The 112,115-nt window shown below is 41.7% G+C and overlaps 8 protein-coding genes across 18 annotated transcripts; 4 read left to right on the plus strand and 4 right to left on the minus strand.

Annotated features, from left to right (window-relative positions):
* Positions 1-7,221: 7,221 nt before the first annotated feature.
* On the plus strand, positions 7,222-11,251 carry oscp1a (organic solute carrier partner 1a). 4 transcript variants are annotated; one of them, XM_041053627.1, is made up of 11 exons: positions 7,222-7,333; positions 7,500-7,529; positions 7,769-7,923; positions 8,169-8,336; positions 8,501-8,581; positions 8,673-8,776; positions 9,737-9,865; positions 9,963-10,020; positions 10,384-10,529; positions 10,610-10,670; positions 10,783-11,251. In XM_041053627.1, the coding sequence occupies exons 1-11, from the start codon at positions 7,222-7,224 to the stop codon at positions 10,903-10,905; spliced, it is 1,167 nt and encodes a 388-aa protein (XP_040909561.1). In that variant the 3' UTR covers positions 10,906-11,251. The 4 variants fall into 4 exon arrangements, with proteins under 4 accessions (XP_040909561.1, XP_040909559.1, XP_040909562.1 ...); XM_041053625.1 differs by having other exon boundaries at positions 9,963-10,017; XM_041053628.1 differs by lacking the exon at positions 7,500-7,529.
* A 432-nt stretch (positions 11,252-11,683) lies between these two features.
* lsm10 (LSM10, U7 small nuclear RNA associated) lies at positions 11,684-14,185 on the plus strand. Of its 2 annotated transcripts, none has more exons than XM_041053557.1 (2): positions 11,684-11,811; positions 12,723-14,185. In XM_041053557.1, the coding sequence occupies exon 2, from the start codon at positions 12,761-12,763 to the stop codon at positions 13,172-13,174; it is 414 nt and encodes a 137-aa protein (XP_040909491.1). In that variant the 5' UTR covers positions 11,684-11,811; positions 12,723-12,760; the 3' UTR covers positions 13,175-14,185. The 2 variants fall into 2 exon arrangements, with proteins under 2 accessions (XP_040909491.1, XP_040909490.1); XM_041053556.1 differs by having other exon boundaries at positions 11,691-11,811; positions 12,693-14,185.
* A 1,746-nt stretch (positions 14,186-15,931) lies between these two features.
* eva1bb (eva-1 homolog Bb (C. elegans)) lies at positions 15,932-22,566 on the plus strand. Its single transcript, XM_041054073.1, has 3 exons — positions 15,932-16,351; positions 19,944-20,084; positions 21,064-22,566. Exons 2-3 carry the CDS (start codon positions 20,018-20,020, stop codon positions 21,486-21,488), a joined length of 492 nt encoding a protein of 163 aa, XP_040910007.1. The 5' UTR covers positions 15,932-16,351; positions 19,944-20,017; the 3' UTR covers positions 21,489-22,566.
* A 2,069-nt stretch (positions 22,567-24,635) lies between these two features.
* On the minus strand, positions 24,636-41,970 carry thrap3b (thyroid hormone receptor associated protein 3b). Of its 3 annotated transcripts, none has more exons than XM_041052626.1 (11): positions 41,824-41,970; positions 34,758-34,912; positions 31,411-32,250; positions 30,007-30,627; positions 29,474-29,640; positions 29,197-29,308; positions 28,989-29,064; positions 28,123-28,304; positions 27,155-27,386; positions 26,543-26,692; positions 24,636-26,212 (listed from the first exon to the last, which is right to left on the minus strand). In XM_041052626.1, the coding sequence occupies exons 2-11, from the start codon at positions 34,883-34,885 to the stop codon at positions 25,985-25,987; spliced, it is 2,736 nt and encodes a 911-aa protein (XP_040908560.1). In that variant the 5' UTR covers positions 34,886-34,912; positions 41,824-41,970; the 3' UTR covers positions 24,636-25,984. The 3 variants fall into 3 exon arrangements, 2 of the variants coding, with proteins under 2 accessions (XP_040908560.1, XP_040908559.1); XM_041052625.1 differs by lacking the exon at positions 41,824-41,970 and adding an exon at positions 39,030-39,426; XR_005895113.1 differs by lacking the exons at positions 24,636-26,212; positions 41,824-41,970 and adding exons at positions 26,916-27,037; positions 39,030-39,429 and having other exon boundaries at positions 26,576-26,692.
* Positions 41,971-43,986: 2,016 nt separating this feature from the next.
* On the minus strand, positions 43,987-77,704 carry LOC121191476 (MAP7 domain-containing protein 1-like). Of its 5 annotated transcripts, none has more exons than XM_041052629.1 (17): positions 77,338-77,704; positions 64,638-64,853; positions 62,514-62,582; positions 59,748-59,911; positions 58,916-59,024; positions 58,009-58,113; positions 53,610-53,729; positions 52,889-53,016; positions 51,983-52,125; positions 51,109-51,353; positions 50,006-50,348; positions 48,555-48,735; positions 45,839-45,943; positions 45,648-45,698; positions 45,502-45,556; positions 45,117-45,389; positions 43,987-44,605 (listed from the first exon to the last, which is right to left on the minus strand). In XM_041052629.1, exons 1-17 carry the CDS (start codon positions 77,402-77,404, stop codon positions 44,595-44,597), a joined length of 2,385 nt encoding a protein of 794 aa, XP_040908563.1. In that variant the 5' UTR covers positions 77,405-77,704; the 3' UTR covers positions 43,987-44,594. The 5 variants fall into 5 exon arrangements, with proteins under 5 accessions (XP_040908563.1, XP_040908561.1, XP_040908562.1 ...); XM_041052627.1 differs by having other exon boundaries at positions 52,889-53,040; XM_041052628.1 differs by lacking the exon at positions 77,338-77,704 and adding an exon at positions 69,161-69,278 and having other exon boundaries at positions 52,889-53,040.
* A 3,740-nt stretch (positions 77,705-81,444) lies between these two features.
* On the minus strand, positions 81,445-86,634 carry stpg1 (sperm-tail PG-rich repeat containing 1). The gene is made up of 9 exons (XM_041053993.1): positions 86,550-86,634; positions 85,881-85,985; positions 85,679-85,794; positions 85,492-85,593; positions 84,858-85,037; positions 84,649-84,757; positions 84,388-84,556; positions 84,107-84,297; positions 81,445-82,974 (listed from the first exon to the last, which is right to left on the minus strand). The coding sequence occupies exons 2-9, from the start codon at positions 85,909-85,911 to the stop codon at positions 82,901-82,903; spliced, it is 972 nt and encodes a 323-aa protein (XP_040909927.1). The 5' UTR covers positions 85,912-85,985; positions 86,550-86,634; the 3' UTR covers positions 81,445-82,900.
* Positions 86,635-86,640: 6 nt separating this feature from the next.
* Positions 86,641-90,746, plus strand: meaf6 (MYST/Esa1-associated factor 6). The gene is made up of 7 exons (XM_041053994.1): positions 86,641-86,786; positions 87,766-87,881; positions 88,024-88,111; positions 88,212-88,257; positions 88,371-88,563; positions 90,040-90,073; positions 90,310-90,746. Exons 1-7 carry the CDS (start codon positions 86,697-86,699, stop codon positions 90,322-90,324), a joined length of 582 nt encoding a protein of 193 aa, XP_040909928.1. The 5' UTR covers positions 86,641-86,696; the 3' UTR covers positions 90,325-90,746.
* A 4,913-nt stretch (positions 90,747-95,659) lies between these two features.
* Positions 95,660-110,674, minus strand: fhl3b (four and a half LIM domains 3b). Its single transcript, XM_041053821.1, has 6 exons — positions 110,507-110,674; positions 100,274-100,453; positions 98,047-98,221; positions 97,107-97,276; positions 96,817-97,003; positions 95,660-96,322 (listed from the first exon to the last, which is right to left on the minus strand). Exons 2-6 carry the CDS (start codon positions 100,427-100,429, stop codon positions 96,171-96,173), a joined length of 840 nt encoding a protein of 279 aa, XP_040909755.1. The 5' UTR covers positions 100,430-100,453; positions 110,507-110,674; the 3' UTR covers positions 95,660-96,170.
* Between the last annotated feature and the right edge of the window lie 1,441 nt (positions 110,675-112,115).

The following is a 112,115-nucleotide window of genomic DNA, read 5'->3' on the forward strand; positions in this document are numbered from 1 at the left end:
ATGGTTCTAAAATTTGTGGGGATGTTGCGGATTCGGGTGAGCCTTCAGGCATGATATTTGGAAGTACAGAATAAAGCCCTGGCACTGCCTCAGCTGAACCAGTCCCTTGTGTTGTTGAATCTGTTACAGGCGCTGCTTCAGCTGTTGTTTCCAAATCCACTCCGCGGGTTGTTGAGACTGATGAAGGTGCTGCTTCAGTTGTTTCTGACTCCGGCCCAGGTGTTGTTTCAGCTGGTGTTTCTGACTCTGCCCCAAGTGTTGTTGAGTCAGGTGCAGGTGTCACTTCAGCTGTTGTTTCTGAGTCCAGTCCAGGTGTTGTTGAGTCAGGTGCAGATGCTGCTTCAGCTGTTGTTTCTGAATCCGGTCCAGGAGTTGTTGAGTCAGGTGCAGATGCTGCTTCAGCTGTTGTGTCTGAATCCGGTCCAGGTGTTGTTGAGTCAGGTGCAGATGCTGCTTCAGCTGTTGTTTCTGAATCTGGTCCAGGAGTTGTTGAGTCAGGTGCAGATGCTGCTTCAGCTGTTGTTTCTGAATCCGGTCCAGGAGTTGTTGAGTCAGGTGCAGATGCTGCTTCAGCTGTTGTTTCTGAATCCGGTCCAGGTGTTGTTGAGTCAGGTGCAGATGCTGCTTCAGCTGTTGTTTCTGAATCCGGTCCAGGAGTTGTTGAGTCAGGTGCAGCTGCTGCTTCAGCTGTTGTTTCTGAATCTGGTCCAGGAGTTGTTGAGTCAGGTGCAGATGCTGCTTCAGCTGTTGTTTCTGAATCCGGTCCAGGAGTTGTTGAGTCAGGTGCAGATGCTGCTTCAGCTGTTGTTTCTGAATCCGGTCCAGGTGTTGTTGAGTCAGGTGCAGATGCTGCTTCAGCTGTTGTTTCTGAATCCGGTCCAGGAGTTGTTGAGTCAGGTGCAGCTGCTGCTTCAGCTGTTGTTTCTGAATCTGGTCCAGGTGTTGTTGAGTCGGGTGCAGACGCTGCTTCAGATGTTGTTTCCGAATCTGGCACAGGAGTTGTTGAGTCAGGTGCAGCTCCTGCTTCAGCTGTTGTTTCTGAATCCGGTCCAGGAGTTGTTGAGTCAGGTGCAGATGCTGCTTCAGCTGTTGTGTCTGAATCCGGTCCAGGTGTTGTTGAGTCAGGTGCAGATGCTGCTTCAGCTGTTGTTTCTGAATCCGGTCCAGGTGTTGTTGAGTCAGGTGCAGACGCTGCTTCAGATGTTGTTTCCGAATCTGGCACAGGAGTTGTTGAGTCAGGTGCAGCTCCTGCTTCAGCTGTTGTTTCTGAATCTGGCACAGGAGTTGTTGAGTCAGGTGCAGACGCTGCTTCAGCTGTTGTTTCTGAATCCGGTCCAGGTGTTGTTGAGTCAGGTGCAGACGCTGCTTCAGATGTTGTTTCCGAATCTGGCACAGGTGTTGTTGAGTCAGGTGCAGATGCTGCTTCAGCTGTTGTTTCTGAATCCGGTCCAGGTGTTGTTGAGTCAGGTGCAGCTCCTGCTTCAGCTGTTGTTTCTGAATCCGGTCCAGGAGTTGTTGAGTCAGGTGCAGATGCTGCTTCAGCTGTTGTTTCTGAATCCGGTCCAGGTGTTGTTGAGTCAGGTGCAGATGCTGCTTCAGCTGTTGTTTCTGAATCCGGTCCAGGTGTTGTTGAGTCAGGTGCAGCTCCTGCTTCAGCTGTTGTTTCTGAATCCGGTCCAGGTGTTGTTGAGTCAGGTGCAGACGCTGCTTCAGATGTTGTTTCCGAATCTGGCACAGGTGTTGTTGAGTCAGGTGCAGATGCTGCTTCAGCTGTTGTTTCTGAATCCGGTCCAGGTGTTGTTGAGTCAGGTGCTGATGCTGCTTCAGCTGTTGTTTCCGAATCTGGCACAGGCGTTGTTGAGTCGGGTGCAGACGCTGCTTCAGCTGTTGTTTCCGAATCTGGCACAGGCGTTGTTGAGTCGGGTGCAGACGCTGCTTCAGCTGTTGTTTCCGAATCTGGCACAGGCGTTGTTGAGTCAGGTGCAGGTGCAGCTGCAGCTTCAGCTGTTGTTTCTGAATCCGGTCCAGGAGTTGTTGAGTCAGGTGCAGATGCTGCTTCAGCTGTTGTTTCTGAATCCGGTCCAGGAGTTGTTGAGTCAGGTGCAGCTCCTGCTTCAGCTGTTGTTTCTGAATCCGGTCCAGGTGTTGTTGAGTCAGGTGCAGCCTCTGCTTCAGCTGTTGTGTCTGAATCCGGTCCAGGAGTTGTTGAGTCAGGTGCAGCCTCTGCTTCAGCTGTTGTGTCTGAATCCGGTCCAGGAGTTGTTGAGTCAGGTGCAGATGCTGCTTCAGCTGTTGTTTCTGAATCCGGTCCAGGTGTTGTTGAGTCAGGTGCAGCTCCTGCTTCAGCTGTTGTTTCTGAATCTGGCACAGGCGTTGTTGAGTCAGGTGCAGCTCCTGCTTCAGCTGTTGTTTCTGAATCCGGTCCAGGAGTTGTTGAGTCAGGTGCAGATGCTGCTTCAGCTGCTGTTTCTGAATCTGGCACAGGCGTTGTTAAGTCAGGTGCAGATGCTGCTTCAGCTGTTGTTTCTGAATCTGGCACAGGTGTTGTTGAGTCAGGTGCTGATGCTGCTTCAGCTGTTGTTTCTGAATCTGGTCCAGGAGTTGTTGAGTCAGGTGCAGATGCTGCTTCAGCTGTTGTTTCTGAATCTGGCACAGGCGTTGTTGAGTCAGGTGCAGATGCTGCTTCAGCTGTTGTTTCTGAATCCGGTCCAGGAGTTGTTGAGTCAGGTGCAGCCTCTGCTTCAGCTGTTGTTTCTGAATCCGGTCCAGGAGTTGTTGAGTCAGGTGCAGCTGCTGCTTCAGCTGTTGTTTCTGAATCTGGCACAGACGTTGTTGAGTCAGGTGCAGATGCTGCTTCAGCTGTTGTTTCTGAATCTGGCACAGGCGTTGTTAAGTCAGGTGCAGACGCTGCTTCAGCTGTTGTTTCTGAATCCGGTCCAGGTGTTGTTGAGTCAGGTGCAGCCTCTGCTTCAGCTGTTGTGTCTGAATCCGGTCCAGGAGTTGTTGAGTCAGGTGCAGATGCTGCTTCAGCTGTTGTTTCTGAATCCGGTCCAGGAGTTGTTGAGTCAGGTGCAGATGCTGCTTCAGCTGTTGTGTCTGAATCCGGTCCAGGAGTTGTTGAGTCAGGTGCAGATGCTGCTTCAGCTGTTGTTCCTGAATCTGGCACAGGCGTTGTTAAGTCAGGTGCAGATGCTGCTTCAGCTGTTGTTTCTGAATCTGGCACAGGAGTTGTTGAGTCAGATGCAGCCTCTGCTTCAGCTGTTGTTTCTGAATCCGGTCCAGGAGTTGTTGAGTCAGGTGCAGATGCTGCTTCAGCTGTTGTTTCTGAATCCGGTCCAGGAGTTGTTGAGTCAGGTGCAGATGCTGCTTCAGCTGTTGTTTCTGAATCCGGTCCAGGTGTTGTTGAGTCAGGTGCAGATCCTGCTTCAGCTGTTGTTTCTGAATCCGGTCCAGGTGTTGTTGAGTCAGGTGCAGCTGCAGCTTCAGCTGTTGTTTCTGAATCCGGTCCAGGAGTTGTTGAGTCAGGTGCAGATGCTGCTTCAGCTGTTGTTTCTGAATCCGGTCCAGGCGTTGTTGAGTCAGGTGCAGATGCTGCTTCAGCTGTTGTTTCTGAATCTGGCACAGGCGTTGTTGAGTCTTGTGCAGCTGCTGCTTCAGCTGTTGTTTCTAAATCTGGCACAGGCGTTGTTGAGTCAGGTGCAGCCTCTGCTTCAGCTGTTGTTTCTGAATCTGGCACAGGCGTTGTTGAGTCAGGTGCAGATGCTGCTTCAGCTGTTGTTTCTGAACCCGGTCCAGGCGTTGTTGAGTCAGGTGCAGATGCTGCTTCAGCTGTTGTTTCTGAATCTGGCACAGGCGTTGTTGAGTCAGGTGCAGCTCCTGCTTCAGCTGTTGTTTCTGAATCTGGCACAGGTGTTGTTGAGTCAGGTGCAGATGCTGCTTCAGATGTTGTTTCCGAATCTGGCACAGGCGTTGTTGAGTCAGGTGCAGATGCTGCTTCAGCTGTTGTTTCTGAATCCGGTCCAGGTGTTGTTGAGTCAGGTGCTGATGCTGCTTCAGCTGTTGTTTCCGAATCTGGCACAGGCGTTGTTGAGTCGGGTGCAGACGCTGCTTCAGATGTTGTTTCCGAATCTGGCACAGGAGTTGTTGAGTCGGGTGCAGACGCTGCTTCAGATGTTGTTTCCGAATCTGGCACAGGAGTTGTTGAGTCAGGTGCAGGTGCAGCTGCAGCTTCAGCTGTTGTTTCTGAATCCGGTTCAGGAGTTGTTGAGTCAGGTGCAGATGCTGCTTCAGCTGTTGTTTCTGAATCCGGTCCAGGAGTCGTTGAGTCAGGTGCAGATGCTGCTTCAGCTGTTGTTTCTGAATCCGGTCCAGGTGTTGTTGAGTCAGGTGCAGATGCTGCTTCAGCTGTTGTGTCTGAATCTGGCACAGGCGTTGTTGAGTCTTGTGCAGCTGCTGCTTCAGCTGTTGTTTCTAAATCTGGCACAGGCGTTGTTGAGTCAGGTGCAGCCTCTGCTTCAGCTGTTGTTTCTGAATCTGGCACAGGCGTTGTTGAGTCAGGTGCAGATGCTGCTTCAGCTGTTGTTTCTGAATCCGGTCCAGGCGTTGTTGAGTCAGGTGCAGATGCTGCTTCAGCTGTTGTGTCTGAATCTGGCACAGGCGTTGTTGAGTCTTGTGCAGCTGCTGCTTCAGCTGTTGTTTCTGAATCCGGTCCAGGAGTTGTTGAGTCAGATGCAGCCTCTGCTTCAGCTGTTGTTTCTGAATCCGGTCCAGGTGTTGTTGAGTCAGGTGCAGATGCAGCTTCAGCTGTTGTTTCTGAATCTGGCACAGGTGTTGTTGAGTCAGGTGCAGCCTCTGCTTCAGCTGTTGTTGGTGATTTTGGCTTAGTATTTGGCTCAGTTGTCATTTGAAACTTCTTTCCAATATCTCCTTTTTGTGCACCTTCTCCACAATTGCATGGTTTGATTTGAGTGATGTTTTTAATAAGCTCAACACTGGGGAAGTCCATGCTTAAGACTCCTAAGCAACTTTGGTTTAAGCTTGTATGTTGCACCACAAAGTTGTTAAGCTGCTTGTTAACCTTTTTAGCCAACTCTTTTGGACTTCCAAGAATTGATGCAGCACTGTCAGTCAGCACAAGATGATCACAGAAGTGTGACTCGAGTTTTTTTACTTTGCTTTCAACATTGATTAGCTTGTTATTTTCAAAGAAAAACGACTTATGGTTTTCTGTTCCACGATGGAACGTGTCACTCTGGAGAAGAACAATGTTGCCCCTCGCCTTTTTCATGTTTGGTACCAACAACGAAGTCCATATTCTATTTTCATTCTTATCAATCAATTTGTTCATCAATTTTACGACTTTCCCCTTGAAAAACCCATGTAGTGTTACTTTCACAAGTACAGTCTCACTCTTGTGGGCACTTAAGAAGTCGAAAATGGTCCTGAAGACGTCATCAAGTTGCATATGTTGCCAAAACATCCAGTGGCTGTCCCGTATATAAAGATAGTTTTGGATAGGCAACCAAATCCCAGTATGCACGTCAAAAAAACGTAGTCCCGCTCTAAGTTGCTTGTCCAAGGTCCAGACTTGACATATAGCAAGTGGTCCTCCATGTAATGATAAGCTTTCATGTGTTCCAGGTATGGAGATAGCAGATACTGGAGTCTCATCAGGTATAGATTTCATCCAGTCCAGGTTATAAAGTGTTGGATCTAATGCAGGGTCATCATTGAAACCTATCTCCAAACCTGAACAGGACGTTATTCTGGTGGGGGGGAAAGACATGATACTTGCTAATTTGAATATTAGTAAATTTCAACATCAGAAAAAAAAACGTTTCAGCAGTTCTTTACAGACAAGCAAATAAAAAAAGGAAAACTTGCAAAAACTATGAAAGAAATGTTCACTGTGATGTGATAAGGCACATTCTTATTTACAATTCCATCAACAGTTACTCATTTGGTAGAAGCTTTTATCCAAAGCAGATAAATATATATGCAGAATAAGGAAAAATTGCAAGAGAAATACAATATAATCATCACAATAATGTTCAACTTACATGGGGAGAAGCCAGAGGTAATGATGGAACTCCATAATTGGTCTGTTGGCCAACCTACGGTCCAGTGAACTTGATCAGGATTTGTCCAGCTCTTATTCCAAGATGTGTTTACATTTTTGTCTCAACTATCAATTTGTGAAATGTTTCACTAGCCATGAAAAGCTGTGAACATTGTCAGTCGTCTCCCCTGGAGTCAGCTGCTGCAATAGTGAGCGTGAAGATAGGGTTTCATTTGCATCTTTCTACACACTAATCTTTTATTTGGAATGAGAGGGAGAGAGACAGAAAGAAAGAGACAAAGACAAGTGGGCATCGTAAAAGTGGTGAACAGGTTATATCACAAGACTTAGTAAAATGTGGCCTCAGGGGCAGCCATGGAAACACGTGTCAGTTCAGCTGGCTATCCGCTGCACACACTGCATATGAGATTTCTGAGTACAGCCACTGCATTGGAAATGTGTATGAGTAAAGGTGTGCAGGTGCCTTTGTCCACATACCTTTGTGTACTTGTGGCTTGGTGCTGTCTTAAGCAGTTGTTTGTCATTTTTGTAAATAAGTTTGCCACTTTCTTTCTTTTTTATTTTTGTCTTCATTATAAGCGTTTATTGTCTGTGTATTGATGCGTGGAGTTATTTCACTTGTTTTATAATCTTTATATTTGTAATTTTTGTTATAAATTTTTGCTTCTGTTTTGACTCCAAGAAGATTAGGTACCAGGAAGTTAAGGGGGATTCACATAAATAAAGAATAAAGATCTTTCAGGTAAAGGAAAGGAAGCTGCAGTTTGCAGCATAAACAGGCCCATAAAAGAGGCATATCAATATATGAATATACTCACTGTACTAGTTTACTTTCCATGGTTGGTTGTGCTGTGCTGTCACGTCATCCTTATCCTGGCCAATAAGCTCGTGTCTGGCTTCTGCTGATCCTCTTCCTGACCACCTGTTGCATCTTAGTGCAAAAGGTTATCTGCAGAGGCATGATCAGATAAGACTTTAACATGGGCAGTTCTGTCGCCAGAGGAAATTCACAACAGGAACAATCAGATAATGCCTTTGAAATGACAAGAGTGCTTTTGATCTGCAAGAGGCTCAGCTGCTTCTAACGCCTACTTCTGCACCAGTTTCTGCCTACAAGCTAATCCCTCCTTTGCCTTTGCAAGATGTCTATGAGAACTCTCCCCCTGGTGTTCATTAATCTTGGAGGAGAGATGCTTTACATACTGGACCAACGCCTGCGAGCTCAGAACACGTCTGAGGACAATTCAGAGAAAGGTAGAGGTAGATAGTGACCTGACAGGCTTTGTTGGTGTGTACCTGTTGCGCTCCCAGTCATCCCTCTCCTTGACAACCTGCTAGCTGTCAGCTGTCATCTTAGAAACTGAACATGTGCATCTCATATTTCTGGTGCACAACTCTTCTCTTCTTTCTTTTCTTGCAGGAGTGTGGTCAGAAAATGACAGAAAAAGAGGTATCCATGCCATACTTCAACATGTTATCGTTCACCGGGTCTACGTTATTTGATTAACTGAAAATTTGCTAGAAATTTGAAGTAAAACATCAGCTATGAGTAGTGTGGCTGAATCCTCCATCTTTTGATACAGAGCAAAATAAGGTGCTCTGTGGTGTTACATTACACATACAACAGACCTAAAATTTACAATATCCAGAATTAACCTCCTTCTGTTTCTGTCCCTTCCCCATTGACAGTAATGAACGACATCGTTGGGACCATGTTTAGTAAACCCTTTATGGACGAACTTCTCAAACCTCAGCAGCTCTATTCTCACAGGACGCTGAAAACAGTTTTAACTCGCTTAGCACACGCCTCCATCATGAGGCTGAACCCGGCCAGCATGGAGAGGGTACGTACCGGACGCCACAAAGGGCTGTTTTAAGTCTTTCAGGGGAAATACAAGTCAAGTCTCACAGCAATTACACGTTTTTACTTTTAGAAAAAAATCTTAACAGCATCAAGCGCAGCATCAAGAGCTCTTAACTCTACACCCTTGATTCTAGATGGATTTAACGTCCTTGTGGAGTCTCCTTTTATGGTGAGATGTTCCAAAAATTAGGATTTTATCCTCTTTCTTTGTTTTTCCTCCTGTAGCTTTACGAGCTGATGGTCATGGCGTTCAAATACCAAGTCTTTCTTTGTCCGCGGCCAAAAGACGTGCTGCTCATCTCGTACAATCACATAGACACCATCAGGGAGTTCGTAAAGGACACTCCTGTGGTTGTGAACCAAGTGGACGAGACACATAGGAAGATCATCGAGGTACTACCGTCATGAAATAAACCTTACATGACTTCCCTCATTGAATTCTTTGAGTTTACATCATCAGTCTGTACAATAAGTTTGTCCACACTGTCTGGATACCAGCTGTCAGTTTTTATCACCTGTCTGTACTGAGTCACCTGCCTTTGTCCTTCTTGATGCAGGTATACTCAACTTTATCAGAGGGTGAATTCCAGCTTCTCAGACAGACGCTGCTCATATTTTTTCAAGACATGCATGTTCGCGTGAGTCCTCTGTTCTTAGCTCATCAGCCCACACAAGTGAAATGAACATAGAACAACTTGTTAAGGTCAAACTTTTATCTTCTTTTATCAGGTCTCACTTTTCCTCAAGAATCAAGTCCAGAATCCCAACGGACGATTTGCCCTGTCGACCTCAGGCCCAGTGCCTCATGGGATTGATGTTCCTGGATTGATTAGGTCCACAGGAGACTCACAAAAAACATGGAGGGGGGACTGAATTTATTGTGATGGGTAGCTGATGAGTAGCAACCTGCAGAATCATCAACTTCAGACTCTTTCACACGCGAATATTCCCTGTACTTGCTAGCATTTAGCTCAAAGCACTGTCAGTTGATTCTTGTCACGATATATTAACAAGGAAAAAGGAGAAAAAGACTAAGAGCCTGTTTCAGGTTCTCAGAAAAAGCATTTTAAAAGCCCCCTTTTGAGGAAATCCATTAAGTTTAGGGGCTAGTACTGGATAACTATAGTTTAAGCTGGCCTTTTCAACACAAATAAACTGTCATGTTTCATTCCTCTGCTTTACTTGGGAAGTGAATAATTTAATTTCTAATAAATGCATTCTTTTTTGTTTTTAGGTAACCCATATGTTAATTTATGAGCCAGCAACTTGCCAGCAAATTCTTTTGATTTGCATACTAGCCGACGCATGTATTTCCTCAGGGTAACTGAAGTGTATAGACAAGGGGTTTTACTTTTTTGCGACTGAACATAAATCTGCCTAACCATTGCACACTTTACACAAGCTTTTGAAGCCTGGTGGTGAGGTGTCATTTGACCACTGTCTCATTCATAGCGAAACTGCCTACAGAGGCCATAACAGTAAAAGAGATTCCGAAGACGAGGAGTGAATCTATGTCGTGAGTAAAAAGTGACACAGTGGGAAAAAAAAAAAAAAAGCGAACGTGTCAGCCAAAGGACCATAGCAAGCACAATTTAAACATCACAACCATTTTAACACTAGTTTAACCAGATGTGATAACATGGAGTTGGCTGCTGCAGCTGTAAAGGCTCCACAGACAAACTAACATGTCTTAAATTGAATGTTTCTTGTATTTGCTCTCAGATTTCCCCTGACTGCTTTTAAGAAATACCTTAATATTCCAGGGTGTCTTCATCTTCTTCCTGTTTCCACAGGACGTTTGACGGTAAGGGCAGAGAAGTGAGACGAAGTGAGTTCCCCACCGGAGGAAGTTACAGCAGCCCCATCAGAGAGGGATGCTTTGAACTGCATGGAGACAGAGTCATCAGACTGGGCATGAACATGTATGTGCTGTGTGGTGTAACGCGTCATGTAACACATGCAATAGCGTACATGTGGCCTAATGTTTCTCTTTTTGTTTTGTGTGTCATGAATTTAAAGGTACAATGTGAACCACCCAGAGGAGACACACACATCGAAGGCTCCCTCTGTTAAGGTAGTGATGTGCAGACATCTCCAAGGCAGGAAGAAAAAAAAAAAAAGATTTCTATATAGATTTTCCATTTCCAGGGCTGTTATGCTGGCTCACTGCTATGGTCTATTGGTTCATCATTTTCCATTGGTGTAAATAAAAGGTGACAAGGCACAGTAGAAGGTTGTAGAGAAAACAGAACGAGACAGACACACAACATTAAGACAGTGCCGATGTGTTTATATGTTATATAACTAAATGGAAAATATTTTAATATGTCTAATTAAAGGAAGTGAATATTTTTTCCACCACTGTGCAAGTATCTTTTATATCCCACATACTTCTCTCTGTTCACGTCTAACCTTCCTGTACGTGTTCATCACACTGCAGACAGATGACACTCCCAACCTGCTGGCCAAGGAGGAGCTGAACCTTCTGGCTCGTCTGATGGGCGGCATGAAGGCTGAGAACAAGCCCAAAGCTGAAACTGGCTTTCGGATCAACCTGTTTACTACAGATCAAGAGGAGGAGGAGGCGTGAGTGCTTTTCTCTGCTCATCTTCATGCAACTGAACTAACAACATTCCCACAAATTTGGCTTTTATTTTGGTTGACAGGGGAGCTTCATGTGGAGCTGAGGAGTCCTTGTTTGGAGTGATAAATATTCAAGCGATGCAGGTAAGATGATGTAATACTCTAATACTAACACTGCAGTATTACAGCTTTCAGTTATCCACCGTCTGTAACTTTTAAAGGTGAGATTTGGGTATTTGGGTTTTGTTTGGTTCAGGATGAACAGGCTGCGACTGAGCTGGCTCGGATCGCCGGACAGTTTTCAGAACAACAGGAACAGCCTGAAAACCCCAGCGGTAACAAAGGAGACGACCTGCTGGCCATGATGGATGACCTCTGACCCTTATCCGTCTCTTCATTTTCATTAAATCAATCGTGGTCACTTAAGTCGGTGATGAAATTTAAGATGTTTTCATGAGATTTATTGTTTTAACTTTATGGCCTAAATGACTGATGCCAGCATCACACATTTCAGGTACAATCACATTTTGTGTTAATATGAACCTCACATCATCTCTCACTGTGAGTTTGTGTTTAATCTGTAAAATATGCAGTTGTTAGTGTATTCTACACATGGTGCTTTAACAATTAAGTAACGTAGAGCGCAGGATCAAGGTCTTTTAACACCTATGCATGATATGAAGAATATTTTATTTTAAATTACTAGCACTGCAGCAAAAAAACACATACACTGATTACAAATTGTAAGACATACTATATTTGATAATTTAGTATAATTTTATGTTTCCAATAAAGCATGTATTCATATTATCATGTTTGTTTTTTGTTTCATAAGGCAGACAACAAGTAAACAGGTGCATCTATAGTGGTTATTATGGTGATCGGTAATCTAGTGTTTATGACAGATTTTACTAAATATGCACAATTTGAAATCTCTCCATATTTTAGCGTCCTTTTCTCTGCATTCAGTAATTTTAGCTTGAATCTTTCACTGTGATGATTTACACAGATATAAAACGTTATTTCTATCGCAGTTTTAATAACCTTTCTTGGGGGGGGGGGGGGGGGGGGGGGTGTTGGGAGCAGCCTGCAGAGGGCGCTGCTGTCTCACTCAGCGTCATCTAACGCGGGACGCAGAGTGAAGACGTCATCACGCCGCCGTTTCCTCGGTGACGGTGTTCCGTGCGGGAAAAACCCAACTTGTTGACAACTTTGAACGATTTGTCTCCACCTGCAGAGATTTGGCCCGGATTTACACCTTGAAACGGGGATTTAACTAGTGCAGGTAAACGTTAGACACAACGGTCTACGAGTAACCGTTTAGCTTGTGCTTCTCAGAGGCTCTGTCGTAATTTTTTGTGCCGCTGCTCAAGCTAACGGGGAAGCTCGCTAACTCGGCTTCTAGCTGATAAAAACAAACTTGAACAGGGTTTTCTCTCCCGTAATAAAAGTGGGGATTTTGAGGCGATTATGCATAAATGAAATTATGTGCATCTACCACGATAACTTTCATTAAACCTCTACCAGTATTTGATATTTTCATGTTGACATAAATACAGTTTTAGGAAATAACTTATATTTTGTTTTGTGACTGTTGCATGTTTAATTTTACATGTAAAATAATGTCAGGCTCCCCAGTCTACGAAATATCAGCCATAAACGTGTTTGGACTGTTACTGCTGCTGCATGTTAAGACAAGTGTGTGTCCGTAGGATGAGTAAGGATTGCAGACATAAACAACATGTTCTGAGACAAAACACGAGACATAAAACAAAAAACTAAACAATAACATCCTGAAATCCAAAATCACATCACCGCAAATTAAATAAGAAACACCCAAACCAAACACACCCAAAGTATAGAAAGGACAGTGTGTTCATCTGCAGAAGAAATGTTAGTTTCTGTATCACGGCCCAAACGATGAGTAATATCGGTAGAAGGGGAATGCTTGTATTTTCTAACTTTAGGTTATGCCCATGGGGAAATTTGGCAAAAAAACAAAAAGAGTTTTCTAACACATGGTAACTATAGCAACCGTTTGTGTGCTGATATTTACATTGTTGTAAACATAGTGTAAAGTGCAGTTTAACAGCCTCCCTCAGCTCTAAACATCAAGTGTTTTGATCAGTATTATTTTTCCTGATTTCCTCTGCTGGTGAATTGTAGGGTGCAAACTCACCTTGTGTCTGCCTGCAGGTATCCCTGACGTCTGGAGATCATCATCATCAGAGCCCATGGAGTCACAGGGAGCCGAGTCCCTGCCGTCGGGGTCTGTGCCAGCTGAAGTCTTCAGCTCTATTCGTGAACGTACAATTGCAGAGAACAGCATGGTGGTCCTGCTGCAGGGTCTGCAGGGGGAGGTGACCACGGTGGACATGAGGAACGAGAGCACGGCACGGGGACGCGTGGTCAGCGTGGACGCCTTCATGAACATACGGATGGAGGAGGTGCTGTACCGGGACTGGCGGGGTCAGCTCACCCAGCTGCAGGACATGTTTATCACTGGCAGGAACGTCCGCTACATTCACATCCCAGACCACGTGGACATAATGAAGACCATACAGAGCCAGCTGGCCAAAATCCACAGAGTCCGCAACTTTGCCAGTCAAGGAGGAGGCAGGAAAGAATACTCCAAGAAAACAAAATAACTTATTTTCTTTTCCAAACAAGGACACAAAACTCTGCTGGGTACTGCTTGTGCAAGGTTATGTCCAAAAATACTTAGTAGGCCACAAGCTTTTTTTTTTTCTTTTTTTTCAGATTTGAGGCCAGGCATCATTCTAGATAAACAGTTTTCTAGACACGTCAAGGGATGAGAGCAAGAAAAACATTTCAGTTTACACAAAAATACATTATGTTTTTCTGACTTCTCTCTTTTTTGTGGTGAAATAGTGGATAACTCCACCTCCACAGTCTGAGAAGGAAATCAGAAAGAATCACTCTTTAGTTGAACTGCTCGCAACTTGTGTGCACATTAAAACCATGGCCTGTGATGAGGAGTCACAGTTTGGGAATATAGCCTGACAGATTCTTGATTTCTTGAGTTTACTGAGTTTAAAATCCAAATACTGTACATTGACTGTCACTCTTTTTTTTCACTTAAACATAAAACTGGAGCTGCAGATAATTATTTTCATTATTATTATCTATTCGTACCGGACAGGCTGAGGTTTCTGAACCACACCATGATACAAAAAGATCATCATGAGGCAAAAACATTAAAAGAGCAAACTTCCTAAATACATAAAAACGCTGATGTGTTTTCTAACAAATAAAATAAAATGTTAGATACAAAACTGGAAAAAAAAGTTTTGCTGTCTGGTACAAGATCTGTAATCATCTGTCTGGATAGGTTTGGGGTTTTGGTGTCTCCCTTGTTTTTTTCAAAGTGAAGGAATGACCGACAGCACCATGAGCACTTCTCCTGCTCCTGTAAAACGCTAAAAATCACTGTATCTACAGAAAATTTAATAATGTGCTGCAGCGAACAAATACTTTCACACATCCCATTCCACTGGTTCAGAATTCCACTGTTCAGCAAGTCGATTTACATCCTTATTAAAAAGAAAAATACGTTTTTTTTGCAAGAAAATGAAACTGATAGCATGAGAAACTGATGAAAAGTAAAATAAATTCATTCTCCTGCCAAAGACCTCTCTGGAACAGCACAACTTCTCTGTTACAGGACATTAGAGCCTTATTAAAATGAAATGGAACATGTTACAATTAACAGTGAGCGCGGGTGTGGCCCACAGTGTCAGTGTATTTGCTCTTGAGTAATGCTGGCACGCACCACAAAGCCCATCTGTCTGCCTGTGAAACCAGCCCAAAGTTAATAAGTGCCCATGTGCAGGAAAGCATTAGTCATGATCAGTGCCAGTGTGGTGGAGGGAAAAACAAGCAGTCATGTTTCCAGAGCTTCCACCTCACAAACATCTCCGCTGCGAGCATCAGCGAGCCGTCCACCACTCTCCCCTGGTGGTGTGACATCCAGCCGAGCCGGATGGGACTCTGTTTAGCCAATGGAAACGAGCAGTGCGGGTGAAAGGAAGAGAGTGTTTCGCTTGGAAACTGCCGCCCCAGTGTTCTCCCGATACACAAATACGAACGGGAATTTTAGGAATTTGCAAAGGGGTATGTTATTCCTAAGCAGTGTCAGGAAGAGGACGGGCCTGACATAACACAGGCTGAGGCAGCTGGTGCAGATAAACCCTGCACTGTAGATAGATGGGCGTGCACTCACCAGCTGTATCATTTAAACCGAGTGAAACACTGCATTAAATTAAGAGGAGTATGCACACAGGAATGTCCCTTGGCAGTTGGATCATTGTTTTGGCTGTGGCCTCGGTGTGCTCTTAGGGACATATTTTTCTTCCCGACTGTTTTAAAACCAACCTTGAGAGCGCCTGGATGACAGCAGCCCGCATAATGACTGCTTACCGCTTTGCTAAAAACACCACCGAGTGCCACATCAACACTCAATGATCTCAGAATAGCACTTTACAGAGGCTCGACCGCATAAACAATTCTTTTACAATACATAACACAGCCTGGTTTAGTGTCACAGGCTCCACCGGTGGTCAAAGAAGTACTCAGATCCTTTACTTAAGTAACAATTCAAAAGCACTGAATTACTACAAGTCCTACATTCACTTTGTTTTGTTTTTTTATCTGCAGGAAAAGAACAGAAGTATTATCACCAAAATGTATTTTCTGCAGGACAGTTATTTAGATTGTTAAAACTAGTGGTAGAAAGTAACTAAGTACATTTGTCCTTGTACTTACTTTAATATTTAAATTTTATGCTCCACCACAGTTCATAGGGAAATATTGTGTTTTTACTCCACTATTCACATCCACATTTATTTTACAGTTTTAGCTTCTAGTTACTTTGCAAGTTCAATATTTTACAAACAAAAAAACAAGATCAACAACTAAACTTTGAATCAAAATCAAATTAAACTGCTCAGCATATTTAATGTAAATTACTTTATATAAAGTTTTGGTAGTTTAAAAAAAAAAAGTTAAAAAGTAGAATAAAAAAGGAAATACTCTTAAGAAAAATACCTCAAATTTGAATTGGACTTCAGTACAGTACTGCAGTAAAAGTATTTAATCACTTTCCCCCAAACAACAGCACCTGCTGGTCTGCTCCACTGTTTGCTTAAACTCTGTTAAGGACACAAACTGTTACTGCTGAGCTCTTTCTTCCCTCGAAGCTGAGATTAAAATACAAAGAGCCCAATTAATCCACGAGCCCCTGCAGCAGCACAGCCCTGTGCCCATGGCAGCCGACTAGCTATTTCCTGTTCCACCCTCCTGGCTTAACAGTGAACAGACCTCACTGTTGCCAACAGGGGAGAGATCACCTCCCTCTGGTCAGCAGTGAGGCTCAAATCTTCCACAGGGGCAGAATAAGTCCAGTAAACTGAGGCTTTCTACAAAAGTGAGAGCTCCGGTGTGGTTTACTTGCAATCTGGGGCTTTTATTTTGGAATCTGATGCACGAGCTTCACTTTGTCCCTCAGGAAAAGGAAGCGCCTCCTTCTCAACACCAGTCTGATCCGTTCCTGACTGGTCCTCCTCCCTCTAAAGGATGAGAGGGAGTGGATCACAGTGTGGAGCTGCTCCCTCTCTAGTCCAGCAGCAATATTAGCTCCTCTGTCACGAACTCTGAGTGACCAACAGCCTCTCGCTGCTGTTCTGTCTGAGACATGGGATCTAAATGTTGGCTGACAGACCAGGTCCAGACGTGGATCTGAATTCTTTGTCTTTCAGTGGAAACCTTGTGGTCGTCAGGCTGTGCAGCTCTCATCCAGCATCAAGGTAAGTGATGTTCTGACTTTACGTGAACTTGTCTTGAAATAAATTTAATTTTCATGCAAATCAAGCTGTTATTGCACATTACGTGTGCTCTCTGTCGGGAGAAACGTCTCTCAGACCTTTTCATAAACTCTGATTTTTAAACATTTTCACATGTACTTGCATTACTCTGCACTCAGGTACTTAACAAAGCAACAAGCTGGTTTATTAGAAGGACGTGCTAAAAGTCTATAAAAGTCTTGAAAGGTACAGTAGCTACAACATGCCCAAAATCATCAACGCTGAATTTAAGTTCACAGAGAAAACCAAGCTTCACACATCACGTGTTTTATTACTTTCTCAGTTCACTTTCTGCAGTATTAGATCCAAGTATTATTGACAGCAGCTTCCCCTCTGACAGACTGTGGTGGAGGCAGGTTTAACTACTGTAAAATAACAAGTCTTATTTTCAGTGATCTCAGGTTTCATCTTTTGACTTAAATAGGATAAAATAAGCAGGAAATGTGGGAGGGTTGAATGGGAGCGTGTTTTATGGGGTCGCATAAACAGCTACAGCCGCCGGGCTTTCCATGTTTGTAGTTAAGTCGAGAAGTTATTGGACTTGTCTGGAAATGTTAGGTGTTAAATTTGTCTGCCCGAGGACTGCGGCCGCATAAAATGGGCATTTGTCTCCCTCTGGTATTTGTGTTGTGCGCCCAGCTCGGGTAAACTTCACCACAGACTGTCTGTCACGAATATCTGTGGAGCTCTGCCTTAAAATATAGACAGTGTAATGTTATTCTGTATGTAAGAAAACAGACGGAGTGTGAGTGTGCTGTACAAACAGTCAACTGTTCATCAGATCCACTGCATCACGTCCTTTCTGTCTGTAATTAAGTCTTAAAAGTTGTCTTTAAAACAAATGCGGAAATCTGCAGCAGAGGGAGGTGATTTCAAACTGTTTCCAACTGAAATCAACTTGCTTCAAGATGTTTGTAGAAATTAGTGTCTGGAGCTTTAAAAAAAATGTAAAAAATAAAGCAGGTGATTACATGAGAATCAAGAAAAATTCAACTTCATTTTGCCAAAGTACCTGAAGAAAATGTGATTTGCATCAAAAACAAGTAGAAACAGCAAATTGTTCTTTTTATACTTTGGTTAAATAAAAATGTAGAGGTGCCGGAAGGTGGAGCAGATTCCCAAAACGTCTGACTTACAGACGTTTTGACTCCGATAAGGAGGTGATATCTGCAGTGTGATAAATGCTACAGGTCTGATAAACTATCCGAGATGTGGGCATGTATAGCTGCTGGGTGTAAAAGCCAGTCTTTAATTAAAACAAACATTGTTTGACTTTACGCGAACTGCACCGAAAAACTAAAATTGCCCACTTATGTTGTTAAGGTCTGGGGGCAGCAAATTGAGGGTGCAGATGGAGTCATGCTTCTTGTCTCTGAGTTAAATGTCGAACAGAAGGCAGCGCTGGTTGAAACGCACCGGTTCCCATGAGTCAGTGGACCCTGAGTCAGTCACCAAAGAGACTACCAGCGAGAAACAATTAAAAAGAAAGCACTTGAGAGGGCACAGGGTCTGCCAAGAGTCACCAGGATAAAGATCAGGGTGGGATCAGTGACCCAAGCCCCCAGTGGCAGCGATTGGAGCAGGGCATGGTTTCGTTTCCCCCGGAGAGAAAGAGGCAGAAAGAAAAACATTCGGCTCCCACGCACACTGTTGTTGTAATGACAGGGAATGTGAGGGGGTGGGAAATATCAGTCAGCATGTTTACATCAAGCTTTACTGTAACCGTGGGACCATCTGTGACAGGGTTTCATACCAAATCCACTTAAGCCCAATCCAACCCGCCACTCTCTTATTCCCTTAAAAGGGTCAGTTCACGCAAAATTCTTTTCTTTTTTTTTCAGTAGAATCCAGTGATCCAGTGACTTTTACTCTAGCGCCACCATGAGGTGGCGTAGGTAGTTTTGAGTGAAATGTCTAATCAACAAGTGGATATTCATGTCCACCTGAGGATGAACTCAGCTTACACTTTGGCTTATGAGCAAATTCCTGGAAAACTACAGACATTTCCATCAGCCTCACTTGTGCTTTGTTGTGTGTTTACGCTGCATTCAAGTCATATCGGATTTACCGTAATTACCAGTTTCCCACTTGTAAATAGTGTTCAACATCCAAATCATCATTGCCGCCGGGGAAACTGGGTTTTTTCACATATATATGACTCCATGCTTGAAAACAAAACAAATATGGACGGCTCACATCAGCCAAAGACAGTTGTTCAGTGTAATTAAATCCACATTTAAAGGATATGGTGGTAAATTGTCAATTCACAATTTTTTTCAACTCTCACACAATCACATCTGTTATAAAATCATGAGCTGTCAGATGACGACATGGGAATCTTCCCCATCACTACCAGTGCATTAGCATGAATGAGCAAACATCAGCACGCTAATACGCTAAATGAAGACGGTGAACGCTACACTTGCTAAACATCACCACGTTGTTATTGTCACCGTGACTGTTTTTTCAGACACACAATAGATCAACATACTCAACCCTTTATATTAACAGGAAATGAAACATGTGCACGGGTGCATGATAGTCAAACTGTGACTTCTAAATGTCGCTGCCAATTAAACTTCACATTAAAATGCTTCTTTTTCCAAAGATTTAATTGTTATTTTTGTTGTGGTCCTGAAGCTGTTTCACCAACATCTACAATTAGTCTTAATTTTTTGCAGCTGTGCGCAGCTCTTCTCCCTCTTATGCATACAGACGTTTCTGAGTACACTTATTTGATTCTGCAAGCCTTCATTAACAACTTAACATTCACCAATACAGAAAAAAACTACTATTAATGTCCTACTAACATTTACTGCAAGCAGCTGATTAGGAACATTTTAACTGCATCATTACCAAACAGATAAACACAAGTAAAAGGGATTATCACAACAGTGGAAAATGGCTTACAACTAATGTAGAAAGTGTTACAGATGCAAGGTTTATATTGGAAAGTGGTTCCATAAGAAATTTCAAGACAGACAACAGATGTCTCAAAAGCTGTTCAAAATAAACCAAAACGAAAATATAACCCTATAATCCTAACTCTTTTTTGGTAATTTGGGTGAACTGGCCCTTTAATTCATGGCTTTTATTTTCTCATTAGCTTGGGTTTTCCCCACTGGACATATAATTCAAAGTCCACGCAACATGTGAAATGTGTCATGTCACTTTTTTTTCTGTGGGAAAAGAAAACAAAAGTCCCATTTCCCAGAGACTGGAAATGAGCCACCTCGGGCACCGATGTCATAAATATAAACATCCCTATGAGACACAGAGGCCCTCACGCTGCTGTCCTCACCACAGGACCCAGTGTAAAACACTTACGAGGAACACAATGTCCCTCTCTACTGACCTCCGACACCGGTTTAAATCACAGGAATGATGGGTGGAGCTCTGGAGGAACATTATCTCGGCTTTTTGGATGAGCTCAGACTTCCCTTGTGGGATGAAAAGTGACACGTCTTGTTCGTTATAAAAGCATATCAGATTCACATGCACATACCGACTGTCCGCTTGTGTTTTCCTGTGACAGGATTTGCTGCTGCGGGAGTCAAGAGTGTAGAAAGTCCTGGAGATGGTAAATATTTGAACCCACAGTGAACCAGGATGGAGCCTGTTAAGAGAGACATGGAGCTGCTCAGTAACAGCATGGCGACCTACGCCCACATCAAAGGTAAAACCTCAGCGTGACTTCTACTACTGTGGTTCCCAACCTGGGGCTCGGGACTCCCTCAAGGGGTTGTGAGAGTATATGAGGTCAGAAGGCGATTACAAAACTATCAAACATCAGATTTTTCTCAAATCTTTCTTGCAGAACACTACAGAGCTTTGCCTCTTTAGGCCTGTGAAAACTAGAAAAAGGAGTGACAAGCAAAAAACATTGTGAACCACTGGTCTAGATGCAGATCTCAACTTTTCTGTTGTGCTTTCAGAATTAATTTAGCCTTAATCAGCTCCCAGGATTTCAGTCTCCTGTTTTCTTTGGCTCAAACCACTGCTGCAGTTTGACAGTGTCCCTCCCCACATTGTTGAATTTCTGGTGCTCAGAAATAGGCAGCAGGGTAAAAAAAAAAAGAGAGCAGAATTTGTTTGTTTTTTCTTCTTTCGTAGTCCATTAATCACCTCACATCCCCTGAGATTTATCTTGTGACCCCTTGGAGGTTGGCAACCAACAGACAAAGCCACCAAACTATACATAAAGCAGCTAAAACTAGCTCCATCTTGGTCAACTACAACTGTAAAATGCTATTTACACACTGATGCATCAGTATTAATAATCAAATTGATTATATCAATCACAGCAGCTGGAAAGGAAGTACATTTTTCTAATACTTCTGTATTTTTATTAAAGGGGACTTTCAAATGCAGGACTTTTACTTACTCCCCCCAACACTATCATATGTTTTATGAAACAAATTGAGAAGTTTATAGGGGAAATGAACTGAAAACATCCCATTAACATCTGAATTGTGACAAAGTTCCTCAATTTGACTTTTTTTTTTTTCAAGGGTAATGAACCAAAAAGGATGGGAGCTACTGATTTAATCTGTAACAAGGCATTTTATTTATAAACTTATTGTACGGTATGTTTCAGCGGTGGTTTGGTCTGTTTACTTTTCATCGTTACTGATTGTGTTCCTTTGCCCACACAGCCAATCCCGAGAGCTTTGCCCTCTACTTCATGATGGGCGTCTGTTTTGGTCTGCTCATGGCCCTCTGCCTCCTGGTGGCCGGCATCGCCTGCAGGACTCGCCGCAACACCAGACCCCCTCCATCCCCCGAGAGGAGACAGCTGAAGGAGTCCAGCGAGGAGGAGGAGGAGGAAGAGGAGGAGGAGAGCATGGCGGACGAAGAGGAGGCAGAGATCCCCAAAGTGACAGTAGGGCCCATGAGTGATCGCAGCAGCCAGTCTAACGGTACTCTGAGGAGTGTGAATGTGTTCGCGTCAGCTGACGAGCTGGAGAAGGCGAGACGTCTGGAGGAGAGGGAACGAATCGTCAGGGAGATCTGGAGAAACGGGCAGCCGGACATCCTGGTCACAGGGACGGGGACTATTGGACGAGTGCATTACCACTAACAGGCGCTTTGACTGTGTCTTAAAAAAGACACCGGACGGACTGCAAAGGGCAGGACATACACAGTGCATTTGTATGGAGACCCAAAGTGTTCAATGGTAAACGGGAACTCCACCAACTTTACACATCAGCCTGTGAAAATGATTGTATAATGTCTTCTGTGGCTCAGTTGGGAGCTTTTTAAAGTTTATCTCATCTCTTAGACGGGGGGCTTTAAGTTTGTAGCAGAGAGCCTGCACTACACACTGTGGGTGCAGGTTTTCAAAGACATGGGCATTTACCAGTCAGGGAGGGTCCAACAAAGAAAGATTTTAAGGTGCATTATGGGAACTGTAGGATCCAAAGTTTTTGGAGATTAAACCCATACTAAGTCCAGGTCCAGCTTCAGGCTCAGGTTTATTGTCATTTCCACACATATGCCTGACATACACAGTGGGAAACAACAGAACGGACACACAAAAACCTCACAGTCTTAAGGGTAAGAGTGAGAGTGAGCACTCTTACATTAGCAGAACAGTCTTCAAAGGTGCTATATGGAAGTATCAGGCATCGCTACACAGCCAACGTTACTGTCTGGAACAAACATTGCAAGTTCTGCATTAAACTTTATTCCTCTCTCTTGTTTTGCATGATCGTATTTGCCAGTGATACTGAAAATGTCATCTGGGTGTTACAGGACTTTTCCTTTTAATAGAGCATTTTCTACACTTTGGTATTCGTACATTTACTTAAGTAAAAAAGCTTTGTACTGCTTCCACCACTGCATTTCATCCTGCTTCCTTTCACAGTGTCTGGGAATCAAAACAATCTGCTCAGTTTATCAAAGAAAACATAAACAAATAAAAATGTCTACTGTAAATAACCATTGCAATTTCATGGTAATGCATTGTTCACATTTTTTAATAAGATTTGTTTTTTATTCGTAATGGCTTACTAGTTTAATATTTAACACTTTGGGTCTCTATAGATTGTGTATTATGTTGCTTGTGAGAATTTGTATGCAGTATATTTGGCTTCATTTGTATTTTACTCTACCTTTACAATGTGAATAATAAAACGTTTAACCACTTTTTAAATCGACCACAGAACATATATTAATCACTGGAAGGAGGATTCCCACCTGGAATTCATTTTGTGTCAAACGAGGCTCAAACATTTAATCTGTTCATCAAGTTTTAACAGTTTCAAGTTTTTGACTCAAACGTTATTTACTAGAAAAAAGTAAATAAAGTGCTGCTCACAGTTTCTGTTGCTAAATTCACCAAGGAGTGATTTTGCCTTCTAAGATAACTGTTAGAAGAGAGGAGTGATAACATGAATATGATGGAAACAGAAAAACAAAAAACAAAAAACTTGTGCTTACCGTGAGGTTGCCAAACAAAGAGGGGAGGCTCCAGGAATTTAACTAGTCCCATCCAAGAAATAGCCGGGCCCCTGTCAATCCAAGAATCCCATTGTTAAGCCCAAGTAATTTCTTATGGAAGCGCGTTGAATTCACAAAATAAAACATATTTGATATATATATTCTCGTAATTATGACTTCCGTGCTACAGAATCACATCGGTACATCAGACTAATGTGGCAGGAATTGGCTCGCTTCAGAACTTGCCTGAGAATCTTACGGTTTTTAAGTTTTCTTCCGTGTCAAAGTTATTCAGTGATGGTTGTCCGTTGATCCAATGGTACAAAGCAAAGAGGAACTGCTAATGGCAAATTCGGCGTATTTAAGTTTCCAAAATTTAAAGAAAGATAAGGTAAAAAATAAAATTATTTAAAAATAATGTCAATAAAAAAAGCGAACACTGGGTGCCATGTTTAACTGACTCAATCTATGACATTAACTTCCTGTTTCTGTTAAACGTTCACACCTGTTCAGACACGTGAATACTTTCAAAGTTTATTTACTAATACACATTCATATTTTTTCATTTTTATCTATGGCATTTTGTGCTGTACTAATTCTAATTATCTATTATTGAAATCCAATTTGATCAGTTGTAAATTCTTCAAATTGTTTGATTTGTCTGACCGGCCATCCAAAATCTAAAATTTACAATGTGATGTAATTTACAATGTAAATTTACAATTTACAAAGATGCAAAAGAGAAAATCAGCATAAAATTGAACCTGTCTTAATCTGAAGATTAAGGCTGATTAATTTTCTGTTGATAAATTAAACCTTTAATCCACCAACCCATTTCATCAGTTTGGACACACATCATGTTTGGCTCTGGAAGCTTGTGATGGGTATTTTTCATTTCCTGACATTTTTTAGACCAAATATTTACCAAAAAAGAATCTATTCATTAATCAAAAAAGAACATTGTTGAAATTAGTTGCAGCTCCAGTGACAGACAGGAAGCTTCATGGTGGGCTAATCTTAGGGGAGAAGACTTTTTCCCACAGAAACCCTCCAGTCTTTTCCCAGCCTTCACATCTGCTTGCGTCTCTTCCCACAATTCCCAGCACCCTCCCTCCCAAGTCCAGCTACAACACTGCACACTTTATGGTAAAGACAGGTCTGTTTGGGACTATGAAAGAGCCATTTACCTCAGCTGTACTGTAGATATTACCAACGCAGAGCTTCCCCAAGTAAATCTGTGCGATGTCCCAGGAGACGGTCTATTTTCTGTTGGCTGAATTTTCCTCCTCTGCTTATGAAAAGGCTGATTATGTTACGACTGGAGAGCTTGTGTCCACTGTCACTCTGGGGTCATAAGTGGTCCTGGCTGAATCAGAGATTGTCACAGCGAGAAACAGAAACAGCTCTCAATACAGACAAAATGAGACACTCATGCCCTGATGATGGTATGTGCTCATTCTGACAAATTGTTTATTCACAAGTGTCTGAGTGAAAATATCCTTTAGCCATTTGTTTGGGTTCCTTGTGACCCTGACACTTCTCCTTAAACAGCTCAAAACACACATTTAACATTATGTTATCACCATGATACTTCATCACTATACTTCAATCATCTGAATCTGTTTTTATTTCAGATCCCTTATTGAATCGTATTAGGTTTATCTTTTAACAAGTAACAAAAGGTTAAAATAACAACTCAAACACACCTAATCACCTTTTGTTGGCTGTCTGCTGTTTCTCTCGTCTTTACTTTGTGGGAAACATAAATCACACTTACAGAACTGCCCTGAATCAAAGAAAAATTTATTGAAAATTAAAAGACAAGTACGTCAAAGCTCTTGTGAACAGTAAAAAAGTTTTCAGCTTCTGACTGAACCAAAAAAAAGAAAAAAAAAATTACAGTCCTACAGTTCAGTTAAGTACATGCAGTATGTACAGTCAAAAGTGGGACGAAGCAGCACGGTGAGTTTCACAGAACTAGGTCTGCTAGTTTGTGTAAACTCCTCTTAAAAATATACACTTTCATTTTTTGCCACTTGACAAAATAATTTTGTCACAAATTTTCAGGTTTGTCTTCACTTTTTCATGTTCAGGTTCAATGACAGAGCATTAAACTGCAGTTTGTGTATTTGGGAAAAAAAAAAAGCAAAAACCATTCCGTTTTTATTTTCCCCTCCTCCAGACGATAAGATTACAATAATTTAGGTTGTATAATTCTATACATGTACTATTTCAGTTTATTAAAAATCTAAACAAAAGGCAGCCACTTACCTACACTGATATGATGGGCAGGAAAACCTAATGAGTTCATCTGTCTAAAGCAAATCGGGATTTCGGTGCCAATTCTTCTAAATTTACACTTGTTTTTAACTGAAAACACCCACAACTGATGAGAATATACTGTATCACACACACACACACACACACACATAAAATGTCTTCACTTCCTAATGAGAAATACAGATGAAGTGGCACTATATGAAACAGCTCAGATAATATAAGTGACAAACATCCAGGGGTTCAACAGTAACTTCTGTGTTTGATTGTTTGTAAATGACAAATCATGAGTCCGGTGCCCACTACTGATTGGTCCCATGGAGCGAGGTATGAATCAAATGTTTCATGCAGTCACATCAAAGATTTATCACAGCCCCAAACAAAGAAAAACAAAAAGGATGAATGCCTTGCTACACTGACAAACAGAAACACAGAGTTGTACGTCTCGTAGCTGGGGCTGTGCCTTCAAACAGATTACAGGAGTACATATTACTGGATTTTCATTTTCTAAGGCACAAACGCTTTTCTTATTTTATGTTTTCAGATTTTGATGCCTCAGTAATCCTTCTCTTAAAAGGTACACGTAAGTCATCCAGCTGCAAAACAAAACCAAACTCATCATTTAAAAAAAAAACACTCGATTTAAGCTCATCTCACAGACAGTCAGTGTGTGAGATGAGCTTACAGAACAGTCAGTACGAGTCAGTTACAGTTCTTTTTTCACTTTAACCAAACACATTTTAACCGTTAAATGATGAGATGAAGTGGAGGGGAGAAACAAAATAACCCCTTCATCCTAACTGTAAGTACTCTGACACTGTGAGGCTGATGAATGTGTGGACGACGGAGTGGAGCAGGTTACTGCTTCGAGCCGGAGGAGTCTCCAGGGGTCTTCGTGTCTTTATGGTCTACTTCTATGTTGTCGTCTCCCAGCTCCCCCTCCTCTCCTCCCTGGAACATGTCGTGGGTCCACTTCGGGCTGCTGCCTCCCTTTCGGTAAACGAAGCGTCCCCGGCGAGTCGGGAAGGAACCCCGGCCTCTTCCACGGTTGTCAATCCAGGTTTTCTCTCCGTCACGATCATCGTGCTGGAACGGGAACAAGGCAACGTTAAATAAAGGTCAGGATAACAACAACAAAACCACAAGGCCAGTGGTCGAGTGCAGGCAGGAAAAAAATTTAAAATTGTGGACTTCTTAGAAATTCTTGATAATTATTTAATTATTTGTACAGCTTGTGTAAAATTTACAAAAATGTTAAATGTGAAGAATTTGAAGCTAAATCAGTTTTATTTAATTTCATAAATTTTATTATTTCACTTTATTTCTAGTTTGAAATGTCAAGATGTCTCCAGTGAAAAAGGCTTATGATTTAGGGCCTTAAATGGCCTAAATTAATTGGAGGCTGCAGAGACTCACCAGGTAATACTTCCTGCTCTTGGGAGTGTACTCAGGGTCCCACTCCTCCTCTGGAGGGCGCACTGGAGGATTCATATTGGCAGGGTTTCCATTGCTGTTGTTGCCTGGATAATTTCCCCTGTTCCAACCTCTTCCTCTGACTCTGGGGAACTGACATCAAAACAACAGGTGGATTTCAACGTGCAGTCGAGAGACAAACATATTTTCTACAGAAAGATGTAAGAATATTTTGATAAACCTGGTGCAAGTCAGAGTAAATAATAAAAATTGACCCAGGGACAACGAGAACAACAGAACACACAAATAAAGGCCATACTGATGGAAATCAGGCATTAGTTTAGTGATGAGGTTCCACTGATTTGCGCTACATTACCTTAATAAAAATCAGGTAGTGCATGGAATATGTATGATAGAGTGTCATCATCATTATCATCATCATCCACATTATGTTCCTTAGCATTAGGAGGAAGGAACAGAGCAGAGAAGCGCAGTCTACTGTGATGCCATTAGGACAGAGAATTGCAAGAAGATGAGATGTCAGTACCTCAGTGAAAAACAAACAAACAAACAAATACAGCAGAGGAAATGAACGAAGCACAGACAGGAACTTACGAATCCACGGCCTCGACCTCTCTCCATGTTGTGGCCCTCATAATCTCGAGGGCCTCTGTCTCCAGGTCCACTGCAGTCCCTTGGAGGATAACGTGAGTGACTGTAGCCCTCCTCCGAGTGCTCCATCCCCTCTCCCATGTATTCTTTACCTCTGAAGGGTGGAGGGTAAGGGGATGGAGAGGATGAGGAGGAAGAGGAGGACGGGGAGCGATCCCGCTTCTTCTTACCCTTCCTGTGAGGAAAATGCAAGTGTCATTAAAATGCCAATGAGTTTTACAGGCATAAAAATCACTTGGAAATTTGTGGAAACGGTGCAGAGATATGTGTGTGGAAAGTTTGTGGAGTGGTTTTTAACAAAAGAAAATGAAAACCTACTGGTCGTATGCAGTAACTCTACACCGCTGGAAAAAGTTTCTCCAACACATGGAGAACCTATTTGTCCTTTTACCACTTTACTGTGATCATATTCGTTCTGACTGCGCTGATCCACGATACTGTGGCTCTGCTTTGGAGCAGAGCGTAGTTGCAGAGTGCAGTAAGTTGTGGTTTAGAGTTTTGTTCCACTTCCCACATTCCTGTTCTCATTTTTATCTAGCAGGTAACAGCCGCTTCACTGAAGCTGTATGTTGTGTCAAAGGACAGCTTCACATTTTTTTAAACAAAAAAAAAAGTGAAAATGCAAACGGGCAAATCAAACAAATATGTTCTGATTTTGTCCCCTATCTCTTATATTGAAATTGTGACAGAAAAAGATCTTTTCTCTACTGCAGAAGGGTCAGTGGGTGGAAGGAAGAAAAAGAGGATGACGTGGTAACATTCGTCTCAACGCCTCTGCTATCAACACTGCAACGTGTCCTCAGTAACGATGGTAACCAAAGCACCAGACATTCTCCTGATATAATCCCTTATTGCTAACTTGAGGCAAAACAAGCCTCTAGTGAGGCTCTGAAAAACCTGGCAGGACGTACTTGGATTTCTTGTGGTGTTTCCCAGATTTCTCAGAGGACCTCTCTCTGCTCGGTCCTCGGGAGCCTCCTGGGCTCCTGGCACCTTCACGCTTGTAGTCTCGCTCTTTCCCTGCAAACCTCTTACGTCTTTCAATATCCAGCCGAAGGTCCATAACGTCACCTTTGAACTTTTTGCTTGGATCCTGCCGAGAGAGATGTGTTTATTTACCACTACACCAGCTGTTCCCAGTACTGATGGGCAATTTTGAATGAAGCAATCAAGTACATATATTATCGCACAGATTCATAAATACAAATGAAACAAATGAAAAGGTGTAATACAAATACAGATGTACAGCATATATAAATACTGTGTTCCCTCTAGTGGTTAAGATATAATGTGAATACTGACAATAATTAAATGACATATTATATTGCTATGATTGGTAACAATCTGGCATGAATGCAATAAAACACTATCTGTACTGTGATACAAAACTCTTATTTCATATAAACTTGTAACCAGCAGCATGCATGTAGCACATTAAAATAAATTCAATTTCACAGCTGTTTTGTGGCTTGATTTTTTTCTTTTTAGGAAAAATACTTACAAGGTAAAGGCACTGATAAGCGTCCCTTGAGAGGCTTGGACTCAGGATCTTAATTCACTTCCTTTTAGTCTTTGCTTGGGTTCGTATACACCCAATCAATAACCATATCTCATAGGCTGGGGGGGGCTTGCTTGGCACTTACAAAACACAATTGGGTTCTTTTGATTTAGAAATATGCATCCTTTGAAAGAAAAGCACAAAGCTGAACACTGCTGCTTTGGATCGTCTCACATTTGCTTGCTCCAAACATGTTCAAATTTCAAAAGGGCTGGTCACCTTGTAGCTCGTCTCCTCCATATCCTCAAACAGGTGAGAGTGCCTCTTAAAGGCACTGGGGGAAACATCGATTCTCCTGAGAGATGAGGAAAGGCTTTCATGTTAGCAGGCAATAATTATAAAGAAAAACAACAACAAACATACTAGACGATGGAAATGCTTTGTTGAATAAATTACATATGACCAGAGAGTTAGGTGCTGTAGATACCTGTGGATTTCTGGGCTCTTCCTTGGCTTCATCATTTCTGCCTCTGCAGCTTTTCTTTGGTACATGGCAAACCTCTCACTTAAAGTTATGTCTGAGGAGTGGAAGTGTTGAGCTGCAAATTGGACAACAAAGAGGTGTTATTCCACACACCGGAGCACCAACCGTGGTAACTAACATATGTGAGTAACAGAATGTCCAGCAGATCTCGTCAACTGTCCAAACTCCCGTTGTCTTTTCACCTTGAGTCTGGACCAGACCAGCACAGATCATACTATACCTTTGATGTAGTGCACAATTGAGACTATGTGCTGAGCAAACAGCTCAGAGGGGCTGCGACGGAGCTGTGCTGTCTGAATGTGCTGGAAAATGGAACGAAACTCTGGATCTTTCTTAGTGGGATTCAGCAGATCTCGTGGTATGAGGCGATCTTTAGACAGCGAAGAGCTGAGAACAGAATCGGTGAAGAACATCGATGAAAAAACTACGACAAAGGCTTAATCCAAAAATGTCTGTAGTACTGACCCAAATATACGACACAGGGTTCACATTTTATAAATGGACTTATGGACCATTACATTTCTGTGTCATCATATATTCTGTATGAATTGAGCCAAATATATTAACTGGGCCACCAGCATTGCTAACATCTAACCACCTGTTTTATGTGCATTTCTGAGAAAAACTTTGTGGAAATAAAAAAAAAAAAGTCAAAAAGCAAACAGCTGCCGAAAAAGGAGGAGTTGTCTTATATTGGGGCCAATACAGTGGCACTGCAGTGTTCTGTATATGAATGGGTATGACTACACATACCTGGGCATTTCGTCTAAACTACCAATTTTGAGCTCAAAGTCCTCCCTTGAAGCCGACAGACGTCGTACAGGCGACTCCTCGCGTAGAGGGAAAGCTCCAGGAAACAGCGGGCGGTCTTTTTCTCTAGAAGTTGAGGGAGGGGACGGACTCCTTCTGGACTTTTCTTTCTTTTCCTTCTTCTTGGACTTCTCCTCTTTCTTTGAGCTGTGCTTTCGGATTCGGTACAAATCCTCCTCCATGTGATCTATGGACTCAGCCTCTTCAGCTTCTCTCCGGCTTTTCTCTTTAACTGATGGGTAGGATGTCGAATAGCTTGGCTCATCCCCCCACTTCCCGAAAATGTCCCGAGCTGTCAGGGTTGGTTTGATTTCACCATCTTCCTCAATGTCTTTCATTCCACGGTCTTTCAGTCCGTGAGACTTGAGGAACTCCTCCTCTCCAGCATCGAAGAAGGAATGGGCCTTTTCGTCCTTGGAGTCGCCGAATGAGGAGGACGAGATGTTGTAAAGGTCTCCAGACTTGCTTCCTTTCTCTAGCTCTCTGTCTGCAGTGCTCTGCTCCTGGTCGCGACCATTCTCCTTTTCAGGTGCCTGCTTTTTGTTTTTAGTCTCAACCAAGAACCTGTAACAGAGAACCAAACTGAGCTTTAGTACCTGCCACGCCGGGTACACTACTAATATGCTTATGGTAAAGAACTCTTTAAAGAGGAAGCCAAATTATGAAAGAGGAAAAACACAAGACTACACAAGTACAACATATTCTCACAAGCTGAAAGTGAAAAATGTTATAGACACCAGGGATGGGCATAGGAAACAGTCCTTATTGTTATTTATTGGATTGGAACTTCTGTTGGCGTTGTTCTTGCTGAAAACTCCTTCAGTTTAATGTTTTCTCCCTCCTTCTTCCAAACTAATACGAGTACCGTGCGAGTATTGCAAGTGTTCATCCTCATCATCTAAACAATGCTGATCTGCCTTCTGTGGAAATTAAGATGATTGTTCTTGCCCTCATTACTCTGGCTGGACTTCACAATTTAAAAAAAAAAAATAAAAAATTGTGAAAAATGCCCATCCCTACTGCAAACAGCACAGACTAGCACTCACATTGCATTAATTATACTCACGCCACCACCATCGTCCTAAGTAAGTGGGATTTCATACAACTTCCACTCAGTGCATTGAAAATAGCCGGCTATATTTTCAATGCACTTAAAATCAGGAGTCTTATGTTTCATTCCTTTTTAACCTGAATTCTTCCAAGGATCTTTGAAAAAGGCTAAACATGTTTGAAAGAAAAATAACATTCATAAGTTCAAAAGGAAAATTAAAAAGAAAACAATGTAATTTGATTCAAATAACTAAAAACTAAAATAAATAAATAAATAAAAATAAGAAATAGACGTACTTTTTGAAAGCAGCAGAGATCACAGCTTTATCTCCAGCTTTGGCATCCTCCTTTGAGAAGAACCCAAAGCCGCTGAAGCAGGCACTTTGCCCTGACTTTGGGGGGCTCTTGGCTGGAGGGGACGATGCGCTTCCTATGGATTTCCACAATGGACCGCCACTCCCGGTCCCTTTGCTCTCAGGACCAGAGGGAACATCCTCTTTCTTAGGGCTGGTTCGTTTGGGGCTGGCGTCATAGTCAATCCATTTGCCCCCAGATGCCTTTTCGATGGAAGTGCCGTCTGCTGCCTGACCGGTTTTCTCTGCTTGCTTTTCCGCTAGCTTGTCCTTTGCATCCTTGGAGCCAGGCTTGCCCTTGTTGCTGCGATGGCGTGGGGATGAGGACCGGGATTGAGAGGAGTAGCTGGAGCGTCTGGAGCGCCGAGATCTGCCTGACGACGAGCGCTCAGAGTAGCGAGAGCGGCTTCGGCTGGCTGAGCGCTTCCTGGGGGTGCGGGAGCGTGAGCGCCCCCTCCTTGGACTGTGTGAGTGGTGGTCCTGGTCATAGTGGCGATCATGCCAGCCTCCACCTCCACCTCCTCCTCCTCCTCCTCCTCCACCACCACCACCACCACCACCACCACCACCTTGCCAGTTGGCTTTATAGTTATAGCCACCGCCTCCTCCTCTGTTCTGGTAATGACCACGTTGGTAATAGCCTCGGTTTCTGCCTCGGTAGTGGTACGGCCTCCTGTAGCCCCGGTTATAGCCTCTGAACCCACCTCTGTTGCTATGGTAGTCCCTGGTAGGATAGTTTCTGTAGGATGGAGAGTGTGAACGGGAGCGGGAACGAGACCTGGAACTGAATGAGAGAGAGGAAGGAAAAGACGGAAGAAGAAAAATAACGTTAGAAAAGCATTTCAGAGTCAGAGTCAGGCAGTAAAAACCTGCTTCTCTTACGGGAAACAATATATCAGCAAAAAGCCAAAGACCCTGGAAAAGATACAGAGTCAACACCAGCAACAGACAACATGACCTGTCTGTGAGCACCAGACCAAAACCGGTCCCAGCTTCAACTGGGAGGAGGTCAAAGCCATCGATCAAGAGTCAGTGAGTGCTCAGTGAAGGATCAAAGAAATCACAAATAGATATGATTTAGAAGATTATATATTATACTGTCTCAAGACACCGTTTTAAAAGCAAGGACTGATCATTCTGTTACATGACCAGCAGATGGAGCCTATCGCTCCTGCTGGTTACTGAGACGGAGAACGAAACTTCTCCTGTCACCTGAACAATAGCATGTGCATACACACAGCATTTATCCACAAACAAAATTATTTTATGTGAGATCATTTGTCAAGCAAAAGTAATTTAAAGAAATGCAACATTTAGAGCCTTGGATATTTACTGAAAAATAATATTTTAATACATGCTACACCATAAATGTAGTAGGTGGATTCTCAGAAACATACAGGCATATTGTTATGAGCTCAAACAACCCCTCATGCAAACATAAAGGCTCAAGGCAATATCAGATTTGCAAACTAAAACATTATCAACATGCTCAAGTTAACACAGGGCAACGAACCTCAGTTATAACTGGAAAGTATTTCCTCCAATAACCTGTCATGACTCTGTCATTCACTCAGAGTGACACAGATGTAGAAAAAAAAATACATTATGGCTTAAAAGTTTAGAGTGATACAGGGTTTCATGTGACTGAAAGACAAAAGACATGATGACAAACTATCATGACATATCTGTTCCTGAAAACTCTCACCGTCAAATGCAGCATACTGTGGCCTTATGAAAGACAAGTAGGACAAGTAATACAGGTATAAGTAAACCACCTTTGGTGCATAAACATACGAAAACATATGAAATGCAAAGAAGCAAATGAATCCAGAGAAGGTAGGACATAAGAAATGTGACATTAACTGACACAATATTAACACTGCTCCTGTCCTAATGCCCCCTCATGAACAGAAACACTCACATTTGCCAACACTTGCATTAAATTAAACACCTGAAATGCTTCTGTGCTTACCCCTTCCACCTTTTCATTGGAACAGAGCAGTCCTGAACTGTGCTGCATTACACAAAAGACAGTCCCACAAGCAGGCCAGGCTGTGTCGCCTTCACGTATGTGGTGAACAATGCATACAACCAGGACACAACCTACTCTAATCCACAGAGGGAGGAGGCAGTAAAGGGGGAGGGAGACACAGGATGGCCGAGCGTAGTGGTTTTAAACTCCTTTTTCCTGATTTGACAAAACCTTGTTGGCAGTGTAGCAACGCACTTCAGGGACACAATCCACTTCAACAACTCACTGTCGCTTCAAACACAAACATGAACCGACGACAACATGGCAGCCAGTGTGGGAGTCACTCGCGTTAAAATGGGGTAAAAAAGTAACATTAAAACCATAAAATTATAAATTTGAAAACTGTAACATGTCACAAATACAACTGATAACTAGAGATTCCTAAAAGAGCTTGAAGGCAAGCTGATGCAAATTGTGTGAGGGTTTATCAGCCTTCCTTCCTACCACTGGGAAACAGGAACAAAATTCATGCAAATCAAGAGAAAACCTAGAGTGAGCTGAGCCAAGCAAAACAAGCACAACAAAGCTAATATACTCCTGTGACAATCCCAAACTTTAGACAGCTTGCAAAATAAAAGCTGATGGCACAATGACAAGATTTTATGTGGTAGCACTAACTGGACTTGTGTTTTACATTTATGTTAAATAAATATGCCAATATTAAAAGTGGTCGTGAAGAAAACTGCACAGCCCTTTACAGAAGTGCTTCATCAGTGAAATAGCTGCCTGATGAAACAAACAGTGACTAAACACTCAACTGAAACACGCACTGGCCATTTCCCTGTTCCTCTGTACAGTAAGACCAGAGCCAAACAGATCCCATTTATTTAGCTGATGTTTTCTATGGGATATCAACCTGTCGACCTTTGTCAAATTATAACACCGTACAGAAATATATACCCTACATAATTCATAACAATGTAGTTTTGCTCTTCAGTTCAGATTTGTTGACTCATGGTTAATGGCTGATAAATCAGTTACTTGTACTGTTATATGTTTATCAATTAACAAAAATCATTTAATCACAATGGTACTAATATGACACAACTAACAGATGCTGTGCACTGTGCTGTGCTTACCGGAGCCACAGTATCTCCTCTATAATCACTATGACATTTCTTTCCATGACATACTTGATAAAATATAATCATAATTAAAAAGTCAGACCCTGCCGAATTAATTCACCACGTAAATAAAAAGAGGGTTCATGATGGTGTCAAACTGAGGAGGATTCATGCCCAAAGCAAAGCAACATTTACCTATAGCGACGTTTTCTGGATCTTGAGCGGGAGCGGCTTCGAGAGTGAGATCTGGAGTAGGATCTGGATCTGGACCTGGACCTTGATCTGGAGCGAGATTGAGCATGAGAATCCGGAGCTTTCGACATCTTTGCACTCAGGCCAGAATTCTTTTCCTTAAGAAATAAAAAAAAAAAACCAAAACAAGTGAAATTAGTTACTTATGAAGGTATTGCTTACGCTAATGTTTTACTTACACACACAATTTACTTACTTGTTGTTCACTACTGAACCGAAGCAAATACCAAAGGTTACAATGCTGCGTGAACATGCTCTTCAAATGCAAACATCAAATGCAATTCAAACAAATCCTCCACATTAATCAGGTTTGTACAGCTACATATTTCCAGACCTGCTGACAGGCCAGGACCGGAGCCCACACATGACACCTTGTCGTTTGTCACCAAGACCTCGGCACCTAGCTGCTTTCAAGCCTGCCATCAACAGGCCCTAAAGCCCCACATGACCTTGAACTGTCAGAGAAAAATAAATCAAAACCAATGTGGCGATAACCCATAGAGACCAACAGCTCTGCTTTAAAACTGCAGCAGACAGCTGGAGCAGCATGTAAACATGTGCACATGAGCCGGCAGCAATATGAGACAGGAGGAGCAGAGCTTCTGTGCACACAAGATGTTCAGGCTGTTGCTGAAGAGTCACGGCTGGCTCAACATCAGCACCCGCCATAATAAAACAAACAAGTCTGATCAGAGCTACACATGAGCTGTATGTGTGAAAAATACACACAGCTGATAAAAATATCCAACACTGGATATCTTCCATTGAGGAACTTTTACTATTTCACTGCTCCCAAACAACACTCTGTCAAATAATTAGACCAAACCCCAGTTAACCTCAGTCAAATGCTTTACTTAAGCCACCCTGACCCAAAATTAACCACTGACTGGAACAGTAACTGAAACTGAAAATCTCGGGGGGTAAAAGTTTACATGCATTTGAAGAGTGCACCTGGCATTTTAGCTCAACACTAAGGGACAAGATAACGTGAGTTTCTTTTATCTATATGCTGGTTTGTTCGAAAAAGAAAAATGTTAATTAAACTACAAAGCATTTTTACAATTTTATCCAAGTAAACTGAGCTGCTTTTTGTCTATTCTGCTTCCTATTTGCTGACATAACTGGAAGCACTTCTTCTCCAAAATGAAGATGCAGGCATTAATCTCTTACAAAGCAGCAGCCCAGGAGCTGGTCGTGTTGCTTTAGTGCAGTCAAGCAGGAAGAATGCTTTTACTACACCAGGGCTTTGAACCAGGATGTTGAAAAGGCGGTGTCCTTGGTACTAATGACATCCATCTAGTATCCCTACTGTTAGCTCAAAGTCTGAAGCTGCATTTTATTTAAGATTCCCTTTGAGAACCCAAACAAGTGCATACTGGGGGTTTTTCACTGAATGTTGTGGAATGCCTGATTTCTTTTGTGTTTGAGGGGTTAACAGTTGCTATGGGACAATCAATGGTTGTTCGTTCAGGGTTTCCCCTTCCTGTCCAAATCTAAAGCAGACCACTTAATGACAAAAAGCCCCTTACTGCTCTTCTCCTGAATATCAAACTTTCAATACACACAATTAAGGTAAGAAATACCTCTTTGCATGCCGAGGTCCCCGTTTGTTGGGTTTTTAAACCACTTTCGTCCTATGTTGGGATAAACCTGTTTTTGAGAGTTACTAATGAACTTAAATGTAAAATCAGCCTCACCAGTTGCATGGCTAAATTCTCAACAACCAGGTTTTACTGGGAAGGTCTAATATGCAATGCTGTGCACAGTATGCTAGTAGCCTAAAAATACATAGAGAGCAAGCCCTTATAAAAAGATCTGTGGTTAACAATATGATCTTTTAACAGTTTGTGTAGCATCATCCTTGATGCTGTTCTGCTCCGGAAAAGGCCCTGCAGACATCATTTATGACCTGAATGATAATTACTGTGGAGAGCATCAGTGAGTTGACTTTCACCACATTATCGACTGTATGCTGCTGAAGCCCTGTTTTCCCCTTGATATTAAACCAAAAAAGGAAGTGAAAGCAAGCATGAACAATTTCAAGTTTTCCATTTCATCATCTCTAACTGTGAGGGAGCAAAGATTTCTGATGGCCTGTGCACCCTAAATGGAATGGAAACTATCACATGGGGTGGCATGTAAACCTGCCTATACAGTGCAATCGCACAGTATGTGATAGGTGTAGTTTGGGTTTACCCTGAAAAGTAGTTAGGTGGGTTGTGTGGGTTGATGTGCTGTGAAGACGTGTTTGCGTCGGCCAATCATGGAGGGAAATGTCTGTCTGTGAAACCCGCACACCGGAAAAGACCACAGCAGTAGCAAAAAATTGGGTTAAAGCTGCTCAAGTCAAAGGTAAATCAAGTTTAATTTGGCTGGTTGGCAGGTGGAGTGCTCTATTAATCCCAAAGGGGAACTGCAGTGTTGCAGCAGCCACTTCACATAAATCACAGAAACAATGAAGCGGGAAAAATAACCTTAGAGGAAAATTATGTACAATAACTAAACAGACAATAAATAAATAAATAAAATAAACAGAACAAAGTAAAAATAAGATAGAGACTAAAGATAAAACCATAACTAGACCATACTGTGCCAAGTATGAACCACAGAGGGATAGTAACATGTAATAAATAACACAACTACTTCCCTGTAAGTTATGGTCAAGGTATGTGCTTGTAATGTGCTAGTTAAATATTGATTCATGTGTTAGATATTTGTAATAGCTGATAATACAGCTACTGAGTAAATATAGAAACTTAGCCAATACCAAAATCAATTTACAAATATGTTTGCATCTAGTCTAGTGGTGTCCAAACTGTTCCACAAAGGGCCGTGTGGCTGCAGGTTTTAGTTCCAACCAATGAAGAGCAGACAGTTTGACCAATCAACTGTCTGAAGACTCAGATCAGTTGATTAAATGAGTCAGGTCTGGTGTGCTGCTGCTTGACTGGAACAAAAACCTGCAGCCACACGACCCTTTGTGGAACAGTTTGGACACCTCTGATCTAGTCAAACAGAGTGTCATAAATGTCGGGGTGACAAATAACAGTTCACTAACACAAGCCACTCTGGGTTCAATGTTCAGTTCAGTTCAGTTATTTTCTGTTGTTATTTGGTCAGTTTTGTTAATCATCACCAGTTACAGCTCTGCGCAAAGAGACAGTATCAGGTTACCTAGCCAACGGACAGACTGGCTGGTCGGGGGTTCATCCTGCAGCAAGATAATGACCCAAAACATTAGAGGAAAAGAAGTAGATAGTAGCTTCACATTATGAAGGACCAGCACAGTCTCCAGACTTAAATCCCATCAAGCTGGGATGAACCGGACAGAAAGTAAAAGCAAGGCAAACTACAAGTGCAACACATTTGTGGGAACTTCTGCGACCAATATGTGATTTCCATTGTAGAAAAGAATGTCAAGAGTGTGTTCAGCTGCTGGATCAGTCAAACATTTTCTGGTTGTGTAACCAAAATGTAACCTGCAACTAATGACTATTTTCATTATTCTTGAATTTGTTGATTGTTTTCTAGTTTAATGGATTTCTCATTTGGTGTATAACATCAGAACATGATGCATTTTACATGTATTTTTCATCATGTTCTGATCACCAAACGAAAAATCCATCAAATAAATCCCTGCATATTTTCACAAACCTCACCTTTTGTGTGATCAGCAAAAGCCAAAACTCAAAATCCACTATCATAGAAGACTAAGAACACTAGCAAATTTACACACTGAGGATCTGGAACCAACGAAATAGGGTCTGTCTCTTTAAAAAAAAACGACTTAAAACGATTAATCAGTTTCCTAAATAGCTGCAGGTTTCATGACGATCGACTAATCGTTGCAGCTCCATATCAAATTACCGTTTTGAATATCCAATTCGGTCATTTTCTCTTGGTTTTTTTTTTATTGTTAATTTGGTTAATGATCGACAATTAAAGCTAAGCGCAAGAAGAAAATATAATGTTAGGAGAACAGGTGCCACTGCATGACAGCAAATAAACTAATATAACTGCGGACAAAATAGTGTCAACAATATTTAGAGTTAGTTTTGCTTAAAGTGCAGCTGCAGTAGACAATAATTCAGTCCAGCAAAACTAAAGCAGTCGATAGTGCTCCTGAGGGCACAACCGTTGCTCAATATTTAACCATCGTTAACCAACTTTAACTGCCCTAAGCTAAGCAACACAATGAAACCGAGTCGTAGTTACCTTTCTCCCGTTTTCAGTAGACTGGACGAGCTTGGATTTTGTTTTCACGAATAAATGTTTGTAGACGCTGAGCAGCCTCTGAGGCCAGGCTGCCTGGCTGATCGTCTGGTCCCTCCTTCCTGGTTTTACCGTACGGAGACCAACCAACGGACGTTAGCAACCTAGCTTCTTAGCAGCAGCACGGTTGCCGACGAGCATGGCAAACACAACGGACTAGCCCTTCAGAAGAGACCAGGCGTTCGGACTACTGTGCCATTCCCCATCGAATATATCAGTGAATGCCCTTCTGTGTCTGTAAAATGTGCTAGATGTTTGTTCTTCGGGGACGTCAAAATTTAACTGCAGCTAACGATCGATTAGCTCACGATGCTATCTATATTCGATCGCTACGTCCAAACTCTCGCGAGACTTTGAGTTGGCTCAGAAAACAGGCTCGTTCACATCGGGGAAATGTAGTAGCGCTCATTATATAGAGCTGTAGTTCTTATTTCTGTACCACTGCACAGGTCAACAGGTATATGCAAACGTTTGAGGCAAATTACCTGTCTTGCTGACTAAATATAAGTCAGTATGTACAACCCCTGCAGCAAGCATACATTAAAAACGAGTTTTTATTCAAAGGTTAATGGTCTGAAAAATAAATGAGTATAACTTGTGAACATAAAATACATTTTTAATATCTCTTTCGTGGTTTTCTAACAGCAGGCTTTTGTTAGAAAATGTTATTTAATGTGCTTTGTTCTTTTTTGTTTGTCCATCCTATAGTAGAAGATGTTCGAATACCACCCAAACACACAACAGCTGTCTTGTAGCTTTCACTGTTTGTAGTGCTGTGCACTATTTTTATCAGACTGAGCCACATAATGCTTCCTATCACATCCACATAATTCCAGCCTGAACACCACTCAGGGACCAAACACGAATACACTTAGTTGCTAAAGTTATATCCTATGTCATCTCACTGATGTCTTTGCTGTTGGGCAAACAGGAAACAGACATCAGCTCTATCTCAGACCTTATTCATGCAAGCATTCTAAGAATCTGCCAGCTCATCATAATCCGCTTGAGGAGATCAGTCATTTCTTTCTATAGGATGAAAAGTGTGTCATTCAAATAAAGTCAAAGGAATGTATCTCAATTTTTTGAGGCATGTTTTGTAACAAAATATAGAAAACAAGTAATTCAAGAGTACAAACTGAATCATTGGCTTCCCTGCTTGTAAAATTTTGTCCTCTTGCTAGGTCACGTACCACCTGTTGACCTTAGGGAATTTGTAATCCTACACAGTGAGTAAGAAATTACTCCTCCACAACTGGACTGGAGCTCTGTCACAATCTTTCTTTCTAAGAGAAAATGGTGAAATTCTCGTTCAATCTTTCTTCTTCTATTTTACCTTTTAAATCCTATTGATGAGTGTTTTTATGTATTGGCCTTTTAAATGTTGTTGTTTCTTGTGTATCTTGTTTTAATGCCTAAATCTACAGCACTTTGAGCTGCCATGTTGAAAGGTGCTTTGCCTTGAAATATTTCCAATGTGGGTGTACTCTGTACCTCTGCAAATGCCAAATTAAGTCACTTTAATTATTTTATCCTAAAAGAAAAGAAGACATTTTCTACATTTTTGATGATGTCTGTGTTGCCAAGGAGGACTGAGCTTTACAAATCTCCCATCCAAAAAACTGAGAATATAGTGCATCACAGCACTGGAACTACAGTTTGGATATTTTTTCTGTTGTGATCTAACGGTGTCAAGGACTGAGAGGAGCCTTAAATCCAAACGCCTGTCATGATTATATGTCACTCAGTCCACATCCTGCACAAAAGACCTGGTTTGAATTTTCACAACTCAGTATGGCATGAAGTGATGAAGTCACCCCTCGTTGACCTTTGACAAAGATATGCAAACAGTTCCTACTCACTGTCCTTTTCCTTTGCGGCACAGGTGTTGGACCCTTGGATGTGCCAAAGTTAAAATTAACCCTGACAAATTTCTCCGTTGGCCACAATGTGGATCCACACATGGCTCCTTGTCCATCAGTCACTGTTACGAGCTGTTTATGGTCTCACTGGAGGTTTGGATTCCAAGAGGCAGAGGACAGCTTTGACCAGTGAGGTCATGAGATTAAAGTGAAATAAAGTCTATAAGACTAAAGGGATTGTAGCGCGTTAACTCACTGCAACATGAAACCTGTCGAGCATTTATGTCATCATTCAAAATAGAGCTAACAAGCAACTAGCAAAAACAAAAATAGGAAAAACTAAACTTCAAAACATCAAATCATCAAAGTGTTTTTATACACCACAATTCTTCATTTTTTTCTTGTGTTTTAGAGCTTTAGAGGGCGTCCACATTATTTTCTATAAAGTACAACACCAAACTTTTTACCCTCTTTTGAGCTAAAATGCATCAAAAGTAAACTATATTGATCTCACTGAAAGACCATTAAATCTTGTGCTAGTAAGGAATCTGTAAAGACTATATTGTTTTCAGTGCCTTTGTTTAAGTATCATCTATTGATTTTTGGGTTGTTGTTTTTGTTTTTTGATATATTTTTTTTCTTGCTTGTTTTAACTTTTTTATATTCTTTTTTTAATGTGCACCCCCTCCTGATATTCTGTTTTCAGGATTGTTCTTCATTTTATTCAATAAAGACTACATGTGGGGGGGAGTAAAATTCACTGAGACCTACATCCTGAATTAAAATGTTTGAGAAAACAGAGAACTCAGCAGTACTCTGAAATATTTTTAAAGCATGTATGTGAAAGTAAGGCAAGTGGAAAGAAAATGGCTCACCTTGTGGGGAGAGTGAAAGTGCCGTGGACAGAGAAGAAGGAGATGTCTTTGCTTCCTCGTTTATACAGCCGTGTGAAGAAGGACCCTCAGTGAAGGGTGTTAAGAACGTGCACAGCCTCCTGCAACCAACTGTCTGACAACCACTTGGTGAAATCACATCTGAATTATAAATAGTTCGCTCTCTGGAAGCCTTTTCAATGATGTTGTTTGAAGAAAGTCATTTGAAAGGATCTGTTGGTGAAAAGAAAAAGGCAAATGCATGTGTTTGATGAGTACACAGACCGATCAAAGGTTCAAATGTTTGACATCGTTTACACATGACAGTGATCTTGTTTCATTTGTCATGTGAAGGTTGGGCTAGGTTGAATCATTTGGCTGCATGACATATGTTTTGATATTTGCATCCTGTTGCTTTTGGCTGAAGTCCAGTGTAAATTTAAGCAGCTAGTCGTGTACTTCATGTTCAGCCTCTGACCGTCCAAAGAGACACTGAAGCTCCTCTCTTTGGTTGGGCATATTGATTTGGCAATAAACATAAGGGTCAATGTGCGACTAGAGGTTGCTGCCTGGAAAGATTGAAAAGACCCGGGTGTACATGAGCTCACACTGCAGTGCATATTCATACATTCAAACCTGGATACTCATATCATAGCATGTAATAAGGTCATTATGCAAAATTCCCAATAGTTCAGGATCATGGAAAACAAAACACAAAGTACTGAGGGGAATGCCATTAGCTTGGCAGGTATTTGGTCATAAAGCTTTTGATTGATAATGGTGCTCGAGGATAAGCTGAGGGATCACCAAAGTTGTGAGTTCATCCAGAGGGGGACATGAACATCTGTACCAAATTTCAGGTCAATTCATGCAATAGTTTTTGAGAAATTTCACTCAAAATCATACTAATCGACGATTACAGTACGCCTTTGTACTTATTCAGACATTTCAGACATCAAACTAGAGCCTTAGACCGGCTCTTGATGCCCCATGAGTAAATACCAAGTTCAGTGCTTCGCACCATATAAATTACCTGAATTACATAGGAAGTTAAAACTTGGAAGAACCTGAATGCGGTGTTCAGGTGGAACTTGAGTAACACTGCCATGTAAACGCCCACTGATGTGGCAAACAATAGAACACAACAGTACTATGAACTGCAGTGTAGCTTTACTCAGAGAAGTGAATGGGGTCCCATTATTCATAATGTGGGCTGAGGCAGAGAGACTCTTTGTATGCAGAGTTGAGTTGGATTGCGTGTGAGTAAGCTTTCTAATTATAAAATCACCATCCAAACCAAACCAAAGCAAATAGATACAAACAACATGTCCACAGTCACATCTCTGTGCCAAATGGCAGCAGGATCACAGTGAAACAAGGTCCAGTGCATTTTGTTGGACATTCGATATGCTCACGACCCTGTGACAGATGCACTGCGGCTGAAGCCGATTGGCGGCTGCAGCAATGAGAGCTCTGTTTGAGGACGAAGTTACCTAGGGGTGAAGGGAGAACAAGAAAGACCACAAGGCTTCTGACATTTGATTGCTAGAGTGCATTATAGCGAGTGGACAGAAAATCCCATGCACACATCTTTGATCCTCTGGCTGGACTACACCTCAGAGCTGGCTGGGGTCAGTTCTCTTCTCTGTGCAACCCAAAGCCACACAGCCAAACAAACACAGGCTGTCACTGAAAACAGTGGGAACCTGTTAGTTTCTGGTCATTCATTTTATACATGAAATGCACTTTTCCAGAGACATTCAGCATCTTTACTGAGGGAGGGGAGGGGGGGGCACTGCACCTTAATAAAACTCTGACCAAGGAGTAACACTGGCTGACTGGAGACGATGTATATCTCAGCTCCTCATGTGTTTGAAAGCAGTGCTGCCAGTACAGTAAAAAATAGTGCCAAAACAGTAGTAAACTCTTTAACTCACAGTGTGAACATAATGTCATATGCACACACAGTATGTGGTTAACTCACACAGCCTGTGGTTAAACTCAGTGGTGGGAGAAGTAAAAGTAGTAATACCACAGTGCCGAAACACTTGGTTAAAAATAGATGTTCTGCAAAATATTAGATTTTTAACATGAATTCACAGTGTCAGTTGTTTTTAGTTGTTAGCTGAAGGTGTAACATCCAACAAATGAATGCACAGAGGCCGGTCCCTTTCATAAAGCTTTATTTCACAGATCCCCTGTAACAGGAGGCCTAGGCAGCCAGGCTCATTATACATTTACATACACTGTCTGTGGCCAGTCCTCACAATGCTCCCCATGTTAAATAACTCAATAATTCAAGACAAAAACAACAAACACACACACACATTGTTCAACTGAAGATAACATTAACAATATCATAACGACAGTAATAATAACAGCCATTGTCAAATATTATGTATTTCCAAGGTCTTATGCTTTTCTAAAATTTGTTACACAGTCAGTCATCTTTAAGGTGCACCATAAAATCTGCATGTGACATTTCAATAAAACTTGACAGATGCTGCACCATAACACGCGGTGGAGACAGAGAATACTTGTTGTTGCATTTTTATATATATATATTTATATATATATTTCAGATGAGTATTTTCTTTTTCCAAGGCAGAGTTTATCTCCTCCTCTTTGTCTCTCTGCGGCAGAAACTGTAGATGTGAATTCAGCGCAGTCCATTGTTTGTTTGGCACACGATTTTTATAAGCCGCTGTGGTGTGGCATGAAATCTCATAGCTCAAGCAGAGACATAAGGCGCGTCTCCATGGATGTGTGGGGACTCACAGGACCTCTGCGGAGAAAGACAACAGCAGTAACAGAGGTGAGCTGAAGGAGGAAAGTTTTGTATTACAGCAGCATAGGCAGGCATGAAACCTGTAATTTGGACTTTTTTTTTATTACTATAACTATGTATACAGCTGTTTTATATCAGAGCTGAAACAATTAGTCAATTAGATTTTCATTTTTACAAATTTCAACCAACATTCAGCAACAATTAATCAAACACAACCAAAACACTTGAAACACGTCTCAGGATCAACTATCGTACCGCCTTTGACATTCTAGTACGACAAAACAAATGGCACTTCTGAGATACCTTACAGTATGTTACAGAAATGAATTAGAAATGCTGCAGTATGTCTCTACACTTTTACATAAATAATGTTTTTATATTTTTAAGTTTAAGTAGAGTTCACTTTTTCAAAATGCTCCATACAGTCAGCAAAGAGTGATTAATTCAGCCACAGAGCACGCGTCTCTGCTCTGTCATCACAGTCTTATCTGGTGTCTCATTACTGCACCTGCGACATGCTGAGGCTTCATTGGGCCTGTTTTCATCAGGTAGGGCTCTCCCCCCTCGAACGCCAGGATCGGCTCGCCGACCAGCCCACTCTGTTGTTGACCGGGGTTACCGCTGTTGTTCAGCTGGATGATCTCCTCAAAGTCCGCTGCCTCTCCGTTGGCCGAGACGCCATTTTGGTGAGCGGTGGGCTGGACGCCATTCACGACAGGACCAGAAACACCTTGCGACGGGCTGAGGACCGCTGCGCTGGAACTCTGCAGGTTCCCAGGAGCTACAGAAAGATTAGAGACAAATTAATGAGAAAAGATCAGATCATAAGATAAGATCTTGATTGCTTTGGGGATATGGGACAACAGAAAATTATCATGATACATGACAGTCACCTTTACTGAGCTCTGCGTCCTTGCCGTTGACCTGTGGTGAGGTTTTGACGTCTTTCTGTGATGACAAAGAACAAAAAAACGTCTGTTATTTCAACAAGACCAGACAAAGTTTAACTTTGTCTTAGTTTAAAATGAATCACACTGACCTTATCTCCTGCATCACTTTTCCGAGTCCTCTTCATGATCTCCTCAAGCCGCTGAGAGGATCAGACAGAGAGATCAGTGAGTTAGCTGCTGATGTTTTTCAAAGGAAGGAAGTACCGGGGTGAACCTGAGTGTGACCTGTGTGACTTTCCGAACTCTTAAGATGTAGTTTTTTTTCTCTCTTTGTCCTCACCTTCTTCCTCTCCAGTCGCTCCTGCTCTTCTTTCTGGAAGTGTTTCTCCCTCTCTATGCGCTGACGCTCGGCCTCCTCGCGGGCTTTGGCTTCAGCCTCCTCCCTCTGAAGAAAGAAAACAAAAACAGAAATATGAAGACTACAACTAATTACATAATAAAGTTTTATTTCGGGTGATTACTCTCAAACAGACAAGACTGAGCTTAACAAGCAGACAAGAGGAAGCAGCATGCTACAAAAGAAAGTTGAAAAATGCTCTGTTGCACATTGGGTGACACCTCAGATGCCGTTGAGTTGATTTTCATAAAGAGGAAACACAAAGCAGCTGACAACTGTCAAACTGTCCATCCACAGCTTAAATAGCATGCTTGGTGAAAAACCATGGTGTTTAAACCCACTTTTTACAGTTTCGGTCTCATTTACCGTGTTAAACTGTAAATGAGAGTTAACAGTTAACAGTTAAACACTGTTCTCATGATTGACGATCTGAGTTATACACATAAAAATGTAGATACATTCACATGAACAGTTTGTTCTCACAAAGAATAAGCTTCATGGGCAGCAGTGTGTGTGGGACACATACTCAGGACTCCTCTCTATGTTTTGGAGAAAAAATTCTTATATCTTCTTATATTTTCTTATATTATCTTATATTTTTATTTACAGCTGCCAATGTGTAATTTTGATATATTAAGTATTATCTTATTAATTATATTAAATATACTTTTGAGGGTTAGTTTATTAACAATGGAGAAATTTAGAAGACAATTGTGTTGTGTTTGTGTTGGACATATGGACAGCAAATGGACCAATTTCATTATAACATGTTATTTACTAAGCTCATAACATGGAAGAGGCACGGCTTTGGCAGGAATTCTGTCCCTCTTGCCAGAGCAGCCCTTAGCAAAAGACTTCATTGAATTCACCTCAAAAATGTGTGTATGCGTATGTAAGTGTGAATAAAACGTGCATGAATATACGTGTAAATAAACAGCGTTCACACTGGGGTTTTTTTGTCTCTCCCTCTGATGCCTGAGACAAAACCGACATTCTGCTGTGGCTCAGGAGGTGAAGCAGGTCATACACTAATCCCAGGGTTGGCTGTTCAAGCCAGCTCCAGCTTCTCCTGTCCACCTGTCGAAGTGTCCCTGGGCAAGAAAGTAACCCTAATTGCCCTTTCATGTTAGCTTGCTGCCGTTGATGTGTGCGTGAATGGGTGAATGAGAGATAATTCATACTGCTCTGAATTGAAGTGCTGTACTGCATAAATGCAGCCATTTACCATTTATGTCTGTGTGTGTGAATTAACTGAACATGAAAACAAAGTATTAGCCACCAGGGGGCAGCATACGCTAAGTCTGCTCTGCAGCCTTCAGGCCCAGGTTGATATTATCTGAATAACTCCATTACATGCTTCACTGGGTATTTAGACTCAACACCAACTAAACAGATGTGTTAAAGTCGACAATGAAAACACAAATTATGATGTGTGAATAAATCACATCTGTCGAGGGCAAAACAGCTGCAGCCTTTATGGAAATAAATCTTAAACAGTCATACATGATGTTAGCTTTCAGACTGTTTCCATACAGAGAGCGCGACACTTGAACTGAAGCGAGATCTAAAATATATGAGGCCTCTCCAGTCTCCAGTGAGTTTTGCTGTCGGGGTGGAACAATGGTCCAATTGAGGCTAAAAAGGCGAGTCGAGCATAGCTGAGTGCTTCAGGCATGGCGTACACTGACGCTGCTTATCCGACTATCAGCCCACTGCAGAGCTGAGCGTACGAGACAGAGGCAACACAGGCCTGTCACTATCTCCCCGATCACAATGGCTCCCTACAGCCTCTGCTCATCACCACTATGGAGGTCACCAGCTGGCATCTGCCCGGGCAGACAAGGGGCTCTCTGACTATTAGGGCTCACGCATGACACACATCGTCCGTGACAGCAACACATATTCTCCCCCTTTAATCTGCCCAGATGCCAGACAGTCAGGGGGGTGTGGCAGTCAGACCAAGGGCCTGATGTTTGGGCTCATGTACAGTAAAGTACCCCCCCCCCTCACTTGACAGCACGTATGCACTAATCTGCCCAGATGGTAAATGGGCTTACTCCATGTGGGGATCACAGAGATTCGTGTTGGTTAATGGAAAATTAAAGGGTTTTCAGTGCCTCGAGTATTTACAGTTAACAAGAAGTGATGATCTGTCTCACTGACAGCAGAGAGAGTTAAACACCGGGTCGAGGGTTTGATTCCCACTAGATATCAGCAGCTCAATAATAATCATGTTATATCTCATTTGCTTAATCCGTACAAAAACAAAACTGTCAAAACGGCAAGTTGTGGTTTTACTGGTTATGTGCTGAACTAGTTCTTCCTTGGTCTTCTCACCTACTCTGTTTATTAAAAAAAACTGTTCAAACTGTTCCTTTAAAAACAACTGCTTTGTCCAATTGTCCATAAGGAATTAAATCATTTAAAAAAAAGGACTAAGAGAAAATTTTAACCTATTTAAAATATGTATGGCATGTACACTTATATTAGCTATTCCTTCTTTAAATGCTGGAAACAAGTGCATGCATACATTATTATTTTTAAGGAGAAGTAACAGTGCCAGAAACAAGTTCAAGTGCACATAGGCAATAAACAAACAACATGACGCCTGTAAGATGTAAGGAAGTCCTCAGATTCTGGACTGTTGCTGCTCACTGACCTGTCTCTGAACCCTCTCGTTCTCCTCCTGCTCGGCTTTGGCTCTCTCCTGCGCCTCCTTCTCCTCTTGAGCTCTCTGGGCTTCGTCTCTCAGACGCTGCTGCTCAGCCATGAATCGAGCCTCCTCCTCTCTGCGCTTCCTCTCCTCGGCCTCCCGGGCCATCGCCTCCTCCCGCAGGATCCTAAAAAGATGTGCATAGTGTGCATTACAAACAGTATGCACATGCTCATATTGTACATTTGCATGTAATCCTGTATAGATGCTGAACTCTCAAAAATACAAGAAACACAAGTTGACCCAGAGTGTCTATGTGCCATTTTGGGCTGTTCTGACCCTAACACTGCCATTTGACTGAACCCAGCAGCCTTAAATGTTTTATAGCTAAAGGGGTTATTTTAAGAGAATCTACCTCCCCTCTTTGCACTTAAGAGGTAGCTCAGATTTCCTGTTTTTATTTGGAAGCGATTATGTTCTACATCTGACTCGTACTGTGAATTTATTAAGATTTGTGCTCCCTTTTTTATTATATAAGCAAAAGGCCTCAGCTGCTGTATGTTGATTCATGTGCCCCTCTTGAATGCGGCTTAATGCACAATTTGTTTGATTAGGCCACTACAATGATGAAAACATGAATAATATCCTTCTTTTAAGTGAACTTTAAATAAAAACTCCTTGAGATCTTCACTTCCACTGTAAAAAAAAAAGTCCTTCTTTATATTCTGTTATTTCCTAATAATTATTATTGTCTAATAATTTTTGTACAGTGTTCCCAGGGGATAGAAAGTGTTCAAATTGTACAATTGCAAATAATTAAGTAAACAACAGTTAACTTCTAGAGTAACTAGAGTTTGTTAGTCAGTGCACAGCAGATCAGCTGAACTTATAAAAAAATGAAATTTGACTGCAGGCAGCATAAACAATAAATGACAATAACAGAGCTTCCAGTAACTAATGAATTAAGATCATTCATTTTATTTATTTTTTTTTACTTTTTTGGGTTTAAATGGAGCCATTCTTCCATTGAAATCTTTCCTATAATCAAATGACACAACTGTTTCCAGGAAAAATAATCAGGACATCAAGGACTAGTGAAATAAAGCGTTACTAAAAAGAAAAACATATCTATAATAATAATACTAATAATTATTTCAGTGAGTTAACTTCTAGGGAGGGCCAAAATAAACCTACAGTGTGATGCAATACAATGAAAGTTTAGAAGACGTTGTTGTTATTGCAGGACTGTTGTATTGAGTTACATCATATTGAAAGGTTTTTCTCTTATTTGGTCAAATTTCGTTTTGTTTTAATTTTGATGATGAAATTAATTACAAATGAAACCGCTGTCACGCGGTGTTCATGTATTTTGTATGACATTATATGATGAATAACAAGGCGTGTTGTTGACACGACCTTGGCAACAGACTGAGATTGATGTTGACTCTGAGTCTGACCTGTTCCTTTGCTCCTGCTCCAGACGCTCCTGCTCCTCTCTCTCCCGCTGCTCTCGAGCTTGTCGACGTTTCTCCGCCAGGGCTCGAGCAGCCTCCTCCGGGTCGTTGGTGCCTGCTGACGGCTTGCTGATCGGTGCAGCTGGGGAGGCAGCAGCAGCGGTGGCAGTGGTGGGTGTAGCCGAAGGAGCAGGATTACTGTTGGAGGCTGTTGCAGGAGAAGCGGCTGAGGCAGCCGACTCTACGCTTGGCACAACAGCAGAAGCTGCTGACACAACCGGGGGGCTGAGGGAAGGAGGTGTGACCGGTGCAGAGGACACCACGATGGCAGGAACGTTACTGGAGTCTGTTAGAGAGAAAACAAAGAGAACAGGTGATGCTGTGTTCTTCAGTAAACCCCTCTGCAGGGGCAGTTTGGACGGCAGCCAATATATTCACAAATAAACACAAGTTATACAGAGAACGAAATCAGAAACCAAAGGACACCGCATCATGTCCACAGCCACAGTGAATCTAATTTATTCAAAACAGACACGTCAAAATGAAACTTGAAACGATTAACAAGTGAACACAAAGTCAGGGATTTAAAAAAGAAAAAAAAAATGCTATTTCTTGCATGCACACTATAATGTAGTAGAAAGCAGATACTGGACTTGTTAATGTCCAGTATGTGTCAACAATTTCTGGCACGTTTTCAGAGGAGCATTATAGTTTCACACACTGCAGAAGAGGTGACAGTATTTATGTCTGCAGAACTTCCTGTCAGGTTGAGTCCAGACAAAGTTAGCTTCACCATTCATCAGACACTCAGGAGGAAGAGCGTGTATGTAGCCTGAAAAACCCAGGGTGAGCCAAGGTTGACAAAACAAAACAAAAAAATGTGCTCCTGCTTGTGAAGTTTACTCCTATGAGAATGTCTAAATTTTTCATTGACTTTTTTGACAGCTGGACAGTCAGAAGACACCCCTGACACACACACTCTGCAGTGATCCTGTGAGTGTGTGTGTGTGTGTTCACACTGGAATTTACACTTCAACACGAATGTCGGCCAAAACCTCCAGGTCACCTTGAAGCCTGGATATTGTCTCCATGGAAACAACACTCACTCTTTTTCTCCTCTGGGGTGTCGGGCTGCTGGGGTTCCTGGCCTGTTTCCACGGCGACTGCAGTGACCGTCTGGGGCTGTACCCTGGCCGGCGTCTGGGCCCGTTTGGGCCGGGACTTAGTGCCAGGAGGTGGTGTCTTCTTGCCCACGGGTGTCTTGGAGGCTGCTGCTGCTGGCACCAAGGGAGACAAAGGCCGACTTTTGGGGGCAGCAGGTGACGGAGGTCGGTTTTTGGGTTTTGGGGTGCTGAGGAGGAGAGAGGAGATGGTAATGGTGATGAAATATGAGCAGGAGAAAGAGTCAAAGAGAAGAGAGAGAGGGTTGGTGGCATAGGAGATGAGATTTCAAAGCAGTGTAGGAAAAGGTAATGAGGTTTCCTGTTCAGAGCATAAAGCCCATAACTAGGTCAGGTGGAAGATATGACTGACTCCATCTGAAACTCCACATTCGGTCACCGTGACTCTTTGGCTGAGGGGGGGGGGGGGGGGGGGGGGGTTGTAACGTGAGAGTAGGAGAGGCAGGAAGCCATCTTTTTTTTTTTTGTGCATCAGTCAGGAAAACCCAATTCTGTCCACATGCTCCCCACCCTCTCCCAAACAGACAAGCTGCTGGCAGACTGCTGACTGAACAGTGTCCAGCAGAGTCTCTTTTAGTAGTTAGATTATAGCACCTTGGACCATCTGTCAGACATTAACCTGCTCCAAGGATAAAGCATGAGGACACATGAACTCCTTCTCTCTCTGTTTCTTTCTCTCAGCCTCTCTTCTGCATAAGCTGAGTCCTCCATTTAGAATTGATTTCAGATTAAAACTACAGATTAGAGATATATTGGTCCACGTGACTGGTACAAGACAGTTTATCCGAGCAGACGATACCTGGTCTCTGGCCTGGATCTTGTGGTCGTAGTGGCAGGTGATGTCGTCTGTCTCTTCTTCTGCACTTTCTCTTTCGTCAGAGCGTTCTTCTCTTTTTCATTCTCCCTCTCCTTGTCTTTCTTCTCTTTCTTCTTTTTATCCACCTTGAAGAAAGAGGTGACACAAGCAACCAGTTATCACCTCAGGCTAAGGCTGATACATGTGCTAAATGTCCATGTTGTCACCTGACAGTGTTACAGAACAAAGAGCAACTGTCTTTAAACCTGGCATGACAGTTTATTTCCTATACACACATTATTTAGTGTTTAATTAAGTTATAGTTTAATTGTGACATTATGGTCCTTTAAAATGATTTCTAAAATTAAATTTGCATTTGTTGGTTTTCTTTTGACCACTTGGGGGCAGCTGTGTGCGCTGATATTATCATCTAAAGCTGGCAAACCTTTTACTGTAGCAAACAGCTGCCTATTCACACATTGTCATTCATATGGAGCCGTGTTTCAGGCAAACTGAAATCCAATATTCACACTCCTTTTAGCTCAGTTTTGGTTTCCGATGACTCCTGAAAGAAATATGTGGTTCAACCAGCTGGTGAACAGCTAACTGTGATTTTACTGTTACAAAATCGTCCTGATTAGTGCAGCTTTAAATTCAAATCTAAGTTTCAGGTTCAGTGGGTCGTTTCAGATTAAAGAGCTGACCCACCAGAAAGATTTCACTGGGGTGTTTTTCAGTGAAGATGACAAACATCCCACGGAACTTTTGGATGGATGGGTCGACAAAACATTGTTGTCAAAAAAAAAGCACTGAGCAACACAGACCCAAAGATGATGGATAACACCACGCGGGTGTGCATGTATGTGTAAATGACGGTCGTCATGTGCACAGTTTGTGTTCACCACCTACCGGTGTGGAGTTTCGTCTGCGCTGACGCTGGGTAATGTCCGGCGTGCTGGCGGAGGAGACCCTCCAGCGCTCTGCGGTGTTCTGGTGTGGGTGGTGATGGGAGCAGGCGTTGAGCGGGCTGGCAGAGGCTGAACGGGAGCAGTGGTGAGAGTCTGAGTGAGACATAAACATGCAGAGAGCGGCAGCAGGGCCGAGGTCAGGGCCCCCACACACATACACACCATGCAGAGTGATAAAACGCCTCTCAGCGAGGACACACAACATGCTACCAGACAATCATTCAAATCCAGCTGACAGGTAAAGTAATGATAGCTGAGGAGGAGGTGTCTTATTTTATTGTTTTTGCTGCAGTCTTATTGATTTCATTCACAAGTTTTATCATCTTTTTTTATTGTTACCCATTAGTGCCTTTTGTAGCTTTATTCTTTAGTGCAGCAATCCCCCATTTCCCCTCAGGAATCAACAACTATCGACTCATCGACAACTATTTTAATAATCGATTAATCATTAAAGATTGTTGACCAGACAAAACATTCAAATACATCCCTTCTGGATCTGTAAAGCTGTAGTGTGCATTTGACAGATTAATCAATGATTAAAGGGGGGGATAAAAGCTGAAACATTGAGAGAAGGGTGATAAAAGATGTTGAGTTCTGTTATTTACTAATGTACGTTATGAGCCACACTGAGCAGAAAGATCTGGTTGGGGTCCGATACTCACGAGAGTCGCTGTTGTTGAGGAGGGTGGCGGCGCTGCGACTGCGGGCCAGGAAGGACAGCGTCGGCGTCATGAGCCTCTCCACGATGCGGCTCTCCCAGGGGCTCAGACGCAGACTGCGGGCTGACACAAGAGGGTGCTGTCAGTGTCGGGTTACTGTTACAGTACACAGATACACACACTGCACGGATGTGAACATACAGGAGATACTCGTCTTACACACAGAAACACCGTCACATCTGTACATGTGCACTGTCGCACACACACACACACACACACTGCGGGAGATGTACCGCTCCTTGCTGAAGATACTGCAGCAAAACCTCTCTTCTCTCTCTCACACACACACATTCACACACTCTGACTACAGTCTGCCTCAGTCTGATGCAGAGTGGAGTTTGTGCACTGCATTCATGTGCTGCTGAAAACATCATAAAAACTAAATAACACAGTAGGATGATGAGGATGGAAAGTCTGAGGAAATGTTACCAGGTTACGACGGTAAAAAAGAAGATAAAACTTTGCCTCTGTCAAAGGTAAATAAACAGCTTTTTAACATGTAACTGTTAAGGCAGACAAGTCATCAAAACATCTAAAAATCAAAGGCAACGTGTCTTCCAGGTTTGATTTTTCGGACAAAACTGAACAAGAGTAAAATGCAAAAAAAAAAAAAAAAAACCCCAAAACATACAGATCTTTCCAACAGCACCTGAATGCACAGCCAGAGACATTTCATTTCTCCGCTGCTCAGGAAGCATAAATAATCTCGCTGGTTGATTTGGACAATCAGGAGGTGGAACCAAAAAAAAAAAAAACAGTTTTTCACCAGTAAGCTAACTGGCAAATTTGACTTGCCCCACCCACTGATATTTTATTCATCATTGAGATTATTACTGCTTCTACAAAAGGTCAGTATACCTCACACTCCAGTCTGGCAATCAGACACACTCAGACTCAAAGATACAGGAAAGCCATACCAGTTGAATGACCGAACTTTGGTCTACATGTTACACACAGTACCAGACATTAGATAACCAAACACAGAGGAGCAAACTCAAGTTAATTTTCATTACTTACCACTCAAAAACACATCACACCAAAGTTTCTGTTTACTCGACCTCAATCAAACCCAGAGCAGTGCAAAGGCCTGTCAGTTTCTGGTGAGTTCAGCATTAGTGCTGTTTGTCCTATAAGCAACACACACTGCTCTGAACTAAACACCATTCTGTGTATCTGTTACTGTTACTGAGTGTCATGTGATGAAGATTCAACACATACGACGTCCAGCAACAGCAGGATATAACATGTAATAATGCACTGTAATGACGGATGGAAAAAAACAACAACACATACACCAATCAATCATTCTCTCATCAGCAAAGCAAACTGACAAATGTCAGATTAACCTTTGGCAGAAATCAGTCTGAAAATATTTGTTAGAAACTTCAGATGCCTCTGAGTGAATTTTACATATCACAAGACAATTATTAGAAAATCCCATAAGGGAAGAGAAGGAGAAACATACAAATAAGTGATGCAGAGTGAGAGCTCACACTCTGAGACTCTTCACACAGAATACCATAAAGAGGACGCAGAGCTCAAACTTCCTCAGCAGTATCTGAAATACAGAAACAACCACTGCAGTGCAGCATTTTCTAACAACTTTCTTCCTTTAGACCCTGCCCTGACCAGAACTCCACATTTACTCAAGTTCTACACTTCAGTACAGTTTTGGGGCACTTTACTTTATTGTTCTTTTCCCTCCACTATATTTATTTAACAGCTATAGTTACGAGTTGCATTGCAGATTAAAAATTTAACCTTGACTAGCTACACCATTAAAACGCTTCTTATATGTAAGCCCCAAAACATATGACAAACATATGTTCCCTTTAATGTGGTTAAAATCATCTTATTCCACACTGTGTTAGTGTCAACCATGTATATTCTAGCTGAATATCTTCACTAAAGCTATGTGATGTTTACACTGAGTGAAATATTCAAACTCAGTAATATTATAGATTTTTTGTTCATCATTTTAACTTTCTCCAAAATTCAGTCTGTCATGTTTGGAATCTTTGAAAACGTTCTGATAACATAACAGAGACAGCAGCCATTCGACCGCATATCAAGTCATTTTACTTTCAATACTTTGTGCCGGAAGGGACGATTGATACTGCTCTCACATGTGTCCATTAAATAATAAGCTGAAGTCTTTGGAGGCATCTCACTGGTTTTGTTTTCTTTTTAAGTTAGTTTACAGTTACAGTTCTGCTCCTTTAAAAAGGCTCATTCCACAGTAAAATACAACATAAAACACACAAGTGCACAGGCGACAAACGCAAACAGATGGACACAGAATGTACCATCGCAAACATGAGATCTAACAAGTTACGACAGCAAGTCCAGTTCGTGTGGATTTCCTGTCCCTTACAACAAAAACTTCAACTGACAACATGCTGTGCAAAGATGTTTTTTTTGTTTTGTTGCCAATGGATATTTACGTCTTCAGCTTCTTCTCAATGCTCTGTTGCAGCGTATCACAACAGACGTATGCATGATACCTACAAACACTGATGACATAATAGTGCAATCACAACAGCGCTGCCACAAACAACACGAGGTGTGAGTTTTGTTGATGTTTACCAAACGCTCCTTGCATCATTGACAGGTCGCTCTCTAACAGCAGCACCTCCGCTGTACGCTGGACGGATCATTTTCACAACATGTTTTATGACTAACTGATAACCCGACTACCTCCTTCTTGTTGCTAGGCAACAGTGGTTTCCCTCCTCCTCTTTCTTCTCCAATGCGGCAAGAGGAGGCCGAGCTGCTGCCTGGTGATCGACTGTTCACCTGGAGGTGGATTGATGCCTGGATCTGTAAACGTCACCTACCCTCCTCCACACTTTTACTGCTACACTGTGCAGATCATCACCCAAGGCCAGAAACACCAGCTCTGATATTGACCATGGCCCCTGCAGAAATATGATTCAGCTCCAAATTGTCCTTTCATGTGTCTGCAGTATCAGAGGATCTATATTAGTGACGATCAAGCAAGAAATCTGAGTCTCTATTGTGGCGACGGAGGAGCTTGGAGCCGAACTGCTGATTGCACTGTGGGCGACACGATCTACAATGACACATGTTATGAGGCGTGACGAATCTGAGATGAAGACAGCGCTGCTCATGTACATGTGGCAACTCAGGGGTCTGATGAAATGAGTCTGATATAACAAGTTAATTTAAATATTAAATCTATTGTGGCAGTGTATTGCTGCCGCCACGGCCTAAAAAACTGTTGCTCAGTTTCATTTTACAGCATAAAAAATCTCCCATTTTAATGTGAATTTTAAGAACAGAATTTCTTGTCATTACTATGAAATTTTATACTGACATTCATGGCTAATTAGCAAATGCTAGCATACGAACATGTTAAACTAAGATGGTGAACATGGTAAACATTATACTTGCTTAACATCAGCATGATGCATCACTACGTAAGCCTCACAAAGCAGCTAGCATGGCTGCAGACTCCTGGTCTTTTTTGTATGGACAACACAACAACTGTTGCTTTTATGTTGATTAAAGTTTCTTGTTTAAACTTCATGTTGCATTTGTTGAATTCTGGAAAAATGTATAAGTGATGTGTTGCTATGACAAGTAAGGTTTTTCATAAAAGCAGAAAAATCTAGAAAAATGATGTTGTTATATTGCAAAGTGGGTTGTATTAGAGAGCGAAACTTTTCATGTTATAATGAGAAACTGAGCAAACGTTTTTTTTGTCACGTTGGCAGCAATACGCTGCAGTCAATAACCACGCAAGAGAGGCTTAATCTCTACATAAACATGCTATGAATTTACACAAAATAATACTTAAAACCATATTATACAATACATGTGCATTTATTTGCTATACTTGGTTCATTTTCAACAGTCACACTAATATCCACCACCAATATTACCACCACCACCACATCAAACCACCAACAGTAAAAGTGGAGGGGGACAACCAAAAAAGAAGGTGTCGAGACAAGATGTGAACTTATAAAACCTATGAAACACACGTACCAAAATATATCACAGAATATGGCTCAGTGATGTCGAGGTGAAAGGGAGGCTGATCAAAAATGCAGAGGAGACTCAAATCAATGACAACCACCAACTGAAATTAAAAACCACGATGCATACGAGACCGAGAGCGTGAGAAGAGTGGGGGAGTAGGTGGTAAATGACCAGTCACCAAGCACAGGCAGGCAGGCAGGCCACCAGAGACGACAGTTATAATAATAATAATAAAAAAAAAAAAAGGGAAGAGGAGGGTGGAGGGGGATGAAGAGGAGGGGAAGGGGGGAGGGAAGAGGAGGAAGCCTGGTGGACATTGACGTCGGGTCGTCCTTACTTCTGTTGGGGGAGTTCCAGAGCGTGGCAGAGGACTTGGACAGCCTGTTGTTAATGACAGGGTCCACCTGTCTCGGCAAGTTGACCGTGGAGGCCGAGCATCTGCCTGCACCGGAGAGAACGCAACAGACAACAACTGTTCACAAGGAGGCCGGGGTGCGAGGACCGACTCCCTCGGTCTGGATCTGGAGGAGAGCAGGGACTCACCATTCTCTGAGGTCAAACTGGCTTCTCATTACAGTTCAGAGGGAGATTAATTTGAAATCAGACATGGAGGAGAAGGGGAGGAACTTTGAGGAAAGTATGGGAAGGGAGTGGTATAGTTAGACATCACAGTAACTACTCAAAGCTTTTTCGCTTTTATCTGCTGCAAAAAATTTACGTGAACTCTCAACACACTCTCGCACACATTCAGGATCTTCCACACTTCAAGGGAGAGAAACTTGCGTTGACCTCAGTGTCAGCTCGTCACGTGCTACACACCAGTAACAGGACAGTCTGAAAAGGAAAATTAGCCCACAGCTCTGTGGAAAACGCCGCTCACACCGCTGATCTAATGAAACATGTCCATGACAGCTACCTTTTCGCTCGCCTTCCTGCCTCTGTGATCACTTTTAAATGGAGAAAATTGGTACTTGAAACCAACTTTTGCCCGAAAAAAAAGCAAAACCCAGAGACATTCACTGAAGAATTACAAAGGTTTAACATCATAAATTACTGTATAGGTCATCTGCTGCTGTCCCCCCCCGCCCTTATGACATCAAACCCTTGACGAGTTATTTCCTTGCATTGCATCAGTCGGACCAGTGAGTCAAAGTCTGTGAGGCGTTGCTCAACACGAAGACCTGAGTTACAGTGAGGATGTAACATATTCCTGTCATTGTGGTTGTGGTTGCCATGAAACTCACTTTCTCTGCGGGAGGTCTGGTTGAGTCCACCCGCCCAGGACCACCTCTGCTGGCGGATCTCGGCCCACGTCTTCTTGGTGGACCTCTTGATAGCTGCCTCATATCGTTCCTGGAGGACCAAAACAAACCTGAGTCTGTGTTTGCAAATGTTTACACCTATCACAGATCATTTCACTGTTTAATATCAGAGTCGTACGTGGACAAAACAACTGCGTAATCCAGTGGTTCCCAACCAGATGGGTTGGTACTTCTTAAGGATAAATCTTGAACAATGTTTGAACTATTCCTTTAAATGAAACAAACTGCAGTTAGACTTATGACAAGAAGTCACAAAGAAGACCTTTCATTTTAAGATGTTGCAAGCCAAAGAGGTTGGGAACCACTGCTGTGATCAATAATTGTTAACCCAAATTCCAGCCAAAGAAAAATCTACTTTCATGACCCTGTGGAAAATTGGCTGTGTGCAGGAAACACTTGGCATCGCAGCTGATATTCAAGATCGGACCAAATCCCTGTCACACAGGCAATTTTCCAGTGGTCAAAATTGTACAAGGCATTTTCTCGCATAAACACTGGCATGGTGATGATTTCTGCCCTGACGTCAGTTAACACGGAATATTTTGGAAAGCAGGACACAGTTCTATGTCTGGCAATAAAAGAAATGTGCCTGTGTTTCTGAATATTTGCCACCAATTTCAGTCGTATCAGCTCATGAGACAAGCTTTGTATTGCAAAGGGTTTAACCATAGTTTGTTCATTACAGATTTCATTCATCAGTGGCTTTGAGCTACTATATCCTGAGTTAAATGTGGCTGTCATGCATCTTTCCCACCTTGTTCTTTTCTAGTTTCTGTCTCTGTTTCTCCTCCAGCGCAGCTCTGCGTTTCTCAGTCCTCAGTCGCTGGTCCTCCAGCTTCTTCCTGCGCTCCTCCAGCTGGCTCTCCCTCAGACGCCGGGCCTTCTCCTCCTTCTCCAGCCACTGGGCTTTCTTCGCCGCTGTAGGGTTACCACAGAAAGAGAAGTCAAAACTTCAGACAGAAAAGAAAGATTATTTTTTTTTAAATCATTGACTTTATTTAAACAGGTAATTCCCCCTGAGTTTAGTAACCTGGCAGACCTTGCCAGGGCGGCAGCAACACAAGTTTTACACAAGACAGCACAAATACAACAGTAAAAAAAAAAACAGGTGACAATGTATGAAGGCTCAATTAAGCTAAGAAAAAAGAAAGTTACAAAACAATTAACAACATTAGGAAAGCTAAAGTGAGCTAAAACTGAGAAAGAGAAATGTGGAAAATAAAAGGTTGTTGAGGATGATGTTTGTCTGAGATATCGTCATCAATCAATCAATCAATCAAATGATTGACATAGTCATGTCAACCTCATGGTGGTGCTAGAGGGAACAAGATTCAGCCCATGGGAACCATGAATGTCTGTATGGACGGACGACTGACATTTCCTAAAGCCGTGGCACTAAAACACAAACGTTATCAGGCACAAAGAGAAAAGACATAAAAGCCAGTACATGGGTAATGTAGTTATTTAAAAATGATTTAAGTTATGAGTTAAATAAATAATGTCTTTGCCCAAATTGTCTTACGCAGGTTATTGAAAAGTTAATTACTCAAATTTAACAGAGTATAATCACTTAAAGTTTTCAATAGGCCTCAACCACTAACACAGAATGGGTGAAACAGATGGAAGACTCTGTGTTCATCATACTGTAATCCTGATAACAGTAAATAAGCAGAAGTTTCCCACTGTGTTTTACAGCACCCTCCAGCAGATGCCAGTTTCTTTGCACATCCGCTGCTGTGGCTCATTTCTTGGAGGAACAATTAAACAGCAATCAGTCCTATCACATTAAACTGCCTTTATGTTGGACAATAGCTGCACTGCCGTCTGCCTCATAACATCGTTTTACATTTTTCTCTTCACTTGAATTTGCTTCCACAACATATTTATAGGTTAAAACAATGAAAAGCTCGGTGTGGGGGATGATGTGAGTGGGTTACATGCTGGATCCAACCAAAGAGATGGCATGAAATGTCTAACTATATTATATAATATTAACTCATAGAGCAGTAAGTTAGATAGCATTAGGAATACATTTTAGTGGACTGCTCAGCTCTGCCAGGATGTAGCAGTGAATTTTTGTGAGGCAAAGACGTGTTTTGTATTTAGTTCAGTATTCTACAGCTCATCTTCACTAATGAGCCAAAGAGGCACACCAGTGTGAGCCTCACTGACAATAAGAAAGCCTTTTTCACTCCTCCATAAATCCAATTCCTGAAAAAATCCAATTATGTCTCCATTCTGTTCGGCAGAATTGAAAAATACGTCGGGTTACCGCTTCTCACATTCTCATTTTTGCAGAGATTTATATTTGCACAGAATACTTTGTGGAAAGCTGCTGTTACATAACAACAAGTCTCTGTTCTTCACAATATGTTCCGATGTATTTGTTGTTTAACAGATAAACATACAGTCAGCATCATGTTTTGTGACCTACATGCCATTTTGTGTACACTGTTTACAACAAACTGGACGCTGAACATGAAAAAAAGCCTGTACCATTGTACCATGTAATTACGCAGAGAAGCAAACTGCAGCAAACTAAACTTATCTCAGAGCAGCTGAAGCTGAGTAAACCTCGGGTATTATCGATAAAAAGGCAGCAGAATTTCCCTTAAGAACCATGCTGCGGCTGCAGCACCACCACATTATTGATGCTAATGACAGTAGTAATTAAATCTAATCTGTCTGAGAGGCCTGGTCTCAGTTCACGGTAATGACTGCTCATTTTTCACGCCAAGTGCTTTAGGCTCCGAGGGACGTCTCTGCAGGGAAACGCCCACCAAGCTCTGCTCTGATTGGCTGCTCACGCTTTGGCCTTCGTCCACAGGAAGAAGGCCTGTGTTTCAAAACTAGATATAGTCTTTCATGATTTTGGGCTAGAACAATATTTTCATAAGAAAAAGTTTTATTCTGCAGCCGCAAAGTAAAACCATGATTATAGGTGTGGGATATGCATGCTGGGTGGGAACGCAGGAAACATAAAGTCAAAATAAATTTAAGCTTTACACGAACAGGAACATTTAAGTGAAAAGCGAAACTGCACAGGGCAGTTCACAGGGTTCACAGGTTTCATCTGAATGACGACAGAAAACCAAATAATTGATTCATGGAGGAAGAAGAAAGGGCACGACTGCTCAAGCCGGAGCAGTGGGAAGTGGAAGGAAATGGGATTCCCATCACAAGCTTGATTATTCCCAAATGGCATGACTGCTGCGAACGCTGCGGGTTTTAGTGAAGCCCCTTACCTTGCAGCTGAGTTTGTTGTTCTGAGAGCCATGCAAGGAGAAACAATAAGAGACGTCAGTTACGTCAGAGCAGAGTGACAGAGGTAGAAAGAGGGAAGTTGGTACCAGGTTAAAAATAGAATTGAAGTTTGTGCGTGCATCAAGTTAGTGGCAATAAAATCCATGCTTCATGCATCACCGTCAGTTTTTTTCTGTATGAAAATCCAATTTGTTCAAAGTTAAATGAGAGTTCTGCCCAACATACTTTATATCTGTATTATTTTACCACTTCTTACCGATGTATCTGGCCCTCTCCTCCCTCCGCTCCTTGGCAAGTTTCTGTCGTTGCTCCGAGCTCATCGAATCTGTGGGGAAAAAGAAAATACAAAGCTTTCAGATATGACCACAGGGCAGACGCAGAACACCCTGGAGGGATTATATATCCCATCTGGCCTGGCAACATCTGAGGATCCCCAAGGAGGAGCCTGGAGAGATGGCAGGGGTGAGGGATGCCTGTTCTACCATACTTGAAGAAGAGGTACAAGTTAGAGGTCATATAACATGATGATGTCAAAAAACTGTGTTTGGTCTCAGATTACTGCCACCGCAAACCACAGCAGGGTGAGTGGCAGAAAATGGATGGATGGATATTTTTCATTCAGCTTTAGTGGTATTGATATTGGTGTTTTTTATCAGCTAAGGTTTTGACATATTTATGAGGTGAAGGGAATTTTGTTTATGGTGCTCAAATCGATGAAAAGAATTTCTTCCGTCGAAAGCAGTTCCAGTGAAAAGTGTTGACAGTGAGGGCTGTGGATTGTCCAGAATAACAAGGATATTGTTTCTGGATACTTTTGCAGCTGCAGACTTTTTAAAATGTCATTTTTCAAAGCTGTGAACACCACAAAATGAGATCCGACTGACTTCCATCACACTGGGGTGGAGGAAAAAGAATCAAACCTGGAAATATAAAACCAAAATTACCTGAGGTATTTGAAAAATTACTAAATTATTTTGTCATTTGTCTGAACTAAACCCATGGCATGTTACAGAACTGTAAAACAGAGATTTTTTTTTTAAATGAGAAAACATAACGACCTAAGATGAAGTTTTAATTCAGACCTGCAGGATTCATTCACTGATTCAGTTGCAAGGTCAATGCAGTTCCGTCTCTTCCCACACTGCATGTACAGATCAGCTTCAACGGTGAGGTACATCTAGTTTTCAGCCGTCTTCATCTGCAGTGATAATCAGCATGAATCCTGAGGCACTTTGAAAGACACAGTGGTGTAACACAAGGATTTGTGTAGCTCTTTCTGCCTTAAAACTGGCTGTGAAAAGCCACGACTGAAGAGCCGTACACACACACACCGTTGAAAACCAGGACCCCTGGGGTGCTCGCTCAGCCCGTCTCCTTTTGTGGCTCTCCTTCGTGCTATGTAATATGTATGCCGCGTATTCTCAACCAATCACAGCAGGCCCTGCAGCACTTCTGTCTCCATGGCAACCTGAATCACTCACCCCCCCCCCCCCCCCGGCCCAATCCCCTTTTCAGAGAGTTTCCTACACGGCCTCAGTCTGGCCGATGTGCAGACGCTATGAGAAATAAATTTCATCAGGTCCTGTGGCACTGGGACGTCACTTAATGCACCGGTGCCGCGTCTGACTGTTACTGTATGGGCTGATCTTTTTTCTTGTCCTAGTGTCTGTGAACAGCCCGTCTCCTGTTTCAACATCAAAATGAACGTGTACAAAAAGCCAGGTACATAAAAATATGAATTCAACTTTTCTACTGGCATTTTTGCGAGTTCGATATGAATCGAGTTTACATTGGTACGCACTGCTTCCATGAAATAGCCATATGCTCACATTATGAGTCCGACACTGCCAAAAGCTTTCATCTTCTCCTGCCTACTCGGCTTTCACACATTACGAAAAACTAACTTTCAGCCATATAAATTAAAACATTACAATCTTAAATAGTATTACAAACTGACTTGAGTGGCTGACAAGTGTTTTACCTTCTGGGATTACCCTAACTGTCTGCACTCACTGCTGACAGCGTTCAGTACTACAACCCTCTACAGGCTTGTCTTGACTCAGCTGATGCTGATTCTGTGGAGAGGCTCACTGCTGCTGCAGTTAAGTTACACAACATTTAGTGCCTGTGTTAATAATAGTTTTGTATTTTGATCTAAATACTTATATCATCTCCAGGTTATTTCTTTTATTTATGCTAATTCATACTATATCATCTACACATGATCTAATTTGGGTTTGACGTTTCACTGACTAATCTAAATCTAATAAATTTAATGGTGTAAAATTGGGGAAAATGTGATTTATATCCATGTTGCCATTTTTGCCTCTGCAAGCTACATGCAACAGATACTTAAGGACAAATACATCCATAACTCTACCTTTCTTGGGCTGAGGGCTGCTGCTGCTGCCCGGGGTAGATGGCCTGACATCCGTCTTGGAGGAGGCATCTGTCTTGGTGGGGGTCTCGGTTTTGGGGCTGGAGTCTGTTTTAGGAGAGAGATCTGTGATGGCTGAGTCGTCTGGGGTCAGATGGTCTTTCCCCAAAGACTTGTCCCCATTCTGGATGGACTGAGTCTCTGTCTGCAGGGGCAGAGCTGCAGGATAGAGAAAGGGAAAGTGTGATTAATACAGTAACACACATCATCCTGACAAACTATGGATCCACTTTGTCCTGTCACTGGTGCTTTTTGTCTAACTCATGGCGTCTTTCTCTCGCGTCATTCATAATCAGCGTGTTGTCTCCAAGAAGACACTTCCAATAAAGCTAATGACTTTGTTTTCCACCTCCACTGCTGACACACCTTCACTATAAACCTGTAAAGCCCACAGTGGCTTCATTAACGCAACACTCTCGCCTCATTAGAAATCATTAACATCTCTTTCACACGGTGTTCACACACATCTGTCGATATGGAGAAAGACGCTACACTTCCCTCTCCGTCCCTGAAGGCTGGAGTCCTGCAGAGAAAAAGCCTCCTGTCAACAGCGTTAAACACACCAGCAGTAGGTGAGATGAACAGCGTGGGAATAAATCTGAGTTTATTAACAGTAACAGATTAACAGTGAAATGAAAAAGACGAAAGGGGCTAAGATACACACTGACTTTTCCTGCAGGGGAAGATGGAAACATTGGAGACTGTGTAAAATTATTTCAACTTGTTTCCCTAAACAGAGGAAATGCTTACATAGTCACCATGGGGATAATTAATGTTAGATTTGCTTAATTATCCCCACAGAACAAAACTTAAAATGATCTATAAATCCCTCAACTTCACCGTGGGCCACAAAACGCTCCAGATGACGATGTTGTGCGATTGTCTGGGTAGTCTTGAGTTCTTTAAAAACTCCCTTACATGAGCCCCATTCATGTCACCACACAGATCCACTCATGAGGCCAGACTTCCTGACCTCTGACCTTTAGGAAGGGTGACAAAGAGGTTGCAAAAAACAACAAAACACATCCTGTTTTAATCCCCTGCGCTGACTTTGTTTTCACGCTTGGCCGTCCTGCTGATACTGTCACCGAGTTCTTCTGCTCGGCTGCTGCTCGTCCGAGCTCATCCCTCCCTTTAACTCTCTGCCTTCAACTGTCACACCAGGAGAAGTCGGTGACAAACTGCACAGAGTGGCAGTGACGCATGGAGGGAGGACAGGGAGTGAGAGGGAGGAGGAAGGAAGAGAAGGAACAATTTGTGCTCCTCTACAAGGACATGTGAAGAGCAAGAAGAGAGATTTACAGAGAATTGAGAGCTGGAGGACAATGAGAGAGCAGAAAAAATGGTGCAGCGGGCTGTTTTTGTAATGACAGAAGAGAAAAGGGGAGTGTAGGATTTAAAAAGACAAAAAGAGGAGAGATAAAGACAGGAACTGCAAGGCTCAGAGCTGGAGAAATAATGAGCCGGGAGCTCAGAGATAGTGAGGTAGGAAGGTGAGAGGCTGGAGGCTGGAGGCCAGCTCTCCACTCGACTCTGCCAACAATGGGCAGATGGAGCATGACGCTCTCCTCAGGCCCGTCCAAACGCTCACCGAACCACATAAATCACAGATTAACACTGGGCTCCTCTCCAACTGCCCCCACTGTACTTCAGCTCTGAGCTTAATGCACAGGCTGCACTACAGAATACTAATGGAGGAATAATAGGATGTGAATTAGGGCCCCATGTGTGTTTGGATAAGAGAGCAACTTTAAGAAAAAAAGATGCAGGATCATGTTCAGACAGGATGGCACTGCCGCTACCTGATGTTGAAAAAAGGATTAGGATTTGGCAAAAAGAGGATTGCAGTGCTCCTCCTTACTTGAGAAGATTACTTGTTCAGCAAGTGTGGCTGAGTTTTTGAATTTGATCAGTTTACCAGCCTTATATGGCTGTAAAGACACAGTACGAGACCAAAAGAAGGAAGGATCACTATGACTAAGATCACTTGAATTCCTAGACTTCAAAAATGTCTCGGGGGGGGGGGGGGGGGAAGCGGTATTGCAGGTAAAAGACAAGGAAGTCAAGTCCAACATTCAAAAAAACAGATTAGCAAGTGGTGCTGCCACCATAACACTGTCAGAAAAACACGATACACACGATACAAAACCAGACAAATATGTTTATTTTTACCCTGAGTGAGTCAGTCTACTGGAGAAGATAATTATCATGGAGAAAGACTAATGTCCAGGTCAAATGTTCCCACTTTCTAAGGAATAAAAGTTTACTGTCCTGCATCTTGATTGCTGTGGATCATCACCGAATACCTCTGATGTCAAATGTGCATGTAGTCCTGCTGCCACTGTGATAAGCTGCACAGAAAAAACAGCGGAAACAAAGAAAGAAGACACCATTCCTCATATGACTCTGGTTTGTGTTGAAGAGTTGACTCTAACTGGTTATTACCATAAGTACAGCATGGGTGTGGTCGTTGTTGTGTGCTTTCTTAAGAGAGGAGTGATGACAGGAGTTGTGTTAAAGCACGACTACAGTATAAACCTCTGAGAGAAGAAATAGCATACTCTCCCTCTTATACATGAAAAACTGACTTTATGACTCACTTCTCTACTTATGCTTGTATTAAACCATGTAGACACTATGTATATTTTAGCATTTAGCATCTTATAATTGCCATTTGTGGCCACCTGCAACATCCAGCCTTTCAGAAACATGGGCTTGCATCTTATCCCATCTGATCCTCCACAACGTTCATGTGACAGGCTCCATTTAACACAGAAACACAAACTCATCATGATGTTCACCCCCCACCCGACACCACCCCACCCCCTCCCTCCAACCCTCCACGGCCATCTCAGGTTTCTGTGCCACTGTGACAGACTCCGGGTTTATAAATAGCGATAGGCACCATACTGAGAATGTCGGCCATAAAAGGGGCTGGCTTCTGTCGAGGCACCTTGGGACGGCACAGTGACCACAAACTGCAGCATGTGGTGCACCAGATTGACTGCACAGGCAGGGCAGGAAACTTTACTTTGTTTGTGTGTGTGGTCTAAGTTGCCTGGTAAAATCCAGATCCATCAGGAATAAAAATTGTTTTAACCAATAACAGAATAAGACAGGGTAGAATGTCCAGGCGAGAGCCGGTAACCTGCCAAACTGAAGCCACACTTCGGCAAATTAAATTTCAACCACAGATGAAGTTTAACAATGATGGTGTGACGGCTGGTGATACATGAGAAACACAAGCTCTGTTTTCTTCGACAGCTGCGAGAGTATGGATGCTCGTGATTGGTACTGAAATTTCGCTATTTATCTTTCCTTTATATTAGATTAGATTAGATTAGCTTAGCTGAGCTCAGCCGCTGGAGCTTATAGCCCATGCACAAAGTAAAAAAAACTACATCTTTAAGGGATGTTGCCTATTCGATTCGCCCTATTTCCTTTCATTGTCTGCCTGTATTGTCTCCCCAAAATGCCCAAAAGAAACAAAAGTCATGTTCATATAATAAACTGTATGTATATAGTCTAGAAAAATGTATTCCATCCAGTAATATTGTTTATGAGTTTGGCTGATTGTAGGTTCAGTAAATAGGGAAAGTACTGAAACTAAACCATCCCTTTAATCAATGTTTTTTGAAAGGTGGAACCCCATGTGAAGCAGGTCACACTCCATTGTTTGGTATGTGAATGCATATGTGTGTGTGTGTGTCTTTGTGATGAGTGGGACAAGTTGGATCTGGGTCAGGCCAACCTCAGGAATCCCTGGCATCCGCACTTCCCTTGCACATGTTTATACAGCAAATGTGTGTCTTTTGTATGTGTCGGCGTAGGGCGCATGTGCCAAGGAATGACAGGGACCTGGACAAAGTCACCCAGGAAGGGAAGAGATTAAACACCATGTGTGTCGTCAAAGCGACAGAAACAAAGCTCATTGTTTTTACTTACTACAAAATACACAAATAGACAATCTAACTAGAAATTTGAAATATTACAACCAAAAACAGACTTTTCACCATATGTCAAACAGCATGCGTGCCCTTAACGGACACCTCCACCACCTCTTCCTCGGTGGCTAGAAAAAAAAAACGGAAACGCTCTTGGGAAACAAGCATCCACGCCCAAGGGAAAAACAGAGGAAGAACATTCCTGGGACTTTGGAGAGCAACAAAAGCCAAAACACACAGCTGTAGTTTGGGTGTCAGGAGAGCTGAGTGTGTGTGTGTGTGTGTGTGTGTGTCTCTAAATGCTATAGTTTTCCTGTTAACAGTGGTAAAGGAGGTATCTGTTGACCATTGTAATAAGCTGAAAACTTTCCCTGCTTCATCACATGACAAACAACAATAAAACCAAGAAAACCAAAAGGTCACTGAGTCCAAAATCAAGCATGCATGGTACAAACAAAATGTCAACAACACAAATTGCATTTGAGGGCAACTTCAGGCCTTACAAACGAATCCTGCACAAACCTCTGAATCCCCCAGTTTCTCCTGTTACGCAGTGAGAGGTCACCAGACCAACAGCTGTGTTCATAATGAGTTCCAGGTCACAGCAACAGGCAACAACAACAAGCCGAGCTACTAATCACTGTCACAGGAGGAGAAATGCTGCTTGTCTGCAATGATGAAAGAAGAGAAACCTTTATTTTAAAGCTCGGTTTCAATTACAGACTGCTCACTCTAAGAGCAGTGCGTCGGCTGTTATGGAGCACGCTGTGTTTTCTCTTCCCTTCGTTTGCAAAGTCACGCCACTCTTGTGCCTGTAAGGTTTTCTTTTCTCACACGGCGCATTCAAAATGATAAATGTGGCAGATTTACAGCTGAAATCCTCAGTAATGTTTGAAACAACAGGCCTTTGATTTCACACAGAAGTACAAAAAGTCACGCTTTTCGTTTCTCGCCAATGACCGTGGACTTTGTCACCTGAAACGAGGACTGTTGGTAACAGACAATTTTCAAGGTTTCCAGCTGAGCGGTTTTAATTTTAATTCTTCTGCCAGTTACACAGCAGTCTCTATTTAATGTTTGCTAACATTAGCCACAGTTAGCTACTGGTCAAAACCACCTAACCAGTAAGACGAAAAATGTGTTACTGCATCTTTCAAAAGTCAAACAGCCTCACTTGTGAACATCTTCTTGGACAAACTATTAAAAATATTAATCAAGTACTACAGAGACAGTATGTGTTTCAACATAAAACCTAAAATAGATTCAGTCAGAGCGGTGAGGGAGAAGGCGGCAGGATGTTACTCCTCTGTAAACCGGAGGGATCTCCAGATGCTTTTAACCACAAAGAAGTGGGTTACCCAGTCACAAGGACATAAAACAGAGCCAAGCATGAATCATATATAGATCATCTATTATTCACTTTTTCCTTCTGCTCCATTCAGGAGCTCAAGGTTGATATTAAAAAATAAGGTCAAAGGTTATGCAGCCACAAAGGAAAGAGCAAAGATTTTTTAAATGCTCAGAAAAGATTTTCAGCGAGACGGAGAGAAAATAGCTGAGGCGTGGTTTGTTGTGACTGAGGCTGCAGTCGGAGAGTTTTACTTCCTCAGCCATGACCTCATCCTTCGGTCCACACAACATAGCAACGGTTAACTCAGATGTATAACGTAAATGAGCACAAGCTGCCACAAGGTACGTTTCTTTTTAGGCTGAAGGTGACAGGAAGAAGAGAATGAGCTGGGCAGTGACTATAAAACTATAAAACTGCACCAGACCTGTTACCAAACACAAACTGTTGATCAGGCATTTTCATCTGTTGACTCAGAAAACACAAGACGTGAAAGGTCAAACACATGAGTAGCAGCTCCACTATGGGGGAGCATAAACAAAAGTAGAGGTAATGTCAGAGAAACAAGTAGTTACATACAAAGTTAAACAAAGATGGACAGAAACAGAAAGCAACAAGAGATGTGGGGTAACAGTGAGTCGCACTGCAGATGATCTACATCCTGTTTGTTTCTCTCCAAACCACAGACCATCAGCCTCCTTCAGACACTGACCACTTACTGCATCAAAGCCTGGAATAGATTCTTTATGCTTCTACAAAGGTGCTGCTCCAATTACATCTAGACTTTTTCCTTATTTAACCAAAACTAAACTATTTTTGATATTCAGATCTATTTTTCATGATGGACAGAGTGTGCTGCCACTCCTGATATGGCTCTCTAACTAAGAGCTGGCTCACAATTTTTAGTGAAACTAAAGTCTTGACAGTCTTTTTGTGATGGAAAAGTCAGAATCAAGTCAACACAAGTGTATGTAGACCACAGCTGACCCCCATGTTCTTGTTTTGGACTCTTAAAGTAGGGCATAGCTGTATCTGGCTGACTAATGTTGACCTGGCAGCATGTTGGGGTGTGATGATCGACTAAGTTTAATCTCCGCTGAGGTCTGGTTTCAGTGCTGCGAGGGGCCGTCTGTGCCTTCAGCCTGATCACAGCAGGTCAACAAATGACTGTGAAAACTGGATAAAGCACTTAGTATATTTCTTTATCTCCTTGAGAGCATAATGCTGAAAAATACTGGGACTGGATTTCATTACTTCGGTTAATTTCAGTTAACCGAGAATGAAAATAATTGTTAGTTGCAGCCCTGGTCATAGCAATTAATTATAATCAGAAACATCCAAACAGGTATTTCTTTTGGATGTTGTAATTAAGAAATTAAGGTGGAATAAAATCATAACCCTTGATTTTTTAAGTATATTGTGATAAACATTATTACAGTTATAAATCTTAATGTTTTTCATTGTGCTTTTTGCTCCCTGCTTGACCCTTCTAATAAATGAGGCAAAGAATAAAACAGTAAACATGCATGAATTAATCCTTTCCTTCATTCCATTAATGATATGAAACAGTGACTTCAGTACCTCCTTTCACTAAAATCAACAGGCAGAGGACGCAACAGCATCGACTGTGTCGGTTTCTGTTTGAGAAACATCAGATGTTCATTCATTTTGGAGAAAAACAACAAGCCGGAGGAAGCTGACGAAGCCACACAGAGGTGAGACGCCCTCTACGTGATCTATTGCAGGGTTCATGATCAGACGCATCAGAATAGACAAACAGAGGCTGTGTAACGCCAACTGAAAGCCTTCGAGTTGAAAGGCTTGAGGAAAACCTGACCGGCATTTTGCAGCAGCCTGGTCTTCATCTTCCGTCCTGGAGAAGAGACTTTCAAGGATCGTTTCAGGGAATTAAAGGTCACAGTGAGCTGCTAGCTGGGTCGCCACAGCTCGGCATGGGCAATGTCAGCAGCAGTGTGGTGTGGCGTCACTGTGAGGAGACTCACTGCAGAGGTCATCAATCGACTGGTGCAGCAGAAGACGCCGCCTTTTCACTGCTTCAATGCAGAGAGAGAGCAGAAAGACACTTGGAGACGTTTGAAAAGAAAGAAAGAGAGAAAACATCTGACACACCACATGATCCTTACACAACCAAACAGTGAACATTTTTTTTCTGTGCAACGTGTCTGTGAACTATGAATCAGATCTGTTTCAAGTCAAGATGGCCGATCACATACGTGTGTTTTTATTAGTTTTGTTGTAGGATGGAGTCGCGCAGTGTGTTACCGGCAAGCATCCGCCGTCATCTCCGCTCTAATATTAGAGCCTGTGAGTCCTGTGACTGAGTGTTGTGTGGTGAGTGACACGTGTGTGCGTGTGTGTGAGTTTAAGTGGCCATGAGCACCAAATGTAGCTACATCAGGGCTGTTATCTCCACACACACACACACACACGAGTAATCACACATACACTTCAAAGCGGGAGAGGGGGGCTGCATCTGTTAGTCGGTCCCCTGAGGTTGGAGCAACACATCAACGAAAACATCCAGTACATGATGCAAGGCCGAATGGATAAAGAGGGCCAGGCACAGGACAGAAACCGAACAGATACAGCTGAACGCTTATGAAGCTAAAATACCAAATTCAAAGAGGAAAAAGTCTATTACAGGGAATGGTTTCCTAAAATAACACAAGACATGTTTATGCATGCTTTTCCTTCATACTACTATTTCACGATAAAGATTATTTCAGCTGCATTAATATTGATCAATTAAAATTAAAGTCCAGAGCCCAAAGGAGTAAAAACTAGGTGAGATGCAGAATAAGAACAGAGATGAGGAGGTGCCTCTGGGTTTGCTGGAAAGGCCCTGAGGACACAATCAATACTCTAGGCTCTGTCTAATACATCAAAGTGAATTTTCAGCTTCGATATTTAAGCTACTTTAAAGTGTAGAGCAGCACTGGGCTTAAAGGCCAAATTCAAGTAACCGTTCCCAGTAACTAGCGCAGGATATCACACATAATACTTTTTGGGTGGTAACAGAAATGTTTTTGTAACAGAAAATAAAAAAACTGATTTTTTAACTCATTCTTTGATCAGTAAATATTTTTTACTCAAATTTTACATTTTTATTTGGGCAACATTTTTATGTGATAATGTGATTTTAAAAATATTCAACTACTGCTGTTTGGAGCAAACATTTACCACGACAATCATGCTTCTACTACTTTACTTGCATCTGCCCAATATATCAAATCATAGGTAACACTTAAAGAAAAGGTGAGAAATGGGTAGTTAGCATAAGCACTCGCACATATTGTTGAATCAGAGAAAGTGAGCATATGTTTGCTTCTAATCTTTCTTATTATTCCCTCCACATTAGTCACAGATGTGCAGAGAAGTGTAGGTGTCGCTACAATGACTCTAATCTATAAAATGTGATATGACACTTTCCTTTATGACGAAACTCTGTCTCACGCCGTTCCCTAACAGGATTACTCTGTGAACGGGATTATCAATATCAATGACTGCTGCTTTTTTGAACGCTGCATACGAAGGGAAACATGACTAATCTGTGCATAAGCTCTCAGAAAGCTACATCCTTCTCCTTCTTCTTCTTACTCAGCAACAGAACGGAGCGTTTCCTCTCCTGTCCTGTGCAAGCGGCTGGCGTCATGGCTGATTTATGTGCATGTGGTCACAAGGATCGCTGACGTGGAGCATGGAGGGGAGAGAGCTCTGGTCTCCTCCTCCTTTTTTCTCTTTCTCCATAGGATCCACTCAAACCACAACAACATGCCTAAACCTCGACTCCCCGTCCAGTTTCTCAGAGTCATTCTAGCCGACCCCGTCCACACCCAACCCTCCCACCAGCGTACAAGTATTCGAGCCCCCGGGCCACAAATGAGACACAGTTGGCAGAGCTGTGAAAACTTGAGCCCCGGCTGACTGCAGGAGATGAGAGGAGCTTTGTCTTTTGGGTTTCTGAGTTATCCCCCAGATGCTAACAAAAACAGTATTAAAAACTCTGTGGTAACTCAGAAATTAGTTTTTAGGCGATGCTTCACATTTTCTCTTTTGTACTTTTGGTTTTGGAAAGGCTAGAAAAACCACCACCCTCCAAACTTTTTATTTCTGAAACCTCATTTTTGCTAAAGTACCAGTTAGGCTAAACTACTGAATTTTGCTGTTCATGGGAATGGTTGTTCCAATTGCTTAAAAATTCTAAATTGAATATGATTAGATCACAAACGGTTTTGGGCTCTGGGAAATAAAACAGCTAAAGGTTTAACTTATAATAATCGAGAAAATAATCTGCAGATTAATCAATACTGAAAATAATCATTATTTGCAGGCCTGCTTGTAAGTAATTCAACTCTGTTTATAGGCAGGAAACCCCAGACGAAGGTTACTTCTTTTCTGAGTTTAATAGTTGAGGATGACTAATGATAGAGGCAAATCAAAAGCCGGTGGAGGAAGGTTTCTAGGCCAAAATCTACATTTCCAGGCCAGCCTGAGATCTTGACGGTGTGCCAAGAACATAACGTCAGCATGACTGGGGAAGCTTGCAGGGCCAAAGGGAGTCCACGTCTCATGATTACTTCCACAGAGGAGCATTTAACACAAAACTCTGACTGCAGGGCAACAAGGCTGGAACGGTTAGGTGGGACTGCAGATAGCAGGAAAAATCAGTTTTCATCTGAAAACTGGAGCTGGGTTGCAATGTAAACGATTTAAACCCCTTTAGACAGAAGTTCAGAGGTTTTCTGTCTGCAGCGTACAAAAAGTGAATTGTCTCAGCGAAGGAAGCCAGTGCCACTCCTATTGTCAGCTGCAAAACACTAAGTCTTTGAACATGTCATGTCTTGGAGAGGCCTGGTTTGAGTCCAGCACTCACCCAATGAGTAAGAAAGGAAGCCGCTCGCTGTGTTTCCTCAAAAAAAAAAAAAAAGAAAAGAAAAAAAACACAGACTCTGGTCTTTTCTGCTCTGACTGTAGCATCAACTCGGAAACACCAGCAGGCACAAAAACAGACTCTGATTAAGTGGCGTAATGTCGATGGTTGACTGGTTTCACGGGGTATGAGGGATGACAGGGGGATGAGGTCAGGAGGGATAAGTGTGTGTGCGCATGCATGTGTGTGGGTGGGGGGGGGTGTTAGGGATTTGGATGGTCTACATGCATTAGGGGCAAAACCAAAGGTCTGCCAACCTCAGACCCCCACTCATAGCTCCTGTCGGCTTTTCTTTCTATCTTTTCTCTTTTTTTTTTTTAACAAGAATGAGACTCTGAGCTCTCAGAACAGAGTCAGAGAGAAAGAATGTTTCTGTTTATCTAACGCCCCTGCCTTTTTCGGCATCTAGCATTCCTGATAACGTCACATGTTGATCAACCCTGCTGCGTGCTGGGGCTCTCGGTAGAAGGCCTGCAACCAAAACATGCTGCATTTTTCAGCTGAGATCACTTATTGATGGGTGGATTTGCTCCAGAACAATACGAGCTTGTTGAGAATTTCACTAAACAGAAAAGTCTCCTGATAACGCACCACACGGCGGCGGCAAAGATGATAACCGAGACTGAAAAACGCACACAGGCTGGTACCTCCATCCTGAAAAAGCAGCATCCATCTAAATCCTTACTCAAAACTGATCAACTATATGTTTAAAGGCACAAAGCTTCACAATTCTGCCACTGTAAACCATTTCAAAATGACTGTTGGTTGCAGCCCTGCATTTTTGCGCTCTTGTAAATTTGGCTCATTGTCACTTTAGAGTGATTCTTATTCCCTTTCAGAAGAGTCCAGGATCATGTCTTATGCTTGTCAAGGGATTAATATTCGAGCTAGAACGATAAATCAGCGAGGCCACTGTATCAGTCAACATCAGACTATTGCTAATATAACTGTTAATTTACATGTTGGCTGATAAGTGTCAAGAAACTGACAAGTTCAAGTTGATTTTTCAATTGTAAAATGTCTCACTCAGTATGTATGTTGATACTGAATACTGTTATCAGATTTTTTCAAACTCCGACATCACTATTGATCTCAAATCTCCAGTATCCACTGGGCTACGGTTGCTGTTCTGCTTCTTCTTGGAACAACAGCCAATGTACATACAGACACCCACACATGCACCACGACAGCCTGGCTTCGCAGTAATAAAGAGCTGCTGCAGACATTTCTCCTTCCATCCAATGCCCTCCACATCAAGTAGAAATGGGGGGAGGGCTGCCAATGAGCAGAAAGTCACCTTCTACCATTTAAACACGAGTCAAGGGGAGATGTGTCCTGTATGATGGAGGTGCGCTGCACAAAGCTGATTTACAACATTACAAAAAACAAAAATATCCAGAAATAAGGAAACATGAACCACTTTCACAATCAGATCTTCAGACCTTCATTGTCAACAACAAATTTATAAAATAACCAGTAAAATATTAACTATACAATACTGGAGAAATCAGAGTAAGGACTGGCCTTATTAAACTGTCTATCCTGCATTTTTTTTTTCAGGCTTTTGATGTCCACGTTAAACTGGGAACCAGCATGTTTCAGGGTTTTTACTGAATACTGTCATAATTAAACCGTTACAGTACGTACACTGCAAGAGGAAATGGGGACTCCCTAATATCAGGTGCATAATACGGATTTCATTGGAATTAAATGTTCTCTGAGACACTGGATCAGCTACAAAAAAGGCTGGGACGCGTTGGAGGTGCAGAGTTAAAGCTCTGCAGCAGCCAGTGTCTGCGCTGCTGAAGTGCTCTTGAGCAAGAAACCGAATCCCTGCACCAGAGAGAGATAAACGACGGGTTATCCTGCGGGGATCTGTTCAGTAATACTGCGGTTAGATCTGCACCAGCTCTTCGGTATCAGGTCTGCCTTGGTCGTCTATGTCTATGTGGGTCATTTTTCACCCTGCGCACCACTGGCGTGTTTGGTAATGGAGACCACAGCTCCAGTGCAGCATTTCCAGGACCTGTGCCGGTCAGGACCCGCCTGTTAAAGATGCAGACGACCCGCTGTTTGGCGTGGAGGAATTACAGCGGGCTGCCAGGACGGACAAACATCCTGTTTTCTCAGGTTTTGTAGGGAGGAATATGATACGAAGCATTCCAGCTGCTATTGAATTAAAACAAAAACCAAGCATTTCACTGCCCAGGAAGGTGCGTATTATAAACAAATAAAAGACACAGGTTCATTATGGTTGGTAGAATTAAAAAACAATAATAAAAAAGAAATGGGAAAATAGGATCATTAATAATGAAAATATCCCACAACACACCCTGTTATCACCTTAATTCTACTCATTCATGACCTAATTTTTTTTTTTTTGTTGACCGAGATACTCACATTTGTCTGTTAGTGTCAGCTTCTCCTCGAAATTATTTCCAAGCTCTTTATAATCCATTGTCTCCATTCAGGCGGATCGAAGTCCCTTTCCAGTTGCTGTCATTCCTCAGAGTCGCACAAGTACAGGAGACGAAACTCCCGGTACAGACCGACCAAACACGCCCTTTGTAAATCCAACCGGAATAGAAGAAGTGGCAAAAAAAAATAATAATGTGGAATTAGAACAGGATCCGACTGAAAACAGCGGGGAAGAGTCTGAATTGTTCAAATAAAGTAAATTGGTGTCAGTGTCGTGTTAAAATTTGAGGTTCAGTCCAATCCAGCGGGTCCACAGGTCTTTAGAGGAAACTGTACAGGGTGAGAATAAAAATCTTCAGCGAGTCCTGTCAATTCAGTTCAGTCACAGAGGATGGGAGAACACACTTCCGCTCCAAAATTTCAAAATATAATAAAATAAATGGACTAATAAAGAATTCGTACTATGACTGACATTGTTTATGGCTGAAGTGGTTGAAATGAGCCTTCATAGAAATTCACTTATACGTTTTTTTTCTGCATGTGGGGTAAGGATAGTTGAAAACACGCTGAATAAAAACTGATGAATGAAAAATGAACAAAGACTCCAAAAGGTTAATATACAAATTGATGATGGTTGTTATTGCACCTAAATAGATCTATGATGCCTTCAGACATGAGGTTTGTTCATAACAGGGTAGGATGTCAGGGGCGCTGTCAGGGCCTTTAGGTGGAACATTTCAGAGGGGATAGATATGGATGATAATGTTTTATTTTTACCAATTATTTTAAAATAAACTAAGTATTTAAGTATTTGTTGCTGTGAATCTCCACGTTTATATATCTATACAGTGTATGTCATGTCGCCTTATTTAATTATTTATGTTGTTGCCTTTGTGTTTTTCTGTATACTTGCTTTGTATATTACTTTTTTTTTATACATACACAGGCATAGCATAACCTACTGTACTTTTTTAACCCTTTTTTTCAGATAGTACAGTAGCATAACCTACTGTACTTTTTTAACCCTTTTTTTCAGATTTTAATACAGTATTTCACATTTTCCCAGTGACTGGATTAGCTGCTTCCATTAAATCTAGCAGATTACTCCGAACTCTATGAAACTCCTTAGTCATCTTTACATAATTAAGCATAATTTTGTTTTGGACCGGTTTAAAAGGGGAAAAAAATAAGTTGTATTCAATTTCAAGCTTTTTTTAAAGATCGCATTTTATTCTGAAGTTAATCTCGCTTGATTTCCGGTTGCAGTCTCTTTAACTTCACGTCGCCGATCGCAGCGAAAAACCGCATGCTGGACAACCGGACGGTACCAACTGTTCCGAGAGGGAAGAAACTCGTTTACCCAGGACACGTCAGGCCAAGAAATCGGTCGAAGACGACGTTTTCAAAACGCTAAACAACATTTTAATTTGCACCGATACGTCTTTTTTCGGTTTTATCCGTACTAACAGGAGGTGCCCTCTTAACTCTTAGACTCCGTGAATGGTTCGATCCATCAGATGATTTCCAGCAGCTGAGAACTGCCCTGCTGCCTGAAGTGAGGCGAGCGGTCATAACAGCGTATTAAACCGGCGGTTTGTGTAATTACTGCAGTCACAGTCACACGTTAATTAACGGTTTGTAACAGTAAAAGCTGCTCTCTTTTTCACGGATAAGATTTTCATTTTAAAATTCTGGATAAGAAAACATAAACATGTTTAAAATATCAAGCTTTGTTATAGATTAAACTGCACACGTACAGGAATACTGATAAAATATTAAGACAAAAAATAAATAACATGCCAAAGTCTCTATAAACCTACCACTGAAAACACAAATAATCCTGTAGTTACACTGCAGAAACAGCATGTTTTCCATAGGATAAACCATAATCAGAAAATGTTACACACTCGATGCTTAAACCACATTTCTCACATATAAAAAGGTGATAGGACAGAATCTGCCTGTGTGCTTCACAGAGTATTGGCCATGACAAGCTGATTAACAATTGATACGACCTTTCTGCCACTGACGGAGACAAAGGAGGTCCAGGAGGAAATCTGCTGCCCAGTCTAATGTGATAAAAAGAGAAGCAGGAGGATGACAAAAAAACAAATACCCTCAAAGAAACAAACCCTAACACAATATAATGCATATGACACAAATGCAGTAGTAAACACTGTTTTATTGTGCTAATTTGATCAAAATACAGTCTCTCATTCCGGGAACACTTACATATGACAATTAATGGATCATTTGGATATTGCATCAGTGATTATTATATCAAAATAACGTTCAATATGGCATCTACTCTCGCACAAGAAGATAGAGCAAACTGTGGCTTCTGCAGGGCTGAGGAGGAGTGTCATTTATTTTTAAAAAGAGGCCTTTTATAAATAGTCTGACCAGAAACACTCCCACCATGCTTTTTTTTTTTTTTTTTTGTCATTTGGATTAGAAATTCAGATTAATTATAGATGAGGTCATCATAATTTTTTTTCTTGAATCTGCAGAACATAAAGAGTGGCACTGAGTACAAATATGATTTTAAAAATGAATGAATATTTCTTTAATGCTCATTCTGAGACTCTTTTCAGAGCTGTATAGGTAATATAACATGATGTTACAGCTTCACTTAATGCTAAAGGGCCAAATGTATGCGAGTGTTACTACAGAGATAAAATATGCATGACCCACTTAGCTTGGTGAAGACACTAAGGGCTTCATAGACTTCAGGACTCCAAACACTTGGGTTGCAGCTGATACTAGAGACCTCGAGATCCTTTTCACTTTTTTGTTTCTCTCTCATTCCTCATAGTTTAACCTAACATTTAAACAACACTGTCAGCTGAAACTCAGATTTTACAACTTCGCTTTCAGGACAAGCGAAGTTACAGCTCAGCCCTCTCAAAAGTTACTTTTCAAAAAAACCTAAGCAGATAGTGGCTGTATTCCTTTAAACATGGTCCATGGAGGCTAAAGATAGCCAATGCTGAACCACACCAATCAATCCACTGGCCGCCCTGCATCACACGAAAGGAAAGAGAAGCAGCTCCATCAGGGCTAATGGATGCTTCTGACCTGCTGGTGTATGTGAACCAGCGAATGACTCTGCTGTTGAGTCTGGAGTCTCTGTTAAAAAGTATTTGTTGATGCGGTAATGGGATTTGGAAATGCAAGGGCTGGAATGGCAACGCAGCGGTATGTCGGGGAAAGGCAGGGAGCGTTTCGTGTTTATCTGCATCACAACTTCTGTCTCTCTCAAAACACACCAGACAAACAGACTGCCATTCCCATAGTACACTATTTGTTATTTTATATTTATTCCGGGGGGGGGGGGGTGTATCAAGGTAATGGGCCCTTGAAGAGCACACTGTAAACCTTAAGATAAATAAATGACCTAATTTACCAGAGTGCATATTGATCGGTGAAGGGACTCTGCTGCACTGATGATGGTATTCACACAGGTGCCAGTGGAACAATAAACAGAGCACAGCTAAGTTCTGTGTGCTGACAGCACGTCTTAAAAAAAAAAAAAAAAAAAAATTAATTTTGAAGGACAAACAGGAGAGGAGAATCCCACGTTCTTCTGTTCCTATTGTTATTTCATTATGCTCTCCTGTTCTGACTCTCAAGGATTCCATAAATACACCATGTGTTAAACGTTTTACGCAAGAGTCTTGAAATTGCAGCAGAACAAATTCCGCCTGCAATCCACTGATGTATTGCCAAGCAACAGGCATAAGCTCACGTTGACATGATTAGCTCTTCACTCTGATGCAGGCAGCATCGCTTCAGCGAGACAAACGAGCCTCGAGTTTCTCTCAGACAAGACAAACGATTATGGGATTTCTCAGACCATCATCGGTGCACAGTAATTTATACTGTGTACTGTGTATAACCTGTACCTGAGCACTTAAATGTGTGAATAACAAAGGATCTTCAATCAACAAAGATCAGTGAGTGACTGATTCAATCTGAGACTTCCTTTGAGGGTGTACATGCCCTTACTCGCCTGCACCTGACTAAGACATGGGGAGGGGCAGAGAGCCTCCCATAAACCCACAGAGGCATGTAGTTAATTGCCCCTCCCATACACTACCACAAAAGCACTACAAAAAAAAAAACCCAACCCAAAAAGCCTGCAGTTACACGTAAAACATTTGTCTCGATCCTCCCTGTGCGTTTGACCATGGGGGAGAGTGCGTTTTTGTCTGCAAAAGGGGAGTTAAATAATGCTCTTCTCATTGTAAAACCCCCAAGTACACAATGGTTTGGGTTTTACAGGGCGAGTACACATATTTGGAGAGCACACTGCTGAAGTCAGAATCTGAATATAACTACAGCTGCTACAGTGTGGGAGTCAGGCATGTCTGCAGTTGCTGTGGTTATTGAGAGCAGAGCTGGGGGGGAAAAAAAAAATATCTCCGACTGATTTTCATGTGAGCAGATGACACTGTTGATCGCATCCTGCCTTTGCAGATGGAAATAAGCATGAGGCATAAATAACAACTCTTTGGCACCATGTTGTTAAGTCTCCCTGAAATTCATTTCCATGTTAGCAGCTGCAAATGTCACATCAGTGTTTGTCTCAGCTTTCCACAGAGAAAATTCCTCTTGAAGCAAAAGTTCAACACAAATTCCCCTATGCACTCTCTCCGACAGTGCGATAGATGTGAAGATTGATAGATCTATTATATCTGTACGGTAAATATGACGTTATAGCTAGAAGGCCGTTAGCATAGCTTAGCACAGAGAATGGAAATGGAAAACAGATTCAGCTGATAATTCTCACCACTACAACAGAGCCCATTCACATTGTCTTCATAAATTTTTTTACTGTGAAAACATCCATTATATTACTCAACGCTCTCATGCAACTCTATGACAGAAAGCGAAACAACACAAAAGGTCAGACAAGCGCAACGGCCACTGTTCCAACAATGTGATGGCTGATAAAGGGAGCGACTGATGTGTCCATTTGTCTTTTGGGTTAAACAGCAGCCATGCCTCATGCCCAGTCAGTCACATTGCTCACATATAGTCACACTCCACCCCTCTGCCTGCCCTCCAGCAGTTGGCGCGGCGGTGTCATCTCAAGCTGTCAGCTGTTACTCTGGCGTACCACTGACTGGACCAGCAGCTGTTGGAAACTGCAGCAACACTTACTGCTATATCATCTCCAGATTAGAGCATCGGGAAACTGGGGTGAGGATTAAAACTTATGGCTTTTCAAGTGTTTTGGAATTCCTTTACATCCCCACTTTGGATTAAAAACTGAATATGATTCATTTTCCAGGATATCTCAACAGTCTTACATCTCACTGGCCTATTTAGACGTAGAATTAGAGACTAAATGGTTGGAAACATTTAATTTTCATCCTTCTTTCTCAGCAAATACTGATCTAAAAAGTGTCAGAGGTACACAAACATGTTCATTTAAATACAGAGACACATACCTTGCACAGAAGCATTTTGATAAGGAAAATCAATTAATGTGTGTGTGAAGAATTTTACAGATTTTGCAGTGCAGTTTCTCTTGACAGCTTCATACAGGAATCCAGACTCTGGAATCACTGTAAAAGAAGGACTGCTTTGACAAAATCTGGGGATCATAGAAACCTGAAAAGAGAAAAAGAAAGTCCAGCTACTGTTCAATTACGCCAACAAATGATCTACTGTATATAACTCAGATTAGGAATATATGTTTGTCAAAGCTAAGGTTATTTTTCCTCCTTCAACTAAATGGCCCACTGAGGCAGAGGCAAATACATAATCTTAGCTACTGCCACCAAAATGAATCATGCAGTGAAGCACAATTTTTAATTTTTGCCTGAAACTTTAAATCACGGTGAACTTTATATAAGAGGACAGCTACCAGTTGCAGGGGAGTTACTCTTCTCTCTTGCTTCAAGCGATAAGAGACAGAGATAAATGTTCAGTAAGCGAGAGCTTGGTCTCTTGTTAAAATCCCAAAAGTCGGGGGCATTCTCCGTTTAACTGTGTCACAGCTTTGTGTAATGGGAAAATTTTAATTTACAGCTCCAGGACCAAAAAAAAAAAAAAAAAAGATGGCTTTTGTGCTACTTCTGTTAATCTGCCTCTCAGTGTCACTTACTGTCTGCAAATGCAGATTATTTACAATAGCATGACATGTATGTCCAGCCTCTTCACTGACTTCATAAAGCTGTACACAAGGTAATACGTATATGTTTCTCAGATCAGAATAACCCAGAACAACATGCAATAACTAGTTAGTACTGAGCATAATTCTGCTCACAAGTAAGAGAAATATTGATATGTAGATAAATAGTGTACTGGAAATGAGATGGTTAAAGAAAAAATGCTATGCAGATTCCAGGAGTAACTTCATGATGAAATGTTATCATTAAATATTTATACACCTACATTTCCTTACACTGCCTCATTTACATACACTTAAGTCAGCAATTTCCCTACACTCAGTTCAAACAGCTCCAGTTGGGCTGCAAATTTATTGCAAATCTAATCTAATCCCTAATTATTATGTAAAGCTGTTTAAATTAGCATGCAACCACAATGAGCAAACTAGTGTGTGACCGCCCCACTGCAGAAGTCAGTATCAGGACCTGTTCTGCAACCGCGTATGAAATGATAAGTCTAGAAACCTTTGGAGTAAAAAGGTTTTCTGTATCCTGACATCACTTGTATTTGTGTAGTTGCATTTATGTTTTGTGTAGTGGATTTGTTTTTTGTGTTTTTTTTTAGACATTACCTGGACCTGGCTTCATATCCGCCTGTGGGTACTGGGGTAATCTTCCAGTTCTGGATGCAAATGCAGCTGTTGGCATGGGACGCTTGGAGACGCCATTATAATTCCCTATATCATACTGCCCGGGGCCTGGCAAGGGAGGATCCTTAGCAACAATCAGAGGAGGCGCTGATATTGCCAAATAATAACCCCTCCTTGAAACACAGTCAACAGAATTTACACTTTTAGACTATCAAAAACAAATAACACACACCCAGAGTCATAAATGTTGTGCGTTTACTCACGGTAGGATGGTCTTCTTTACTGGTGCAGGGGCCTGGTGGGGACTGTAAGCTCCTGGGCCGGGCACATGGTTGTCCACTAGAGCAGGGATTCTCTGAGTGTTTGACTTGAAGGGGGACAACACTGCCTTGGAGCTGTGCTGGATTAAGTGGTTGTTCAGCTCATAGTGGCCTATAAAGATATATAATGTAATATTAAAACTAAGAGAACTTGAAGTAAAAACAATGTATAAAAGTAGATTATTTGCGAACAGAGGTAATTACATGGTGATGGCACGCTTTTGTTTGGGTAAAATGAGTTTCGTCCAGTTTTTGAGAGGAAAGCCGATGTGCCAACCACTGAGGAGATTCTCTCTCTACTACCATAACTGACCTGCACAGAAAGAGGACACAGAAAGCTGCATATTAACTACAGGATACACATCACAGTCGAAGAAGATTTACTTAAAAGGCAACTTGGAAAATTCACATACATCATATTGATTTGGCGCTGGAGTTTTATGCTTTGGACCTTCCAGCTGCACAGCCACAGGCAACCTGAACACCCTGGAGACTCCAATGTTGAAGTCATACTTGTTTATAAAGGAGCTCTGTATGTTGTATATATTTGGTCCTGGGACGGCTCTCTGTGGGTTACTGTAACCCTTGGCAGCCTAGTGGAGAGAATATTATATGATATGACAAAGACATTTTAATGGTAGTTCGTATTCTATGGAATGAGATTTTTTTTTCATAATAATTCAACAAAATATCTCAAGTATCAAAAACAAATTAAACTGAGAGCAAATCTGAATAATTAAAAAAAAAAAAATCACTGATTTGATCTGATTTGTAGTTTGTATTTTTGAATTATTTAAATTTGACTACCCAAATGAAGAATTTAATATAGACAAAGCCATTGTTAATCATATTAGTAACACTTCTGGTTTTCCTACTGTGGAAAGTCAAAACGTCCACTGTGAAAAGATCTATTAAGACATTTTTACTGCTATTGAATGTTGGAAGGGTGAGTTTGAGGTCCTCAAACTTGAGCTCAGTATTTCTCTGACCTTGGACCTGCTCAGCATGCCCCTGAAATCAGTGCAAATGAGTAGGAGACCTCCTGACCTTGGATGCAACAAAGCCTGTGGTGCCTTTCTTTGAGTAAGAAGGACTTTCAACTTCAGCACTGGAAATACAGCCATAGCTGCCTGGTCCTGGATTGTCATTCTGAAACAAACACACATAATTATGTCTATGTTTAGGCTTTTAACTGCCTATTCACAGCTGATGTAAGATTAATTAAATGCCATACCAGACACACTTGTGAAGGAAATCTCTTAGCTTGGGATGAAAACCCCTTCTTTTCTTGATTTGTCATCACCACTCTTTGGTATTTCGTTGGTATGGAAGGTGGAGTCAGAAACTTATCTACCATTAAGATCAAAAGAACCATTGTGTCAAATTATATTATAAATATATAGCTGAAAATGAAATTCAATTTTATTTAGACTCACTTCTATTAATTCCTCGGTGCATGTTGCCCATGGTTCATTTGAATAACGCGAAGAAAAGTTGCTGATGAAGTTGGTAAATCTCACAGGCCGTGTTGCCATGGCGACCTAAAAACAGAGTGTGACTCCATGTGGTGTTGCCAGACTGGACATTAAAGCGGGCTACTTTTTAACAAAGACGCAAAAAAAATGATGGTCATAACTCAGTCATATCTGAACACAGACAAGACACATATTTTTCGATTCAGCGTGTCTTGTGCTGTCCGACGACATCCTTATCTCGGATGTCCAACGCGCAAAAACGTCCAGAGATGCTAGAAAAACACGTTCCTGCAGAACTTGCCTGTGAATCAACAGATTTTAAAGTTTCTTTGTGTATCAAAGGAGTCCAGTGATAGTTATTAGAACAAGCAACGATATATAGCAAAAAGAAACTGCTAACAGCTCATTCGGCGTGGTTAATTTTACAAAATATAAACAAATATAGGCTATAAAAGAAGTGTGGGTTTGAGTTGAAGCCCACAACTCACCCACAATCCATGCCAAAGTCATACTATTACATATAACGTGTAATATTACATTAGCTAAAAGACCATGGGCAAAAAACTCCCCTGAATGAAAATTAAAAACGGGACTACTTTTACAACTATTCTAGGCTTAGAACTGGGCTACCTTTTGTCAGTCAAACCTGGCAACCCTACTTCGACCAGCCGTCTTGTTGCGGTCCTTCGGCGGCATCTGTCGGTAAAACGGCAGTCCATCGGGCGCTTTATACAAACCAACCGGCTGCTGTTCTGTTTGAAGATACCTCGATCCATCATGGCGATGCATGCTAAAGCGACTCCACCACAGATCCCCGACACCCGCCGGGAGCTCGCTGAGCTGGTGAAGAGGAAACAAGAACTCGCCGTAAGTTCACGTTGCAGCGGGTTTGTAGAAGATGAAAGCAACATTAAGTGTTTTTATCATGTACAGTTACAGCGAACTGTAACTCTAACGTTTGGCTCGTACTGGGCACGCTGCTAGCTTAGGCCTTGCTAAGTGCTAAGCTAACGATGCTAACATTAGCAAAGCAGTCGGTTTGCTTCTCTGCGGCTCATTCTGACGTGACTACATTTTCCAGTATATTTATAATATATTTATAGCTCGTAAATCTTAGCTTTTGTTGCGCTCAGACAACTGCTGCAGCGTTGTTGACTGAACGTGCCGGCTTGTTAGCAAACAGAGCTACATGTTAACCACCGCCTGGTTTGGTTGAGTTCTCGCGTTATTTCAGCTTTACTGGTGTCCATGGTTAGTTTGGGAAAGCATCACAAGGCAAATGCATGGTAGTTTAGGAACTATTCACTGGCTTTCACCAAACTGTTCACGTATAGTAGTTACATTTGCCTTTCCTTCTGTTCACCTTCACCTCTTCTGTGTCCTGCTCGCAACGAACTAAATAACGTATTAGTTAGAATCACTCAAAAATCAGATAAAGTCTGAGTCTGACTAACAATCTTGCACACCTGTCTGGTCATCGGTGCAGATTACTTACCATTTCACAAGAGTGCGGCTTATACAACTGCGAGCCAGTATATTGCGATACAGACACACTCACCTAGCACTGAATTTGGAACACCAGTACACCCGCCTATTCATGCAATTATCCAATCAGCCAATTATGGCGCAGCTGTGCAAGTTCTTAATAAAGTGCTTGCGGATTGTACCATCGTGCTTATCATGAGAATCTAAATATTCAGTTTCTCCTAAAAATCCAACTACTTCAACTGCAGTCATTGAGTTTCCATTATTTTTTTTAAATATTAAGTAAAATCCAACTGCAGAAATGTAAAAGCAAACCCCGTTTTCACTTATACTATAGCTTTTGTTTTCTTCAATGTCCTAGGAGACGCTGGTAAACTTGGAAAGACAAATATATGCATTTGAAGGCAGCTACCTAGAAGACACCCAGATGTATGGCAACATCATCAGAGGATGGGACAGATACCTCACCAACCAAAAGTAAGCATCAGCAATAAAACTTCTGGGCTCTTTGCATATTTGTTTTTTTTTTGTAATTCTTTTTTAAATCAGGCAAGGGGCAGCTTTTCTTTTCAGCCGTTTTCTAATCAAAAATTATTTACGAGGTTTGTTCTTCCTACAGGAACTCCAATAGTAAGACTGATAGAAGGAATAGGAAATTCAAGGAAGCAGAGCGTTTATTCAGCAAGTCGTCTGTCACATCAGTTGCAGTAAGTCTCTCTCTCACTGAACTATTTCACACAATATTTTAGTTGATCATTTGCTGCATAACAAAAAAAACCTGATTATTCAACCATGTTTCCTTAACAGGCAGTGTGTGCACTTGGTGGGATACCCGATCACATGAATGAAAAGCGTGAGTTGTTTTGGTAACTTTTTCAATCCAAGCAGTGATGGATAAGTTTCTCTTTCATATGGTCTTTGTTAACTTGTGATGCTGAGTTTGTGCTGCTGTCTGGGTCACATCAGGTGAGGCGGGCAGCGGCACAGAAAGCGACACCTCTCCAGATCTCCAGAACCAAGAAAATGAGCCCAGCCAGGAGGACACAGAAGATGTGGACTCGACGCTGCAGGACCTAAAGCCTCAGAAGGCTGCCTCCTCTTCCTCCTCAGGCAGCCATCACGCAAGCCACAAAAAGAGGAAGAACAAAAACAGACACAGGTACAAAATCAAGATGCACGGCTTAATGTGTCAGCAGGCTGTTTTAATTTCTGCTTCTTTTTCCTTCTGATTGTGCTGTTAATTGACATCTAGTGTCAGGATTTCTTGATCAAGGAGATGAGACTTTCTCTTCTCTGACTTTATTTTGCTACCATGGCCTGATCATCTTAACCATTCGTGATTCTAGATGCTGGTTTTTGACTCAGATTCAAACGCTTTGTGTTACAAACTCAAACTGACTCATAGAGACTTGCGTAGAGGCTGTTTTGTGTCATTTTCAGGTGTTTTGAATCAAGATGAATGAATTGAATTTTGAATACAACCCTCATCCCTTTTCTTTTGTAAAAATGAAAGGAATATCTGATGTGTATATGTAAATGTATGGACCTTAAGTATAACATGGCTCCCACTGGTTCAGACATAAAATATCATTCTCTTAACTTTAATTGTCTGGGGAACCTCTTAGATTTTGGGGCATCCCCTGTACCAAGACTGGGAAACACTGACGTACGAGCCTGTAAATACACCAGATGTTTATTAGCTGTTCTAGTTTTGTTACTGTAAGAGTGCAGTGCAGATGGACTGGGTAAAACTGGTTAACAACAAATGACTGGTTTCTTATGGAGAATTGTTGTTTTTAGTTGTATATTTCAAAGAGTCAGGGTTTAATAAGTCGCTGTGCAGTGGTTAATTTCAGTGTATTATCCACCTATTTAAGGTCAGCCTGTTTTTCCTGACTCAAGCTTCACTGTTTCTAACCACATATTAACACAGCAGGTGTTCCTCCTAACACACTGTGGCAAAGTGGTTGTCTCACTCTGTAAAGTCTGGACTGCAGTATTATGTAGACATAGGGCTTTAGACTCAGGTTGGTGAACTAACAGATGCTGCTCTCTTCCTTCCCCTAATGCTGCCCCCCCCACCCCAGCCCTTCTGCCATGTTTGATTATGACTTTGAGTAAGTCTGACTTTTACTTCCTGCTCCTGTGGTGCTTACATCCTGCCTGCTGTAACCTCCCATCCTAAACTTTAACACCATTTTTTTCTCCTGCTCTGCCTTCTTCTGTTGATGTAGAGTTTGAGTTGAAGCCTGCTAGTCATTCAGTCACACTGCATGTCCAACACTTCATTCTTTCATTTTTGAATGCGTATCAGCATCCAGTGCTCTGATCTCCATTAGATCTTCTTGCTTGTTAACGAGGTATTTTCATGTTTTTCTGACCCCAGATTCATTTTACGTGTGTTACCCCAATTCTGGCAATTAAATATCCCCTTGCTGGTCTTGTCAGATGATGGGTTGGCTATAGATTTGTGCACAAACAAGAACAAACACATAGTCATTTAGCGTTCTTGTTATGGGCTTGTTTTTAGGCTTCTTCATGGTACAGTAGTGGCACCGCTTTTCGCCATAACTCCCGTCAGAACCAGGTCTCTGCCCTGGTGACATCTAATGCAGCCTTACTGTTTTCGTTGCAGGTTTGACATGAAGGTTAACAAGAAACCACGAGCTGTAAGTGGATTCCTAATGTTTTATTTATCTAAAAAATACTTTGATTTTTACTAAAAATAATGATCATCATCATTAGTGATATATTTGGAGATTATTTTATCAAATAATGAAAGTAACTGATGCAACCCTGCTTCAGATCTCTTAATTTTCCGTTGCCTAATTGTTGCAGTTGCACCTGTGATCACTGCCTTTTCTTCAGTGTTTTTCCTTATTCTTCATCCTCTGCTCTCCCGCAGGATTATTCAACTTAAGAAAAGACGACTGGAAAAGCTGGACACACAAGAGGACACCCGTAGAGAAACAAAAGATTTCTGGACTTTGTGAACTTTGTATGCCTTTTTTTTTTTTTGGTTGTCATATTTCTGCCTGTACTGTGTGTATTGCTTGAAACATTCCCCCTGCCACCTACCTTTGGTCATGGTTGAAATTTTGACCTACCAGTTAAAGTAGAAATGTTCCTGGAGGCGTGATGAGGCCACCCCCAGTAACACACCTTGTATAGTGTTTAAAAAAATGGACTGTATTTATTATGTAGCTAATTTTGATGGTTTCCATTGTAAGACATTTTTGCTTTTTGTTAAGCGTCACATAGCTGTATAAGCCCCGAATGCCCCGAATTCTTTTATGACATGGTTTGTTTTGCAAAAAAATAATAAAATACCAGTTTCGTGAACTTGTGTTGGTTATTTATGAACATGTCCAGGGTCTGTGGATGAAGGCAGTGCTTTTTATCACTCATCACAGTAAGAACCGGCTGATAACTCCATGCCTGGCTGTAATAATCATCCTAAATCTTTACTGTTTCTTTTATCAATCACTGGCAGATGCTTGTGGTACTCTCTGAAATTGACCAGTTGTTGGATGGCGTTCCCACACATATGGTCCATAATAAGTTACATTATGGAATGGTTTACTTTTTTTCCAGAGTCTAAATATTATCAGTGTTTACCTAACTGTCATAGAAAATAATCAGCACATTCTCTGCTGACAGTTCTTAGTTTGTTTTATGAAAATAGTTACTTGAGTAAACAGGCGTCTCTGAGTACGAGCTGATGACAGCCCAGTGCCGTACAAGTTAAAGCTTTTAACGTTCTTAATCCGTGTTGTCCACTTGCAATATCCCAGTTTTCCACTAGGCAGTGCCAGAAGACAGAGTTAGCAATATTGAAGACAAGAATTAGACAAACTGACGTAACTTATATATGTCACATTCATGTTTATGCACTTTTTCATATTTAGCAATTATATTTGGAGTAAATATTGTGCAAATTTAAAATATCACTGATTATATGTTGAGAACATAAACTTAATAAAAAAATTAATGCAGAAAAATGTGAGGAGAAGCAGGAGTTTCCACAATACAACAGTTAAACGTAATATATCACATTTTATGCTGAAAGATGCAATAAGATTTATGTGTGTATAAGAAAAACAGCAGAGATTTCTTTTTAAAAGAGAGCAAAATATTTAAAAACTAATAAAGTTAACTAAATAACACTGCAGCTGAGGTATAATATAGCTGAGTGTCAAGGTCAAAAAAAAAAAAAGTGAGGTTCATATCCACAGGTAGGTTCTTCCAGAGTCTGTGAGAAATAAACATAGCATCACTGTAGCTTTTAGTCCTGGAGTGAGGAACAATTAAAGTGAGAACACAGAGGAACATATGAATGGTGAAGGGACTGGACCAGTACTGAATGTTTACATGGTTACGGTGAGTTACCTCGGTTACTTGTAGTGTGAGCCACAGCTCTGTCCTTCCCTATTTGGGGTTTTAGATTAAAAGCACATATTTTAAAGCTCCCCCAGCGAAACTCTACAGCTGAAGTATTTAAACGTTGCAGTGACTAGAACATTAGTCACAACTGGCCTGAAACACCACAACCACATGGGGGGATGGAGACAGGCGTCCTCAGGAAACAGAGCCCCTGACAAACACATGTGATGGAGAGACTGACTGGGAAGAGTCCATTTCTGTAAATGCATTCCAGTGCTTCATGCTGCTCCACGACCGCTCCATCCCTGACTCACATTTCATCTTTTATGAATGACACGATGATTGTTTTTTTTTTTATTGCTCTATTTCTCCAGCAGGCAGTTGGCTTTTTTGTTGGCAGCTTGACCAGACTCTAATATCTCAAGATTTACTAGATGTATTGCAGAGATTCAAAGTCTCCAGAGGGTTAATCCTAATGAATCTAAAAACTTACTTAAGGGATTGCCATAAAATTTCAATACACACAAACTCTGATTGTTGCTCTGACAGGCATCATGCTTTTGAAGGCGTTTCCATTCTTACTTCACACCCAGGTTTAGCTGGGGGCCTCAGCTTCTTTACCTGAGTTGATGATTCACAACTAATGACAGTGTATTATGCATTAACACAGGTTTGGAGACATACTGCACATTTTTGTCCCGGCAGTATTACTTCTTCCTCTCCTCCCACGTCTACTTCAGCCATCCGACACATAGATAATGTAGAGGCTGTGGTCTGGACCAGTTTACATGTCAGCCCATGACTCAGTCACAAATGCTCGACATCGCCGACTACGTAATGCTATCTGGCTGGAAACTCACACGAGAATACATTCCACACATTTGTCCTTGGGCTGTGTGAGTAATGAGGCATGAATGTACGATTTGTGTTACGCTACTTGACAGCAAATCTTTGTTTCATTTCCCGGCACTTTATAAAATTATCTGGAAAGAACTGACCAAGGCAAGGCTTTAATTAAACTGTTGGGGACCAAACAGGATTCCTGAAGTTAAATTTAAATGACGCATCTGTATGGTGATTTCATGGGAGATAGTGTAATATCAGGTTGTTTGACAGGCCTTCTTTGTGCTTTTGAGTCCACGTTGGACGGTGCAAATTGTAGTCTAGGGTTTAAAAGAGCCTGGTTTGCTGCTGAGTGTGTTTGAGTTTGACTCTTACATTAAACATGATCAATATTGGATATTCAGGGTCCAAAAGTGGATCACTGTCGGTCTCCTGAGGACCTCCTGTGATCTAAATGAATGATTTTGTTGTGATGTTTAAAACCAGCATGTGTGTTGCGTTATGTGTCAGTCGCACTATTAAAAAAAAAAAAAGAAAGAAAGAAAACAGCTCTAAATAATGACTCCTCCAACGGGAATTTGAATATTGTAAACAACTTCGTTTTAACCCTGCTGACCTTTCCTGGAAATGGAGCTTTTCTACTCAGCTGTGTTATTTGTCATTTCTTGTGGTGTTTTTACAGTTTCCTGGTGAAGGCCAGCCAGAGCATGACCAAAGCATTACACTTGCACTTACATATTCTTTTAAACCAGCCTTGGTCATACAGTATATACTTAAATAACAGTAAATTAGTATATTTTTAGAAGCCTCAACACAACTTTAATCTCAGCTGTCATAAAATTGTAGAAATTCAAATTTCCTTTCCTCTGAGCTCTTCAAGGACTTCTCGTCCACGTTGGCCAGGCTTGTGGGGAAACTGGCCAGACTCCATCTGCTGGAGACGATCATGTGATGCAAATTTATCAGCTGTTTCTCCAGAAATCTTACACATATCAGAATTTATATCAGTGTGGAAATAAAAAAATTACATTGTGATAGAAGATTTTACTCATATCGCCACTACCTTTGTGGCATGTAGCCATGCATCTGGTTTTGATTTTATTATGTGATATAATGTGAGGTTAATCGAATTCTATTTGTGATGCTCAGAGCTTTGAAAAAAACCCAACATGAACACAAGAGGGTAAATACTAAAGAAGATAATCTGCAGACATCACTGTTAACAGTTTTTACTGGAACTATCTTCTACCAGCTAATTTCTTCAATGCTGTGAGCGTCACAAATAACATTCACCTGTGCTTTATTGGTACAGAAGCAGAGAAACTCAGGAAATTAAAACAAATGTATTGGCATGCTAGAAACCACTAGAGGTAAGTGACAAATGTGTTTTGGTAATTTTAGTTAACTGATCCTCTTAAAAATTGTCGTCATTATTCAGAAGTTACAACAGGGCAAATCCTAAGGAAGCAGAGATTATACTGAGCTGGCAAAAGCTCAGAAGTGAATCCCTGTTGATACTAGGCGCAGTCATCTGAGGACCTCAGACATGAGGGAATATGCAGTAAAAATACTGTAGAAGCTTCAGGATCTTGAGCGAGGCGTAGCCCCCTTCCTTCTTCTGCGGTCTGTCTGTCAGAGTAATGTCGTCTAATTACTTTAACAGCCTCCACCAGCAGAGTCCAGCTGAGTCTGAGTCTCCGCGGAGGCTGAGCGGGATGACATGAAATCTTGAACAGTCACTGAGGAGCCTTCAGCCCCACTCTACCTCCTTCTCCTTCTCCTCCTCCTGGGACCAAACAAGACTGCTCTCCTACATCCCCACAAACAAGGTCAAGCATATTTCAGGAAGAGTCATGGGAAAAGCTCAAACAAATAACAGCACCACATGCCTCTTTTATTTTTCATCTGGAGTTGATCTTGTGATAAGATTTTAACAGCGTGTAAAGAACAGGCCTGTTGCAGCGAGTCAACACTAACACTGGGTCATGAATGATGAGCGAAAGCAGGAAGTTACAGGGGATGTACATCACTGCTTGACAGTTACATTTCTAAGTTTATGGGGAAAGATAACTGGCCTGGAGTGAGAAGAGTGATCATATTTTTACATTAGCACCTGTCTGTTTTGACTACACTTTTAAATCTGTCATATTCCAGCTTTTTCGTACACATATTTTAATCGTCAACATAATATTCTGAAATTCGACTTAATAATCTCAACTCAAAATCCATTTACTGGCTTTTTTTGGAATTGTAGAAGAGAACTTAACTGGACTTTCAGACTCAGTATTTTTGCAAGGTGTTTCTGTAAGCATCGGGGCAGAAAAAAAGGATCTATAGTCCAAAAAACCTTGTTCTTTTACACCCAGCATGTCCTAAATTACATCATCTTGTCAGCTGGTCCTCTGTTCCCTCCTCCTGATGAGGACACTAGCCTGGCACAGCCTCCATAAACACAATCAGAGCAGATCAGAACAGAGGTTCTGAACTGTAAATATTTATGTAGATTATGTAAGTAATAGTAAGGGAAAGTCTTCATGGGACTACCAACAGAAAACCATCTTTGGGAAAAGGGATGAAAGGTTTTGAAAGGAAACTTTTTTCCCAATTTTTTTTCTTGCTTTTTTAAGGAGGAGGTTGTCGAGACAGTTTAAGATGATAGAATGAAAGGTTTTCATTATGCACTTTATCAGCAAAGAAGAAGTTTGCTCACAGTTCCTTCACCTTAATTTTATGTAGATTGATAATTTGTTTCATAGTTAAAATATGACTTTGAACACGTTCCTGCACGACAAGCTCTTAAAGGAAAAGTTTGCCATTTTGAGAAATACATTTATTTGCTTGAGAGTTAATTGAGAAGACTGGCACCACACTCGTGCAGCTACAGCCAGCAGCCACTTAGCTTAGCACAAAGACTGGAAACAGGGGGGCTCACTCACACCTGCTGCACGTAATGAGATGTGTTGCGCATGTTCAGGTCTCATAAACAAATACGGCATCATTAATTCATTTCAACACCATCCTTTGTTTTATGACATTTTTATTGCATGTACGCCAGTGAAAGCTGATTTAAGCTGAAAAGAAACTTTCACACTTTTGTGAAAGTTCATTTTCAACAAATACGTTTACATAGAAATAACAGGAGAAGAAGAAAATAGGCAACTTTATAAAAGAAGTACAACTATTTTTCAAATGTTGGTTCTAAAAAGGTGGCTTATCACCTTCATGAATAAACAAACAGCTTAATTTAAAGGTGTTTTTTTGAACATTTTATTAATTCTTTGATGTGCAAAACATATGAAGAAAAAGTCATACATACTCCATCACAGGACATTTCTGCAGAATTTATACAAACATTTCAACGCGCTACAAGCTGATAGGAGTTTTGAGTTGTAAATACTGAGCTTTGTATCAGCTTTACACTGTGAGTGAATAAGTGACATTGCAGTGTTCATGTGCAAAGCTGAGGTTTAGACGTTTCTCTGCTGGTGTCAGCAGTGTTTGGTATTTTGCTGTTTCAGGTGCAGGTGTAGTTAGCGGTGGTCAGTCGTCGTTGTTGCAGTCTGTACACAGAATCTGGTCGCGGTCGGGGAAGAAGCCGGAGCCCACCAGCGACACAGAGCAGCGCGAGCACTTGAAGCAAGGCTGGTGCCACTGCCGCTCCTCAAAAGAAACATACTTTCCATCTCCAAACCCTGCGAGAGAAATATAAAACAACACATGAGCAACTAATGAAGGAATGTTTTTCCAGGGGAGGAAAACAGACTTTAACAACAGCCTTGCAACATTCAGGAAATAACATAAATGAATTCCAGATAACATCAGCAGCTGGCAATAACAAAAAGAAAAGCCTGCCAGTCCTGTATACCTGCTGGTAGCTAAAGACAGAAATATTTCCCTCATGAGTTGGTAGAGACCAAAAACAGAGATAAAAGAGTGTGAATATTGGCTTATTACAGATAACTGTTTTGGCATTTTAGCCTTTATTAGCAGTAGACACTCGAGACAGACAGGAAACACAGGGAGACAATGGGAGATGACGAGTACCAAAAACTCCCCATCCAGAAATAAACCAGGACTGTTGTATTTACATTGTTCCATATGTCTTAAATCACTAGGTTACCAGGACGCCACACCCTGTTGTGTTAACTGTAGGTATGTACTTGCTGGTCCAGTATACTTTATTGACCTGTGATGGCCGTGTTGCAGCCGGCACACTTTTTGGCATAGAGGTTGCTGAAACACTTGACGCAGTACGGACTCTCTCCCTGCGAGGTGAAGGGTTGACCGGCCAGTGGAGCTTTGCAGCCCATGCAGAAGAAACACTCTTTGTGCCACACCTTGTTCTTGTAGGTCACCCCTCCTTTGGTGAGAGCCTGCAGGACACAAACACTATCAGTAAAAATTGTATTCCATTTTGTATTGGTTTTCTCCTCCCGCGTTCAACATTGGCGGTCAGCAATGCGAGGCCCGGTTCACCTTTTTGCAGTGGCTGCACTTGGGAGCGAACCTGCCCTCGTAGCACGGCACGCAGTAGTAATTGTTTTTGTCTGGGATGAAAGCCTCGGCACCGATTGGCTTCTCGCAGCCGTGACACACGAAACAGTCCTCGTGCCAGGTGGAGTCACCGTACTCCAACATCCTCGATCCTGTCCGAGAAAATGAAAGAGACAAAGTGAGGAAGGAGATGAAGGTGGAAATCGAGGTGTCTTTGATTTTTGATACCTTTCCTGTCTGACAAGCTGTAATAAAGCACTGTTCAAGATGGCGTACATTGCTGCACAGCATCCTAACACTGCTTTTTGTTTATTTTACAATTTCATAAGTAGCTATTAGTCCCCTCCCACATAAGTCTGAGAAACACACGCCTCACTGGAGAAGTTTATAGAACTTGGGAACCAGTCACGCTTATGAAATTGGATGTCAGATCCTTTAATCACTGGCCTTGTTTTACAACTTTTGGGACCTGAAATGCAGACCAAAGGCATGACGGTGTTTTGAACTTGAACTTGAACTTGGCTGCACTTTTCAGAAAAGGGGGGAGAGGGCAACAGCCTTTAAAGGCATTCCAGGCTGAACAGAAACTGGAGAAAATAACTGCTCAGTTCAGAAAAGAACTGGTGAGTTATAATAATCCCACAGTACCCACAGGCCAGGGTAATTTTCAGTCATCCGACACCACTGCTGCACTCGTGTCGTCACAGTGGCCAGAGTTGAAAACTCTGCTGGGAGAAATTTTCACCAGAGCAAGGAAACAATCATTCTGTCACATCTAAGCTGTCACACCCCGCTTAACAAAAACTCATTGGCCTCTTTACCCCTGCAAAGGCAGGGCGTGAACCTTCTGGTTGTTTGTGCGATTACTCAACGATCTGTCTGCAGCAAGGTTTGTGAACTCGGCAGTCTTTCCTGTCAGTACCTGGCATGACTGTCTTGTCGCAGGCCACACACTTGGAGGAAAACTCGTTGCAGAAGCAGTCGCTGCACACGAGCGAGTTGTCCTGGCTGGTAAAGGGCTCGTCTGCCAGAGAGCGGTCGCAGCGGAAACAGCGAAAGCAGTGCTCGTGGTAATGTCTGTTCTCATAGAAGAGCTCCTGGAGGAAGAGGAGAGCGAGAGGGTCAGGCTGAGCAACCTGTCAGGATTTAAGTCGATCCACAATAGAAACGTATTTAACAAAAACTAGAATAACATTTTTGTTCCATTTCTAAAATGTAATCAGAAAATAAATCAGAAAGGATTTGAACTCATAATCATACTGCTGAGTTTAAGGAGTTAGGCTTTTAGCCATTGTTGTTGGCTAAACTGTGGAGGCTGCTTCCTTGTTTTATTTGAAAATAGTGAATAACATGGCAGATGAAACACTGTGCCCTAAACTGTAAGTTAATAAAAACACTCGATATGTTATCATTCCTCACAGGGAGACTCTATTTGCTGCCCCCCATCTGCTTGGAGGTCAGAAGTCACGGTCAGCCACAGGATTCAGTTTCCCACACCAGGACACTTCAGTGCTTTGGACGTTTGCCAACATGGGAGTCCAAACCCAAAGTTTCCTTTTTTCTATGACACCCTGCTGCCCTCCAAACAGATCAGAGTTAACATAGGAGATAAACAAATAAAAAAAAAACTTATTTTTTCATCAGTATTTTCATAAAAATCTGAATAAAACACTTTGTGATTTTTCTCTTTAACGGCTGCTTGTGTTCCGGTTCATCTGCAGTTCAAGCAAGCTCCTTGATAAATGGTCCCATTGAACGGTGGGTGAAAAACTTATTTTTGAGGAATGAGGTTTCACAGTAAAAGAAACAACTAACGGCGGAGAGGGGTGAGGAAGGATGAAGGATGAATGTTGTTACGACTTGTGCGGAGGAGGGCCGGCCAAAGCAAGCAGCAGCACAGTTTACAGCCAATCCCTCAGAGGGAGGCCCATAATTCACAGGACACTGATGGCCTCGTGGCGTGGTGTTTTTCATTTTCACTTACTAAGGCTTTCTGGAAAGTTAAAGGGGATTACAGACAATTTGATGCTCTGTAAGAGGAGTAATGTTTTCCAGGAATATCAGCTGGTCTGTAACACTTAGAAGAAGTACTCTGATTATTTTCTTAGCAATAAATAGCGATACTACTTGTGAAAAGTACCTAATGGCTTCAATGAAACGACAACTGTTCTCTGGCTTCAGCTGAGGATTTGCTTTGTTTTATATCATGAGTGACAAGGTCTTTTAATAATAATAAAATCACTGGCATAAAGTCCATACTGCCAGGAAAAAAAACAAACAAAAAAAAACCCCATAAACTTAGAGACAACTCAGAGCTCTCAGAGCTCTACTCTCTACACACAGGAGGACCAACACTAACAGAGGAGCAACGAGACTTAAATATACAGGGACTAATTGACAACAGGTGACACAAATCAGGGCAGAGCAGACAATCAACACAGGTGGGAAACCTGACAAAGACAGGAAGTGAACGAAGAACAGATACAGAAGGACCAGGGCTACAAAATAAAACAAACAAACAAACAAACAAAACAAGACATACTGAGCAAAACGCTCAAGAAATAAAGCAAGAGTAACATGGCTTCAGCAGCATGGCTTCAGTAAATGCAAACCAGGTGCAGGTGCCAGTAGCAGGACTTCCAAAATCAAACAGAAAATACTGAACCAAAGAATCCACAAATGATCCAGAAAGAGTTCAACAAAAAAACTCAAAAACTCATTCAGTATTAACAAACAGTTCAAGATAGTCCAAAACCAGTTCAACCTGTCGCCAAGGCTTTGATAACGACCAAGAGTCCGACAGAAGACGAACAACGGTCCAAAACAGAGTTAAAAACAGCCGCCCTGGGGGCCTGATCACAACAGGTTTGGACTGTTGGTCTGACAAAACATGACATATGAGACATTACGCTGCAAAAGTAATTGTTTTTTACTATTTTATAAGTTTAATAGACCAAATGATTAATCAATTAATTGAGAAAAAGATTGCCCTGTCGTTGTCACTATTGCATCTGTAAAGTAACCATAGTTTTCAGATAACTGTAGTAGAGTAAAAAGTATAATATTAATGTACAAATTCTTCTAATTTTACCACAGTAGTTGGTTAATTGTTCTCAGTTGTTTTCTGCCACTGTCCTGTTTGACCTTACCTTGGCATTGTGACCTATGATTTCTTTACATTCTTGGCAGGTGTTGGCGTGCAGGAGGTCGTAGCAGGGAATGCAGTGAGGGTTGTCCTCCACCTGGATGTATTTGCGTCCGTACAGGGACTCGTTGCAGTTTTTGCAGTCGAAGCGGTCGCTCATGATGTCTTCGTTCTCGCCGACCACCTGCAAAGCAGAGAAGTCGCAGGCGCAGTTTAGCATTCACTATCAGCAACAAGACAGAGCAGGAAGGAGGAGTGAGATTAGTAAGACAGAGAGAGAAAGCAGGAAGAAGGGAGGAAGACAGTTTTTGGATATAGCAGGAGATATATATAACAGGAGAAATGAAAATGGGAGGAAAAAAAGTGCACTACTCCAAGATAATTTACACAGCAGGTTAAAAGGATCCCACATAACTAAAAACACAATAAATCTGATGGGGTGTATTAGTACCCCGAGAAAAGGAATAGTGAAATTAATTTTTTATGTTGGCGCTGTAAAAAGCAAAGAGCTATGTTTTTTCTGGATATGTTTTGGACCCGTGACCTTCTTGCCTCAGTTTGGAAATCTGTGGTTGATATTCTATCCTTCATCATGAAATACAGTTAAACTCTGGACTTTGTTTATTAGGTACTAATAGGAAAGACAAGTGGCTCTCCTGCGATAAAACATATATTGATCTTGATTTATTGGCAGCTAAGAGATCCACTGTCCACTAGCTACAAGGAGGTATTTATTTTAACCCAAACCATGATAGGGCTAATTTTTTTTCTCTCTCTCTCTCCTATAGGACGTACCAAGGAGGCCAGGTTGGAAGACTTGTTGAGAAAAGAAATGTGTGGAGGTGAGAGATTCTTTTGTAGTGGGAAATGGATGTTTTGGTAATAAGGGTTGAATCAGGTTCAAAAGACAAGCTGCTGTCTGAAATTAGGCAGTGGATGCGTGGGGAGTGAGGTTGGAGTTAATGATGGTGAAGCAGAAGTGGTGAGGGGTTTTGGTGAAGGATTTGGGACCAGTGGTGATGACCATATTGGATTTAGATTTATGGGAGGATTTGAGAAAGGAGAGAGTATTGGTGAGGATAATAGTGTCGAAGGAAGCAGTGAGGTCTTGGAGGAGCCTGAGGAGAGGAGGTGGTGATCGGTAACTTTGAAAAAGAGGTGAAACTGTTCCAGATCCAGAAAGCTTGTCCTGCAAGTACAGAAAGGGCTGAATGAGCGCTTTAACTGTAAGAGCTGTGGCTGATTCATTGTAAATCAGCACTGTAATGATATAACTGCTTCTCCCATTTCATCATTACTCACTAACAAGTGAAAGCTCACAACGTCAGTCTCTCCCTCCCTCTCATTCTTCTACGAAACCCCCTGCGGCGGTTTGGCATTGAGAAAGAACAGCTAAACAATATTAATTGTTGGGAGCTGAACTGAAACAGCATTCTCAGTTTCAAAGGCTCTCTCCAGGGCTTTTTCATCTGTGTTTGGTTGGTGTTTAAAGGGCAATACCACTCATTTATCTAGTTTACTTCTTTTGTCCACAACTTCATGAATGCATAACTTTCTTCTGCTGTTGTAAACAAGATAACAAAAGCTTGTAATGCCATAGAAATGAATTGTGTTTGCTCCAAGTTAAACTTATTTTACCCAAAGAAATTACGGCGATCTTATCAATGTGCTGTATTCTATGAAAAATCATATTGCTTCTGGTTTGCTGGAGTGGTTTCTCTCAACTGCAAACAAATACAGTATCTCCCAGGACACTTCTTAATTTCCAAAAGCACAACTTTGTCCTTTTTTAACTGGATCATATTTTCTCATAAAAATCTTTTAATGGGCTCAATTGTGTCCCAAATCTCAGTTGCCTCATCATGAAGCTTTTTATGTCTTGCCTGCCTGGGTGCATGATACAAAACACAATCCCACCGGGGAAATGGGGTAGAGTACCAAAATATTAAGTCCAAACATGCCTTTCTCATCTCAGATAGCATCGTAAAGCAAACACAAATAGGTGAAAAATCACCACAAAAAGGTGTGAAATCACCACAAACTGACCACAAAGAGACGCTAAACAACCACAATACAAAAAGGCTTGATTTTCAGCAAGTGGAGCAGAGGAAGGACAGGTGGAAATAAGGCTGGGCACACAGACAATAACATCATCCTGCCGTTATTACTGAACACAGTGAGGCATTAGCAGAGCAGAGCGACCCCATGTTCCTCAGCAGCAAAGGGAAATGAGCGAGGAAATGAGGTGTGGGAGGTTAAAATACCCTCCTGTGGAACAGTTAAGACCTGGCAGGGCTAAGCAAGAAATATACAGCCTGGGTATATGTTCACGCTCAGGACCACAATGTCTGGAACATCGCATTTGCGAAGGCAGACACTTAAATATTTCACTTGGAAGAAGTTATTGTTTACAATCCCCCTCCCCTCACTATTTTGAGTGGCTTTGACATGTTTCTATAATGTCAGAAAAGAGGAGGTGGCTTCAACAAAGAGCAGCTGAGGAACCGTGTGGCTTTGAAATCTCCCCGAGGGATCGAGGAATGAGCCATCATCCCCCCCACCCCCCTCCCAGCGGTGGAAGACGTCACCAGCTCGGGTTGAAATGACGAGAGGGCCCAGATCTCGGTCCAAACTAATGAAGGCCACGTTTTCTCAGAAAAAAAAAACACTATTTGTGGTTTGCAATGAAGCTGGTAAGAATTAAACATCGCTCATGATGAAGGTTTCTTGCTCCACAAAGCAGGGTTTTTTTTAACAGGTACCGTGCTTCATGCTCCATAACCTCCAAGTATTTGCATCTGGTCTGTTGAGGAGTCGTCCTGAAAGTGCAGTTTACATTCCTCACGTCTGACTGCTATCAAACATTTTGTCTCTAATAACCAATGATGCAGTAATTTCAGATAAACATAAAAAGGATAAACACGGTCTGCTCCCAGTCATGTCCTAAAGCCGATGCCAGAAGCAGAAACTCCCTCTCCTCCAAGATTCGTCGGACTTTCTCTCCCAATGCCTTGTTAGCACACTACTGAGGACACTCCTCATACATCCCTCCCCGCAGATAACAGCACTGCTTCCTCTTGCAGGGCATCAAGCTAGGTCAACAAAACATGGAGGAAAACCAAAACTGAGACAAAACATCACATCCTATGTCTGTTTTCTGTCAGATTGCTGTCTGGATGGGGGAAATCGGCCCAACTTCCCTCCTAAGATGTCTTAAGAGGTTCGGTTTCTATTCTCGTCCATCCACGTCTAGGATGAATGCAGTGATAGAACAATGGCTTTCCTTCCGCACATAGTCATCTTGGTTTTGTGCTTTATGTTTCTCTTCCTGACCCACAGCATCTGCAAACACATTCCGTGGTCTCCAGCTGTTGTCTTTCATCAAGTTCTGCTTTAGGGAATTCTTACGGGACGGGTTCCAAAACGTAACAGCGTCCCATTAAAATCCGTCATTGTTGAAACCAATATTTTATGGCTCCTATAGGACAGTACATTTAAACTGCAGTCAAATTCACAATATGGCAATTATGTTTAAAGCTCAGAAGCAGTTTAGTGAAAACTGTGTGTTAAGTACAGAGCAGGGGGTCAGGAAGTAATAAACTTAGCTTAGCACAAAGGCTGAAAACAAGGGGAAACTTCAGTCCAAAACACACCTGAAGCTAACTTATTAACACACTGTATCTCCCATGTTTAATCCATACACAAACAGAAACTAAAAATGATAATATTTCATTGTAGGGGTACGTGCTGTAACTATTCCTTGAAAAACAGGAGCCTGGAAAATGAAATCCCAGAGTCTCCTCAACTCCCTCCAAACCCAAAAATAGTTTTTTGTGTATGGATTAACAAACTAGATGAAATTCATTGATTACAGATCTTCAGAGATGCTCATAGAGCTCCAGGTCTTCTGTTTGTTCAGCAAAAGTTACCTGTTGCCCAATGGTTACAACTGACAATGCAAATAAATGTCTGGTGAGAATTTGTCTGACTGTCTGACGCTAATATCAGCTGTGTGAAACAGTGACTCACGTGGAGTCAGCACCTTGTTTAGGAGGCACTGGCTGTACACTACAGGTGTCCTCCTGGACCACACCCAGGAATACTTGTTGCCCTTGTTCTCCACCTCACCACAAGACATTAAACCAAACACTCATCCATCCTGTCTAGGAACTTTCCCTGTAGTAGCATTAAAGCATTATTAAAGCCCACATTTCACCTTGATGAGCGGACATGTTGAATTCTTCACTGATACACTCTCTGTCCCGGTGAGAGATTTACCACACTCACTTGGCTCTGAGAGCTTTGTAATGGCAGCCAAATGGCAACTGTCTCCCAGGATCAGCCACCGGGCCCCCTGTCTCATGTCCCTTCATGGCTCGCTGCTCTTGTTTTACTCCTCAACAACCTGACAGCGTCTTACGACCGGAGCCAGGAACTCTGCGAGCCATCAGAGCTCTGCTGGGTGTTAGAGTTTATTTTCCCAGCGGAGGAGTTTAGACTTGTGTGTGTGAGGTTTACAAACCAGATTATTCCATGATGAAAACCGCTGTCACACGTAATAAAATCCAGTGGGATAAATATGTAGGTAAGTGTTAAATCTGTCACAGCCACAGAATATCAATTCATGCAATATAAAACAGCCCCAGTGTGTTTTTGGGGTGATGTTATTCCAAGCACACCCTCCAAATTTGTTTTAAGAAGCACCTTTTTTTAATGTTTTTTTTTTTTTTTACACTGTCTCTAGTGCTTAAACTCAAAATGACTTCTTTCTCCTCGACTGTAACACCCACGAAAGACCAAAATTGGTCAGCTGGTCCACCACTTTGTTCCAACGAAAATATTTTAACTATTTCATGGTGTCACCACTTGAGCAAGGACTTGAACCAAAACGCAAAAACCCCAAAGACAGGCAGAATGGGAGGACTAAAAGTCTTTTAATAAACCAAAAATCACTGGAAGTGTCCAAGGCCAAGAAACAAAACTCAAATAACCAAAAATCATCCACGCAGGAGAAAAATACCCAGAAACAAAACCAAACGAAAATACACGAGACTTAAATACACAAGGCAATGGGCAACAGGTGAAACCAATTAGGGCGGGGCAGACAATCCCAAAGGTGGGAAACAAGACAAAGACAGGAAGTAAAACAAGACAAGATACACAAGGGCTATGGTTTCAAAATAAAACAGGAACCATAAACAGAAGTTAAGAAACTAAACAAGAGTCCGAAGAGTTCAAAAGTCCACAAAAGAGTTCAAAACGTAACAAAAGGGTTTCAAAAACAGCCCCCTTAGGAGCTAGTCATGACACATGGATTGCCATGAAATTTGGAGCAGACATTCATGCTCCCCGGAGGATGAATCCTACTGACTTCTGGTGATTCCATGACTTTTCACCTGGTGCCACCACCTGGTCAAAAATCACAACAGCATCAGTCCTTTAAGCAAGTATCTTAAAACAATATGTGCTCCCGTTTAAGTGACAAATTCCCAGAAAGGCCGTGATAATGATGATTTCTGTCTGCTGTTGCGAGAAAAGGGAGGGAATGGTTTCAAGTTAATGTAGAGCCACAAAGTCTGGAGAGGGAGGAGGTCATGGTGGATGGATGGGTCAGAATTCACACTCAGAATTTAGACTCTAAACTTTGGAAAGTAAAAATAGTGCACCACACAGCCTTCTGCCTGGTTTTTCCAACGCTTGAAGGTACAATAACTGCTTTCTTCTGTACTGTAACGCCGACAGTACAGACTGTGTGTGCATTCAATTAAAACAGGAAAGCGTGTAACAAAGTTGGTTTTTAATTACCACCCCACTTTACTGTTTATTCCCCCTGGGTTAGGGTGCTTTAATGGCCTCTCCAGCTCAGAACAATCCTCATATTGTGCAACTCCTGAGTTACACAACCTGGATTTGGGGAGGTGAATGAGAATATTGACAGCTGCACAATACTCTGTAGAAAGTGCTATCAACAGTGGAGCCCTGCAGCATTGGAGGAAAGTGACAGCCTCTTGGTCGTGGCTCTAAACTGTTACAGAAAAAAAAACAGACAAGAAAAATAAGGCCGGTCTCTTATGGCCGTCAGATGACTGCGCTCTCTTTCATCCCCCGTACAAAGAGGCTCAATGTGGTGTGGCTTCCTGCAGATCACAAGGTCAATTTCAGTTGCACGCACACAAATCAAAATGAACACACATTGTACATTTTGTTGTCTCTGATTAAAGATCTCATCAGGATAAATTGCTCCTTGTTGTTTTAAACGCTGGCGACATTCTCAGATACAGGATTCTGAGATTTGGCAGAACTGTAACATAAAATGTGACTACTTCAATGTGAGCGGCTGTTTCCTAAATGAAATCAGGTCAGAGAAGTGTCAAGGGTCCAACTGTGTTGTTTAACAATGAAGCTTCCCTTCAGTTTGTATGCTCATATTCTTAATTATCTGTTCAAAAAATCAGTTTATCATAATCAGAGTCATATTAAGCCGATAACATCAGGGAGTAAAGTGCTCTTAAAGATGAAGTGGGTGTCTGGCTTTGTTTTATAAAACTTCCTGCAGATCACAGTGCTTATTTCAGCTGCACATACAAATGAAAAGGAACACACAATGTGCAATTTTGTCTGTGAAGATGAATTGTTCACTTCTGTTTTAAACACTGATGATTTTCGAAGATACTGAATTTTCACAACTCTAACATAATTTAGGTTGTTAAAATAGAAAAACAGCTGAGTTTTCTTGTAAGGTCAACTAACAGTCTGATTTAACTTAATGTAGTCTTTTAAGAATAATCAGTTCTTTCACACTAAATTCCACTAAAACCATAACATGATCAGTATCGTTGGATGTTAATGACACATAACCTGCTACACTAAGCCCATAACATCAGGAAATAAAGTACCTCTAAAGATCGAGTACGTGTCTGGCTCTGTTTTATGAGTCTCCAGCTGGCTGTTTGTTTACTCTGTGAAACAATGTGGTCTCCAGCTGCAGCTTCACCTCTGCTGCTGTCGACTAAACTGACAAACAGCTTTTCGTCAGACAACAAATAAAAAAGTCACCACCATGCCAAGACTGAAACACCCAGCGACCTGAAGCTGTGGTTCCCAACTGAGTTGTCAGGATTACTAGTCAGGTACTCAGTTTTACCTTTTTCAAACCCCTGAAACCTTCCCTCTATGTAATGCTTCTATAATTTCAGTAAAACTCGTGGGGAAAACGTGAATTTCCTTTAAAGAAAAACTCCATTAAACTCACGTAAATATTCACTCTTCATTTGATAAAAAGAAATCTTGAGTCCTGAGATCGTTGCCATGGATATGGTTACATAAAAACAGCAAACTGCATCTGCTGAAAAGCAGTGAAATGCTGCTGAAAGCTCCAGGTAATTTTTTACATTTAAATTTTAATTACTTCCACCTCCAGGGGAAATTACTCTCTGTTTAAAGTAAGTAAAGCTTTGAGTTAAGAAAATGTTTTGTCTTGGGAACAAGATCAAGAGGGAACTTTTATGGTCAATTAGTTCTGCACATTTGTTGCATTGTTTCCTTTCCCGTAGTCAACATTCACAGTTTTTGCATCTTAGTTTGTTGTGTTACCATATTTGTTAATTAAGACCAAACGCAAAGTACAGCTGATCGGAGAAGAACAATTTTGACCAGATGTTGGTTTTTGAGGGAAAGCCCAGGATAGTTTCAGAGGACCATGAATGTCAGTACGAAAATTTCATGGCAACTTATCCAATACTTGTTGAGACATTTCAGTCTGGATCAGACTGGTGGACTGACCAACAGGCCGACATTGCCATCCAGAGCCAAGCCACTAGCATAGCTAAAAATATATCTGAAATGTCTAAATGTTTCTGCAAAGGCTGGAGAAAACAACAAAAGTGGAAAGAAAGATTAGAAACATGAGATTATAAAAAAAGATTATAATCAAGTGTGTTTATGGAGACGCTGAAAATGAAGTATCTTTGGTGAAGTTACTTTTGGCAACAATACTATTGCACTTGGACTCACTCAGACGCTGGCCGATGCAAATAAACAGTCGGCCTGATCAGAACAAATACACATGTAAACATATTTTCCCATCAGCGGCCAGCTGCCAGTGGAGTGTCCAGTTCAAGTGTAGTGGGTGTTAATGGTAACAAATGTTTGTTTTCTGATAAAGTGCTGGGCCTGCTGTCTCTGTTTTGTGTTTGCTGTTGGATTTATTTGTCTTAGAGATTCAGAGCTTCATCTTTGTGTTGGAGAGAATCAGAAAGGCCGAGAACTGGGATCACTCGGCTGACAAGTCATGGCTTTCGGGTTGAAACCAAGAAAAGATTTAGATGTTTTGAGCAACTGGAGACGTGGATGTAAAGACACAAGGACTTTAGAAAGAACTTTTACTTCAAACTGGAGTGGAATCTACTTATTGCAGCTTTAAGAAATAAAAGATGTAACATGTTAATTAAGCTTTAGTCAGGTTGCTTTGCCTGCAGCTTCACACCTAACGATGGTATCAAGCTTCTCATTTAACTCTCAGCAAGAAAATGAGTCAAAGTATTTCCCAAAATGTCAAACTATTCCTTTACGGCGGTGCAGCAGGAATAGGAAATGGAAAAGACATTGGTGTGAGTGAGACTGACTCATGAAACTCTTGTTTCCCTGACAGTCTGATTTTATGACTGTCAGTCATTAGGCAATCCAAAAATCATCATCCTTTAACTGTTTTCTTTGTCTCTGGCTCGTCTCCAGTGATTGTACACATGCCCAACCTTCGCCCAACGCAAGAATTTCACAGGAATGTGACTGTGGTCAAAACGTGGCAAAACCGTGCGGTTCCACTGAGGAGAAGAAGAAGAGGAAGAAGAAGAAGAAGAAAAAGGGGGGGGGGGGCATTTTTCTTCCGCCCTCTGTTCTCTAAAAAAAGACAAAAGTCAGGAATTCCTTTCTGCGTGAAACAAAAAAATAATGCACACACACACATTCACATTTCTTGAGGTGGTGGAAGACACCAGAGCTCAGTAGTTGTTTCGATGAATGTATTGATTTCACCCAAATGGATTGTAACATGGTGGTCGTACGGAGATGGTGTGTGGTGATGGAAACTATGAGCGGTGCTGGGGAGGCGAGGGGGGGTGACGGGTCGGGGGTGTTTGCTGAGTCTCTGGAACAAAATTTGCAATCTGTAGACATGATGTCACTCTCACTCAACAAGACTGAATGGTTTTTTACATAAAGTGTGTGTGTGTGTGAGCTTTGATTATGAACATATTAAGCTTTATCTGGTGTGTCAACCCCCAACCCCCTCCATGCCATCATGGCTCTGCATCTGAGCCAATTTCAAGACGTGGGGGATTGTTTCCTCAAAGGTCTCCTTGTTCTTCCTCTCATAAATCCTACTTCAAAAACGGGGCTGCAGCACTTATCCACAGTATCAGTTACTCACTTTGGACCCTGTTCAGGCCCCCAACCCCCAATAACATCCACTGTTTCCTCACTCTGAAGAAAGAACATCCTTTCTGGTGCGTCCTGGATGTAGGGGGGTCAAATATTTGGCTTGGAAATATGCACTTCTTGCATAATTGAACTGACTGAACTAATGAAGGACTAACAATATCTTTGTCCTTAATAAATCATTCATTAAAACATTATAGATTAATATAAGACATTAAGAAGAACAAGTGCTGTGTTGCCAGGTTGTAAAAATACCTTTGGCAGGTGTTTATCTTTTCTCTTTGGTAATAATGTAGTTTTAAATGTTGGAATTAGATTATAATTTTCTAATAAGTAATCAAATCTACAATGAATGGATTTTAGTCCAGATTCTCTGCAGCACGTTTTTGTAAATTAGTGGTCAAATGGTCTAACCAGTCAGCCAGGTTGTGAGTTTTCACAACCTGGCAACCCAGCAAATAGTTCTTCTTAATGTCTTAACTCTTTCGTTAATGATTTATGAACCTTCAGGAGAAATTGCGGGGAAACTTAACACTAACAAAAAACGGGAAGAAAGGATTCAAAATGCACTTGATGCTTCAATAATGCGCCGTTTCACGCCAGGTGAAGGTGCAGGTGAGGACCTGAACTCGCCTCAGGGGAGCAGAGTTAAACCAAACGTGTCAGTGGTTTACACACATGCAAACTCATCTAATCACACTTTAAATTAGCTTATCATTCACGTTTTCACGTCAAAAACCTCTAAGTTGTACATGTCGCCTACTTCTCTATGATATAAATCTTTAAATAAATGCGAACGTACCGCTCTTTGCGCATCAGCAGCCTGTGGAGACGCTCAGGAGACTCCGTCTCTGCGGGATCGGAGCAGTTTGTCCGCCTGTGCTGCTCTGCTGTATAAAATGACAGATAATTAAATCCTCCGTCGACTCCTGCGAGCTGGGAACTGACGGCTTTCCACTGACTGAAGCATCTGTCTCTGGTGCGTAAAACCAAACGCCGCCCCTCTCCTCCCCTCCTCTGCCTTTCCACTCCCTCCTTCTTTCTGTCTTTCACCTTGTGAGGAGTTCATGCTGACAGAAGGTAGACTCCGTTTTTTGGATGTAACTGAATATTTTAAATACATGGTAGAACTTTAGGGGACCCACTGGTTTCCAGCTGCTGATGTAAACCACTTTGTTATCTCTCTAAATGGAAAATCACTATAATAATCTCATAATAGGAGCTGTGGTAGCACTGAGGAGTGAGTTTAATGTGCCCTTCAGCATTTTAATCTCACATAATAAAACAATAAAAATAATTTGAGCTTAACATATTACTTTTAACCACCTTATTTGACATTTAAAAGCTGTATATTAACACATGTTTTTAACACACTGTAATGTAAGCGTAAGCAGATATAAGGACATGATTTTATCGGTTTATTAATGCATTTGTGATCAAATACATTGTGTATAAACTGCTCATGTTATAAAGCACTTATTGGCTGTACATATTTTTTTTTAAATAAACTCTCCATACACACTAACAACCTTTACAACCTACAAGAAATGTGTTGACTGTTTATTCGCATTTTAAAGCATTTGTCATTTCTACACATTCATTCATTCACATGCCCTCATCCACAATCATGAGGACATGTTGACCCTGAACGTTTCATTCTTGACTTTGACAAAAGGTTTCTCAGCTCAATGTCCACTTATTGGATTTCATCCAGAGCTTTCAACAGCAGACAGAGATAAAGTTGGCTCTGTTGCTCTACTGATGCTGTATTGACAATATGATAAAAATAGAATTAATAACACAAATAAATACATACATGTGTAATTAGCATTTCATATTCTGAACGTCCCACATCTGCTTACACCTACATCGTGTGTTATAAACAGTTTATTAATCGCCTATTTGATGGACAAAGTACTTTTTAGTCATGTGGCATTTCTCTTACCATCCATCATACATGGATAAAGATGCTGGCCGACAGCTTCAAACCCCACACTCCATCCATACTGTCTTTCACTCTGAAACCTTGTGTATGAATTTCTGTGTGGTTAGAAGCAAACTGCAAGGTCCTGAAAAAAAGACAATCCCAGAGAGCAAGATATCATTTTCCCGCTCATTGACCTCCATTTTCCACAGTGGTGAGCAGGAGGTCTGGGGACGATTAGAGGCTTAAGCTGCGGCTCCATCCTGCCACTACCCACTAAGTCATGATGTGCAGCGCAGGAGTACGATGTGATGAAGGCTTTTAATTTGTGTGTGGCGTTTTTAAGCTTATTTACATAACTACTACTGGACTACTGGGTCTTCCTGGAGAAAAAAAAAAACCCAAAACACGTTGATTCCTAATCTAAATCTAACTATGATCACAAACTTAATGACTGAGCATCTTGAAATGTTAAATATTTATACAT

This window comes from Toxotes jaculatrix, chromosome 13 (genome assembly GCF_017976425.1).
Source record: "Toxotes jaculatrix isolate fToxJac2 chromosome 13, fToxJac2.pri, whole genome shotgun sequence".
NCBI lineage: Eukaryota > Metazoa > Chordata > Actinopteri > Toxotidae > Toxotes > Toxotes jaculatrix.

What these genes read in the sequence shown, in the direction of transcription:
- meaf6 (XM_041053994.1), top strand. Translation starts at nt 86,697, where the DNA reads ATGGCGATGCATGCTAAAGCGACTCCACCACAGATCCCCGACACCCGC. An exon ending in CGTCTGTCACATCAGTTGCA is followed by an intron (nt 88,112 to 88,211) that starts GTAAGTCTCTCT and finishes TTTCCTTAACAG; the next exon opens with GCAGTGTGTGCACTTGGTGG. An exon ending in CGATCACATGAATGAAAAGC is followed by an intron (nt 88,258 to 88,370) that starts GTGAGTTGTTTT and finishes GGGTCACATCAG; the next exon opens with GTGAGGCGGGCAGCGGCACA.
- thrap3b (XM_041052626.1), bottom strand. Translation starts at nt 34,885, where the DNA reads ATGTCGAAAGCTCCGGATTCTCATGCTCAATCTCGCTCCAGATCAAGG. An exon ending in ATCTCTGCTGCTTTCAAAAA is followed by an intron (nt 30,628 to 31,410) that starts GTACGTCTATTT and finishes TCTCTGTTACAG; the next exon opens with GTTCTTGGTTGAGACTAAAA. An exon ending in GAGGTCGAGGCCGTGGATTC is followed by an intron (nt 26,693 to 27,154) that starts GTAAGTTCCTGT and finishes TTTTGATGTCAG; the next exon opens with TTCCCCAGAGTCAGAGGAAG.
- fhl3b (XM_041053821.1), bottom strand. Translation starts at nt 100,429, where the DNA reads ATGAGCGACCGCTTCGACTGCAAAAACTGCAACGAGTCCCTGTACGGA. An exon ending in TCATAGGTCACAATGCCAAG is followed by an intron (nt 98,222 to 100,273) that starts GTAAGGTCAAAC and finishes CTCTTCCTCCAG; the next exon opens with GAGCTCTTCTATGAGAACAG. An exon ending in CTGCAACACGGCCATCACAG is followed by an intron (nt 96,323 to 96,816) that starts GTCAATAAAGTA and finishes TTTCTCTCGCAG; the next exon opens with GGTTTGGAGATGGAAAGTAT.
- lsm10 (XM_041053557.1), top strand. Translation starts at nt 12,761, where the DNA reads ATGGAGTCACAGGGAGCCGAGTCCCTGCCGTCGGGGTCTGTGCCAGCT.
- stpg1 (XM_041053993.1), bottom strand. Translation starts at nt 85,911, where the DNA reads ATGGGCAACATGCACCGAGGAATTAATAGAA. An exon ending in TTCCTTCACAAGTGTGTCTG is followed by an intron (nt 85,594 to 85,678) that starts GTATGGCATTTA and finishes TGTTTGTTTCAG; the next exon opens with AATGACAATCCAGGACCAGG. An exon ending in CAGCGCCAAATCAATATGAT is followed by an intron (nt 84,758 to 84,857) that starts GTATGTGAATTT and finishes CTTTCTGTGCAG; the next exon opens with GTCAGTTATGGTAGTAGAGA.
- LOC121191476 (XM_041052627.1), bottom strand. Translation starts at nt 77,404, where the DNA reads ATGGAGACAATGGATTATAAAGAGCTTGGAAATAATTTCGAGGAGAAG. An exon ending in CAGCCCTCAGCCCAAGAAAG is followed by an intron (nt 62,583 to 64,637) that starts GTAGAGTTATGG and finishes TTTTCCCCACAG; the next exon opens with ATTCGATGAGCTCGGAGCAA. An exon ending in CCAGACCTCCCGCAGAGAAA is followed by an intron (nt 58,114 to 58,915) that starts GTGAGTTTCATG and finishes TCTCCGGTGCAG; the next exon opens with GCAGATGCTCGGCCTCCACG.
- oscp1a (XM_041053627.1), top strand. Translation starts at nt 7,222, where the DNA reads ATGTCTATGAGAACTCTCCCCCTGGTGTTCATTAATCTTGGAGGAGAG. An exon ending in AGAAAATGACAGAAAAAGAG is followed by an intron (nt 7,530 to 7,768) that starts GTATCCATGCCA and finishes CCCCATTGACAG; the next exon opens with TAATGAACGACATCGTTGGG. An exon ending in GATGTTCCTGGATTGATTAG is followed by an intron (nt 8,777 to 9,736) that starts GTCCACAGGAGA and finishes CTGTTTCCACAG; the next exon opens with GACGTTTGACGGTAAGGGCA.
- eva1bb (XM_041054073.1), top strand. Translation starts at nt 20,018, where the DNA reads ATGGAGCCTGTTAAGAGAGACATGGAGCTGCTCAGTAACAGCATGGCG. An exon ending in GACCTACGCCCACATCAAAG is followed by an intron (nt 20,085 to 21,063) that starts GTAAAACCTCAG and finishes TTGCCCACACAG; the next exon opens with CCAATCCCGAGAGCTTTGCC.